The sequence below is a fragment of the Haliotis rufescens genome, unplaced genomic scaffold (genome assembly GCF_023055435.1).
Source record: "Haliotis rufescens isolate VD_foot unplaced genomic scaffold, xgHalRufe1.0.p SCAF_3, whole genome shotgun sequence".
In the NCBI taxonomy this organism is placed as follows: Eukaryota; Metazoa; Mollusca; class Gastropoda; order Lepetellida; family Haliotidae; genus Haliotis; species Haliotis rufescens.
Genome location: NW_025964001.1, coordinates 56858163 through 56990385, shown reverse-complemented (window position 1 = coordinate 56990385; position 132223 = coordinate 56858163). Strand labels below are relative to the sequence as shown.

Sequence of the window (132223 nt, the reverse complement as noted above, 5' to 3'; positions counted from 1 at the left end):
ACCAAGAGTTTCTAGGTGCAGTATTGTCCACTATGAGCACAATGTCACCAATCTTCAAATTTCTTCTAAGCTTCACCCACTTCTGTCGCTCCTGTAGTAATGGCAGGTACTCTCTTAACCATCTCTTCCAAAACAAATCTGCCATGTACTGCACTTGACGCCACCTCCGTCTTGGATAATGACCATCAACACCAAACATACCTGGTGGCAAATTTGGTTTTCTTTTCAAGAGCAACAAGTGATTTGGAGTGAGGGCTTCCAAATCATTTGGATCACTTGATGCTCTGGAGATAGGTCTATTATTGATAATAGCCTCTACCTCACACAACACAGTTCGCAAAGTTTCATCATCTAACGTTTGTTCTCTTACCAGAGATCTCAACACTTTTCTCACGGTTCTGATTTGTCGCTCCCACACGCCGCCATGGTGGGAACCAGCAGGAGGATTGAATGTCCATTCGACATTTCTTTGTAACATCTCTTGATGAATCTGACACTTGTTCCAGTTCTCTAACTCTTCTCTGAGCTCACGCTCACTTCCAACAAAGTTGGTACCATTATCTGACCTGATGACTTTCACTTGACCTCTTCTAGCCATGAAACGGCGCAATGCATTAATACAAGAGTCAGTGTCTAAGCTATACGCCACTTCTATGTGCACAGCACGCGTTGTGAGGCACGTGAACAAAACTCCATACCTTTTTTCATGCTTTCGTCCACGTTTTACATCAAATGGACCAAAGTAATCCACTCCAACAAAGGTAAAAGGAGGTTCATCAGGAGTCACACGTTGAGCTGGCAAGTCAGCCATCTTTTGATTACTTGCTACAGCATGATTGCGTCGGCAAGTTACACATCTGTGTATTTCTTGCCTTACTGCTGCATTGGCTTTGATAATCCAATATTTCTCAAACAATTTTGAAAGTACAAAGTTTCTACCTGAATGCCCACATTCACGATGAACATGGCGAATTATCAGTTCCGAGACATGCGATTTCTTTGGTAGAATCACTGGGTGTATGGAGCTTTCAGGCATGTTAGCGCGACTTAGTCTTCCACCCACCCTCAGCACACCATCTTCTACAAATGGATCAAGCTTGGAGATTGGACTACCTTTGTTCAAATCAAGTTCTTTGTTTGAATTAAGTCTTTCAAGTTCACTTGAAAAGTCTTGCTGTTGAACATAGCGAACAATGGCTTTCTCTGCATTTTCTAAGTCTTTCACAGTCAACACTACAGGCATGCTTTGCTGAGGTGCTAAGCCTGCCTTCTTCTTTTGACTGCGATCCAGGAGTACTTCCCGTATCCTGAGCACCCATGCGATAGCCTTCTTCAGTGCAAACCAGTCAGAATAGTGACTGATAAGGCTGTCTATTTCCTTACATGGCTTGCTGTAGTCTATCAAGTTGACTCGGGCAACCTTCTTTAATTCAACGTCTTTCTTAGGAATATCTGTCAAAATGTGTGTCTGTTGAGGCCACATTTCTTCATCTTCCCACAGGAACTTTGGTCCAGAGAGCCATCTGGTATCTTTCAGAAATGCATCTATTGACAGTCCTCGAGATGCTTCATCAGCAGGATTGTTCTGAGTGTCCACATACTTCCATTGAGATGGGCTTGAGCCTTCATGAATTACTGACAGCCTATTTGCCACAAAGGTATGGAATCGCTTTGAATCATTGGCGATGTATCTTAAAACTGACATACTGTCTGACCAAAAGTAAGTTTGGTCAATTGGCATTTCCAGCTCTCGTTTGAGCATACTGTCTACCCGTATTGCCAGAGTAGCGGCTGATAGCTCCATTCTTGGTATCGTGATCTGCTTAAGTGGGGCAACTCTTGATTTGCTGATGAGAAATGCACAATGAATTTGACCAGTGCTACTGACTTGTCTTAGGTAAGAAACAGTTCCATAACCTGTTTCACTGGCATCCGAAAAATGATGTATTTGAGATACCATCTTCTGATTACTATCATTTGGTTGAATGCATCTTCTAATCACCATTTCCTCAAGCCTGTGTAGTTCCGACAACCATTTGGTCCAGTCCTTCTGCAAGGGAACGGGGATTACGTCATCCCATCCTATCTTAAGTCTGCAGAGGTCTTGTAGAATTCCCTTTGCTTTGAGAACATAAGGGCCTGCGAATCCCAATGGATCATAGATGGAGCTGACAGTTGACAGTATTCCTCTTCTCGTTATTGGTTTGTCTTTGATTGCAATCCGGAATTTAAATGTATCTGATTCGACGCACCAGTGTACACCTAATGCCCTCTCGATTGGTAAAGCATCATCCATGTCCAAGTCTTTAACTTCTTTGGCCCGCTCCTCTTCTGGGATTGATTCTATTGCAGCTCTGCTGTTACTTATCCATTTTGTCAAGCGGAATCCACCCTTTTTACAGATTTCTCTCAGCTTATGTGACATTTCAATGGCCATTTTCTCAGATTGGACTGAAGTAAGACAGTCATCCACGTAGAAACTCTTTTCAACAGCATGAACCACTTCTTTGCCAAACAAGTCCATGTTAGCCTTCGCTGTTTCTTTCAAGGCAAAGTTGGCACAACTTGGTGATGAGACAGCACCAAATAAGTGCACTTTCATCTGATATTCTTGTAATTCTTCCTCCAAGTTTCCATTGGGCCACCATAGGAACCGCAGAACATCATAGTCGTCTGGTTCAACTCTAACCTGGTAAAACATAGCTTCGATGTCTGCCATCAGAGCTATTGGCTCTTGGCGAAATCTCAGGAGCACTCCCAGTAGGGTATTGGTTAGATCCGGCCCCTGTAAAAGGTGGTCATTTAGAGATTTCCCTCTGAAGGTTGCTGCACAGTCAAATACAACTCGTATCTTCTCTGGCTTTTTTGGATGGTACACACCATGATGTGGTATATACCACACCTTTCCATCCTTACGGTCTTTCTTATTCTCTGGTACTTTCTGGGCATAGTCTTTGTCCAGGAGATCTTTCATGAATACCTTGTAGTCTTCATAAAAGTTTTCATTCTTCTTAAATTTCTTCTTTAGTGAAATGGCTCTTTGTTCAGCTTGTACTTTATTGTTGGGCAAATCTAATTGGGCATCTTTGAATGGGAGTGACATCTGGTAATGTCCTCCTGTCAGTGTCTTTGAGGAGTTCATGATGTCTAAGAATTGCTTGTCGTCTCTTGACATCTCAGGTTGATCATTACTGATGCGCTCGTTGAACTCCCTGTTGAAGTATCCTATTAACTGAAGATCCAATTTCTCGTCTCCAAGAACATCAGTCCTGTTTACTGAGATCTCACTGGGAGACTCTGATTCCTGTACTAGCCCATTTACAATCCATCCAAGAATGGTTCTGACTGCATAGGGCCCGTTACAATCGCTGTTGATTATCTCATATGGTTCCATTGCTCTTGGGACATTGTTGCCAATAAGGAGTCCTATCTCCGCATCTATAGGTGGTAGTGTGACGTCCTGTAGATGGGGCCATTGATGGATGAACTTTTCTTTGGGGATGGTGCTTGTGGAAATTGGCATTTCATCCTGTGTAAAGACAGAAGGCAGCTTGACCCAATTGTTTCCGTCAATGTCACCAACTTCTAAATTTGTTAGGATGGAGGTATTTACAGTTTTCTTTTGAGTCATGGTGCTGACAACTATGTTTGTCATCTTTCCTGTGACTTGGAGCTCCTCTGCCAGCTTGCTGGTACAAAAGGTTGCTGAACTGCCGTTGTCAAGGAAGGCATATGTTTTGACATATCTGTTACCAGAGTTGACTTTAATCCTAACGGGGACCACAGGCATGAAGCTCAAGTCTTTGTGATCCCCGCTCTCACTCGTAGCCAAACTGTTGTTTGTGACAACCTTTGGCTTCGTTTGGTCCATTTCTTTCTTTTCTCTGTCCCTGCTGTTGTCATGAAAACAGGTTGCATGTCTCAATTTACATATATGACATGTCAATCTGCTGGGGCACTCGCGACTCATATGTCCAAATTGTAAGCAGCCAAAACACAAGCCCTTTGGTCTTAAGAAGTCAATCTTCTCATCCAACGTCTTACGCTGCATTCCCCTGCACATTTCCATGGTGTGGTCCTCATTGCAGAACCAGCATGGCTTGATGAATGCTCTAGACGTGTTGACTGTTCTTTCTCTAGTTGCAGTTGGCTGACCAGATGTCATCAATTTTGGGTGAACTGGGTAGGGTGCCCTGGTGGCAGTTTCTTGACCTAATTCAGACTTTGATGTGTCGGTAGCAAAGCTCTTATATCTCTTTGGCGCTTCTTTCATCTTTGGTCTTGCTTGAACTTGGATATCGTCGATGATATTGCCAAACAAAGGACTTGACAAGATCTGTGCTTGTTTATCTACGAAACCAACAAGGTCAGCAAAAGTGACATTTCTTCTTTCCAAGATATTAAACGAAACTGTTCTCCATCTTTCTCTTAACTTATATGGCAACTTTTGGATCAACTCTCTGAGGTTCTTTGGATGTTCTAATTCTCTTAGATAGTCTATATCGGTCATGGTATTTCCACAGCTGGTCAGGAATATAGCAAAGCTGTTCAGTGCTTCGCTGTCCTCTGACTTAATAGCCGGCCATTTCAATGCTTTGTCCATGTAAGCTGTTGCTAACTTGTACTTATTCCCAAATTTCTTCTCCAACTGTGACCTGGCTTGTTCATAGCCACTTTCAGGATTCATGAATAGACAGCTTCTTACCAAGTCATTCGGTTCACCGTTGGTGTACTGATCCAAGTAATAGAGCCTATCTTTTGGATTGATGGTTTTGTCCTCTATACCATGCTCGAATGCTCGTATGAAGGGCTTAAACTGTAGAGGGTCGCCACTGAACACAGGAATCTTCCTAGTGGGTAGCGTGGCCAGTTTCTGGTGTTCTACCACTAGCTGGATTATCTCATTCTGTTGCTTACAGACTTCATCAAATTTTGAATTGTGGACTCCAACCTGTAGGTTTGTACTCTGAATAGGGGTAAATTCTTCAGCTTCTGGGTTCAAATCTTTATTTCGGGTCTTTGCTGGCTTGAAGGACCTTTGTGAACTTTCTGGTTTTCGGGAACTGTGTGATTCTCGGTCATACTGGTCAAAAATTTCATACTGGGCATCGGCAATTTCTACTTCTGTTTCAAGTTCCAATCTTTCTCGTCTTTGTTTTAATCTGTTTTCTTCTTCTTCTAATTGATGTCTTCGTTCTAAACATTTTTGTCTGGCAATAAGTTCGGCCCTTTTCGCCAGGATCTCCATTTTGGCAGAGGAGGCAGAGGAGATTACTGAACCCTTAGGTAATCCAACTTGGGAAACACTATCTTCTGGTCTAATGTCATCTCCCGTACTGTAATGTTTAATGAAGGATGTAACATTTCTTTCAAATTGCGAAAAGGTGCATAGCTTTGATTGGAACCAAGCTGCTTCTTCGTCTTTAGCTGATTGGCTATGAAGTTTATCATGATAAGCTTTAGCCGATTCTTGAAACTTGTCACATAATTCCTTCCAATCTTCAAATTCATTTTTGACGGCATCCAAATCTGCATCAGAGCTCATCAAGTATTCAATGTCCTTTATCTTTGAAGAAACCTGCTTGTATAAGAATTTCATTTTATCCTGTGCCATGTTCAAAACATAATTTTGGCCCTTTTCAGTCTGTTTTCTTAATCTTGATTCAGTTATTAATGATTTAGCATTTCTTGCAGGTTCATGAATCCTTTCTTTGTCACTCGTAACAGCATCGCTCAATGTTCTACTTGCCATGATTTCAAATCAATTCAATACCAGTTCCAATAATCTTGCAATATTTGATGTAACTTACAGTTCTTGAATTCCGTAATCCTATGTGATAAATCCAATTCAGTGTATACACGATTCCAGTGAAATATAATCCCTCCTGTATTTGCCTGTTTCTGAATAAACTCACACTTCCATACTCGAACAGGTCGTCTTATTACCCGTAAGTTCTTTTATCACGCATTGAAGTCACATTTACTTAACAAAGTCAACTTCTTGAGAAAATAAAATACCTTACTTCAACTTTGAGTCCTAAATCCAATTTGTGTTAATCCGTTTTGAACTTTGCAGGATCCTGTTGCCAATTCACAAATGGAGACACAGTCTTCTTTATGTCCAAGTCTTAGGTTCACATCCGGATTTTCACGGGTTTTTCAACTTTTAATGTGAACTCTTAAATTGTCTAATTAATGGTGATAGAGGATATCAAAGTTTCAACTCGATCCAGCACTTTAATATTGCCTTTAATTTCAAACTTCACAAATTCCATATAACATAATTCCATAAATTCAGTGAATATCCACACAATGATTGAATAATATATCACACATTCCAAGAATAAGTCGTAATATAATAAACAGTTGCAGCACAGTTGCAGGATAAATGCAGGATAGTAACTCGGACAGTAGCTCGGACAGGTTGAAAAACCGTATGTCCTCTATTCCCTTAACACAATCTTCTTACACTCTCTTAGAAACATGTCTTACTTCTTTCGTATCTTAAAACTCTCTGCTCTCTTTCTCACACTCATTCGTCCAACTATATATCTGAAATTCTTGTGGGATGCTTATCGCTGTTGATCAGGTCACGACCTCTAGGACTCCACACAAAACAATTAACTTTAAAGTCTTAGCTGCAACATTATACTATTGCTGTCACCAACCCCTGGGAAAATAGCCTGAAACGGCCACTGGCAGCAAGGGCTGGCTGTTTCTAATGTTTTATCTTATAACTATACTTAACACATGCATCCATACACACATACAAACCCTAACAAAGTTCCAATTAAAAGGATTCTCAATGAACCACAAATACCGAAAATTCGGCTCTAACAATCACTTTCCTCAGAAATGGGATTATTTTCGTTGCTTGTGCGGGCATTAAAATCACCACAGAGTAGCACATGTGAAGAAGTGAAATCAGACCAATGCTCCAATATAAAAGCTTCCACTTTATCAATAAGGCAACCTGAATCAGTTCTCCCTTTGTAAAATGTTGAACCTGCCGGAGGGACATATGTACACAACAACATTAAATCACATTTCAAATTAAACACAGGATAAACGGTTACAGGATCTAAACTGGTGGCTCTTCGAGCCGAGTGACGCCCTATGAGTTGGAAGGGGCTGTTTGTTCCACCTTGGTTTCTACTAGACGGTGCTAAAGAAGTTGGACGAGACGGACTGTGCCATCGTTCTCATCGCTCCATGTATTACCTATACTCATCCATGGAAGAACCTATCAAACTCCCGGAACGTCACAATCTTCTGGACCCGTGAAGGTCCGGGGTAGAATAGGTCTTCAGCAACCCATGCTTCTGACTCTCAGAACTTCACATGTAGAACCTGACCTGCCTGTGTCGGGGTTTAAGAGATTTATTCCCCCACTGAGAAATTTATTCCTCTTCATGGCGGGATACATAGTATTTTATCAAGATCACATGGACCAATCAGATCTCATCATTCTGTTTGTTGTTTAACACCGCACTCAGCAATATTCCAGCTATATGACGGCAGTCTTTAAATAATCGAGTCTGGACCAGACAATCCAGTGATTGACATCATGAGCATCGATCCACGCAATTGAGATTGATGACATGCATCAACCAAGTCAGCGAGCCTGACCACCCGATCCCGTTAGTTCATCATTCTGACATGGAGGTATGATAATAGAAATTGTAACTTCTTTGGTAGCTGGTCACAAAACTGCTTGTTAGCCCCAGCGATGTGTTTTCTCTGTATGTACAGGCCAAGATGCAAACAGTATTGTTACATTTACAAGGGCCACGGTACATGAACTATTATATTTTTTTCCGATTTGAAGGTGGTGGCCCGGGAAGATTCCTGGGTAGAACAGGTCTTAAGCAACCCATGCTCTCCGTAAAAGGCGACTATGCTTGTCGAAAGAGGCGACTAACGGGATCGGGTGGTCAGGCTCGCTGACTTGGTTGATACATGTCATCGATCCCAATTGCGTGGATTGATGCTCATGCTGTCAATCACTGGATTGTCTGGTCCAGACTCGATTATTTACTGACCACCGTCATATTGCTGTAATATTGCTGAGTGCGGCGTTAAACAACAAAACAACAAACAACAAAGTTGCCTTTTACGACAATCATGGGTTGCTGAAGCTAACCCGGATCTCTTCATCAATTACGTCGATTCTAGTGTGACGTCATTCCGACCTTTCGTCACAATACGATTCGAATGACGTCAACAATGCCTTCCGGATGGCGTAAATAAAAGCGACAAAACCCTTTCGGTATATTTCATAAGAATTCCCGGCCTAAAACCAGAGTCCATGTGTTTGTGGATTTTGAGTATGATGTCATGATTATATTGCCATGGAACCGAAAAAAAATGGCATTTGCTTTCTACTCATAAACAATATATTTCTCTAATAGTATTAAAATTGGCGTAGAAATACTGTCAAATGCATTTTATTCTTAGCGCCAGATTCGGTAAGACTTCAGCACTTGTGAGATATCTTACACAAGTGGATATTAAAGTGGAGGCTGTGTATAAATGGTAAAAAGTCTAATGTTATTCACTTCAGACAGAGAAGTATGTCGCAGTGTGAGCATGTATTCAGATGTAACGATGTTGTGATTGAATATACTGATTGTTACAGATACCTAGGCCTGTGGATGAATGCGTTTTGCGATATGCGCATGGCTGTGAAGGAACTGGTTAAATCAGCATCAAGTGCTCTAGGCTTTCTGTTGCATAAGTATAATATGTGTGGAGATATGCATCACAATGTTTTGACTCGATTGTATGATAGCCTTGTTCAACCTGTTTTAACATATTGCTCTGGTATTTGGGGTGTAAATAAGTTTTTGGAAATGTATACAATACAACACAGAGCATGCAGAGCTTTTCTTGGAGCTTCTAGAAATACACCAAATCTTGCTGTTCGGGGTGATATGAGTTGGTTTGACCCATTCGTGACCAACTCGTGTTATTCCGGGACCAGCCGTATAGCGACTCGTGCCCCTCTCGTGGCCATTTTTGCGACCGGGTTCCGTCTTAGCGCAAACGGGCAAACCTAAAATAATTGTCAACTCGTCGCGTAATGGTTCACATATATGTCCCCATATATTATATATATTTCAGATGCAATTAAAAGCACATCGGGACATGCGGATTTATACAATATGATTGACCACATTTAACTGTGTCTTGGGTATATTTTTAGATGCAAGACATATGTAAAATCATAAATTGTTTCTGAGGGATTCTTTGATGAAGAACTTGAAATCATACGCGCATTCTGAATGGTTTGTCGTATTTTCGCACATAACATTCATCGATAGGGGGACGAGTCTTCTTGCAGGTTACGGAAAGGGGCGAGTGGTGACGAATGGGTTTGACCCTCAGTATAAGGTGAATATTGAAGCAGCAAGTCTTTGGTGTAGGCTGGAAAGAATTCCAGATACCAGAATTGTATCAAAAATCCATTCGTGGTCCAAAAAGTACAATAAATCATGGGAAAATAAGTTTCTCAAGGTTCGAAATGGTTTTGATCTTGTACCACTGATTACCTCCCTTGACAAATCACCTGGGTGTATTGTACATAAAGTATCTGCACATCTCAAGGAGGTAGATTTTAATAACTGGTATCAGCGTATACAATCAATGCCAAAACATAGAACTTACAGGCTTTTAAAGATTTGTTTATCTACTGAATGTTATGTCCCACGTTACAAACGTAGTATTTTAGCTTCATTTAGATGTGGCACGCTTAAACTAGCAATAGAAACGGGCAGATATTTTAACCCACCAATCCCCGCTGCAGAACGCATTTGTAAATTTTGTAATCTTAATTGTGTTGAAGATTAACCCATTTTCTTTTACAGTGGCCATTAAAATATGATGTATTTTACCTATTTGGCTATTAATCTGTATTTTATGCGTGACACTCAAATAAACAAGTCATTCATTCATTCACTCATTCAGTTATCCCTTTCTCGTTGGCTGTAAAATTCCTTCTGTTTAGAACCTCATGCCACCATTTACCTATTGAACTAGGTAGGTGGCACAAAATCCCTGTCAATGAACGAACGTGTAAACTCTGCGACATGCGCGATATTGGTGATGAATTTCATTATATTTTTGTTTGTCCTTTTTTCAAACCCCAACGGAAACTATATGTTCCAATTTCATATGCTAAAAACCCAAATATGTTTAAATTCAAAAACTTTTTAATTGTAAAAAAATAAATGTCATTAAGAAACTCTGTACATTCTGTAATGTCATTATGAAAACTGTAAAATCTTCCATGTAAACCATCCTGCCATCTGATGTATTTACTGTCTGCAAATTTGTACCTTATATGCCGAGGATCCCGGCCTGAGCGTAAATAAGTTCTGTTCTGTTCTGACAATTGGCTGTGCGCAATCAGACGCGAATCAACACAATCACAAGTGACGATTCACCGGCTTGTTAAACTTGCATTATGTTAATCTTAATTGTCCATGTAATTGGACTAATCTAATGAAAAAAAAAATTTCATTCAATAATGTTTACATTAATTTCGGCGATATTGTAATATATTATTCTGATAAAATAATAACTTCAGATACAATATCTTCCGACCATTGCATTAAAAGTTTGGTACTTTTTAACTGAATCACCGGTAGATGCGGGAGGAAACGTGTATAAACGTGTATGCGTATTTTGTTTTAACCAAGATGGCGGACGTTTCCGAACGAAAACGTATATAACGAACAACGTTTATAACGAACTGATTTCTCCGGTCCCTTGTAGTTCGTTATATCCATGTTCTACTGTATTGTTGAAGTATTTATTTACAAGAATTGACTTCAATATATATTTGCGTGTATGGAGATACACGCGGATTTACACAGTTTGCATACAGGTTTTCGCCTCTATAAACGCCAATAATATTGCAGTCATTTCTTAACAAACATACTGGAATAATTCGCAAGTAGCATGTCTGTCAGTTTACCAAAATCAATTTTTCACTTGCACCAAACTTTGAAATAAACCCGCTATGCCAGCGCCCTCTATTTGCAGATTGTTCTGTGTTATCAACTCAATTCGTCATTGCTTGCGTTGTTGCTGCCTATGACGTCACAGACAGCGTCACGTGACACTTCGACAATCGTTGCGTCTTTTTATATCATGGAAAGCCGTAGAGATGGGTTTGTTTAGTGCTATACAGGGTGTGTTAGGGTCGTTGCCATTGCAACATCTACGCAGTGTCGCTGCTAAGAGCACAGTACAAGAAGCGAGGTAAGATAATGTGAAATTATTAAACGGGGTGGAAAAGTTCGGCGAAGACGCCTTCATACACATATGCACTTAATGAAAGATCATAGAAATGTGTCTATCATTAAAGCGTCTGTTAATAAGAAGGTCTGTTGATCGAGATGCAATTTAACTTTGGTTTCTATTTTCCATCATTAATATAAAAAAATCTTGGTGTCACTGAACCTACGAAAGGCTAAGACTTCTATGCATATATTTATATATACCCGTATATTTTAATATGCGCAATCACCAAGGGAGCACTTCAGCATTAAGGCTCTGAACTCGAGGTATGAGAACACGAATCAGAAGCCTATCCCAAACCAATATATCCGTATACGTTTAAGAGTATATGTACCTGCAAATACTTCTATTCAACATAATCATCATAAAGTACGCGACTAGTCAAATTTTAATAGCGTAACTCATACTATAAATAAACACACACACGCACGCACGCACGCACGCACGCACGCACGCACGCGCTACGTTAATGCTTTAAAAGTTATATATATAGATCATGTCAATATTGTATTTATTAGTTTTCAGTTTATGATGTATGTTTCCAGGTCCATACTCGCTACCTTGCCCCGCTCTGTGGTTCAAAACGCCGAAGTTGATCTCAGTAAGTTATCTACATCATATCTTAACTTGAGTTAATGTTGTTTTACACCCCAGACAGCTGTGTCAACAATTGTGTTTGGAAGAAAGTGGTAGGAAATACAAACAAGGACGTTCAGCAACCAATGCTTGCTCTAACAGGCGACTAAGGGGATCGGGTGGTCAGACTCGCGGACTTGGTTGATACATGTTATCGTATCCCAATTGTGTGGATCGATGCTCATGATGTCAATCACTGTATTGTCTGGTCCAGACTTGAGTATTTACAGACTGCTGTCGTACAGCTAGAATATTGCTGAGTGCGACGTTAAACAACAAACCAACAAACAAGGCTGTAAGCGTTGGGGCACACTGACTCGCAAACAGCCACACAGTCCTAAAATGATTCTCTCGGACAAACATGAAGTACCGTATTTACTCTATCAGGAGCTGACAGCTGTTAAGGGTCGAGTCCAGCCGGGTGGTTTTGAAAAACCAGCCGGGCTCTTGTACAGCGAAGGATGTCTTCCCATCAGCAGGACAAGAGTCGGCCTCTAACATGGATCTGCTATATACCTAGTTGACCTGTGAAGATCCGGGGTAGAATAGGTCTTCAGCAACCCATGCTTGCCGTAAAAGGCGACTATGCTTGTCGTAAAAGGCGACTAACGGGATCGGGTGGTCAGGCTCGCTGACTTGGTTGATGCATGTCATCGGTCCCAAATGTGTATCGATGGTCATGATATTAATCACTGGATTGTCTGGTACAGACTCGATTATTTACAGACCGCCGTCATATAGCTGAAATATTGCTGAGTGCGGCGTAAAACAACAAACCCACCAACCAACCAACTATATACCTAGTTAATTAGTGTCCAGGCTTGATAGATATTTTAGATATAGATATGTTACAATCATGATAACATTAAACCAATTTGTCCGTATAACACTATAAATGAGAATTAAGCTCCGAAAACGTTAGCTTGACAATGAGTGAGTTGGGTTAAACGTCGCTTCCAGCAGTAATCTAGTTCTATCACGATGTGTCACCTTAATGTGGGAGGAAAGCCCGAAGTGATTCTGGTCTCAGACGTTTTACCACAAGAACGGGTATCGTGCCGACAAACCTAGAAACACAATCGGGGCTAACCGGGATTTGAACCCACGGCCATAGGTTCCTGCCAGCACAAGGGACGCAACTCTGCACAACGAATTGCGGCGCCTTAGACGACTGGGCCTGCCGTGCCCCCGTTAACTTGATGAACTGATTGAACAAAGAAACTATACCTCTCAGTTGATTTTATCATATGTTTGATTTTCAGTAAACATATCTTAGGTTGGCGATATTATATCCAAACAATGAACTGTAACGGCGCTTTGTCAGCATTCAAAGAACACTTCCAAGTGGTTTTATTCTTAAAAACATAATCTGATTTAAAAATTATATTTGCATTATACACAACTACTAATGGCTATGTTATCTTTGAAAATCAATAAATTTGCTTATTTCTACCACATTTGAAACATGGTAGGGGTCACGTGGTTGCAATTTCTATTCTTCCTCCAGTCGTCATTAAACCAATATAAGTGCTTAGCTAGTCTGCCATACAGACCCTGAAACAAATATATGCAATACAGCCCATGCAAGTCTATACTATTTGGCAAGTCTAGATTAGTGCAGTATCATTATATTTTATAACTATAACCTAGCAACTGTTTTTCTGTAAAATATGTTCATTTCAGAGACTAGATGTTAGTCTGGTGCTTAGCCACAGAGTCCTTTCGACAAACTGTTGCAGGAATGAGTGATGGTGAAATAGACATTATCAAACTTAATAACAGTTCTTTCAATATGCAATTACATTAAAAACCAAACTCGGTATGCTTTATTTTGCCCCTCGTTTTAAACACGATCATTTTAAATGTAATTGACATTTGTTTACAAGGGTGCAGTCTTTATATTGTCTTATCTGTTATCCACAGAACTGGAATCTGGATTTGCGAAAGCAGCCTTCACTGGTGGGGCTACGCTGTTGTGTAAGTAATGTGTCCAGTCATGATAGTTATCATCATCATACCAACTGTCTAGTCTATAACTTTGTACCTTAGGCTTCACAATGCAACAGAGTGTGAGTTTGGCTTAACGCCGCTTTCAACACTATTTCTGTAACATCACGGCGTCAGTTTGATAGGGGGAAAGCCAGAACTGATGCAGGTCTTAGACGTTTACCACTTCGGTGAAAGCCACGAGCAGGAGTATGAATCGTAATCATATCATGTGTTCCAGTTTTATACTGGCTGTTATATCTGCATATATATAGACATGCCAAAAACAGACGGTAACCACGTTAAACACACGACTACATGTGTGGTGTGGTGCTGTATATGAACATGATCCTAGTCGGGACGAGAATGGTTTCAAACCCTTTACCAGTGGATCCTGGAACGGCTAAGGGACACACCTCCACACTCGTGTCCCGATAACATACACAATATATATCTCCTGTTTCAGGTGTTGCGGGAATAACCTACCTCTGGAACACGTATGGAGGCTCTTCTCTGAGACGTAAACATTTCAATGGCAAATCAAAATTCCAGGACACATGCTTGGTCCAATATGAAGCTGGAAAAGTGGAAGACGCCGAGGAGCTACTGTACGACCCTGAGTGGTGTCTCCCCCCTGGGAGCCTGTGGTGCGAGGTGGCGGGGGATGCCTGGTCCAGAGGGGAGGGGGTTCCCTGTGACCCATACGACGAGAGCCTCAGCTGGGAGGAGGACTTCAACCTACCAGCAGGAGTCCTGTGGGCGGACATCAGTCCAGTGGAGGATTTGGTGCTAGAAGCACCTTACCAACTTCAAGAGGATGATATCGAGACGACCTATAATGTCTCTCTACCAGCAGGTATCCTGTGGGCGGACATCAGTCCAGTGGAGGATTTGGTGCTAGAAGCACCTTACCAACTTCAAGAGGATGATATCGAGACGACCAATAATGTCTCTCTACCAGCAGGTGTTCTGTGTGCGGACATCAGTCCAGTGGAGGATTTGGTGCTAGAAGCACATTACCAACTTCAAGAGGATGATATCGAGACGACCTATAATGTCTCTCTACCAGCAGGTGTTCTGTGGGCGGACATCAGTCCAGTGGAGGATTTGGTGCTAGAAGCACCTTACCAACTTCAAGAGGATGATATCGAGACGACCTATAATGTCCCTCTACCAGCAGGTGTCCTGTGGGCGGACATCAGTCCAGTGGAGGATTTGGTGCTAGAAGCACCTTACCAACTTCAAGAGGATGATATCGAGACGACCAATAATGTCTCTCTACCAGCAGGTGTCCTGTGGGCGGACATCAGTCCAGTGGAGGATTTGGTGCTAGAAGCACCTTACCAACTTCAAGAGGATGATATCGTGACGACCTATAATGTCTGGGGACTTGAGTTGATCGAAGAGGAGGAGGAGGAGGTGTAGGAGTAGGCATTGGAGGAGGTGCAGACAGAGGAAGTGAAGAAGAAGGAGGTGTCGAAGAAGGGGTTTAGAAAGAGGAAGTGTACAAGAAGGAGGTATAGGAAGGGGTGCAGAAGGAGAAGGTTTGGGAGAAGGTCAGCAGAAACAGGCGATGGAAGGCTGGTTCAGTCTTATAGGAGGAACTGGAGCTGTTACTTATAAACATATTTTGAGACAAACAAACTTTGTTGTTGTTGCTATGTTATTTTCATCTTCATGAACATTTACATCAAACTTACATAAAAATGTATTTTACTTACTTTGTGCCTATATCTTTTGTGATACTAATTTATGAAAAATATTTACTTTGTTACCATATTTTTGTATGATATATATTTACTGATTGTTAAAAAACATATTGAAATGTTATCATAAATAAAAAAGTTTACATTACATTTGTGGAAGTCTTTGAATGGCATTTAGAGGTCGTACCCAAACGGAAGAGAATTTTTGGTTGTCAAATTGTTTGTCACAAGGAACACAACGTTAAGGAGTTTATGCCTACTCCTTCATTAGGTGAATGATACGTTTACCCGAGGTTGCATGAACTCCGAAACGTTGTGTTCTTCTTTATAATGATATAGAAGTTGACATCAATAAATTCTCTTCCTTACATTTGTAGAGTCCTGATTTTGCTACATTGTGTCATGCATGAACAGTGTAGAATACAACTCACTTCCAGTGAGTTTAATACCAACGACGTTAGATTCAGGGACATATATATATATATATATATATAATAATAATAATACCGTAACCTGATTCTTGAAGGCTAGATAGATTTGAAAGGATGGACAATGAAATATAAAGCAGGTCAGTTCTTGATCCGATTATCCAATATAATGTCTGCATTCTGTTAAGGTACATACCTTGGGCCTGTTCGTCACTATAGCATCGTTTTAGGTATACGACCCGAAATAGGTGACGGTTTAAAGAGGCGTCCACTCAAATTACACCCACGAGTGAGAGAAATACAGTGCGAGCTTACCGATAACGGATGGTGACGTCCCTTTCTAGACGAGGCTATGGTGTGGTATGGGTCCAGGGTATTTAACACAATAGAACGGTGATATGTTACAATGGGAGTGGAGATGGTTGTTGGGGCATCTGCCAAAGATGAAAATAGTGACTTTGAACGCTGCTTTGAACACTATTCCAGTTAGATCCCGTCAGTTTAATATGGGAAGGAAGCCCGAAGTAATGCAGTTCTCGGACGTTTTCCACTTTAGTAAACCCCTGAGCATGAGTATGGTGGCGACAACCCTAGCAACATAATTGCGGAGAACGGGGATTCGAACCCACAATCACAGGTTTCCGGTGTGCTCAAGGGACGCAACTCTGCACAACGAATTGCGGTGCCTCAGTCGACTGGGCCACCGAGCCTCCAATTACTTAAACAAGTTGGGGCTTCTAAGAATGACAACATTTCTGAAAAACATGCAGATGTGTTTGACGAGTGTGAATAACAACAGTGAAGGGTTTGACAAATCCAGATTATCACCATCTCAATCCCCAGGGGGAAACTGTGGGTAGTTCATCAAAGTCACCGTGGGTGCAGTCTTAATCATGCACGTTGCATGTGTACGGAGTTTCTATCTCTGACATACAGGACATACAGGACATTAGTTACATTGTGTCCAGATTCCAACTTCACAGAGGCATTCTAGGAAACCCCGAGGACTGATAAGACAAGACCAGGAACTTGATTGCGCAAGTCTTCTATCTCCCCAACATATCTCGACGCTGATGGATGTCGTGCCAAGGGATCCTAAACTATCTTACCTACAGGGGAAGACTCCAATTACGCCCTATGCAGACTTGGGTAGTCTACCATAAAGCGCTTCGTCTGAACGATGTTGTACAACCCCCAGCCATTCAATTCAATTCAATTATTTTATTGTATGAAAGGCCACAGGCCCATACACAACGGAGTTACATAACATATTTTATAAAATACAAAGTCAAGGTAACAATTCACTTCGTAACAAAAAAGCATTATGTATGTATAAAGCCAGTTGATGTTGTGTTATAAGATCCTTGCAAGACAGTAATGAAGACCTTATTTTAGCATTAAAATGAGATAGAGACCACTGCGGTAAGTACTTGTCTCTTAGATTTTCGTATATAGGGCAAATAAACATGAAATGGTATTCATCTTCGACAACAATGTCACAAAATGGGCATAATCGTATCGATTTCTCAATAGATGAAAATCTCCCTGTGTTAATTTTTAGATCATTCAGGCCAAGTCTAAAACGAATAAGGGTGTTACGAGAATTCCTGTACCGTAAATTTGATAAATAGGATTCTGGTTCAAGCAATGAATTGAATTGGCGAAAAGTATCATATCTTGAACTTTCATAAATATCTGAATGCCATTTCTGATGAAACATGTCAATGGCACGCATGCGAAAGTACTTAATGAAAGTATTTGCATTACCAATTGTCTGGGACAGCCAAATGAAACCAAAGCCATATGTAAAAAGCAATGTACGAATACAAGAAGCCCATGTGTTCTTTCCAAGATTGTCGAGGTGTACGAGCATGTTGTAGGCTTTCTTGGGTAAACGGTGTTCAGGCATTATTATTATTTTACACCAATACTTCAAACAACGAGTGTAAGATCCAATGTACAATGGGAATCTCCCGCACTCTCCATAAACCATATTACATTGTTGACATACCAACATTCAAAAACTTTTTACAAGCGAGGAGATTAACCTTTTCAATTGTATAGAACTCTTTACAACCCCATATCTCAGACCCGTATAGTAAAATAGGTTGTATTTGAGAATCAAATAATTTAAAATACATTTTTGGTGAAATAACTCCGAGCTTAGACATAACAAAGTGGACTTTCTTTGCTCTGTTTGTGAGATTAATTACTGACTTATTCAGATTCAGTGTATGCCAAGGTATTTGTATTCATGCACAACATTAATACATGTACCTTTAAAAAACCATTTCTCTCTTGTGGCCACTCGACCACCTCTACGAAATATAACAATATTTGTTTTATCAAGATTAACACTAAGTTTCCATTTATCTGAATATTCCGAAAGTATGTTAAGCTGCTTCTGTAGACCAATAATAGTACTAGACATCAAACTCACATCATCTGCAAAAAGTAGCATGAAAAGTTCTATGTATCAGGGGAGAGCTGGACGCCATGTCTACCAGACTGTATGATATCAACATATAACTCATTTATAAAAAATGAGAAAAGTATAGGACTTAAAACACATCCTTGACGTAAACCTATGGGACAATAAAAAAAGTCACTCTTAATATCACCACAGCGAACACATGATTTTACATTTGCATACATTGATTTAATGATGACAAGCATTTTGCCTCCTAAACCCTTATTTTTCAAACACCTCCACAAATAAGCTCCATTTACAGAATCAAATGTCTTTTTAAAATCAACAAAGGCCACATACAACTTACGTTTCCTGTACGATAAATATTTCTCAATGACTGCATACAAAGTAAATATATGGTCAAAAGTCGAATAGTCCTTTCTAAATCCCGCTTGTGTTTCAGGGATCAAATCTCTCATATTTGACCACTGTGTTAATCTATTATTGATGATAGATGTAAATGCTTTACTAAGGATACTCGTGAGAGATATACCCCGATAATTGTCAGGATTGTTTACGTTTCCGTTCTTGAATAACGGAATAATAATAATAGATTTTGACCAGATAGAAGGAAAAATACCTGTATCAAAAATTCGATTGAAACATTTAACCAGAGGTGAGGTGAAATTGGGTTTAACGTCGCGTCCAAGATTATTGCACTTATATAGCGACGTGCATGCACGTGTATGTGTGTGTGTGGCTGCTTGTACTAGTCCGGACTGATGCCGATTTAAAGTGCTAGCTCACTGAGATACCATGCGGCAGTTTAACATGAATACCCAACTCAGACACAGTATACTGACTCCGAGCCGACCAGTCCTTGTTTTAGCCCCTTTATGCCGAGCGCCAGACAGGGTAACAACAAGTACAATCTTTTAACGTCTTTTTGTATGACGCGGCCCGGGATCGAACCCTGGACCTTCCGCTCTCCGGGCGGACGCTCTATCACAAGACCACGTAGGCGGTCCATTTAACCAGAAAAGGCATAGTATCAGGTAGTGAGTACTTGAGCATTTCAGCTATAACACAATCAATCCCAGCAGATTTACCTGTTTTAAGGTGAGATATAGCATTAAATATTTCCGTTTCCGTGATAGGCGATTCCAACAGAAGCATGTCAACATCACTAAGAATTTCACTGACGCCATCATCATCACGTTCAAAGCACTCATTGTCTACCAAATATATCGAATCATCTTTTGAGAATAACTTCTTGAACATGTTGAAATGATGTAACCATTCTGTTTGGGATATAGATCCTTTGGGGGTAGGATGTCTCTGAAGAGAACGTATAGTATTCCAAAATAATTTCGGACTGTGTAAAGTGCTGTTTAGTCGGACTAGCCGTGACAATTTAAGATCATATTTGAACTTTTTACAAAAGGTTTTATACACATTTCTCAGTTTACAGTAGCGTTGTCGGTTTTATTCACTGCGACAACACCTATACCTTCTGAGAGCCTTCCTGGATTCAGATCTTGCTGCCCTACATGCTATATTCAACTTTGGTTTATCGTGTTTATTTTCACCATATTTGATCAGTTTCCTCATACAGGACGCTGAGTCTAGAACATACTGTACCAAATATGTAATCCCCTCCTCTACATTAGCTTCAATTTTATCCATCAAGGAATTTTCATGAATATGCAAGGACCATCTAAGTGCTGTGATAAAAATGCTTTTCTTCGATTCGTTCCATGAAAATGAACTGTTCATAGAGACATCATCCTCACAGTCTAAACTATGTATGGCACGATTGCTACAAGGAAACCTGCAGGATAACTCAAGAGGGAAATGGTCTGAATCTGATCGATCACCAACATTTAACATATCTACATACTGGAAAAAATTAGCAGATGCAATAAAATAATCAACAACACTAGAACCAGTATCTCCTACAAAAGTAAACTCGCCTGCACTATCACCATAAACTCTCCCATTTAGTATAAACATACGAAGTACAAAGCATAGATTCAATAAAATGCGTCCGAATCTATTGATAGTACCATCGTGCGATACACGTTGTTCAACAGGGGCATTGTCGACATCAATGTATACATCATCATGTCCAAAGTCATCACTTTCCTCAGAAATGGGATTATTTTCGTTGCCTGTGCGGGCATTAAAATCACCACAGAGTAGCACATGTGAAGAAGTGAAATCAGACCAATGCTCCAATATAAAAGCTTCCACTTTATCAATAAGGCAACCTGAATCAGTTCTCCCTTTGTAAAATGTTGAACCTGCCGGGGGGACATATGTACACAACAACATTAAATCACATTTCAAATTAAACACAGGTTAAACGGTTACAGGATCTAAACTGGTGGCTCTTCGAGCCGAGTGACGCCCTATGAGTTGGAAGGGGCTGTTTGTTCCACCTTGGTTTCTACTAGACACGGTGCTAAAGAAGTTGGACGAGACGGACTGTGCCATCGTTCTCATCGCTCCATGTATTACCTATACTCATCCATGGAAGAACCTATCAAACTCCCGGAACGTCACAATCTTCTGGACCCGTGAAGGTCCGGGGTAGAATAGGTCTTCAGCAACCCATGCTTCTGACTCTCAGAACTTCACATGTAGAACCTGACCTGCCTGTGTCGGGGTTTAAGAGATTTATTCCCCCACTGAGAAATTTATTCCTCTTCATGGCGGGATACATAGTATTTTATCAAGATCACATGGACCAATCAGATCTCATCATTCTGTTTGTTGTTTAACACCGCACTCAGCAATATTCCAGCTATATGACGGCAGTCTTTAAATAATCGAGTCTGGACCAGACAATCCAGTGATTGACATCATGAGCATCGATCCACGCAATTGAGATTGATGACATGCATCAACCAAGTCAGCGAGCCTGACCACCCGATCCCGTTAGTTCATCATTCTGACATGGAGGTATGATAATAGAAATTGTAACTTCTTTGGTAGCTGGTCACAAAACTGCTTGTTAGCCCCAGCGATGTGTTTTCTCTGTATGTACAAGCCAAGATGCAAACAGTATTGTTACATTAACAAGGGCCACGGTACATGAACTATTATATTTTTTTCCGATTTGAAGGTGGTGGCCCGGGAAGATTCCTGGGTAGAACAGGTCTTAAGCAACCCATGCTCTCCGTAAAAGGCGACTATGCTTGTCGAAAGAGGCGACTAACGGGATCGGGTGGTCAGGCTCGCTGACTTGGTTGATACATGTCATCGATCCCAATTGCGTGGATTGATGCTCATGCTGTCAATCACTGGATTGTCTGGTCCAGACTCGATTATTTACTGACCACCGTCATATTGCTGTAATATTGCTGAGTGCGGCGTTAAACAACAAAACAACAAACAACAAAGTTGCCTTTTACGACAATCATGGGTTGCTGAAGCTAACCCGGATCTCTTCATCAATGACGTCGATTCTAGTGTGACGTCATTCCGACCTTTCGTCACAATACGATTCGAATGACGTCAACAATGCCTTCCGGATGGCGTAAATAAAAGCGACAAAACCCTTTCGGTATATTTCATAAGAATTCCCGGCCTAAAAGATGAGTCCATGTGTTTGTGGATTTTGAGTATGATGTCATGATTATATTGCCATGGAACCGAAAAAAAATGGCATTTGCTTTCTACTCATAAACAATATATTTCTCTAATAGTATTAAAATTGGCGTAGAAATACTGTCAAATGCATTTTATTCTTAGCGCCAGATTCGGTAAGACTTCAGCACTTGTGAGATATCTTACACAAGTGGATATTAAAGTGGAGGCTGTGTATAAATGGTAAAAAGTCTAATGTTATTCACTTCAGACAGAGAAGTATGTCGCAGTGTGAGCATGTATTCAGATGTAACGATGTTGTGATTGAATATACTGATTGTTACAGATACCTAGGCCTGTGGATGAATGCGTTTTGCGATATGCGCATGGCTGTGAAGGAACTGGTTAAATCAGCATCAAGTGCTCTAGGCTTTCTGTTGCATAAGTATAATATGTGTGCAGATATGCATCACAATGTTTTTACTCGATTGTATGATAGCCTTGTTCAACCTGTTTTAACATATTGCTCTGGTATTTGGGGTGTAAATAAGTTTTTGGAAATGTATGCAATACAACACAGAGCATGCAGAGCTTTTCTTGGAGCTTCTAGAAATACACCAAATCTTGCTGTTCGGGGTGAGATGAGTTGGTTTGACCCATTCGTGACCAACTCGTGTTATTCCGGGACCAGCCGTATAGCGACTTCTTCTTGCAGGTTACGGAAAGGGGCGAGTGGTGACGAATGGGTTTGACCCTCAGTATAAGGTGAATATTGAAGCAGCAAGTCTTTGGTGTAGGCTGGAAAGAATTCGAGATACCAGAATTGTATCAAAAATCCATTCGTGGTCCAAAAAGTACAATAAATCATGGGAAAATAAGTTTCTCAAGGTTCGAAATGGTTTTGATCTTGTACCACTGATTACCTCCCTTGACAAATCACCTGGGTGTATTGTACATAAAGTATCTGCACATCTCAAGGAGGTAGATTTTAATAACTGGTATCAGCGTATACAATCAATGCCAAAACATAGAACTTACGGGCTTTTAAAGATTTGTTTATCTACTGAATGTTATGTCCGACGTTACAAACGTAGTATTTTAGCTTCATTTAGATGTGGCACGCTTAAACTAGCAATAGAAACGGGCAGATATTTTAACCCACCAATCCCCGCTGCAGAACGCATTTGTAAATTTTGTAATCTTAATTGTGTTGAAGATAAACCCATTTTCTTTTACAGTGGCCATTAAAATATGATGTATTTTACCTATATGGCTATTAATCTGTATTTTATGCGTGACACTCAAATAAACAAGTCATTCATTCATTCACTCATTCAGTTATCCCTTTCTCGTTGGCTGTAAAATTCCTTCTGTTTAGAACCTCATGCCACCATTTACCTATTGAACTAGGTAGGTGGCACAAAATCCCCGTCAATGTACGAACGTGTAAACTCTGCGACATGCGCAATATTGGTGATGAATTTCATTATATTTTTGTTTGTCCTTTTTTCAAACCCCAACGGAAACTATATGTTCCAATTTCATATGCTAAAAACCCAAATATGTTTAAATTCAAAAACTTTTTAATTGTAAAAAAATAAATGTCATTAAGAAACTCTGTACATTCTGTAATGTCATTATGAAAACTGTAAAATCTCCCATGTAAATCATCCTGCCATCTGATGTATTTACTGTCTGCAAATTTGTACCTTATATGCCGAGGATCCCGGCCTGAGCGTAAATAAAGTTCTGTTCTGTTCTGTTCTGACAATTGGCTGTGCGCAATCAGACGCGAATCAACACAATCACTAGTGATGATTCACCGGCTTGTTAAACTTGCATTATGTTAATCTTAATTGTCAATGTAATTGGACTAATCTAATGAAAAAAACAAATTTCATTCAATAATGTTTACATTAATTTCGGCGATATTGTAATATATTATTCTGATAAAATAATAACTTCAGATACAATATTTTCCGATTATTGCATTAAAAGTTTGGTACTTTTTAACTGAATCACCGGTAGATGCGGGAGAAAACGTGTATAAACGTGTATGTCTTGTTTGATAGGCATTACTTAGTCTTGCTTGACAACGGTATAAGGATCTATACCGAAACGTCGCTTTTTACAGTATTAAAGAAGTTGTTATCCATAAAATTGTGTCTATCTTGAAACGTGTATGTGTTTTGTATTTTGTTTTAGCCAAGATGGCGGACGTTTCCGAACGAAAACGTATATAACGAACAACGTTTATAACGAACTGATTTCTCCGGTCCCTTGTAGTTCGTTATATCCATGTTTTACTGTATTGTTGAAGTATTTATTTACAAGAATTGACTTCAATATATATTTGCGTGTATGGAGATACACGCGGATTTACACAGTTTGCATACAGGTTTTCGCCTCTATAAACGCCAATAATATTGCAGTCATTTCTTCACAAACATACTGGAATAATTTGTAAGTAGCATGTTTGTCAGTTTACCAGAATCTATTTTTTCACTTGCACCAAACTTTGAAATAAACCCGCTATGCCAGCGCCCTCTATTTGCAGATTATTCTGTGTTATCAACACAATTCGTCATCGCTTGCGTTGTTGCTGCCTATGACGTCACAGACAGCGTCACGTGACACTTCGACAATCGTTGCGTCTTTTTATATCATGGAAAGCCGTAGAGATGGGTTTGTTTAGTGCTATACAGGGTGTGTGTGGGTCGTTGCCATTGCAACATCTACGCAGTGTCGCTGCTAAGAGCACAGTACAAGAAGCGAGGTAAGATAATGTGAAACTATTAAACGGGGTGGAAAAGTTCGGCGAACACGCCTTCATACACAGATGCGCTTAATGAATGATCATAGAAGTGTGTCACTATTCAAAGCGTCTGTTAATAAGAAGGTCTGTTGATCGAGATGCAATGTAACTTTGGTTTCTATTTTCCATCATTAATAAAAAAAAAATCTTGGTGTCACTGAACACTACTAAAGGCTAAGACTACTGCGCATATATATACCCGTATATTTTAGTATGCGAAATCACCAAGGGAGCACTTCAGCATTAAGGCTCTGAACTCGAGGTATGAGAACACGAATCAGAAGCCTATCCCAAACCTATATATCCGTATACGTTTAAGAGTATATGTACCTGCAAATAGTTCTATTCAGCATAATCATCGATTTGGTAAAGTAAGCGACCAGTAAAGTTTTAATAGCGTAACTCATATTTTAAACACACACACACACACACACACACACACACACTACGTTAATGCTTTAAAAAAGAATTATGTATATATCATGTCAATATTGTATTTATTAGTTTTCAGTTTATGATGTATGTTTCCAGGTCCATACTCTCTACCTTGCCCCGCTCTGTGGTTCAAAACGCCGAAGTTGATCTCAGTAAGTTATCTACATCATTTCTTGACTTGAGTGAATGTTGTTTTACACCTCAGACAGCTGTGTCAACAATTGTGTTTGGAAGGACGTTGTAGGAAATACAAACAAGGACGTTCAGCAACCAATGCTTGCTCTAACAGGCGACTAAGGGGATCGGGTGGTCAGGCTCGCTGACTTGGTTGATGCATGTCATCAATCCAATTGCGTGGATAGATGCTCATGATGTCAATCACTGTATTGTCTGGTCCAGACTTTAGTATTTACAGACCGCTGTCACACAGCTGGAATATTGCTGAGTGCGGCGTTAAACAACAAACCAACAAACAAGGGTGTAAGCGTTGGGTTACAATGACTCGCAAACAGCTACACAGTCCTAAAATGATTCTCTTGCGACAAACACGAAGTACCGTATTTACTCTATCAGGAGCTGACAGCTGTTAAGGGTCGAGTCCAGCCGGGTGGTTTTGAAAAACCAGTCGGGCTCTTGTACAGCGAAGGATGTCTTCCCATCAGCAGGACAAGAATCGGCCTCTGACATGGATCTGCTATATACCTAGTTGACCTGTGAAGATCCGGGGTAGAATAGGTCTTCAGCAACCCATGCTTGCCGTAAAAGGCGACTATGCTTGTCGTAAAAGGCGACTACCGGGATCGGGTGGTTAGGCTCGCTGACTTGGTGGATGCATGTCATCGGTCCCAAATGTGTATCGATGGTCATGATATTAATCACTGGATTGTCTGGTACAGACTCGATTATTTACAGACCGCAGTCATATAGCTGGAATATTGCTGAGTGCGGCGTTAAACAACAAACCCACCAACCAACCAACTATATACCTAGTTAATTAGAGTCCAGGCTTGATAGATATTTTAGATATAGATATGTTATAATCATGTTAACATTAAACCAATTTGTCCGTATAACACTATAAATGAGAATTAAGTACCGGAAACGTTAGCTTGACAATGAGTGAGTTGGGTTAAACGTCGCTTTCAGCAGTAATCTAGTTCTATCACGACGTGTCACCTTAATGTGGGAGGAAAGCCCGAAGTGATTCTGGTCTCAGACGTTTTACCACAAGAACGGGTATCATGCCGACAAACCCAGAAACACAATCGGGGCTAACCGGGATTTGAACCGACGGCCATAGGTTCCTGCCAGCACAAGGGACGCAACTCTGCACAACGAATTGCGGCGCCTTAGACGACTGGGCCTGCCGTGCCCCCGTTAACTTGATGAACTGATTGAAAAAAAGAAACTATACCTCTCAGTTGATTTTATCATATGTTTGATTTTCAGTCAAAAATATGTTAGGCTGGCGATATTATATCAAAAACAGTTTGTAATGGCAGTTTGTCAGCACTCAAAGAATACTTTTAAATGGTTTTATTTTTAGAAATATAGTTTGATTTAAAACTTTAAAACAATATAATTCAATAATACACAACAGCTAATGGCTATCTTAGACATCTTATCTTTGAAAATAAATAAATGTGCTTATTTCGGCTCAACTTTACAACATTTGAAACATGGTAGGGGTCACGTGGTTGCAATTTCTATTCTTCCTCCAGTCGTCATTTAACCAATATAGGTGCTTAGCTAGTCTGTCATACAGACCCTGAAACAAATATCTCCAATACAGCCCATGCAAGTCTATACTGTTTGGCAAGTCTAGATTACTGCAGTATCATTATATTTTATAACTATAACATAGCAACTGTTTTTCTGTAAAATATGTTCATTTTAGAGACTAGATATTAGTCTAGTGCTTAGCCACAGAGTCCTTTTGACAAACTGTTGCAGGAATGAGTGATGGTGAAATAGACATTATCAAACTTTTATATATTATTATATTATTATAACAGTTCTTTCAATATGCAATTACATTAAAAACCAAACTCGGTATGCTTTCTTTTGCCCCTTGTTTTAAATACGATAATTTTAAATGTAATTGACATTTGTTTACAAGGGTGCGGTCTTTATATTGTCTTATCTTTTATCCACAGAACTGGACTCTGGATTTGCGAAAACAGTCTTCACTGGTGGGGCTACGCTGTTGTGTAAGTAATGTGTCCTGTCATGATAGTTATCATCATCATACCAACTGTCTAGTCTATAACTTTGTACCTTAGGCTTCACAATGCAACAGAATGTGAGTTGGGCTTAACGCCGCTTTCAACACTATTTCTGTTACATCACGGCGTCAGTTTGATGTGGGGAAAGCCCGAACTGATGCAGGTCTTAGACGTTTACCACTTCGGTGAAAGCCACGAGCAGGAGTATGAATCGTAATCATACCATGTGTTCCAGTTTTATACCGGCTGTTATATCTGCATATATATAGACATGCCAAAAACAGACGGTAACCACGTTAAACACACGACTACATGTGTGGTGTGGTGCTGTATATGAACATGATCCTAGTCGGGACGAGAATGGTTTCTAACCCTTTACCAGTGGATCCTGGAACGGCTAAGGGACACACCTCCACACTCGTGTCCCGATAACATACACAATATATATGTCCTGTTTCAGGTGTTGCGGGAATAACCTACCTCTGGAACACGTATGGAGGCTCTTCTCTGAGACGTAAACATTTCAATGGCAAATCAAAATTCCAGGACACATGCTTGGTCCAATATGAAGCTGGAAAAGTGGAAGACCCATACGACGAGAGCCTCAGCTGGGAGGAGGACTTCAACCTACCAGCAGGTGTCCTGTGGGCGGACATCAGTCCAGTGGAGCATTTGGTGCTAGAAGCACCTTACCAACTTCAAGAGGATGATATCGAGACGACCAATAATGTCTCTCTACCAGCAGGTGTTCTGTGGGCGGACATCAGTCCAGTGGAGGATTTGGTGCTAGAAGCACCTTACCAACTTCAAGAGGATGATATCGAGACGACCAATAATGTCTCTCTACCAGCAGGTGTTCTGTGGGCGGACATCAGTCCAGTGGAGGATTTGGTGCTAGAAGCACCTTACCAACTTCAAGAGGATGATATCGAGACGACCTATAATGTCTCTCTACCAGCAGGTGTCCTGTGGGCGGACATCACTCCAGTGGAGGATTTGGTGCTAGAAGCACCTTACCAACTTCAAGAGGATGATATCGAGACGACCTATAATGTCTCTCTACCAGCAGGTGTCCTGTGGGCGGACATCAGTCCAGTGGAGGATTTGGTGCTAGAAGCACCTTACCAACTTCAAGAGGATGATATCGAGACGACATATAACGTCTTTCTACCAGCAGGTGTCCTGTGGGCGGACATCAGTCCAGTGGAGGATTTGGTGCTAGAAGCACCTTACCAACTTCAAGAGGATGATATCGAGACGACCTATAACGTCTCTCTACCAGCAGGTGTCCTGTGGGCGGACATCAGTCCAGTGGAGGATTTGGTGCTAGAAGCACCTTACCAACTTCAAGAGGATGATATCGAGACGACCTATAATGTCTCTCTACCAGCAGGTGTCCTGTGGGCGGACATCAGTCCAGTGGAGGATTTGGTGCTAGAAGCACCTTACCAACTTCAAGAGGATGATATCGAGACGACCTATAACGTCTCTCTACCAGCAGGTGTCCTGTGGGCGGACATCAGTCCAGTGGAGGATTTGGTGCTAGAAGCACCTTACCAACTTCAAGAGGATGATATCGAGACGACCTATAACGTCTCTCTACCAGCAGGTGTCCTGTGGGCGGACATCAGTCCAGTGGTGGATTTGGTGCTAGAAGCACCTTACCAACTTCAAGAGGATGATATCGAGACGACCTATAATGTCTCTCTACCAGCAGGTGTCCTGTGGGCGGACATCAGTCAAGTGGAGGATTTGGTGCTAGAAGCACCTTACCAACTTCAAGAGGATGATATCGAGACGACCTATAACGTCTCTCTACCAGCAGGCGTCCTGTGGGCGGACATCAGTCCAGTGGAGGATTTGGTGCTAGAAGCACCTTACCAACTTCAAGAGGATGATATCGAGACGACCAATAATGTCTCTCTACCAACAGGTGTTCTGTGGGCGGACATCAGTCCAGTGGAGGATTTGGTGCTAGAAGCACCTTACCAACTTCAAGAGGATGATATCGAGACGACCTATAACGTCTCTCTACCAGCAGGTGTCCTGTGGGCGGACATCACTCCAGCGGAGGATTTGGTGCTAGAAGCACCTTACCAACTTCAAGAGGATGATATCGAGACGACCAATACTGTCTCTCTACCAGCAGGTGTTCTGTGGGCGGACATCAGTCCAGTGGAGGATTTGGTGCTAGAAGCACCTTACCAACTTCAAGAGGATGATATCGAGACGACCTATAACGTCTCTCTACCAGCAGGTGTCCTGTGGGCGGACATCAGTCCAGTGGAGGATTTGGTGCTAGAAGCACCTTACCAACTTCAAGAGGATGATATCGAGACGACCTATAACGTCTCTCTACCAGCAGGTGTCCTGTGGGCGGACATCAGTCCAGTGGAGGATTTGGTGCTAGAAGCACCTTACCAACTTCAAGAGGATGATATCAAGACGACCAATAATGTCTCTCTACCAGCAGGTGTTCTGTGGGCGGACATCAGTCCAGTGGAGGATTTGGTGCTAGAAGCACCTTACCAACTTCAAGAGGATGATATCGAGACGACCTATAATGTCTCTCTACCAGCAGGTGTTCTGTGGGCGGACATCAGTCCAGTGGAGGATTTGGTGCTAGAAGCACCTTACCAACTTCAAGAGGATGATATCGAGACGACCAATACTGTCTCTCTACCAGCAGGTGTTCTGTGGGCGGACATCAGTCCAGTGGAGGATTTGGTGCTAGAAGCACCTTACCAACTTCAAGAGGATGATATCGAGACGACCTATAACGTCTCTCTACCAGCAGGTGTCCTGTGGGCGGACATCAGTCCAGTGGAGGATTTGGTGCTAGAAGCACCTTACCAATTTCAAGAGGATGATATCGAGACGACCTATAACGTCTCTCTACCAGCAGGTGTCCTGTGGGCGGACATCAGTCCAGTGGAGGATTTGGTGCTAGAAGCACCTTACCAACTTCAAGAGGATGATATCAAGACGACCAATAATGTCTCTCTACCAGCAGGTGTTCTGTGGGCGGACATCAGTCCAGTGGAGGATTTGGTGCTAGAAGCACCTTACCAACTTCAAGAGGATGATATCGAGACGACCTATAATGTCTCTCTACCAGCAGGTGTTCTGTGGGCGGACATCAGTCCAGTGGAGGATTTGGTGCTAGAAGCACCTTACCAACTTCAAGAGGATGATATCGAGACGACCAATAATGTCTCTCTACCAGCAGGTGTTCTGTGGGCGGACATCAGTCCAGTGGAGGATTTGGTGCTAGAAGCACCTTACCAACTTCAAGAGGATGATATCGAGACGACCAATAATGTCTCTCTACCAGCAGGTGTCCTGTGGGCGGACATCAGTCCAGTGGAGGATTTGGTGCTAGAAGCACCTTACCAACTTCAAGAGGATGATATCGAGACGACCTATAACGTCTCTCTACCAGCAGGTGTCCTGTGGGCGGACATCAGTCCAGTGGAGGATTTGGTGCTAGAAGCACCTTACCAACTTCAAGAGGATGATATCGAGACGACCTATAACGTCTCTCTACCAGCAGGTGTCCTGTGGGCGGACATCAGTCCAGTGGTGGATTTGGTGCTAGAAGCACCTTACCAACTTCAAGAGGATGATATCGAGACGACCTATAATGTCTCTCTACCAGCAGGTGTCATGTGGGCGGATATCAGTCCAGTGGAGGATTTGGTGCTAGAAGCACCTTACCAACTTCAAGAGGATTATATCGAGACGACCTATAATGTCTCTCTACCAGCAGGTGTCCTGTTGGCGGACATCAGTCCAGTGGAGGATTTGGTGCTAGAAGCACCTTACCAACTTCAAGAGGATGATATCAAAACGACCTATAATGTCTGGGGACTTGAGTTGATCGAAGAGGAGGAGGAGGAGGTGTAGGAGTAGGTATTGGAGGAGGTGCAGAAAGAGGAAGTGAAGAAGGAGGAGGTGTCGAAGAAGGGGTTTAGAAAGAGGAAGTGTACAAGAAGTAGGTATAGGAAGGGGTGCAGAAGGAGAAGGTTTGGGAGAAGGTGTGCAGAAACAGGCGATGGAAGGCTGGTTCAGTCTTATAGGAGGAACTTAAGCTGTTACTTATAAACATATTTTGAGACAAACAAACTCTGTTGTTGTTGCTATGTTATTTTCATCTTCATGAACATTTACATCAAACTTACATAAAAATGTATTTTACTTACTTTATGCCTATATCTTTTGTGATACTAATTTATGAAAAATATTTACTTTGTTACCATATTTTTGTTTTATATTTGTATGATATATATTTACTGATTGTTAAAAAACATATTGAAATGTTATCATAAATAAAAAAATCTTACATTGCATTTGTAGAAGTCTTTGAATGGCATTTAGAAGTCATACCCAAACGGAAGGGAATGTTTTGTTGTCAAATTGTTTGTTACGAGGAACACAACGTTCCGGAGTTTATGCTTACTCCTTCATCAGGTGAATGATTAGTTTACAGGAATAGGAATAAACTCCGAAACGTTATGTTTCTCATGATAAAGAAGTTGACATCCATAAAGTCTCTTACAGAGTCCCGATTTAGTTACATTGTGTCATGCATGATCAGTGTAGAATACTACTCACTTGCAATTAGTTTAATACCAACGACGTCAGATTCAGGGACATTACAATATGCCCCCCACAGAAGAGAAGGGTTGTGGGACAGAAAGGTATGTATGTATATGAGTGAGTGAGTGAGTATGGTGTTATGCCGCTTATAGCAATATTCCAGCAATATCACTGCGGGGTCACCAGAAATGGGCTTCACACATTGTACCCATGTGGGGATTCGAACCCGGGTCCTCAGCGTGACGAGCGAACGCTTTAACCACTAGGCTACCTCACCGTCCCTGTATGTATATGAGAGTTCAATAATACCGTAACCTGATTCTTGAAGGCTGGATAGATTTGAAAGGATGGACAATGAAATATTAAGCAGGTCAGTTCTTGATCCGATTATCCAATATAATGTCTGCGTTCTGTTAAGGTACATACCTTGGGCCTGTTCGTCACTACAGCATCGTTTTAGGTATACGACCCGAAATAGGTGACGGTTAAAAAAGGCGTCCCATCAAGTTACACCCACGAGTGAGAGAAATCCAGTGCGAGCTTACCGATAACGGATGGTGACGTCCCTTTCTAGACAGGGCTATGGTGTGGTATGCGTCCAGAGTATTTAACACAATAGAACGGTGACATGTTACACTGGGAGTGGAGATGGTTGTTGGGGCATCTGCCAAAGATGAAAATAGTGACTTTGAACGCTGCTTTGAACACTATTCCAGTTAGATCCCGTCAGTTTAATGTGGGAAGGAAGCCCGAAATAATGCAGTTCTCGGACGTGTTCCACTTAAGTGAACCCCTGAGCATTAGTATGGTGCTGACAAACCTAGAAACATAATGGCGGAGAACGGGGATTCGAACCCACAATCACAGGTTTCCGGCGTGCCCAAGGGACGCAACTCTGCCCAACGAATAGCGGCGCCTTAGTCGACTGGGCCACCGAGCCTCCAATAACTTTAAACGAGTTGGGGGCTTCTAAGAATGACAACCGTTCTGACAAACAGATGTGTTTGACGTGTGTGAATAACAACAGTGAAGGGTTTGACAAATCCAGATTATCACCAGCTCAAACCCCAGGGGGGAACTGTGGGTAGGTCATCAAAGTCACCGTGGGTGCAGTCTGAAATATGCACGTTGCATGTGTACGGAGTTTCCATCTCTGACATACAGGACATACAGGTCATTAGTTACATTGTGTCCAGATTCCAACTTCACAGAGGCATTCAAGGAAACCCCGAGGACTGATAAGACAAGACCAGGAACTTGATTGCGCAAGTCTTCTATCTGCCCAACAGATCTCGACGCTGATGGATGTCGTGCCAAGGGATCCTAAACTATCTTACCTACAGGGGAAGACTCCAATTACGCCCTATGCAGACTTGGGTAGTCTACCACAAAGCGCTTCGTCTGAACGATGTTGTACAACCCCCAGCCATTCAATTCAATTCAATTCTTTTATTGTATGAAAGGCCACAGGCCGATATTCAACGGAGTTACATAACATATTTATAAAATACAAAGTCAAGGTAACAATTCACTTCGTAACAAAAAAGCATTATGTATGTACAAAGCCAGTTGATGTTGTGTTATAAGATCCTTGCAAGACAGTAATGAAGACAATCTTTTAGCATTAAAATGAGATAGAGACCACTGCGGTAAGTACTTGTCTCTTAGATTTTCGTATATAGGGCAAATAAACATGGAATGGTATTCATCTTCGACAACAATGTCACAAAATGGGCATAATCGTATCGATTTCTCAATAGATGAAAATCTCCCTGTGTTAATTTTTAGATCATTCAGGCCAAGTCTAAAACGAATAAGGGTGTTACGAGAATTCCTGTACCGTAAATTTGATAAATAGGATTCTGGTTCAAGCAATGACTTGAATTGGCGATAAGTATCATATCTTGAACTTTCATAAATATCTGAATGCCATTTCTGATGAAACATGTCAATGGCACGCATGCGAAAGTACTTAAAGGGCAAGTTCACACGGAAATGAACCTATTTTTCTTGTACTTTTTCCACATTAAAAGTGTTAACCTAGAAGTGTCATAGACAAAAATATAAAAATATCACAATTAATTAACATATTTTTCGCATTGAAACGATTTATATTTTTCACATTTACCAAGTGTTCTATTTCCACAACAAAAACACCATGGCTTATGCCCCTTGCAATATGACGTCATTGGTGCCAATTGATAAACATTATGACGTCATCATGCTTTGTTAGAGCCGCTTCACGTGGTGTAGGTCCAGGTGTGTGATTCTAGCGTCTCAGATGCCAGCCAGCATAGTGTTATGCTGAGTCACCACTGCGCCGGAGTGTGTCGTAGGCCATGTTGTTTTACCGCAAACTGGTACTTGATATCTTTTGCGTTGAGAATAGACAGGGACCCAGTTGAATTGGCACCAATTACGTCATAATCTAAGGGGGATAACTCAGGCCTGTTTAGCTCGAAAAACGAAGGCCTCATAACGGCATATCATTTTCACACTATTGTGAGCTTCCTACGTTCACTGTGAAAAAAATGAGTGTATATTTTAAAACACAGATACTAATTAATTCTAAAATTGCGTTTTGTTTAGAAAAAGAAAGAAAGTGATTTTTGCGTGTATACACTTCCCCTTTATTGGAGGCATTTGCATTACCAATTGTCTGGGACAGCCAAATGAAACCAAAGCCATATGTAAAAAGCAATGTACGAATACAAGAAGCCCATGTGTTCTTTCCAAGATTGTCGAGATGTACGAGCATGTTGTAGGCTTTCTTGGGTAAACGGTGTTCAGGCATTATTATTATTTTACACCAATACTTCAAACAACGAGTGTAAGATCCAATGTACAATGGAAATCTCCCGCATTCTCCATAAACCATATTACTTGGTGTTGACATACCAACATTCAAAAACTTTTTACAAGCGAGGAGATGAACCTTTTCAATTGTATAGAACTCTTTACAACCCCATATCACAGACCCGTATAGTAAAATAGGTTGTATTTGAGAATCAAATAATTTAAAATACATTTTTGGTGAAATAACTCCGAGCTTAGACATAACAAAGTGGACTTGTTAGCTTTCTTTGCTCTGTTTGTGAGATTAATTACTGACTTATTCAGATTCAGTGTATGGGTAAACAATATGCCAAGGTATTTGTATTCATGCACAACATTAATACATGTACCTTTAAAAAACCATTTCTCTCTTGTGGCCACTCGACCACCTCTACGAAATATAACAATATTTGTTTTATCAAGATTAACACTAAGTTTCCATTTATCTGAATATTCCGAAAGTATGTTAAGCTGCTTCTGTAGACCAATAATAGTACTAGACATCAAAATCACATCATCTGCAAACAGTAGCATGAAAAGTTCTATTATATCAGGGGAGAGCTGGACGCCATGTCTACCAGACTGTATGATATCAACATATAACTCATTTATAAAAAAAAAGAAGAAAAGTATAGGACTTAGCACATCCTTGACGTAAACCTATCGGACAATCAAAAAAGTCACTCTTAATATCACCACAGCGAACACATGATTTTACATTTGCATACATTGATTTAATAATGACAAGCATTTTGACACCTAAACCCTTATTTTTCAAACACATCCACAAATAAGCTCTATTTACAGAATCAAATGCCTTTTTAAAATCAACAAAGGCCACATACAACTTACGTTTCCTGTACGATAAATATTTCTCAATGACTGCATACAAAGTAAATATGTGGTCAAAAGTCGAATAGTCCTTTCTAAATCCCGCTTGTGTTTCAGGGATCAAATCTCTCATATTTGACCACTGTGTTAATCTATTATTGATGATAGATGTAAATGCTTTACTAAGGATACTCGTGAGAGATATACCCCGATAATTGTCAGGATTGTTTACGTTTCCATTCTTGAATAACGGAATAATAATAGATTTTGACCAGATAGAAGGAAAAATATCTGTATCAAAAATTCGATTGAAACATTTAACCATAAAAGGCATAGTATCAGGTAGTGAGTACTTGAGCATTTCAGCTATAACACAATCAATCCCAGCAGATTTACCTGTTTTAAGGTGAGATATAGCATTAAATATTTCCGTTTCCGTGATAGGCGATTCCAACAGAAGCATGTCAACATCACTAAGAATTTCACTGACGCCATCATCATCACGTTCAAAGCACTCATTGTCTACCAAATATATCGAATCATCTTTTGAGAATAACTTCTTGAAATGATGTAACCATTCTGTTTGGGATATAGATCCTTTGGGGGTAGGATGTCTCTGAAGAGAACGTATAGTATTCCAAAATAATTTCGGACTGTGTAAAGTGCTGTTTAGTCGGACTAGCCGTGACAATTTAAGATCATATTTGAACTTTCTACAAAAGGTTTTATACACATTTCTCAGTTTACAGTAGCGTTGTCGGTTGTATTCACTGCGACAACACCTATACCTTCTGAGAGCCTTCCTGGATTCAGATCTTGCTGCCCTATATGCTATATTCAACTTTGGTTTATCGTGTTTATTTTCACCATATTTGATCTGTTTCCTCATACAGGACGCCGAGTCTAGAACATACTGTACCAAATATGTAATCCCCTCCTCTACATTAGCTTCAATTTTATCCATCAAGGAATTTTTATGAATATGCAAGGACCATCTAAGTGCTGTGATAAAAATGCTTTTCTTCGATTCGTTCCATGAAAATGTACTGTTCATAGAGACATCATCCTCAGAGTCTAAACTATGTATGGCACGATTGCTACAAGGAAACCTGCAGGATAACTCAAGAGGGAAATGGTCTGAATCTGATCGATCACCAACATTTAACATATCTACATACTGGAAAAAATCAGCAGATGCAATAAAATAATCAACAACACTAGAACCAGTATCTCCTACAAAAGTAAACTCGCCTGCACTATCACCATAAACTCTCCCATTTAGTATAAACATACGAAGTACAAAGCATAGATTCAATAAAATGCGTCCGAATCTATTGATAGTACCATCGTGCGATACACGTTGTTCAACAGGGGCATTGTCGACATCAATGTATACATCATCATGTCCAAAGTCATCACTTTCCTCAGAAATGGGATTATTTTCGTTGCCTGTGCGGGCATTAAAATCACCACAGAGTAGCACATGTGAAGAAGTGAAATCAGACCAATGCTCCAATATAAAAGCTTCCACTTTATCAATAAGGCAACCTGAATCAGTTCTCCCTTTGTAAAATGTTGAACCTGCCGGAGGGACATATGTACACAACAACATTAAATCACATTTCAAATTAAACACAGGATAAACGGTTACAGGATCTAAACTGGTGGCTCTTCAAGCCGAGTGACGCCCTATAAGATGGAAGGGGCTGTTTGTTCCACCTTGGTTTCTACTAGACGGTGCTAAAGAAGTTGGAGGAGACGGACTGTGCCATTATTCTCATCGCTCCATGTATTACCTATACTCATCCATGGAAGAACCTATCAAACTCCCGGAACGTCACAATCTTCTGGACCCGTGAACGTTCGGGGTAGAATAGGTCTTCAGCAACCCATGCTTCTGACTCTCAGAACTTCACATGTAGAACCTGACCTGCCTGTGTCGGGGTTTAAGAGATTTATTCCCCCACTGAGAAATTTATTCCTCTTCATGGCGGGATACATAGTATTTTATCAAGATCACATGGACCAATCAGATCTCATCATTCTGTTTGTTGTTTAACGCCGCACTCAGCAATATTCCAGCTATATGACGGCAGTCTTTAAATAATCGAGTCTGGACCAGACAATCCAGTGATTGACATCATGAGCATCTATCCACCCAATTGGGATTGATGACATGCATCAACCAAGTCAGCGAGCCTGACCACCCGATCCCGTTAGTCGCCTCTTTCGACGAGCATAGTCGCCTTTTACGGAGAGCATGGGTTGCTTAAGACCTATTCTACCCCGGAATCTTCACGGGCCACCACCTTCAAATGGGAAAAAAATTATAATAGCTCATGTACCGTGGCCCTTGTTAATGTAACATTAGTGTTTGCATCTTGGCTTGTACATACAGAGAAAACACATCGCTGGGGCTAACATCACGGGTTGTGTCACACTGATTTTACGAAACGAGTGTCAGAATTCTGAATTCTGAATTCTGACACGGGTTTCGTAAAGGGGTATGACACACATGCAAGTGTAATAATTTCTTTATTACCCATTATTTCTTAATCCCTTAGAATCATTTAGAAAAATCACCTTAAAAAAAATGCACTGAACAGGACCGCCGTCTTGGAAAACCACAATTGTGGGATGACATAAACAATCTTCATCAACGTTTGTTTGTTGTTTTACGCCGCACTCAGCAATATTCCAGCTATTTGACGTCGGTCTGTAAATAATCGAGTCTGGACCAGGCAATCCAGTGGTTGGCGTCATGAGCATTGATTTTGACTATTGGGATACGATGACACACATCAACCAGGTCAGCGAGCCTGACCACCCGATCCCGTCAGTCGCCTTTTACGGGATCGGACGGAGTTGCCTTCTACGGACCCGTGAAGATTCCGGGGTAGAATAGGTCTTCAGCAACCCATGCTTGTCGTCAAGGGCGACTAACGGGATCGGGTGGTCAGGCTCGCTGACTTGGTTGATGCATGTAATCGATCCCAATTGCGTGGATCGATGCTCATGATATTAATCACTGGATTGTCTGGTCCAGACTCGATTATTTACAGACAGTCGTCATATTGCTGGAATATTGCTGAGTGCGGCGTTAAACAACAAAACAACAAACAACAAAGTTGCCTTTTACGACAATCATGGATTGCTGAAGCTAACCCGGATCTCTTCATCAATGACGTCGATTCTAGTGTGACGTCATTCCGACCTTTCGTCACAATACGATTCGAATGACGTCAACAATGCCTTCCGGATGGCGTAAATAAAAGCGACAAAACCCTTTCGGTATATTTCATAAGAATTCTCGGCCTAAAACCAGAGTCCATGTGTTTATAATTAAATTTTCGTTGTGTTCATGGAAATTCCTGCATTCTGATTAGCTGAATTGGTCACTTGTTATTGCATTCATTTCCCAATGAATGTAAAAAATTAAGCCACGCCCACCGTGGCGCACTACTTTTATTACTTCGGAATGTCGGGGAATCCAATATTACAGTCGAGGGAATTCCCTTTCTGCTCACGTGTATCGTCATGCACAGGACATTTAACGACTTTCATGCATATTCATTGTCCAAACTACCCTTTGAAACCGAAGGCCGAGAATGAATGAAACAGCAAACGTGCAGGCTCGCTCGCCTGTTTTTTTCCCGCTCGCCCCGGTTCAACTTTCATGTCTTCGGGTTTCATTTATAACTAGCATTTCTCCAACTGTGATTTACCGTAATGGGGGAAGTAATGTTTGAATCACGCAGTAAATGACCATGTTATTTGAAACTGCCGCCTTCTCTCGGACATATTTCTTCCGGTTCGTTACAGTCTGACTGTTGCAGTTCTTTTCGCCTCTTGCCTTAATTGACAGGTCAAATGAACATTGTTTTAATCTCACTCTCCGTTGATTGGCTACTGACTGTGTAGGCGTGTCAAGTTATGTGCATAAATTAAACGATCACCTGATTCATGTCACGCCACTGTATGTATTCCTACACCTGGAATGTTTATCAATGTCGTCATTTTTGTCTGTTTTGATATATGCAACTGTTTTCGGTTAAACTATTGTAGATAAAACATGTTTTACGTTATCGAATTTAATTATAAGCATTGACTGTATATTTTTTTCGGTTCATTGAGATAAAAGTGTTAACCTAGAAGTGTCATAGACAAAAATATAAAAATATCACAATTAATTAACATATTTTTCGCATTAAAACGATTTATATTTTTCACATTTACCAAGTGTTCTATTTCCACAACAAAAACACCATGGCTTATGCCCCTTGCAATATGACGTCATTGGTGCCAATTGATAAACATTATGACGTCATCATGCTTTGTTAGAGCCGCTTCACGTGGTGTAGGTCTAGGTGTGTGATTCTAGCGTCTCAGATGCCAGCCAGCATAGTGTTATGCTGAGTCACCACTGCGCCGGTGTGTGTCGTAGGCCATGTTGTTTTACCGCAAACTTGTACTTGATATCTTTTGCGTTGAGAATAGACAGGGACCCAGTTGAATTGGCACCAATTACGTCATAATCTAAGGGGGATAACTCAGGCCTGTTTAGCTCGAAAAACGAAGGCCTCATAACGGCATATCATTTTCACACTATTGTGAGCTTCCTACTTTCACTGTGAAAAATGAGTGTATATTTTGAAACACAGATACCAAATTATTCTAAAATTGCATTTTGTTTAGAAAAAGAAAGAAAGTGATTTTTGCGTGTACACTTCCCCTTTAAGTGGATTTTGAGTATGATGACATGATTATGTTGCTTTGAACCGAAAAAAATGCCATTTGCTTTCTACTCATAAACAATATATTTCTCTAATAGTATTAAAATTGGCGTAGAAATACTGTCAAATGCATTTTATTCTTAGCACCAGATTCGGCAAGACTTCAGCACTTGTTAGATATCTTACACAAGTGGATATTAAAGTGGAGGCTGTGTATAAATGGTAAAAAGTCTAATGTTATTCACTTCAGACAGATAAGTATTTCGCAGTGTGAGCATGTATTCAGATGTAACGATGTTGTGATTGAATATACTGATTGTTACAGATACCTAGGCCTGTGGATGAATGCGTTTTGTGATATGCGCATGGCTGTGAAGGAACTGGTTAAATCAGCATCACGTGCTCTAGGCTTTCTGTTGCATAAGTGTAATATGTGTGGAGATATGCATCACAATGCTTTTACTCGATTGTATGATAGCCTTGTTCAACCTGTTTTAACATATTGCTCTGGTTTTTGGGGTGTAAATAAGTTTTTGGAAATGTATACAATACAACACAGAGCATGCAGAGCTTTTCCTGGAGTTTCTAGAAATACACCAAATGTTGCTGTTCGGGTTGATACGAGTTGGTTTGAACCTTAGTATAAGGTATATATTGAAGCAGCAAGTCTTTGGTGTAGGCTGGAAAGAATTCCAGATACCAGAATTGTATCAGAAATCCATTCGTGGTCCAAAAAGTACAATAAATCATGGGAAAATAAGTTTCTCAAGGTTCGAAATGGTTTTGATCTTGTACCACTGATTACCTCCCTTGACAAATCACCTGGGTGTATTGTACATAAAGTATCTGCACATCTCAAGGAGGTAGATTTTAATAACTGGTATCAGCGTATACAATCAATGCCAAAACATAGAACTTACAGGCTTTTAAAGATTTGTTTATCTACTGAATGTTATGTCCCACGTTACAAACGTAGTATTTTAGCTTCATTTAGATGTGGCACGCTTAAACTAGCAATAGAAACGGGCAGATATTTTAACCCACCAATCCCCGCTGCAGAACGCATTTGTAAATTTTGTAATCTTAATTGTGTTGAAGATAAACCCATTTTCTTTTACAGTGGCCATTAAAATATGATGTATTTTACCTATATGGCTATTAATCTGTATTTTATGCGTGACACTCAAATAAACAAGTCATTCATTCATTCACTCATTCAGTTATCCCTTTCTCGTTGGCTGTAAAATTCCTTCTGTTTAGAACCTCATGCCACCATTTACCTATTGAACTAGGTAGGTGGCACAAAATCCCCGTCAATGTACGAACGTGTAAACTCTGCGACATGCGCAATATTGGTGATGAATTTCATTATATTTTTGTTTGTCCTTTTTTCAAACCCCAACGGAAACTATATGTTCCAATTTCATATGCTAAAAACCCAAATATGTTTAAATTCAAAAACTTTTTAATTGTAAAAAAATAAATGTCATTAAGAAACTCTGTACATTCTGTAATGTCATTATGAAAACTGTAAAATCTCCCATGTAAATCATCCTGCCATCTGATGTATTTACTGTCTGCAAATTTGTACCTTATATGCCGAGGATCCCGGCCTGAGCGTAAATAAAGTTCTGTTCTGTTCTGTTCTGACAATTGGCTGTGCGCAATCAGACGCGAATCAACACAATCACTAGTGATGATTCACCGGCTTGTTAAACTTGCATTATGTTAATCTTAATTGTCAATGTAATTGGACTAATCTAATGAAAAAAACAAATTTCATTCAATAATGTTTACATTAATTTCGGCGATATTGTAATATATTATTCTGATAAAATAATAACTTCAGATACAATATTTTCCGATTATTGCATTAAAAGTTTGGTACTTTTTAACTGAATCACCGGTAGATGCGGGAGAAAACGTGTATAAACGTGTATGTCTTGTTTGATAGGCATTACTTAGTCTTGCTTGACAACGGTATAAGGATCTATACCGAAACGTCGCTTTTTACAGTATTAAAGAAGTTGTTATCCATAAAATTGTGTCTATCTTGAAACGTGTATGTGTTTTGTATTTTGTTTTAGCCAAGATGGCGGACGTTTCCGAACGAAAACGTATATAACGAACAACGTATATAACCAACTGATTTCTCCATTCCTTGTAGTTCGTTATATCCATGTTTTACTGTATTGTTGAAGTATTTATTTACAAGAATTGACTTCAATATATATTTGCGTGTATGGAGATACACGCGGATTTACACAGTTTGCATACAGGTTTTCGCCTCTATAAACGCCAATAATATTGCAGTCATTTCTTCACAAACATACTGGAATAATTCGTAAGTAGCATGTTTGTCAGTTTACCAGAATCTATTTTTTCACTTGCACCAAACTTTGAAATAAACCCGCTATGCCAGCGCCCTCTATTTGCAGATTGTTCTGTGTTATCAACACAATTCGTCATTGCTTGCGTTGTTGCTGCCTATGACGTCACAGACAGCGTCACGTGACACTTCGACAATCGTTGCGTCTTTTTATATCATGGAAAGCCGTAGAGATGGGTTTGTTTAGTGCTATACAGGGTGTGTGTGGGTCGTTGCCATTGCAACATCTACGCAGTGTCGCGGCTAAGAGCACAGTACAAGAAGCGAGGTAAGATAATGTGAAACTATCAAACGATGTGGAAAAGTTCGGCGAAGAAGCCTTCATACACAGATGCACTTAATGAAAGATCATAGAAATGTGTCTATCATTAAAGCGTCTGTTAATAAGAAGGTCTGTTGATCGAGATGCAATTTAACTTTGGTTTCTATTTTCCATCATTAATATAAAAAAATCTTGGTGTCACTGAACCTACGAAAGGTTAAGACTTCTATGCATATATTTATATATACCCGTATATTTTAATATGCGCAATCACCAAGGGAGCACTTCAGCATTAAGGCTCTGAACTCGAGGTATGAGAACACGAATCAGAAGCCTATCCCAAACCAATATATCCGTATACGTTTAAGAGTATATGTACCTGCAAATACTTCTATTCAACATAATCATCGATTTGGTCAAGTACGCGACTAGTCAAATTTTAATAGCGTAACTCATACTATAAATAAACACACACACACACACACACACACACACGCACGCACGCACGCACGCACGCACGCGCGCTACGTTAATGCTTTAAAAGAATTATATATAGATCATGTCAATATTGTATTTATTAGTTTTCAGTTTATGATGTATGTTTCCAGGTCCATACTCGCTACCTTGCCCCGCTCTGTGGTTCAAAACGCCGAAGTTGATCTCAGTAAGTTATCCACATCATATCTTGACTTGAGTGAATGTTGTTTTACACCTCAGACAGCTGTGTCAACAATTGTGTTTGGAAGGACGTTGTAGGAAATACAAACAAGGACGTTCAGCAACCAATGCTTGCTCTAACAGGCGACTAACGGGATCGGGTGGTCAGACTCGCGGACTTGGTTGATACATGTTATCGTATCCCAATTGTGTGGATCGATGCTCATGATGTCAATCACTGTATTGTCTGGTCCAGACTTTAGTATTTACAGACCGCTGTCGTACAGCTAGAATATTGCTGAGTGCGGCGTTAAACAACAAACCAACAAACAAGGGTGTAAGCGTTGGGGTACAATGACTCGCAAACAGCCACACAGTCCACAAATGATTCTCTTGCGACAAACATGAAGTACCGTATTTACTCTATCAAGAGCTGACAGCTGTTAAGGGTCGAGTCCAGCCGGGTGGTTTTGAAAAACCAGTCGGGCTCTTGTACAGCGAAGGATGTCTTCCCACCAGCAGGACAAGAGTCGGCCTCTAACATGGATCTGCTATATAGCTAGTTGACCTGTGAAGATCCGGGGTAGAATAGGTCTTCAGCAACCCATGCTTGCCGTAAAAGGCGACTATGCTTGTCGTAAAAGGCGACTAACGGGATCGGGTGGTCAGGCTCGCTGACTTGGTTGATGCATGTCATCGGTCCCAAATGTGTATCGATGGTCATGATATTAATCACTGGATTGTCTGGTACAGACTCGATTATTTACAGACCGCCGTCATATAGCTGGAATATTGCTGAGTGCGGCGTAAAACAACAAACCCACCAACCAACCAACTATATACCTAGTTAATTAGTGTCCAGGCTTGATAGATATTTTAGATATAGATATGTTACAATCATGTTAACATTAAACCAATTTGTCCGTATAACACTATAAATGAGAATTAAGCTCCGAAAACGTTAGCTTGACAGTGAGTTAGTTGGGTTAAACGTCGCTTCCAGCAGTAATCTAGTTCTATCACGACGTGTCACCTTAATGTGGGAGGAAAGCCCGAAGTGATTCTGGTCTCAGACGTTTTACCACAAGAACGGGTATCGTGCCGACAAACCTAGAAACACAATCGGGGCTAACCGGGATTTGAACCCACGGCCATAGGTTCCTGCCAACACAAGGGACGCAACTCTGCACAACGAATTGCGGCGCCTTAGACGACTGGGCCTGCCGTGCCCCCGTTAACTTGATGAACTGATTGAAAAAAAGAAACTATACCTCTCAGTTGATTTTATCATATGTTTGATTTTCAGTCAAAAATATGTTAGGCTGGCGATATTATATCAAAAACAGTTTGTAATGGCAGTTTGTCAGCACTCAAAGAATACTTTTAAATGGTTTTATTTTTAGAAATATAGTTTGATTTAAAACTTTAAAACAATATAATTCAATAATACACAACAGCTAATGGCTATCTTAGACATCTTATCTTTGAAAATAAATAAATGTGCTTATTTCGGCTCAACTTTACAACATTTGAAACATGGTAGGGGTCACGTGGTTGCAATTTCTATTCTTCCTCCAGTCGTCATTTAACCAATATAAGTGCTTAGCTAGTCTGTCATACAGACCCTGAAACAAATATCTCCAATACAGTCCACGCAAGTCTATACTGTTTGGCAAGTCTAGATTACTGCAGTATCATTATATTTTATAACTATAACCTAGCAACTGTTTTTCTGTAAAATATGTTCATTTCAGAGACTAGATGTTAGTCTGGTGCTTAGCCACAGAGTCCTTTTGACAAACTGTTGCAGGAATGAGTGATGGTGAAATAGACATTATCAAACTTAATAACAGTTCTTTCAATATGCAATTACATTAAAAACCAAACTCGGTATGCTTTCTTTTGCCCCTCATTTTAAATACGATAATTTTAAATGTAATTGACATTTGTTTACAAGGGTGCGGTCTTTATATTGTCTTATCTTTTATCCACAGAACTGGACTCTGGATTTGCGAAAGCAGTCTTCACTGGTGGGGCTACGCTGTTGTGTAAGTAATGTGTCCTGTCATGATAGTTATCATCATCATACCAACTGTCTAGTCTATAACTTTGTACCTTAGGCTTCACAATGCAACAGAGTGTGAGTTTGGCGCCGCTTTCAACACTATTTCTGTTACATCACGGCGTCAGTTTGATGTGGGGAAAGCCAGAACTGATGCAGGTCTTAGACGTTTACCACTTCGGTGAAAGCCACGAGCAGGAGTATGAATCGTAATCATACCATGTGTCCGAATTTAAACCGGCTGTTAAATCTGCATATATATAGACATGCCAAAAACAGACGGTAACCACGTTAAACACACGACTACACGTGGTGTGGTGCTGTATATGAACATGATCCTAGTCGGGACGAGAATGGTTTCAAACTCTTTACCAGTGGATCCTGGAACGGCTAAGAGACACACCTCCACACTCGTGTCCCAAATAACATACACAATATATATCTCCTGTTTCAGGTGTTGCGGGAATAACCTACCTCTGGAACACGTATGGAGGCTCTTCTCTGAGACGTAAACATTTCAATGGCAAATCAAAATTCCAGGACACATGCTTGGTCCAATATGAAGCTGGAAAAGTGGAAGACGCCGAGGAGCAGCTGTACGACCCTGAGTGGTGTCTCCCCCCTGGGAGCCTGTGGTGCGAGGTGGCAGGGGATGCCTGGTCCAGAGGGGAGGGGGTTCCCTGGGACCCATACGACGAGAGCCTCAGCTGGGAGGAGGACTTCAACCTACCAGCATGTGTCCTCTGGGCGGACATCAGTCCAGTGGAGGATTTGGTGCTAGAAGCACCTTACCAACTTCAAGAGGATGATATCGAGACGACCAATAATGTCTCTCTACCAGCAGGTGTCCTCTGGGCGGACATCAGTCCAGTGGAGGATTTGGTGCTAGAAGCACCTTACCAACTTCAAGAGGATGATATCGAGACGACCTATAATGTCTCTCTACCAGCAGGTGTCCTGTGGGCGGACATCAGTCCAGTGGAGGATTTGGTGCTAGAATCACCTTACCAACTTCAAGAGGATGATATCGAGACGACCAATAATGTCTCTCTACCAGCAGGTGTTCTGTGGGCGGACATCAGTCCAGTGGAGGATTTGGTGCTAGAAGCACCTTACCAACTTCAAGAGGATGATATCGAGACGACCTATAACGTCTCTCTACCAGCAGGTGTCCTGTGGGCGGACATCAGTCCAGTGGAGGATTTGGTGCTAGAAGCACCTTACCAACTTCAAGAGGATAATATCGAGACGACCTATAATGTCTCTCTACCAGCAGGTGTTCTGTGGGCGGACATCAGTCCAGTGGAGGATTTGGTGCTAGAAGCACCTTACCAACTTCAAGAGGATGATATCGAGACGACCTATAACGTCTCTCTACCAGCAGGTGTTCTGTGGGCGGACATCAGTCCAGTGGAGGATTTGGTGCTAGAAGCACCTTACCAACTTCAAGAGGAGGATATCGAGACGACCTATAATGTCTCTCTACCAGCAGGTGTCATGTGGGCGGACATCAGTCCAGTGGAGGATTTGGTGCTAGAAGCACCTTACCAACTTCAAGAGGAGGATATCGAGACGACCTATAACGTCTCTCTACCAGCAGGTGTCCTGTGGTCGGACATCAGTCCAGTGGTGGATTTGGTGCTAGAAGCACCTTACCAACTTCAAGAGGATGATATCGAGACGACCTATAATGTTTCTCTACCAGCAGGTGTTCTGTGGGCGGACATCAGTCCAGTGGAGGATTTGGTGCCAGAAGCACCTTACCAACTTCAAGAGGATGATATCGAGACGACCTATAATGTCTCTCTACCAGCAGGTGTCCTGTGGGCGGACATCAGTCCAGTGGAGGATTTGGTGCTAGAAGCACCTTACCAACTTCAAGAGGATGATATCAAGACGACCTATAATGTCTGGGGACTTGAGTTGATCGAAGAGGAGGAGGAGGAGGTGTAGGAGTAGGTATTGGAGGAGGTGCAGAAAGAGGAAGTGAAGAAGAACGAGGAAGTGTACAAGAAGTAGGTATAGGAAGGAGTGCAGAAGGAGAAGGTTTGGGAGAAGGGGTGTAGAAACAGGCGATGGAAGGATCATCCAGTCTTATAGGAGGAACTGGAGCTGTTACCCATGAACATATTTTGAGAAAAACAAACCCTGTTTGTTGTTGCTATGTTATTATAATTTTCATCAACATTTACTTCAAACTTACACAACAATGTGTTTTAGTTTCTTAGTGCCTATAAGTATAGGAGGTATAGGAAGGGGTGTAGAAGGAGGTGTAGGGGAAGGGGTGCAGAAACAGGCGATGGAAGGCTGGTTCAGTCTTATAGGAGGAACTTAAGCTGTTACTTATAAACATATTTGAGACAAACAAACTCTGTTGTTGTTGCTATGTTATTTTCATCTTCATGAACATTTACATCAAACTTACATAAAAATGTATTTTACTTACTTTGTGCCTATATCTTTTGTGATACCAATTTATGAAAAATATTTACTTTGTTACCATGTTTTTGTTTTATATTTGTATGATATATATTTACTGATTGTTAAAAAACATATTGAAATGTTATCATAAATAAAAAAATCTTACATTGCATTTGTAGAAGTCTTTGAATGGCATTTAGAAGTCATACCCAAACGGAAGGGAATGTTTTGTTGTCAAATTGTTTGTTACGAGGAACACAACGTTCCGGAGTTTATGCTTACTCCTTCATCAGGTGAATGATTAGTTTACAGGAATAGGAATAAACTCCGAAACGTTATGTTTCTCATGATAAAGAAGTTGACATCCATAAAGTCTCTTACAGAGTCCCGATTTAGTTACATTGTGTCATGCATGATCAGTGTAGAATACTACTCACTTGCAATTAGTTTAATACCAACGACGTCAGATTCAGGGACATTAAAATATGCCCCCCACAGAAGAGAAGGGTTGTGGGACAGAAAGGTATGTATGTATATGAGTGATTGAGTGAGTATGGTGTTATGCCGCTAATAGCAATATCCACAGCAATATCACTGCGGGGTCACCAGAAATGGGCTTCACACATTGTACCCATGTGGGGGAATCGAAACCGGGTCCTCAGCGTGACGAGCGAACGCTTTAACCACTAGGCTACCTCACCGTCCCTGTATGTATATGAGAGTTCAATGATACCGTAACCTGATTCTTGAAGGCTGGATAGATTTGAAAGGATGGACAATGAAATATTAAGCAGGTCAGTTCTTGATCCGATTATCCAATATAATGTCTGCGTTCTGTTAAGGTACATACCTTGAGCCCGTTCGTCACTATAGCATCGTTTTAGGTATACGACCCGAAATAGGTGACGGTTAAAAGAGGCGTCCACTCAAATTACACCCACGAGTGAGAGAAATCCAGTGCGAGCTTACCGATAACGGATGGTGACGTCCCTTTCTAGACAGGGCTATGGTGTGGTATGCGTCCAGAGTATTTAACACAATAGAACGGTGACATGTTACACTGGGAGTGGAGATGGTTGTTGGGGCATCTGCCAAAGATGAAAATAGTGACTTTGAACGCTGCTTTGAACACTATTCCAGTTAGATCCCGTCAGTTTAATGTGGGAGGGAAGCCCGAAGTAATGCAGATCTCGGACGTTTTCCACTTTAGTGAACCCCTGAGCATTAGTATGGTGCTGACAAATCTAGAAACATAATGGCGGAGAACGGCGATTCGAATCCACAATCACAGGTTTCCGGTGTGCTCAAGGGACGCAACTCTGCCCAACGAATTGCGGTGCCTCAGTCGACTGGGCCACCGAGCCTCCAATAACTTTAAACGAGTTGGGGGCTTCTAAGAATGACAACAGTTCTGAAAAACAGATGTGTTTGACGAGTGTGAGTAAAAACAGTGAAGGGTTTGACAAATCCAGATTTTCACCAGCTCAATCCCCAGGGGGGAACTGTGGGTAGTTCATCAAAGTCACCGTGGGTGCAGTCTGAATCATGCACGTTGCATGTGTACGGAGTTTCCATCTCTGACATACAGGACATACAGGACATTAGTTACATTGTGTCAAGATTCCAACTTCACAGGGGCATTCTAGGAAACCCCGGGGACTGATAAGACAAGACCAGGAACTTGATTGCGCAAGTCTTCTATCTGCCCAACAGATCTCGACGCTGATGGATGTGGTGCCAAGGGATCCTAAACTATCTTACCTACAGGGGAAGACTCCAATTACGCCCTATGCAGACTTGGGTAGTCTACCACAAAGCTCTTCGTCTGGGCGATGTTGTACACACCCCAGCCATTCGGTTACAGGATCTAAACTGGTGGCTCTTCAAACCGAATGGACCCGTGAAGATTGCGGGGTAGAATAGGTCTTCAGCAACCCATACTTGCCGTAAAAGGCGACTATGCTTGTCGTAAAAGGCGACTAACGAGATCGGGTGGTCAGGCTCGCTGACTTGGTTGATACATGTCTGTTCCAGAATCGATTATTTTACAGACCGCCGTCATACAGCTGGAATATAGGTGAGTGCGGCGTTAAACAACAAACAAACAAAACATCAAGCCGAGTGACGCCCTATGAGTTGGAAGGGGCTGTTTGTTCCACCTTGGTTTCTACTAGACGGTGCTAGAGAAGTTGGAGGAGACGGACTGTGCCATTGTTCTCATCGCTCCATGTATTACCTATACTCAACCATGGAAGAACCTATCAAACTCCCGGAACGTCACAATCTTCTGGACCCGTGAAGGTCCGGGGTAGAATAGGTCTTCAGCAACCCATGCTTGCCATAAAAGGCGACTATGCTTGTCGAAAGAGGCGACAAACGGGATCGGGTGGTCAGGCTCGCTGACTTGGTTGATGCATGTCATCGATCCCAATTGCGTGGATCGATGCTCATTATGTCAATCACTGGATTGTCTGGTCCAGACTCGATTATTTACAAACCGCTGTCATATAGCTGGAATTTTGCTGAGTGCGGCGTTAAACAAGAAAGAAAGAAACAAACAAACAAACAGACACAATCTTCTGAGACAATCCAGATCGGACATATTTCACGTAAACCTCCATCATCTTTACCTACACGCCTGGAAATAATCTCGGACAAGATGTAGGCGTCAGGCTTCTCCCATCTTCCCGAGGCAAGGGAGTTAACTGACTATAAAAGTCTAGATTCCACCCTTGACGAAATTAATTAGGCTGGAATTAATGGGCGCCACCAGTGGCTATTACGAGTTATGTCCCTCCTATTGACCAATAAGATTCCATCTCGCATGTCACTTGCATTTGCCTCAAACAAAATGGCGGCGCCCAGTCAAGACGATCTGATCTATAATGAAGACCTATATTGTAATAAAACGGGTCTCAAATCATTTCAGCGCCTGTATTATAAACTTAAAAAGATTTGAAAAAAATATCAGTCGGCGGCACACAGGCTTTGCAAATCCTGTAGTTGCCGAAATCTGCACGTCAAAATCCATGTTGTTTACGAACCGGATATGGAGTTCGTTACGCGAGTTTAATTTGTATATACTCATTGGTCCAACCGGAATTCCAGCCTAGTTTGGCGAGGGTCAAAACTGGACTTTTATTGTCCGTTAACGCCTATGCCTCGGGCAGATCTGCCACGATCTTGAAGACCTTAACAATACTGGATGGCACAAGTTCAAACAGTCGAAAAGAGTAGGATGTTTGGGATTTGTAATAACAACATTTCTATGGTAGCCGAATACTTGCGTCATCTTACACAGGACAAGAATTACCGTCTTGGCACCATTGAGCGACATCCTTCAGCTCTCGCTTCTATTGGTACACATACGGTTCTTAATCGTATTATGAGGTGAGGTGGTGAGGTGAAATGGGGTTTAACGTCGCGTCCAAGATTATTGCACTTATATAGCGACGTGCATGCACGTGTGTGTGTGTGTGTGTGTGTGTGTGTGTGTGTGTGTTTGTGTGTGTGGCTGCTTGTACTAGTCCGGACTGATGCCGATTTATAGTGCTAGCTCACTGAGATACCATGCCGCAGTTTAACAGGAATACCTCACTCAGACACAGTATCCTGACTCCGAGCCGACCAGTCCTTGTTTTAGCCCCTTAATGCCGAGCGCCAGACAGGGTAACAACAAGTACCATCTTTTAACGTCTTTTGGTATGCCGCGGTCGGGGATCGAACACCGGACCTTCCGCTCTCCGGGCGGACGCTCTACCACTAGACCACGGAGGCGGTCTAATCGTATTATTAAGAACCAATCAATGAAGCCACACTCTTACTATACAGGTTTCCTTTTAGCCATGGTCACAGCAGCCAGAGTTTCTGAGCTACATGATATCGAAGCTCTTTGAATATCTTCAGAGAAGGAGCACGCTCGATTGTACACGAAAGGCTGTGTAATGTTGGAGCTGCTGGTATGATCCTCGGCATAAAGGAAAGTGGTAGTCATCCCTCATCATATACAGACTGTAGTCTTGTGGGTGTTTTTTGTCACAAAGAAAGAGTGGCCTCACAATGAGAACCATATTCCGGAACCTGTTCACACACACTGGATGTGCTGAAATAGAAAGATCCCTCCACTTCTAACTGTGGTACAATATCATCATCTGTCCTAATTGTAACACACTAATATAATTATGAACATGTCTTTAACATTTTTCTTCCTTTGAATGTTTTTTAATGACACATGGGACTTATATCAATGATTCATTAAGTTAAAAATTCGTATGGAAACGGACAGATGCCAGTTTCTTTGAATGAAGTAAAGATTTAGGAAACTGACAGGTAACCATGCCCGTTTGATAAATTGAAACATGTTATATAAAGATTTTGGTAAAATGCCTTTGCTGGCACCACCCACCCCCACCCATGTAGAGTACACCCAAAAGGAACTACCACTCAAAACATATTTGTGTTTTGTGTGGGTTTTCTTTGGTTAATATCCGAGAGTAGATCAAGCCATGTAGTCGAATCGGTTTAGAAAGCTGTAATCTGATTTGTTCAAGAAACTGGTGCCTTCTTTCCGAGCTACTGAGAGGTTTCAGTTTCAGAAGTCCATGATTAATTCACCTTTCCAGACGAATTCATGGGACTCAGTTGAGAAACCACCTTTTTGTTTGTTTGGTTGTTGTTGAACGCCGAAATATTCAAGCTATATGACGGCGGTCGGCAAGTAATCGAGTCTGGAACAGACAATCCAGTGATTGACATGATGAGCATTGATCCACGCAATTGGGATACGGTGACATGCATCAACCAAGTCAGCGAGCCATACCACCCGATTCCGTTAGTCGCCTCTTACGATTCTCAATTGGGATCGATGACATGCATTAACCACCCGATCCCGTTAGTCGCCTCTCACAAGCAGAGTCGCCTTTAACGACAAGCATGGTTGCTGAAGACCTATTCTTCACGGGTGTGAAACCACCTGAACCCACGGGGTGAAATTGTAGCCCGGCATCCTCACGGAGTAGAACTGGCCCCAAGCAACTAGTACTGGTCGAGAGAGGCGACTTCATGAATCGGGTGGTCAAAGATGATTAAAACATGTACTTCCTCAGCTGTAGCCAAGTTAAAGGTCAGTTTTAAGTCCTAACAATATCTTCTATGCCCAGTTTCTTTAACACAGTGGAAGATGGACATGGCTTCGCGAGATGCTGCAGATCATAACGTCTGCAAAACCGCGATTCGCTGTGTAGAGTTGCGTCCCTTGGGCATGCCAGAAAACAGGAATCATTGTGGGTTCGAATCCCGGTTCCCCGATTATGTTTCTAGGTTTGTCAGCACCATACCCGTGCTCGTGGGTTTCACCGAAGTGGTAAACGTCCGAGACCTGCATCACTTCGGGCTTTCCTCCCACATTAAGCTGACACGCCGCGATGTAACTATAACACTGTTAAAAGCGGTGTTAAACCCGACTCACTCAGTCATGCCTGTGGCCTTCATTGCCAATTGCAACGGTTATACAAGCATATACTGCCATTGAAAGACAGGTGTTGCTTCTGTCATGTCACGTATTGCATCAACAATGAAATGCGCTTGCTTCAAAATATACTAGCCACATAAAGAAACTGTGCACGGAGAAAATATATTCTGGATTGAAATACAACACAGCAAGAACAAAATGATGCAGACGCTGTAGCAGCTGAATGATCGGACCATAAGAAAATGTCAACGGGACCTGAACAACATCTGTTACGATGACGTCAGAAGATCAAAATGGAGTAGGGGGTCAAACGACAAAGTCACAAAGTCAATAACGGGTATGACCACCCTATGCGTGAATCACAGCAGTGCATCGGCGACGCATGGAGTCCACCAAATGGGCATGGAAGGCCTGGGGAATGGCCTGCCATATCCTCCTCAAATCCTGTGCCAAGTCACGGACGTTATCTGGAGGATGTGGAAGACGACGCAGACAGCGCTCCATTTCATCCCACACATGCTCTATTGGGGAGAGATCTGGAGAAATTGCAGGCCATGGCAGTAACATGACATTGTTATGGTGAAGGAAATCCATTGCGACCCTAGCCGTGTGAGGACGAGCGTTGTCCTGTTGAAATGTCAATCCCGGGCCATGACGTTGCAGGAAAGGAATGACCGTAGGCCTCAGAATCTGATCTCTGTAGCCAACACCGGTGAGATTGCCCTGAACAACCACCAAAGGGGTTCGGTGCCGTGCTGTTATCCCACCCCAAATCATCACAGAGCCACCTCCAAAACAAATCCTCTCCACAATACAGTTGCGTGTATAACGTTCTCCCAAACGCCGGTAGACACGTTGGCGCCCGTCAATGTGGGAAATGTTGAACCTCGATTCATCTGTAAAGACAACATTTCTCCACCATATTCGAGGTTGGCGAACATGATTTCGACACCATCTTTGACGGTTAACTCGATGACGGTGTGTCAGGGATGGGACGTATGGCAGGGCGTCGTGGTCGAATCCCGTACTGATCTAAACGATTCCTGACAGTGTTGGGACGGATACGGCGCAGTCCAGGAATTGTCTGGGACGTCGTTACTGCCGTTTGGAACCTGTGTCGGAGATGTGTCACTCGAATCCATCTGTCCTGTCTTGGCGTCGTTACTCGGGGACATCCTGAACGTGGGTGGTCGGCAACGTCGTTTGTGTTCTGATAACGCCTCACCAATGCCGATATCGTGTTACGATGGCATTGGAAATGTGTTGCCACCTGTTGTTGCCTCATTCCCGCTCGGATCATTCCAATGGCTTCATGACGCTGTGCAGCTGTCAATCTTGGCGTGATTTGCTTGTGATATGCTTGTGTCTGCGCCTGAGAAGTTTTGAATTTCCACAGATCATGCTTTCCAAAGTGACAGCGAATTTTGAGTTGCACATGCTGTGTACAGCTGCACAGGATGCACGTGCAGTAACACATTGCACGTCCATAGCCCCCCATCAATGACGTCATATCGCATGGCACGTGCATGAGCGTTTGAATGTCTCCAATAATTGCTGTGTTCAAACCTATATTTCATATATGGACGGTGTGCCATTATATCTATATTTTCTCCGTGCACAGTTTCTTTATGTGGCTAGTATACATGGACTAAATAGCTCACCTTTCACATCAATGTCGCCATATTGTTGGGAGTTTCTCCACGGTTTGATGTCCATTTTTCAGTGTACATGTAGGTCTAGTGTAAATAGCACCTTTATCAAAAGCTGATACATTTACAGACATGTAATTAGGGTACTCTATAACTATTAGATGAATACACAAATTAACATTCATGCAAGAAGAATGTTGTTTGGGCGAGTATGGTTTTACGCCGCTTTTAGCACTATTCCAGCAATATCTAGACTCCTAATGCATGCCACTGCCGCGACGTCACAGGCAGGCACGTTTAGATTGGCCTGAAGATCACGTCAATTGGACAGGTAAGGACTGAACTCCCGTATTTTTCACAGATGAAGCGAGATACTGTCTGGGCTTCGCGGACTGTTGTGCGCGAGTGTGGCGTAGACAAGAAGAAAGAATTCACGATTCCAACGCAGCAGAACATGACTGCAATAGTGGGGGCTAAATCATGATTTGGGCTGGGATCAGTACAGCTGGAGAACCGATGTCCATGTCCTACAGCGGGGCACGATGACAGGTGTGCGCTACAGGGACGACAGTCTGGATGTGTACGCGAGACCGTATGCTGGAGCAATCAGGCCGGACTTCATCCTCATGGACAATAACGCATGACCTCATCGTGCCAGGATCGTTGATGTCTACTTGGAGCGGAAGACCATTGCATTGAGTGGCCAGTCCGATCACCAATCCTCAACCCTATAAAACACTTGTGTAAACGAGCTGAAGCTCGCCCTCTCACGACGTCCTGTCCTTCCAGCAACTCAACAGGAACTCGGCAATGTTATTACTGAAGAGTGGGACATTTTCCCAGAAACGAATGTAGTTGTGTTGCAAGAACATACAGAAACATGTCTTGTCCCAGAGTGAGTGAGTGAGTGAGTGAGTGAGTGAGCGAGCGAGTTCGGTTTAACGCCGCTTTTACAGTTATATCGCGGCGTGTCAGCTTAATGTGGGAGGAAAGCCTGAAGTGATGCAGGTCTCAGACGTTTACTACTTCGGTGAAACCCACGAGCACGGATGTGGAGCTGACAAACCTAGAAACATAATCAGGGCGAACCAGGATTCGAACCCACAATGATAGGTTTCTGGCGTGCCCAAGGGACGCAACTCTGCACAGCGAATCGCGGCGCCTTAGACGACTGGGCCACCCCTGCCCCACTTGTCCCGGAAACAAATGTAGATGTGTTGCAAGAACATACAGAAACATATGACAGTGAAATATACTTCCATGATGCATTGAACAAAATTGTGGAGAACAGGGCATTAAATGAGAGCTGTGGAAGAAACAAATAACAGAAGTCAACCTGTTAGGATATATTTTATTTCATTCTGTGAAGAACTCTACCACAGATTTCCTGTTGCTATTAACATAATTTACAATTGTATGGAACCTAATGAGGCAATACTGTATACAGCAGTAGCCATGATCATGAGTTAAGTGATGAATGATCCAACATGAATGTAAGTCGACACATCTTCATAACCCATAACTCAAAAGAAAATTTACTTGCCATTGATCGTCTGTAGAAACATTAAAGTTTGAAAAATAACAATTTTGAACCTTTTATTTATTTAAAAAGACCCAGTTACAATAAAAGAATAGTTTATAAGGAGGGATACTATGGTGATAAATCATCATGTTATCAACTATTTTTGGTAAGTTATCAATGTCTTAGTACCAATATCGAACCAATAATTTTCAACCTGCAACTTATGGCCAAATAGGACACACTTTTGATCAATTCCTTTCAAAAGACGAAGCTACCATTCAATGCAGTTTGCTCAAGTCAGATGTCGAGGACAACACCACATAAATTAGTTTTTTTTATCTGTATCACCTTTTGAGGACAAATCTTACAAAACAGAAAAGAACAAGATTTTTGCAATGAACCTTGTCAGATATGATATATGCATGATGAACTTAACACATCAGATTGCCATAGAATTAAACATTTGTATGAAGTAGACAAGTTAAATGTGAAGATCAGAGTGAGTGAGTGAGTGAGTATGGTCTTACGCTGCTTTTAGCAATATTCCAGCAATATCAAGGCGGGGGGGGGGACACCAGAAATGGGCTTCACAAATTGTACCCATGTCAGGAATCGAACCCGGGTCTTCAGCGTGTCGAGAGAACGCTTTAACCACTAGGCTACCCGACCGCCCCGTGAAGATCAGAGAACCCTGGACCAGTTTCCTCATTAGAAAAGGAATCTGCTTGCTGAAGGTTTGAATTGATATTTAAAAATAATAAAAAAATAGTTTTGAACAAATACCATCAAGACATGACCTACTTGATGCAGGAACAAATTTGATTAACTGACACTTTAAGAAAGGTTTAACAAAATGTCTTCAGTCCACAAAGACACTCTGCTATTCACATTTTAAACTTGTCAATGATCACTGACTGACCGAGCACCAGAATTTGTCAATGAGTTTAGGAAACAAACAGTTACCACAAACTATGGAAATCAAATTTGAGTGCTCTCAACAATCCAAATAATCATATTGAACAAGAAAAAGATCCTTCATGACAAGTAAGGCCTTAGATATTGACAATTGTGAGCAAGTAATGTTTCAAGGTAATGCTGTAGAGAAGAAGCCTTCACATGTCAGAAATAATCGGTATTGGACCACTCAAACAGTGCTTGGTCACAGTGTTAAACATTCAATAAATAAGTCTTTTCAAGTTCAGCTCCATTCTAAGTCCATTTGCTCACAGATGATTATTTTATATGTTAAATAATTCTTATTACTGAAAAAAAACTTGCATATCTACGCAAATTGGTGTCAATATAAATATTTCTGTACACATATGTATAGAATCACAACAGGAAGTAAACTCTACAGATTCATATCTTCATGAGACACAAATACACAGGGCAGTACGTTCACTCAACTCATCCACTGTCACTGTTCTAGTGTAGGGAGTCTTACTGTTTATACAATCCCTGGATGGCATGAAAGGGCCATCCCAGAGCACATATTTACAAAACAACTTGATATGTCCTGCCCCAAGTTAACAAGTATGAAAGACCTTCCGATGAAGGGCAGCAAATATTATCACTGAAAGCCCTGAAGACCTCTGTACAGAACAAATTGTTCAGGACTCGGTAGAACTGCATTCAGAGAGAGGATGACCGATGATGATGAATGAGTCGAGTGAAAATACATTTTTCATAACCATACCATGCACACCTGTTATGCAGTTTCTGCTGTCTATGTACAAAACCAATAAAACTACAAAGCGAAATCGCCTCCAGTTCTTTGAGCATTACATAGGAATGGAAAAATTATGGGAAACAGTCTATGTTTTAATTGAAAAAGGCCGTCTGCATTCACTTGAGTCATGGGTCTACTTTAGTGACAGTCTCTATGCAATATTTTGACATTTCTTCAAATTTAAGAATTTATCCCGGGATATTAGACATGTAAAGATTATCAGATAAGATTTTCAAAAAGTCGTAAATATACATCGAAGTCGTGAGGAAGTTTCACAAACAGGTCTTACATACGTATTCCCAAATTATGCAATTTGATCACTGTGAGATGGCACAATCCATACAAAGACTGCTTCTATAGCATGTCACCTCCATCAGTGTCACATCCAGTTCAGAAACCACTTTAATAACCTTTTCAGTCGACATACATACACCATCATTGTACTGGCTAGTTTCTCCCATCCTTGCCACAAGCAATATCAAGAACACCAAATATTTAGCTGGAACCATGTGTCATCACGTTTTACAATTGACATACCAAATTTTGGTTACAACTCCGATCAAGTGCACACTAAGTCAAAACTTCACCAATGTGGATGGTTACAACAACTGAGAAATACATACTAGATCGCAAAATTCGGGATGGAAATTGGAATTGGTATCAAGTGCTCCATGATATCAAACTTACAAATGTCTAAAATGGACAATACACATCTGAAACATCTTGTCATCTCAAAAATAGCATACCTCTGCCTCAGAGGTGTTTTTCAAATAGTATGAAAACAGAGTGCACACTGCAGTGTGTTAAGAATATTTCCTGTTTGTAGTAATCAACAAAAAATTGGAAGCTTACTGAAAGTGTATGCATCGACAAAAATAATGTGAAGCAGGGTATTCGCCAACAGTCGAAAAACCTTGCAGAATATACAATCTTTTCATAATCAAAATTGAAAATTCAACATTTTCAGCAGTATGTTATTTCTAAGAATATGATTTTATGTAGAAAAGCCTACATCTGTCAAATATAAATGCTATTCATGATGCGAAACACAATATTCCTCGGATTTTGTTGAGCATTTCATACACTGCAAAATGGGAAAGGAGTTGTCTTGCAACCTCCCTGTTGCTTCAAAGCCAGCATAAAAGGTTGTCCAAGACAAGAATTTCTCAAAGCAATATGATACACTCGAACCAGGGCCCAACTGGGCCTCAACGACCAAACAGTACGATCATGACCCTCTACGGGTGGGAGTCTACTGCTGGTGGTGGAAAGCCAGGATGCAGAACCTACACAAATCCAAAACCAATAGGCTCCGACCAAATCAGTAACATCATCAATAATAATGATAATGCTCAAGCTCATGCCTTAGACCTGGTGATCTGATCATGATAAAAAAAACCAGTCACTTTCCACAAAATGTTCTTACCATAAACCTAGGAAAACAAAATGAACGATATGGGCTCTTTTTTCAAAAACAAGAAACTGTTTCTTCAACCTAGAGTAGGTACATAGTTTGTAAGTCTGGGCCATTTGTATGTAGGACATATGGTTGTTGAGACAACATAAATCCAGCACAATGCCGACACGACTACATTGACTCAACCATCTACACAAGAATCCACCACTTAAATTGAACATGATCTACGGAATTTCCTGTTCTGTGTTGAAACAAGGAAATATGGCAAAAATGTACAACTGCACCAATATACAGAAGATATCACAAGACCTATTACTCTATACATACAAAACACACAGCTCATATGGTTCATCCTTTATACAAGGACATGTTATCAAATTATCAAAAGTATTTCAGAGAAAAGCAATATCTTACAATGAAGGCAGACACCCTAACACCTGTCATTTAACCAAAATTACTGATCTAAACACTTGGCATGCTACTATTTACTGTAAGCTTTAAGCCAAAAATCTCTGGAGTTGTATGCAAGAACCTGAATGAAGAAAACACCAAAAGAATTAGAAATAAAAATCCTTAGAAAGTTTGGATGGATTTGAAGCTATTAATGAAACTGTCAGGAAACTGCATACACATTGATGCATGTGGATTGGAGTTCTCACAGAATCACTATTGTCCAATGTTTTGGCATAATCCTCTATGATGAGCGCAGGCCACTTCTAAGCAACATTGCTAATCAGCTTGGATTGCCTTGGAAAATCTGCATCATCAGCTTAAGCAAACAGTGACCATTGGTAATTGGGGAAAAGAAGCATATTCTGTCATGAAAATACCTTCTTTGGAAGCTTCTATCGTACAAAGAACCCTCAATTGAACAAGTTATCTTTGACATTAAGCAGAAGCAGGCTAAAATTATGTCCAGTTGGCATACAAAGAGCGGACAACTTTCAAAATTGGAAGTTATTTTCATGAAGAAGATTGCTCGAGCTCCTACCCTGTAGCTCTCCTGAGAGGATAATGATAAAGATTTGACACTTGGTCACATTTCAAAACACAATCTCTGTAGAAACTATCCTGAATCTCAATGTTCTGTCAATATCTGAGAACGATAACATGCTGATATTGATAGTATGTTGTTCGATGTTGATGAATAATATTCAATTATGCAAATGATTATTAATGAGATCTATAACTATTGAATAATACAGTTATCTCCCTAGCTATATTTCATTGCTTATCTAGGAACACAAATGGTTCAAATAGTCTGTTTCTGAAAAGGAAAAATAAATGAACTGAACACCATGTTCAAATAAAAAAATAACAAGTCAAATCAAAGTCCAAAATCAAAGTGTCTTAACAGAAAGTACTTGTAACTTTTGATGTTTTAAGTTTAAGATTCTTGAGATTTTTGCGTGTCTTGAGCACTAGAGTATATTGAAAACACCTGAAATAAATAACTGCCACTCCTTGGTGTCTTGTCTTGGCAGCACAATTAACATGGAAGCCTTCATGTTGCCAGCTGGCTCCATATCACAATACATACGTACACATTATCACAATACACAAGAGGGTAGGCAAGATCATCCAGTTATCTGCAATGTAGAAATCCAGGTAGTCACTGCTATGCACACTGGACATGTCAAATCACCCCTGAAGCAGTGTAATTAAATAATCAGGCCAAAAAACGAATAAATTTTTAAATGAATTATTCAACAGATGAAAAGAGAAAATACCTCATTGCAAACTTCAAGGACAATAGTGGGCTTTTTAGGGGGATCTGCATACCAGAAATCTAGATCATTGACATCAAAATCCACATTTATGGTCCAATGTATTGACTGTAAGCTAGACTGAAGCTCCTTGCATCCACCTGTCAGAGCCAGATTTCTCTGCACTCGTCAACAATGAAGTGCTGCCCACAACACCTGGACTTCGCGGCACCGTCTTCCTTCCAGAGTCCAAGCCACCCGTGTCCTCCAACAGGGCAATGCCTCCCACAGTAAGATCTTTATTTGAGCATTACTTGGATGACAGGCTGGGAAACCATGGACACCAATCCGACTCGTGGACAGCTTGTCGCATCAACTTTTCCAACTATTTATTGAAGTATTTCACTGCTAAGTTTACAGTTCAGTCAACGTTCAGAAATAGTTCTCGAATGAAACTAAAGACCTATCCTCCTGTCAAAATAATGAAGAATGAAAACTTCATATATTTCGGAATATTGTTTGCACAGTGCTTCTTCTCAGGTTAATGATTCAAGCTGACATCAGGTTTTGGAACCATAAGGACAATTATAGTGACCACTGGATTTGCACAAGACACAGGTGGCTAGATAGGGATTGTCAGGTTGGCATTTCACTGAGTGCACTATACATATTTGGTATACTTGAGGGAAAGACTGATACCTAAGTGTGTAAATGGTCTACACTGTGCCATTGTTACAGTAATCACCTCTATGTATGTACAGTGTTTGCTCTAGCTAAGGAACAATCTCTCAAGTATAGGCCCTGGACTTTAAAGAACAATGGATCAAATGTTACACGTTGCAATGGCAATATTTCAACCAATCAACATGGGGTGTAACAAATGACTTTTATTCAGCGGCTACAGTGAACTGGTAAATAAACTAGTGGTTGTGAGTGAGTGAGTGAGTTAGTTGGGTTTAACGCCGCTTTTAACAGTATTCCAGTTATATCACGGCGTGTCAGCTTAATGTGGGAGGAAAGCCCGAAGTGATGCAGGTCTCAGACGTTTACCACTTCAGTGAAAACCACGAGCACGGGTATGGTGCTAACAAACCTAGAAACATAATCGGGGAGAACCGGGATTGGAACCTACAATCATAGGTTTCTGGCATGCCCAAGGGACGCAACTATGCACAGAGAATCGCGGCATCTTAGACGACTGGGCCACTCATGCTCCCACACTAGTGGTTGTGTTCTAACTGGTGCAGCAATCCTGTGTGCAGAGAACATGGGTCGGTCACAGTAATGGCCAACACGAGACTTACAAAGGCATTGCAAGGACATGCTATGTAACAAGAACTGAAACGATTGTGACTCCCTTCTACTACTGAAAATCCTGCATTCGTTTCAGTGGTAAAATCATTTTTACTGTTTAGGAAACACTGACAAGGGCCTATACCTGTGAGAATATCACAAATGATCATAAGGAGAGAAATATTAACAAAAAAATATTACTTACTTTTTATTGAGGGAGCAATATTCTAAGACTTGAGGTCACTTTTTCAAATATCAAAAAATTTGTAACATCAGTTTTTCAAAAGAGAATCACAATAACAGCTAGGTGTTACATTTTATTTTGTTTTGTTTTTCACAAATATTGAATTGAATGTCTACACTTATCTTAAAAACATGTAGCCTAAGGTAAATTGTTATAAACATGTCTTCATAAAGTAATAAATTAGCAAACAGTTTGTTTTACAAAAGTCCTGCAAAATATTTCTAACTTGTGTTCCGAGAAAGCATACGTCTCTCTCACTTCACCACTGAAGTTGTCTGACACGATCCACAATGTATTCTGGCAGCATGAAAAAGACCACTTCAAAGTGTGACCAAGGTTAGTGTTGTCACAGCCAAGCTGGAAATGGATACATATCCAGATGTAGGGCCAGCACATATAACACTTGGCCCTAGGTGAGGCTATGTACCCATTTCCCATGTGGCCATGCTTGTCACAGTTCTGAGAGGATGGAATGGTGCATTGATATGAGTGGATCAGGTAAAATAGTCCGTCAATTTTCCTTGATATTTTATCATAGATACCAAGAAAAAAACATCTTTCAAGCATTGTACAAAGCAATCTGAAGCATCAGCCCTTCTCTCATCTCATGTGTGATGCAGTATTTGATACAGAGTGACATTTTTCCCATGGTAGAACATCCTGGTGCTACCACAACGATTACAATGAAATTATACAAAAGACTTCAAAAACAAGTCCCTACGATCTTCCCCTACATCTATGATCATACTAAATAAGTAATTTACAATAAAATGTATACACGGTAGGGGCGAGGGAAGTGCAGTATATGATTCTCTGTACATTTTGTACACATTATACAAAATAAAAACAATAGTCTCTCATTCAGCTTCTTACCACAAAGCTTAGTGTCCAGTATTAAACATGGTAGTTACCTATGAAGTGATCACCTTTGTGTCTGGTGTAGCAAAATACGTGTATTTCAATCACCATGTAGTCCATGCACCGAGACACTGACTCGGCACGTTCATACAACATTAAAGTTTCAGTTCATTGGCAATTTTGGATGCAATGTTCTTAAAGCCTATTGAGGTGCCCGAGATCCGTTTGAAGCGCACTCCGTTGAGGGAGAGACGTGGGAGTTTACAAACTTCCATCTCCCATTGCACCAGACTGTCCGTGTTTGGGTCCCCATGAACACAAAGTAACAGAAACTTTTCCCTTTGTTCGTAGTCGCAATTGTTTGCGTCTAGTACCTTCCTAATTTCCTTCATCATATCATTGGGGTCCATGGAGCTTGTCGTTTTCATACTCCACGTAAATCGCAACGACCTTGGCTTCACTGGCTCACCCTCCCTAGTCTCATTCACCGACCTGCGGAACAATTTGCTGAAAATTAGAAAAACAACCAAAAACACAATTAATGGCCAACCCTCTGTCACAGAGTCTGAGCTGAAGATTTTCATCCAGTAGGAATGTTTGTAAGACTAGTAGTTGCATATCCCAGCAGCTGCACCAACCAATCAAGACAAAGGAGACACGATAGATATGGGGGTTATCTAGTGTTGGGCAAACAGGCAGGTAGGTAGATGATCTACTGGGGGCACAACATGCAACAGACAACATGCTTGCGGAGACATAGGTGCATGCAATTGCAGTCTAGTAGGAAATGATGCTTACACATAGGTTTAATAATAAATTAAGCTTCAAATAGTTATAAATAATAACACTAAATTAAAATTTATAAACCGAAAAAAGTCTTTGGAATTTAAAAATAAACAAAATTCAAATCGATTCTTTGCCTGTTTTGTAAGTATCTGCCAGGTAACAGCATATGTATTATTCTAAAATAAAAGCCTTTTTTCTAATGACCATATCTAGCTATCAATTACCTTCACTATGCGAAAAACATCTACATTCTAAGTTCTAAGAAAAGGCGACCCTATGGAGCCTTATGTCTTTTCATGGGAAATGTATTATTGGACTGGGACAGTAGGTTTAAGAACATCAACCAAGAGTTACTCATTTCATGAGAATCCTTTTCAATTAGAAAGATATTTTGTCCATCAAGTTTTGTTAAAACAAATATGCACATTACTGTGACCTTCCAATCAAAGAATTTAGTGAAATCTTGTGTATTTAGTTCTAGCATAACCCATTGGAGCTACAAAAAAAACAACTGTTTGTTTTTTCAGCTTTCTATTAAGCAGTGACTGCTAACACTGTTCCACTGAACTCAAATAAATATGGGTTTATCTTCAAATAATTCATACATAATAAAAAACTTTCCAATATTTTAGGAATAGATTTCAATATAGAAGCTTCCTAAGAAATGCATTTAAAAAATGACAAATCAAGAAAAGAAAACAAGAAAGAGTTGATTTAAAAGGAAAAAGGTGATCTGAGTGATACATGCTAGAGGCCCATGCAATTAAATCCTATGTTGACTAGAAAGGCCTCAAGATTCCTGCAGTAATGGTTGAAGAGAGCAAGAGCAAGAGATGAGGATGAAGATATAGACTTCTTGCAAGTAAGATGATGAAACTGATCAAATGTCTCTGCATGAGAATGGAGTGGCAAAAATAAAGTTCAATTTGGAAGCCTGGATCAAAATGCTATGTCCATGCACAGCCGGAGAGCTCCTTAAGAGTTTCCAGTAGACTGATGATGCAGGAGTATCGGGATCTGCACATTCAAACAGTCACAAGCAGCCAAATAACGGAATAGAAATACAGGAACTGCTGAGATACAACTGTTTCAAGAAATTTGAAATTCCCCTTGAAAACTTCACATATTCATAATTCTCCCTTAATAACTCGGTGAATGGAGGGTTGACGTCAAAGAAGTTATTAATAGAGAGGAAATGGAGAGCATAATATGGAAGAAGCAGCGTCATGCATATGCCTTACCTCTTCACATTATCTAGGTATAGGGCTGCCTTACACACAGGCATTGGTAGAAGCTATACTCCTCCCTTCATGGCTTTAGCTCGGGAACAACTGACTTGAGTGTGGAAAAATGACCTTCACATCAAACCATGCTTCAGTTAGAGTTCATTCTACCATAAATAAACCATGCAGTTTGAAAATAACCATTGCCTTGGATCCAAACTGAAAATAGTCTTTTCATAAACACAGCCAAGAAGGGAGAAATATAGACACTACTCAAGCCGTGGTAGGAGATCTGGACAACACTCTAGTGGACACGAATCATGAACACAGAGAGGTCGATTCAACTGAAATGATGTAATGCTGAACATTCTAGTTTGGGTTTTATTGCACTGGCCCGTACCAACTGCACAAAGTTAGTGCTTAAACCTGAAAGAAAATATATTATTAAATTCAGTGTCCTCTCAAATCTGTCTCATATTTTGATCTTTACCGAAAATGTCTTCCAAAAATGAAATAATTTTCATTTTGGCAAACTAATAGGTAACATTTGAAATTGAAACTTTTGAGAGCTCCTGAAGAACATCTTGTATGATAATATGCAAAACATTGAATGCGTACATATTTCTTCATGAGGGACGCCAGAGCGGGAAAATGTTGCTCTTGGTGAATTGAACCAACAAAACCCAAACCAGAGCTACCGATGTGGAACATGACAAACATATTGGGAAACATCTGTGACAGAAATATCAAGTCTTGACTTTATTTAAACAGATCAACAACCAAACGATTTCAAAGTCAACCAGTCTTCACTGATGCTTCCCCAATTGTCACTGATGAATGAGCAATGATTTTATGTATGCTTCTTCTACTTGTCAGCTGTAGTCTATGGTGAACGTGGTGATCTACAGAAGCCTGTTTCTACAGGACACCATGCATGTGTTAGAAACAAACACAAAGTGAGTGAGATGTCAAGAAATGTTAGCAATACATGGTCATGGTTACAGTCAGTACATACATTCATCAATAATGCAGGATCTGAATCACGTACTCAAATTTTAAAATTAGCCTTAATGATGCTACTGGTTACATGAAAATGTTTTAAAAAAGAGTTAAATTTAAAAAAAATCATTTTTTCCTCTCAAAATGAGAAGACTAAGTTTCCAATCTTTTAATATTTTACAAACATTTGAGAATAGCTTACCAAATATTTTCTCAAGCCAATATCAATTTAAATCATTGTTCAGATGTATGAATCAATATTGACAGTAGGCACTGCCAACAATGCAAGGAATATTGATAAAACAATTCCACTAAATGATACGGAGGAGAATGTGAGCGAGACATGAAAAGGGATCAGCACGAGGATAGTTATTAACATGAAAAGTTGGTATGAAATTGACAACACAATCATGGAAATCATATACCATGAGAAAAATCGTGCAAAGTAAAAGAGATTCAAAAAGTGAAATACCAAAGAGAATGAATGTGAGGTAGATGAGAGAATGCTGTAGGATGGTGAAGAGACTGACTTGCGATGCAGCCCAGTATGTTAGCTGGAGCAGTAAGGGAAAGAAATAGCACTGAAATGTGGGAGTTCCTCCCAGAGAGAAGAGACAACAGCAGCACACTAATACATCAAGTCTTGCTTCAGACATAAGCAGTGTTAACAATCCAAGCATTTCCACCTTGTCCTAGTGTTTTAATCCATACTATTAGTCACATATGTTACAAGTCTCATCAGCTAGTATAATGATAGTCAATGGGTTTAACACTTTTATATATTGGGTTAGTCATGTGTTGAGGCATCTAATTTGGCTACTACTTAGCCTGTTAAGATTTCATGAAAATGATATTAAATTTCAACATGAAAATGTATCCGGATACACCTAATTGTTAAGTTGCCACTATCATATTCCCTTAATGCTAATACGCGATGATTCTTTTAAAATGAGAACCCCAGTTACCATGGTTACAGTAATTGAGAATTTTGATTATCGTCAAATTACCAAAATAGGCCCAATTCATTGCAGATTGTCCTCTCTTAATTCAACAGGACCACAACAATGCACTAAGATCCTGTTCAAGGTCACCACTCCACAAAGCACTTAGCGCAAACACGATCGAAAGATTCACAACAAAACATAGACTTACGATGCACTTTGCGGAGTGGTGACCAGGGGCCAATTTCACAAAGCAATCGTAGCTCTATGATTGTCGTAAATCTATGTTAAAGTATGGAAGTTAACGATCATCTACACACTAAAAGTTGCTTTGTGCATCTGGTCCATACCATAAACTTTCACTGAGGTTTTCTTCAGAATCAATCGCCAGATCGATGCTTATGAACAAACATCAGTAAACAAAGTAATTATCTATCGGAATGGTGACAGAAGATTGGATGGAATAAAACATTTCAAGAGGAACACTGGTGTAGAAACTGTCCAGTCATAAACCCTCAAGCCTTGGTGCATCATTGTGATCAGAGCATGTTTGTTCAATCATTTTATCTCCCACTTTCCACTCAAAACTAACCATACCGTACATTCCCCAATAAGATGATTCAAATCCCATTTATTTGGATGGTTGGTGAATGGACTCAAGGATTAACATGTGCAGATGGCAAAAAAGCAATATGAAATAAATGGAAGATGTGACACACGGGCCATGAATCTCACCACGTGGATATCTGTTCTATCTGCTTGTAAACCGACCAATCAACACGTACAACTGATGGCGGGTTGGCATTCACTTACATGTACTTTGTAGCAGGGTTCCGTTTCTGACGAACGCTAGTGGGTTCCAGCTCTGGTTGCCCGTCAGCTCTGAATTGTGATCAAATCATGCAACACATATTACTTGACTGCCAACAGAGCCCCCGCTACCTTAAACTCCAAACTCATCCCTCACGAAATATAGACATTCAGACACAGGCAGGGCCCAATAACAGTTCCATTTTTCAAGCTTCCTCAACAGAAATATCTAGTATTTGAAATTAAAACATGTCACTCCTGATTGATTCTTGATTCTGACAGACTACTTAGGCCATCAACTGAACGGTTTAATGACTTCCTCATAAAGTCTTCACATACAAACAAGTCTTATTCCCTGTGCCTAATACCACAACATGGTGAAAGGTTTAGAAGAGTTTTGTGCAGGGTGGTTTAGTTCACAAAGATGTCACTTGTCAGGCAGGAAGAGGTTCACAAGGGTCGGTCAGGGTCCCGGTTGCCAGTTATCTAAAACCAGCCTCTCAAAATTCCATAAATGCTTACAGCCATTTAATATTCATGCTGTGGCAAATATATTACTTAACAGAATGCTGTTAATTATTAATAAAAATACACATATCCCTTAAAATGCATGATAAAATAAGTGAAGGTATACTGTCCATAATTTCACTATGTAAAATTGCCCAAATATGAATACTCCCAGACTAAATTCCTAAGTAATGCAGAGGGATACTTATTTGTCACAAGGAACCGGACAAGTAACCCTGAATGTCTTGCCTGTGAGGAGTTATATGCATGGCAGTGGACAGTGAGGGTGAACTTGGTCATGTGTGTGTCTTTTCCTTAAGACTGCTGGATAACAAGATCAGTGTTGCTACTCATCAATAAATGGGCCAGGGAGTTCCCGACTTCACCTATTCAAAGGTTTTGTTTCTGGAGCAAAAGTCTGAATGGTGCTTAAAACCCTTTGCTAATATAACCATGATTACAGTTACATTGTGAAATCAAGCCCAATACTGTCATATCCTCACTTGTGGATCATGAAAGAATAGCTAATTTTATTGGACGTCTATTATAGGTGTATTTGTTTGGGCTTTGAACAAAGGCATGGTGGCGATTGGGTCTAAGGTATTTATCCTAATATAACAGAGACATGAGATTCTGGATACTTGAGGAAGGGAAACATCAGAACCAGAAGTTATACCAAATTTGTTCTTAACATGACATTACGGCTGATATCTGCCCTTGCCATGCTGGCAAAATTATTTCTCAAATGTCATGTGAACAGTTACAATTTGCATCCTCCTCAGCTAATTGTTTATCCAGCATTCTTACAGCATCAGAAACTCCCAGCAAATCATGCACCCGAGTCAGGTTACCTCCTCCAACAACAGTGCACTTGTATTGGTGGACAGGTTAGTGATTCACAAGCAACTGGCCAAACTTCCATGCAACATAGTAACAAGATGGAACGACTAACTAACTTGAAAGCCTTAACGCCCAGAACACAGTCACACCCATTCTAGCTGCATGTCTTGTCGGACTGGACACAGGCCAACATTTCATTGTTCCTACTGGCAGTACTATGCCAAAAGTCACATACAGTGGGATCCCATTGTTAAGAAGGGAAACCTGCAAAAGGTTGTGTAAATGGTTAAACGGGGATTTCAAAGAAGCCGTTACGAAACAGACAGGAGATTGAGCAGGATCCATGCCCTTGAAGAAGGTCTTCCACCACGGGGGGGGGGCCTACCTTCTACTGAACTGTGACTTTATCCGGTTGAAGAAAGATCCTCTGGCACTCGAAGGACCCATCGCCGACGTATCCTGCGAGTGGGTCGGCATTGCTCCGGGGCCGTTGTATGGGTTCACATATTGCCGCCTATCTTTTCCATGGAATGTGTTACGAGCGTTCGTGCCTCGTTGCAAATTGGGCTTGTTCCCTCCTGACATAGCTAACGACTTTCCCGGTGCCGTCCTGTCAAAAGGAAAACCCCTGTAAACCAAAGGAATGTGAGGACAGTTACAACACGCAGTGCAAACATGCAGACAAGACAAGGCAGACATAGGAAGATGTTACTACAGCTAATACAGGCTACGGCTCATACTACATACAGTTGTCGAAAAACATTGGCACTAATAACACCGTGGTCTAAAATCTAAGTGCTACTGCTCTACAATGTGTGTCTAAAAACACTGGCACTACTAATACATGTGTATACACCACTAGCATCATTACTATGTCAAATCTAAGTGCTACTGCCACTACTGTGTCCGAAAACAAATGATTAGGTGACATAAGAGCAATTGCTACCACACATATTACATGACTGATCGATGTGAGGAGTGAATGGAAGCACAGCTGATAGATAATCAATATTCAGCCATGACTATGACAGGGCTGAACAGTTCATTACGATAAGTCACTAAACATGACGACAAACAGTGATAACATAGACTAATTAACAACAACAATTGTACATCGGCTTATTGAAGTATATTTTGTTGACAATTCTGTTGAAGAATCTCCTTCATATAATACAGCATTGATATTTACAAGGTGTTACCATGACAACCCTTATGCAAGTGTAGTCTCGACAGCCTGGCTGATTATACATTTATTTACGTAAAATGTGATGACAAGATATCAGGTCTCAAGTCATCCCCATCTTCATCAATAAACAATTGTTTGGGTGGGTGTTTTCCCAGCTCAAAATTTAACAACTAAATCTGTTTTTCACTAGCCTTTCTGGACCAGTTAAAAATATAAAAATGGTGAAAATTACTGTCACATGCTTTTGTTTGGATGGCCAGTGTGCTATGCCCTGAATATGACCCTATTCTTTGGGCATTGCTTATTAATACATGAAAACTATCTCACTGACTTGCTCCGAAGTCTGTCTACATCGACTACTAAAGAAGGACTAGTTGACTGTCTAACTATGCTGTTAGTGGGTTGAACCTAGATGTGTAACAATATAATGGGAGGACACAAGAACACAGGTTTACACCGGGGAAAGAGTGAACAACTTGGCTGCAGTCAGCACAAGACAGCGGTATGCAGCTCCCAATACCCAACAGGCCAGTGGTTGATGGCAGGAGAACCGATTCAAACCACCAGAGTATGATGGCACAATATCACACATAACCACCTATTCTCCATCATCTCTATTGTTAGTGGGGCCTATTCAGATTTGTACCTAGCAAAACACACGGGTAGATTTACATCACGTTAATCAACTAAAACACATTATGAAAACCTAACATTCACGCATGAAGTGCATCATAGTTTGGTTTCCCATTCCATTGTACACCATCACAATCACTGATCGTGAGGTTTCTTGTATACATAAGTATCCTGCCACCAACACAGGGAGCATGCAAGACAGACGGAACAGGGTCTTACGTGGGCCGTAATGGATCATTATCACCGAGGGGAGGCAGGTCAGTAACCCGAGATGACTGAGAAATGCTGGCAGATTTCACATGACCCTTTGGCCGAGCAGAGGGAGCCTCAGATGCCGCAGACGTGGAGTTTGGAAGATGGCTGCAAAACAGAGGGTTAATCTTTCAGTTGCGGTCAGTTAGAGGGGTACGTGACATCACGTCACTGCAAGGTAGGGAGTTTGTGTTCAGCAGATCATACATCTGCAGAGTGTTTCTCTACTGAAATTTGAAAATCATTATCAAAGCTGAGCCGTGATAAATGAACACATTTTCAAAAAGAGCAAATCAATTTTTTGTGGCTGTGAAATTTGAAGATCAGGAGAGCATCATCCTCAAAGATTCTTTGGTATGTATACGCTATGCCTCCATCACCCTGAATACCATTGGCCACTTGTGGTGAAGCCACTATTATAAGCCAACTAATCAAGCGAAAGCCTGGTTCCGCCACATATGGGCCTCGTGTATTCATGGCAGATGGACGAACATATGTAACTTATACACACACCTCAAAGTCTTGATGATGGGTGAGCAGATCCACAGATTTTCAAAAACAGCAAGACAATTTGTCATATCCCAGCAAAGACCAGATCAGTTTCTGCAGATGATGCTATTGCCCCAACAACATACTGTGTGTACCTTCAGTCTTCACACCGAACATGGTCACGGACACATCACAGGGGAGTGTACAAGGGGAGGTGGTTAGGGGTTGGAGGAAAGGGTGAAAATAAACCAAACACTAAATAAGGAGTGTCCTAACCCTTAATAGAGAAAAGTAGCAAGGGTTAGTGCAGTAGGACCATGCGTGGCGGTGAATAGACATTTTACCTTGATGTGGACTCAGCATCATTAGGCCTCTTCCTCCTTTGACTGGAAAAGTCAAAAAGATATGTCGGAACCATGCATGCGTTCTACATAGATCTTCAGGTATCAGTCTACGCATGCCGAGAGTTCATTCAAAAGCCCAAACAAACTGGAAATCATTAAGTTCTGTCTATTTAGTCACACTTTCCTGAGAATGTTGAATCGTTTGATCAGCATTATTTGAATTCTGAACACTACATCATGCTGCATAGCAAAGCAGAAACCTACGTAGCTTAGTCACTAGTCCGCGTCATGTGGACAGGTTAACCTTCCATTTCTACGAGTTCTATGGCATGCTTATTATCCAGTGTATTTTATTTCTATTCCATTACGATAAATACCCAGGACCAATTCACCACCAAAGCTTGGTTTTGGAAGTGACGTCACCTTTGCCTTTTCTCTGATCACTAACTTAACACTGAATATCTATAGCTCGCTTGATATTAATGACCAATCAAAATGCAACTTCTGAATGAGAATTTGACATAGGCCTACATCAAATTTGCAGCCTCAACATATTTAAACAAATCGAATTAGCTGAAAAACATGTTTTCCTGAGGAGCCAGAATTGGGAAGGGAAGTTCATATGGCATTTGGCATTCCAAGTCGTATTTGAGATAGTAAGCAATAAGGCGAATCGATCACACGTAATATCACTGCGTGCTTCAATCGTGAGAGAACAGCATGATTTGATTGGATGGCTATCTTTATTCTTGTGCTGTGTCAAACCGGAACCAAAACAAAGCCATGGTGGTGAGTGGTTCCAGGGTATTTGTTGTTAAAGAAAGGAGATATAATTCCCTGGATTATTGAGGATAGTCCAATGTACACCATTACAATTACTGTATTTGACGTAATAAGCGCCCAGGGCGCTCTCAAAATTAGAAATAGTGGCTCTTATTAGAATATTATTTCGGTGAAGAAAACACAGTTAAAAGATACATTTTGTGGTTTATGCTGACAGCCTGAAATGTTTATATACGAGAGATACATCTTTCCAGAACTTAACTGCCCATAATTAAGGGTGCATATAACAGACCAGTGCGTATTATACGGGAATAAATAAGTCTAATTACCCTTTAATTGATGCTAATTCAGGGTTAGAATTTAATTTTTTTAGGCACAAGCAAATTTTTGCTTGTGGTTTTAAAAGTTACAAGCAAAATCAAAAATCAACAAGCAATTATTTTTTCTCAACTCAAAACTTCAAAATATATATCACAAGATTGCATGATCGTGATTTATGCTGCATATAAATAATGGCTGATTATGCATGTTATGACATTCAGATAACAAAGTAATTAAATTACACTCATAAAACATTTATCAAAGAAAATATCTGCATGTTTGTAAAACATCTTTGCTAGCACATATTATACACCATTTCAAGTTCCAATCCTGTTGTTTATAAAATATGTTATGTTTATCACATTATTTAGATAATGCATTTACAACTTAATTATGTTCGTTGTAAATAAAGAAAGAAAATGTAAGCTAACACATTCATAACGTCCAGATTAAGGACCAAGGAAGCGCAAAATTGACGATTTTCGCAAACAGAATCTATAAGATTTCATAAAAAACACAATTGGAAAAAAATATTTTAAAAAGAATTGTAAATAGATCTGGTATCTGCCATCACCCATTTCCCGATAACAGCGGCTGTTCGTTCAGTAACATGAAGAGATACCTCCGTTTTCATATAACACGGTCGTCGAAGACTGCCATCTGACACATCGCTAGAAAGCTTTGATAAAATTGGTTTCTAATGACTCTGTCTTTGCCAAAATCTGCTACAAGGTTCGTGACTGGTCAAATCTGAGCACGTGACCTAAGTCGGCCAATCAAATTACATCTATGATCTGATAAATTTCAGAATTTGACGAAAGACTTTTGTTAAATCGTGTTATTCTAAAAGTTTTAAGCAGGAAATTGCGATCTATATTAAAAATATGGAACTTCATAGATGTATCGTGCCAGGTTACGAGCTGTGACAAAGATTTTTCATGATTATATTTTTGCATTAAACATCGTCTCCGAACCGAGGAAATTGAGACGACGAAAGCCGAGATGTCATTTGACTTACATTACACGCGATCGCACGAAAAGATTGAAATAATAACTTAAATGTAAGTCTGACAACTTTAAGATATATTTTTAAAATTTTATCTATTACTTTGTATAATATATAGCTTGAAAAGTCTTTACATTGCTCTTTGACATGTTCGCTGTGGACCCGTTGTCGAAAAGTGTTTTCGAGATTTTATTTTCAATAACATTGCGGGAATAGTGAATAGTTTTTTAATTCATCGATAAGAAATGATAAATTGAAATGGAATACGTATTTCAGACATTGTGAAATGTGATAGATTAAATAAATGAATCATAGGACAGGTAGGTTAATAAAATTATATATACTATTTTGACGTGACTACGGCTTCGTCAGTCAACCGGCCTACGGGTGTCGTCTGGTATTCGAGGATGGCATGTCATCTTAAAATAAGAAACGACCTTGGGTCAATTGAATAAATTACCGATGACATAGTTTTTACGGCATTTGATTGGTCTCCCGAAAATAGACAAACATCATTTGCATAATATTAAGCTCCGTGCTATATGTTCATTGGTCAAAAAGAGCTCGGAATAGTCCGCGTTCACGAAAGTTGAAAAGAAGTAAAAGGTTTTCCCGGAAACGCGAATGGGGAGGTAACTCTAAATTGGAGGTAAACAAATCAAGGAAAATCTTCGCGAATTTAAATGTTATCACAGTGAATTTAGAAACTTAGGTATTTCTCAACCAATTGTTAAACGGGGAAAAAGCAAGACGCATAAAATATCGTCTTTATTTTGATTTATAGACGCAAAATCATAAATTAAGACGCATTTCCCCTCCCTTACTCATGTGATCCTCCCATCCCCTCCCTTACTCATGTGATCCTCCCTTACTCATGTGATCCTCCCATCTCCTCCCTTACTCATGTGATCCTCCCATCCCCTCCCTTACTCATGTGATCCTCCCATCCCCTCCCTTACTCATGTGATCCTCCCTTACTCATGTGATCCTCCCATCCCCTCCCTTACTCATGTGATCCTCCCATCCCCTCCCTTACTCATGTGATCCTCCCATCCCATCCCATCCCATCCCATACTCATGTGATCCTCCCATCCCCTCCCATACTCATGTGATCCTCCCATCCCATCCCATACTCATGTGATCCTCCCATCCCCTCCCTTACTCATGTGATCCTCCCATCCCATCCCATACTCATGTGATCCTCCCATCCCCTCCCTTACTCATGTGATCCTCCCATCCCCTCCCTTACTCATGTGATCCTCCCATCCCCTCCCTTACTCATGTGATCATCCCATCCCCTCCCTTAGTCATGTGATCCTCCCATCCCCTCCCATACTCATGTGATCCTCCCATCCCCTCCCTTACTCATGTGATCCTCCCATCCCCTCCCATACTCATGTGATCCTCCCATCCCCTCCCATACTCATGTGATCCTCCCATACTCATGTGATCCTCCCATCCCCTCCCATACTCATGTGATCCACCCATCCCCTCCCTTACTCATGTGATCCTCCCATCCCCTCCCTTACTCATGTGATCCTCCCATCCCCTCCCTTACTCATGTGATCATCCCATCCCCTCCCTTACTCATGTGATCATCCCATCCCCTCCCTTACTCATGTGATCACCCCATCCCATACTCATGTGATCATCCCATCCCATACTCATGTGATCATCCCAACCCAATGTGATCACCCCATCCCATACTCATGTGATCATCCCATCCCATACTCATGTAATCATCCCATCCCAATGTGATCACCCCATCCCATACTCATGTGATCTAGGGAAGGACGGGATCTATGAAGAACACAACAGGGGGTGGAGGCTCAAGTCAAGTAACTCGACGTGGAAAACAGTGCTTGCAAGAACATTGTAAGTTGTGTGCATAACATTGTTAGACTGACCAACTGTTAGTCTCGGGTAATGGATTCCAGCTGTGTCATATGTTCAGCATGCTGAACCCTGTCACTGCAGTGTTTCAGCAGACAAACACTGTCCACAGGACATAACTTCACTCCAATAGTTAAAATAGCTTAAGTCGTCAACATGCATAGAAAATGGCTCGTCAAAAACATGCATCTTCATCAGGCGGCATAAGTAAGTCATGACAAAACAGGCAGAAATATGGACCCATTCATGCCATTCTACGCTTGCTTCACAAAATAATCTGTTCCTTGGTAGAAATGAAAAGTCATATCCCCTGAAATTTGACTACATTTGAACAGAGCATGCTAACTATGACACCGATTTTGTCATTTTATGTAACAGCCAGCAATATTCCACCTCTAGTCACAGCAGACAAACCAGTGACTGATATCATGAGCATGCGCCTCACTGTCAGGCCATCCACATCACCAAGCCTGACCCCCTGATGTCGTTGCCTTTTATGACAACAAACGAATGCTGGGGACAATTCTAACTTGGAAGCTAACTTAGCTTAATGTGGGAGGAAAGCCCGAAGTGATGCAGGTCTCAGATGTTTACCACTCGGATGAACCCCACGAGCACGGGTATGGTGCTGACAATCTAGAAACAAAATCTGGGCGAACCGGGATTTGAACCCACAATCATCGGTTCCTGGCGTGCCCAAGGGACGCAACTCTGAACAGCAAATCGCAGCGCCTTAGACGACTGGGCCACCCATGGCCCCAATGGCCAAGATGAAGGGGGCAAACGTAAAAAATGATTTTTAAGTGGTCTTCACATGAACTGATGTCTTGTTGCCAGACCTACAGGTAACCTAACAGTAATCATCCATATTTGTCAACATTATTTGTATTTAAATAACTCAACAGGAAAAGGTTCATTTGTTAAAGCCACATTCGGGAATATTCCAGATACGTGACAGCAGCCTGTAAGTAGTCAAGTCTGGACCAGACAACCAGTGATTCATATGATGAAAAACAATCCACCCTGTCGGGGTATGTAGACCGGTGTCACCATTAGGTCGACGATCATTGGGATTCCGGGTTAGAATAGAATCCCAGGCTAATTTCACTGTTGGTTATCACAATATCATATTCTAGCTGATAAATCTGACAAGAAGCTATAATAATTTGTCCACTTATAGTGTATTGCCTCACTGAAATGACAGGCCATCATTGTTCAAGAGCGACTATCTTCGAGTATCCTGATACACACATGTGTCAATGCCTTGATGTAACTTGAGTGAAATGCATGCATGTAGTAACATGACAGTCATGACAGATAGAGCGATGTGGTCATTCTGGGATGTCAGGTCGTGGGTAAAAGGAGAGGGCTACCCGGGGCTCCAGTCATGGACAGAAGATTGGACATGACAGACCACAAGACATTTGCACACTTCAACAAGACACCAGAAACAAATGTCTGAAACATGCTACTTGGATCATCATCATCATCATCAATGAAACCAATGCCTACTCAAAAACCACTCAACCTTTTTGGTGGATGGAATGCATGGTGGTCTTGATAGGGTTGTCCAGTGTGTAGAATAACAAACAGTAAAGCACAAGGACTAAATAAGTTTGTGATGGTTTGCTAATTTTCCAGCACTGCTGGGTTTTTTAAATTCTGGTATAGTGTAGAGAAAAAGATCATTTTCAAGATATTAATGTCAGAAAATTGAAGACTGACACTGAAATACTTCTTCCATGTTCATTTAATTTGACGAGTTGAAAAATTAATCATTAACTTTAAAATATAAAAATTGCAATATTCATGGCATTTCCAAAATTCAAATTTTCATGTTGGGTGTCAAAATACAAGACTTTTCAAACCCATGTAAATCCTGTCGATAAAAAATGTCACCATACAATTTAAAGTAAACTTCAATACCACCATACATCGTGCACAACTCACCAGGATCTGGCCAATGGTGACTCCATACTTACTGTCAGATTACACAACCTTATTCACATGGAATGAACATGCCAGCCCCGAGGTACCACTCACCTGCGGATGTCTTGCCCATTGGTTGCTTTAGTCTTGACGGGTGTGTTGTCTCCTGGGCTGAAGGTGCTCCGACGCGGAATGCTCGGGTTTTGGGAAATGACGCTGTTCTTGGGTGTAGATGTACTGGAAGTGTGGGGAGTTTTCCTTGGCACTGTTGCACGACCTGGGCTTGGCGCAGCTATCTGGAAACACCAACAGAAGGATTCAATCTTTGTACTTCAAACCCTGCACAGCAGTTCAAACACTGTAATTGATGGGTAATGTCTGAGCAATGGAAATAATTTTGATAAAAATAGTTTGTCTTATGCTGCAGTCAGCCATATTTGAGCTACATCACAGCAGCTTGTAATTATCGGGTCTGGACCAGATAAGCCAATGATTGACTGGAATATCACACTCCAAAGGGGTACCAATCTCATTAAAATCCGACCTTAGTTCTCCCTGCCGCTAACGAAGATCTGAAGACATCCCATTAGGGGTCACGTCAGAACAACCTTTCATCCGACCAATCAGAGCGTCGCTTACCAGATCATGAAAGTGACAGTCAGAATGGAATGTGATTTCTAATCATACAACCTCGAAAACTTTAACACGGGGTATTCCGAACGATAGTTACAGGTTTAACGACTGAATCCATACAATCTAGACCATCTATTAGACATTCCAGAGTGTTCTTTCCATTAAGGTTCCAAATTTGTAATCGCGAATTTGTCAAAATATGTTTCCAAGCATAGTTGCAAATTTGAAATTAGTACTGTAAAGCACAAGAAAGCTGCCTTCTGATTGGTCATTCCATTGGTTGGTCAAATGGTCAAAGTTTGCGCGAGGTCGGTCAGACGTGACCTGTAATGGGATGTCTTCAGATCTTTGCTTTGAATTTAATGAGATTGAAAGGGGTACTGACACGCCATCAACCATGTCAACGAGTCTGACCACCTGATAACCTGATCCAGTAGTTATCGTTAACAAGCAATAAGAGCTCAGAACCTATTCAAATGCAAAACACTCACTGGGTTCCCTAGCCAGATAAACAACAGTCCATGACAATGGTATGACAATTCAGCAATATTCCCGCAATATGACGGCGGTCTGTAAATAATTGGGCCTGGACCAGACAATCCAGTGATTGAGATCATGAGCATCGATCTACCCAATTGGGATACGATGAGATGCATCAACCAAGTCAGCAAGCTTGACCACCCAATCCTGCTAGTCACCTCTTACGACAAGCATAGCCACCTCTTAGTGAGTATGGTTTTACACCACTTTTAGCAATATTCCAGCAATATCACGACAGGGGGACACCAGAAATGGGCTTCACACAATGTAACCATGTCGGGAATCGAACCCGGGTTTTCAGCATGACAAGAGAACACTTTGACCACTAGGCTACCTGACGGACCGCACCCTCTTAGGGCGGCATGGGTTGTTTTAAGACCTATTCTAACCCGAATCTTCACGGGTCCGGTGTACACTAACAGAATTAAATATGTTCCCATTTACCATGTGAACATATAAGTTAAGTTAAACTAAAAAACAGTATTTAAATACTCTACATCATATTCAAAATCTAAACAGGAATTAAGGATTGATAATCCACCATGACATTTGGTCACACAAACTATTCTGATGTTTGGGTTTATCATAAAAGTCATCTTAGAAGTTATTTGCATTACTGAAAACCTGTAATCTCCCCCATCACGGTTTGAGATGGTTGCAGACGGCCTACCTTGGGTGACTCCACAGTCACCGAGCCCCCAGATGGCGTTTTCATCCTGGCTGTTAATGTGCTTTCTTTTGTCGTTGACGAGGTGTGATCCACCGTGTTCTGACGCCGAGACGATGATGTAGATTGTGCTGCTGATGTGGTGCCTGCAAGAGGTGTCCAAGACATACAACACTGATACCAGTCAAGGGTAGCATAGCAGAGACAGAGAGATAGAGAGAATATACATAGCCTATGTCAGAGAAGTACACTTACTTTCTAAAGAAAAAGACAATCACATTAAAATTTGTGTCAATTTCATAAAACAAGTATTTTGTGTCATTTCAAATTGTCCAATGATTCCAATAAGAAATCTTTGGATAGTTAAATCTTAAAAAAGCCGCACTGTCTTACAATTTTCCCCCCACAAAACATTTTATCCTGCTACAAATCAAAACTATTTTGAGGATGGCATACTTGTATTGGATCTTGTTGAAGTAGTCACTAATTTGGCATGTAAGTTTTTCTTAAAAATGATTTCTTATCTTATACAAACATGCTACAACCTATGTTGCCTTGCATGAATAGTATTCCTCATATATATTTCATTATCCACTAACATATTAAAACACGTGTTCACCTAATCCATAAAAGCTTGTACTCGTAACACCAAAGAACATGCTCCAACACCACTATCACTATAACCAACTGACAGTGCTAGCATTCACAGCATCAAGGAACAGTTCACAGGACAAATGTACATATTCATTACGGGAAACGATATTCAAGAGGTATTAGACTATGACAAACCTTTATAACAAAGCATAGGGTTTTTAAAAAAACATAACCCAGCAAATAATGTTTTAGAATAGTAAGTAAAATAAATCAAAATTTAAAAAAAATATTTTTAAATATAAAAGAAATATGAAAAATAAATTAAAAAATATAAAAATTACTTATGACAAAGAAGAACATAATCCAAAATTTCTGAAATTTGTTTTAAAACAGATGAAAGTTCAAGGCACCAGGTTAATATCATAGTCTAATGTTATGACAGGGATAGTGCGGAGTGAAAAGAGGTGAAAAAAATCACGGAACACCAACGTTTGTTACTACCGTTGTTCTCTCCGCCATGACTAAACCGCCGACTCTTCTGTCCGGTGCTGCCACTGGTTGCTGATTGGCTGCGTGTAACCTTGTTTGGTGATTGGCTATTCGTGCTATTCTCCCCGTGTGGCCGATTTGGTGTCACTGGTATCCTACCTAACGACAAGTTGCTTCCTGACCTATCACTGCCTTCCAGCTGCAAACACACCAAGACAAAATGGTCACATCTCTCATGGCAACCCAAAGAAGAAAAACTACCCCAAGGTCAAAAGACATTATATAATGTACACAAAATGGGTGTATACCTACTGGAGTACAAAAGTTCTTTATGCAACATCAGTAATCTGGTGAGTAACTTATTTGAAGAAAATTCCATGAAGTCATAGTGTGCTTATTGAACTGTTTTACAGGAAAAAATTCTATTTCTGATTTTGTTTTGTGGAAAGGCTTTAAAAACCTGTTTACCATCTTTTACAATTCTGCATTTTTATGGTCTTGGGACTTTTACTGAACAATTGGTTTTGTTTGGCAAAACTAAAACTTTATACAATTCATTGATGATCTTAAATGATATTCGTAGTTTTTCTTTTTCTTCTTCAAATCCATCAAATATTGAGCCATCAGGCAAATAAAAATAAAATTTAAGTCTAATAATAAGTAGATTAGTAAATGTCGGTAAAGATTCCCAAATGGAATTACAAATTTCCCAATTCATCTTATACAGTAATAACTAAAGCTATGACTTTAGAGAAGTGCTTGTATTTCCCTGACCAATCTGACCAAACAACATTTTTTTCCCAAATTGCCTTGCAAAGGTATTTAAGTCGTAATCCTGGGCAATCCCTGTCTACTGCCCAAAGCATGAGCTATTCTGATGGAAGAGGGGCAGTGAGATATATTTGAGCTAAAACTGCCTTCAGGTTTGTTTATTGTTGAACACCGCACTCCGCAATTTTCCAGTTACAGGAAGGCGGCCTGTAAACAATCACATGAGGACCACACAAACCAGTGACTGATATCATGACCAATAAGCCATATCATCAGGTACGATGACACACTGTCAACAAAGTCACAGAGTCTGACAAATCACGACCAGCACAGGTTGCTGGAGACCTGTTCTAACCCAGAATCCCTACTGAGGATTGCAGCCGGTTCATATATATGCAACATGTCTCTAAGATCATGTCTTGTGGGTGGGCGACTGTGGTCAAACACGCCATATTATCACCTTCACCCTTAATTTGGTTGGTTTGTTGTTGTTTGCGGTCTGTAAATAATCCAGTCTGGACCAGCCAACCCAGTGATTGATATCATGAGCATCGATCCACGCGATTGGGTTCAATGACACACATCAACCAAGTCAGCGAGCCTGACCACCCGATCCCAAAAGTCGCCTCTTACGACAAGCATAGTAGCCTTTTACGGCAAGCATGGGTTGCTGAAGACCTATTCTACCCCGGATCTTCACATGTCTTCACCCTTAGTGATGGAGGGCCAGGCCATCAAAGACTCATGGCTGGACAGGTTTCACTGGAGAGGTGAGTTCAAAGCTACTCACGTCCGACGTCCTGCGTCCCAGCAAAAGATATGACGCCTGGATATCGTCATACTTCTGTAGCCTTAACGACTCCTCTATGTCTTTCCTGTTGTAGCCCATGTTCACCATGATTTCTGGAAAAACAATAACTCAAAATATACTATTTCTGAAATATACTTCTGTGCAGAAATTAATACAATGACATCACTTCATTACCTAGTCTCTCTGGTAGTAAATTATTTGAAATGTTTGACAACATACGAAACTTATCAGAACACCATAAAATCCTAAAGATTCGAATGAATTCCGAAAACAAAATACTGTGATATACATTACTCTTAATAAAAGAGTGTGTGCACATACACTCACAAAGAAAAACAGAACCATCAATATTTATATTTCAGAATAACCTAGCCAATGGAAACAATGACGAAAACAAACAGGCATTAAACGGCAAAGTAAAAGGGACGATTAATGATTGGTGTGGTGATGTCTCAATGAAGTCACTATGAAATATATACTACTCCAAAAATGTTAAACACCAGATTCTTTCAAATTACTAAAGTTAATTTGTCAAGCCATGACTATTAACTATAGCAATATGAAAGAATGGGATGATCCTTAACTTCTTTTGAGTAGCAGATGTGATGATCAGGGACTTATTGCTAACACCTATATCATTGCCAATGGGGATGTTTCATGAAACAAATCTTGCTCTCAACGGCAGAAATATTTTCAAACATATTTTCATTATTTACTGTTTGTGAAATGTAAAGAACATTTTCTCAGTTTCAATTCTTTACTGAAATACTGCATAATCGTAATCAATGTTCATAACAGACATTCAATTATTTTCTGTGATGTAAATAATAGTCTCATTCATATGGACGATCTAATAAGACTAAACAAAGAACATTCTTCAGTCAACACCAGATGTTTCAAAATAAATGTGAGCTCCCGTAAGTGCAAACCTTAAGAGGAGAGACATCTGTTTCAACACCAAACACAATTTCACTATTCACAATTGGCAAACGCTTTGAGAACAAGTAGAAAACACATTTCAGGCAATATGAGCCAAGGGTTTAACACTGCAAGACAAGAATATTAGGATTGCGCTATATATCACACTGGGGGCCCATACCACGGAGTTATCACAGTGCTACGTCTATTGAAAGCCTATCGTGAGTTAAGAAGGTTGAAGGGTTACAATTGCTCTTGTCGAGTCTGGTATGATGATGATGATGATGATGATGATGATGATGGTGTTATCCACATTTCTCTACATCTACTCTACTTTCACTTGAGCTATATATTTCTTGCTACTTGAAAAAATTCTATATGTGACGGGTTCAGTATTCATTAACCCAGTCGCCACTCCTCAAAACAAAAAAATATAATGTTCCAAATTCATACCTTGAAATTGCGTAACTGATTACTTCTAACAAAATAACAATTTTCTTCTCAACACACATCAATACTTTTCTTACTGTGACAATTTTGAATGGGGAAAAAGTCTTTGAGATTGAAACAAAACAAACATTTTTAGCAAACTTTGAAACAGAAGGGAGATCTGAAGTCAAGGTCATTTGAATGAAATCACACCAAATTTCAATAGTTGACAAAAAACAAGCTGAATCAGTCAACATGATTAAGAATGAATTGAAATTGATGGGTTAGAACAATACATCTGGATGAAATGTTAAGTTTTCAGGACTGTGCACTACAGTGATCTATATATTGAGAAGAAAACAAAGCAGCAAGGCAGAATATTCAAGGGCATGAAACAAGGATTCCACAAGAGGGATAATACCACCCATCGGACGAGGGGGAAAATATCACCATGGAGATACCGTACAAAACACATGCAGCAGCAACAACAAAATCGTTTCGAAAAATAAAAATAACATGCAATAATTGGAAACAAAATGAGAATAAGGTGCCGTATAGTTTAGATTAATGTGTGTATTACATACATTTAGCCTGGCAACTGTTAATGTCGTGGTTTTATACATTTTGTGATATATTGCTGTCACAAACATACAAATATTTCTTGAAATGCATACACACATCTTTTTTCAATAATTCTGTGGAAAAAGAGATGGAGAGAATCCTTGTTTGTGTTTCCCCACACAGTGCTAGGCAGAGGTAGCTGCAGCATTGCCATCTTGTCAAACAATAATTGCGCTTGAAAAAAATAAATCTATTTAGTTTTCAAGTGTCAAAGTAGGGGCTGAAAATATTTTCCTGTGGCATGCCAAAATTTGTACTTCCATTTTTCATCCTTGGGGCACATAATTTAAGAAGGATAGAAGCGGGGAAGTGAATTACACCATCCTCTTGAACTAAATAAACTTATTTTTCAGCTTTATCAATGATTTGACAAGACCCTAAAGACATAGACACATTTACCTATCCGCTCAGGATCAAGCTGATCCTTTGACGGCTCTTGGTAAGGTTTTAGTTCTCTATCTTCAAAACCAATATTCATCCAGCGGTCTTTCATAATACTCTGATCAAAAAATAAATCATGTTGTGTTTCATTCAAAGCAATACACGTACGGGTGTTTGACTTGGAAATAGAAGGACACGTGCATATTCGCTGCCAGGCTGATGAGGTAACACGGATATAACATATAAAGCCACTGAGAAGGATATACCATTGATATCACACGTGTAGCGTCTATAATGGTAAATAAATATGTGACAGCCAAAATAAGCAATATTTGTGTGTGTTTAAGCATAGATATGCTTTTAAATGTAAACATGTTGCTGATAAGTATACACACAAATGGTTTGAGCTACAACAGTAAAATGGGATTAGCTAGTTTCATGCATTTTTTGGGGGGGAACTTTGACTTCCATCCAGAACAGGAATATCGTGTCCCCAGCCTCCCTGACATGCTCCATGCACCAGTCCCTCCATTTCCAGACCTCCAACAACACTAATGTAACAACACAGAACTAGCTAACAGCCAGCGCCTGGGCTTCATACCTATTCGTACAGGATCGTTAAAATCTTGCGGAGGCTCAATAAAAGGTTTAAGTTCATCATCCTCGTAACCTATATTCATCCATCGGTCTTTCATTATGGTCTGTTGCACAAAGGGAAGAAGAGCAAACACATACATGATTAAAAAGTCCAAATGAGATCACTATGGCCACAGTTGAATGTCAATCCGTGTTTATAGTTTCAAATGTCAAATACATGCTGAAATCAAATCTCTTATATTCATGGCATTAAAGGCATGAAATTGAATTTTTCTACAAACATTTGGAACATAGCGTACTGACGTTTAGGGACAACAAACATATGGAACAAATGAATGTTGCATTATGCCACAAACAGCAATATTACAGCTTTCTTGTGGTGGATGTTAGTGAGTGAGTGAGTTGGGTTTAACGCCGCTTTTAACAGTATTCCAGTTATATCATGGCTTGTCAGCTTAATGTGGGAGGAAAGCCCCAAGTGATGCAGGTCTAAGAAGTTTACCACTTCGGTGAAACACATGAGCATGGGTATGGTGCTGACAAACCTACAAACATAATCGGGATGAACCGGGATTTGAACCCACGATCATAGGTTTCTGGCATGCCCAAGGGACGCAACTCTGCACAGCGAATCGCGGCGCCTTAGACGACTAGGCCACCTGTGCCTATTGGTGGATGTTAAGTATAAACTAATGGTCAATGGAGCAGTCAACTATCCACATGGAAGTGAGCAATATAAGAATCGGCATCAGCACGGTTTCAGTAAAGTAGCAACTCTACATGGGAACACCGAGACAGGTCTCACTAAAAGTCAGGTATTCACCGACTGAGTGAGTATGGTCTCATGCCACTTTGTGCAATCTTCCAGCAGTGTCACGGCAGGGAACACCAGAAATGGGCTTCACACATTGTAGTTGGTTGGTTGGTTGGTTGTTTAACGCCGCACTCAGCAATATTCCAGCTATATGACGGCGGTCTGTAAATAATCGAGTCTGGACCAGACAATCCAGTGATTGATGTCATGAGCATCGATCCACGCAATTGGGATTGATGACATGCATCAACCAAGTCAGTGAGCCTGACCACCGGATCCCGTAAGTCGCCTCTTACGACAAGCAAAGTCACCTTTTACGGCAAGCATGGGTTCCTGAAGACCTATTCTACCCCGGAATCTTCATGAGTCTCACACATTGTACCTATGTGGGGGTGGTCATCTGAACAAGGAGCCTTATGCAACAGCCATTGTGACCAGCCAATCATAGGCAATACACTTTAAATCATGGGATACTTCCTGATGACAGTCCCTAAATCTCGAGAATACAGATAATTTGTCATCAATACAATTTCTAATATAAGGAAAAAGATTTACTGATATAATATGAAAATCAATAATTATGAAACAATTTAAGAAATTGTCTACAAAATGATTTTTAATAAGACTCACCTCTAAACTGGCCCTTTTTAATGGATTTAAAACTAAAAACTTCTTCAGTAGATTCTCACAGTCTGTTGACATATAGAAGGGTATTCTATACTTTCCTCTCAAAACCCGTTCTCGTAGCTCCTGCAAACACAACATCAGACATAAGCCTCCCTTTACTTTCAGGTGTAACTATTGAACGTTTTTATGCATTAGGGAATCGCTTGAACGAGATCACAGATCAGTATCCAGCGTTATAAATTGGCACAAGTCCTGTAGTCCTTGCAAAACGGCTCAATAGTTAAGGTATCATAAGGACCAGTAGAAATTTGCCATTATCATGATTATTAATGATTTTGCTATATGTTATCATTGTAAGAACTCTACCGTTGCTATTTCATTTGTCAAATATGTAAAAGATTTTAATATCTGTTTATAAGAAATACAAAGATTAACCTGATTATTTCTAAAATACAACATAAATATTCAATTGTTCAGCAAGATCCACACAAAAAAACAACACTGGTTTGGGAACCAAGACCCCATTGTACAAAGTGACCTCAGTACAAAGTGACCTCAGTACAAAGTGACCGTTGTACAAAGTGACCTCAGTACAAAGAAACCTCAGTACAAAGTGACCTCGGTACAAAGTGACCTCGGTACAAAGTGACCTCGGTACAAAGAAACCTCAGTACAAAGAAACCTCAGTACAAAGAAACCTCAGTACAAAGTGACCTCAGTACAAAGAAAGGGATGCAAATTACTTGACAAGTGTCTACTACCCTGACTTGTGATAGATAAAAGGACACACTTTGAAAAGCCTATATTTCTACACGGGATACCCTTAGCATCACATAAATTGCCCCGGGGACAAGAGAAAATCCAACAAGAGTTTGCCACTAACATGGCTATATCCCCCGCCCCTGTTGCAGAATTTATGACATAATTAAATCTAAACAAACCCTAACCTTTTTTAACCGAGGTGGAACTTGTCATGGAAATTTTAAAAAAAAGAAGAGTTTGGAACCTAAGTCCATCTTGTTGCCATGGAAACGTAAAAAATAAAAATTTCTGAAATTTCTAAATGCACCAGTTCAGCATGTACCTGACAAACCTGCAAAGTTTCATGAAAAAATACAGAACAGTTTATGAGTTATGCTCCGGAAACGAACCCAACCCTCACAGAACCTAAGTCCATCTTGTTGCCATGGAAATGTAAAAAATAAAAAATTCTAAAATTTCTAAATAGCAAAAGGCACCAGTTCAGCATGTAGCTGATAGACCTGCAAAGTTTCATGAAAAAATATTGAACGGTATCTGAGTTATGCTCTGGAAACGAAATGTGACGGACGGGCGGGGGATAATAATGGAATTCCTCATTGATAAATAGCATTTGAAGGCGTAAATTTGAACCAGTTCTCAAATGCTTAAAGATTGCTACAAATTGGAACTGAATAAAACCGACAGAAAATGTCAGCATAGTAAACATATTTTTCCCCTTCAAGCAGGACTGGCTACTAACTCTGAGGACAAGTGTTTTGTTTGTTTGTAGTTTAATGCCGCACTCAGCAATATTCCTGCAATATGAAGGCGGTCTGTAAATAATCAAGTCTGGACCAGACAATCCAGGGAGGGACATCATGAGCATCGCTCTACGCGATTGGATACAATGACATGCATCAACCAAGTCTTTGAGCCTGACCACCCTCCCGTGAGTGGCCTCTTGCAACAAACAAGGCTGAAGCTCTGGACTTACAAGACTATTTGTCAATAACACTTACTTTTAAATTTTGTCCGTCAAATGGCAAGGAGCCACTGACCAATGTATATAATATGACACCTAAACTCCACACATCAACTTCTGGTCCATCATACTTTTTGCCTGTAAAAAGAAAGGATACAATGTTTTACTCACAAGGGAATAAAAAACAATAGCAGGTGGGCACAAAGTAGTCGATGGAAAAAATCATCTGAACACTAGATCATACAAAACCAGAATATATATATATATATATATACACAACTCTAAACAAGATGAGGACACCTCATTTTTCTCAGTCTTTAATTAATCTGTGTTGGTCATAACATATTACTGTATTCGACGTAATAAGCACCCAGGGCGCTCTCAAAATTAGAAATAGGGGGCTCTTATCAGAAAGAAACAGAGTTGAAAGATAAATTTTGTGGTTTATGCTGACAGCCTGAAATGTTTTTGTACAACAGATATATTTTACCAGAATATAATTTCCCCTAATTAAGGTTGCATATAACACACGAGTGCATATTATACGCGAATAAATAAGTCTTGTGTACATTGAACAATCGGAAGGGGTGCTAATTGGGATGGTTCACTAGCCAATATATTAGCAAATATCGCCGTGAGCGCTTGTTACGTCGTATACGGTAACTATAATCATGAAAACACTGAGTGTTCCTTAAAACTTCTTTTGAGTAAACATATTACAAATAGTTTTTAAAATTCAGATTTCTTTGGAATGATTGCCTTTATTAGAGTATATTCAAGATCTTCAGAGGATGTTCACAAACATCCTATCTGGAGAATTTCTCACCTTGAAATAACTCTGGCGCAGCGTATGGCGGACTACCACAGAATGTGTCCAACTTGTTTCCAGGTACAAACTCATTGCTAAAACCAAAGTCTGCTATTTTGATATTCATATCTCCATCTAGCAACAAGTTTTCAGCCTGAAACACAGAATAAAATACACATGTCAAATATTTATTGACATTGCAATATATCAAATTTATCAGGCAAACACTTCCTAAGTGAACTCTCACAGTTGTGAGATGTTACGTTACTCTGGAATGTGTAGGCGTCATGACACAATCGATGTCACATGCTTCCATGATAACTGAACTAGCTTGGCAGAATGTGGAAAGAACACACCCAAAATCAACTAAATCAAAGTTGTTAGGATAAATATTGATCCAACTTAATATTTAATTAATGTATCCATTTCACCAAGCTGAATGGCACATTTTCAAATTTGGGATTGAGAAAAAAAAAAGAAAGGAAAAATGAGCAGTGACTAGTCTAAGAGTTTTTCGATTTCCAGGATTCGAATCCCAACAAATCACATTTTTCAACCAAACAGATTGCAACACACAATGCCAATCAATTTCCAATTCTGCGTAAATTATACTCACTTTTAAGTCCCTGTGTACTATGTGCTTATGATGACAATACTGCACAGAGGAAACAATCTGAAAAAGAAAATGAACATCATAAAATCTGTTTCACACAATCTTAAACACTTTCAACCATGTACCTGACATACAACACATGTAACTTTGCCCCCCCCTACAAGACGATACAGGAGATAGCTACTTAATTCAAAATAAAAACACTCTGCCTCTATCAAATGTGCTTGGAAAATCGAAAACTAGCCACGGTAAATAACCCAACTGCTCAATAGCTTGTGCCATTAAGAGAAATGGTTTAATTACCAAGCTGTGTTTACTCTCCTTTAACATTCTTGGATAATTTAAAAAAATATTTTTTGATACAATTAAAATTGGTGACAAGAGAGTGAGCATGGACCTTGTTGTAACACAGTTATGCAGCCACAGTATAGACACATCCACTACAACACTGAACCTGTGCTGGATTAGATGGCTAAGAGTGAGTGAGTACAGTTTTACGCCGCTTTTAGCAATATTCCAGCAATATCAAGGCGGGGGACACCAGAAATGGGTTTCACAAATTGTACCCATGTCGGGAATTGAACCGGGGTCTTCGGCGTGACGAGCGAACGCTTTAACCACTAGGCTACCCGACCGCCCCCTCAGCTTAAAATTATTGTGCTGTCACTGATTGGAAATGTTGATATTCTGACTGAAAATTATTGAACTAGAAGCTCTCTAAGTACTTGGTGAAAGGTTATTCTTATAGGTATCAACTGTTCTTATTAAAATGATAAGCACATTTCAAAGGCTTGACAAAAGAACTTGGCAAAAATTTCAAGGTTTGTCAATCATGTTTGAACGGATATTCCTCATTTGAGCCTGATTTATCTTGGGATTATCATTGTATGGATGTATTGATCTGTCCACGACCTTTCATAGCTCTCTTGTCTGCTGGTTTTGTCATATCAGACATGTGCGTGGAATTACTGAACAGTTTCAAGCTGCCATGCAGCTGTGATTGTAAGACTCAGACAGTGAACAGTGAAAACGGGAGACACCAGGGCCCACTTGCACAAAGCGATCTTAGCGCTAAGATGATCGTAACTCCCATACTTTAGCATAGGCTTACAATAGTCTTAGCGCTAAGATGATCGTAACTCCCATACTTTAGCATAGGCTTACAATAGTCTTAGCGCTAAGATCGCTTTGTGCAAGTGGGCCCTGGTGTCACAGTCATGCTGAGTGAGTGAGTGAGTGAGTTGTGTTTAACGCTGCTTTTAACAGTATTCTAGTCATATCACGGTATGTCAGCTTAATGTGGGAGGAAAGCCCCAAGTGATGCAGGTCTTAGATGTTTACCACTTCAGTGAAACCCAGGAGCACGGGTATGGTGCTGACAAACCTAGAAACATAATCGGGGCAGTCATGTAGAAGTCAGTGAAAGTAACTTCTCCATCTACTATTTGAAGGCAAGATAAAGGAATCTGAACTATAAATATTCATACAACCCATGAGCGGATCTACCCGTGGGGATTGCAGTAAGAATATATAGAACCTTATGCTTGTCATAGGAGGCGACTAAATGGATCCTGTGATGAGGATCTATGACTTGGTTGATTGCATGTCTTTTTATCTCAACTGTGTGGATTGCTGCTCATGATGTCTATCACTAGATTGTCTGGTCCTCCACATTCGGTTACATAGACGGCTGTTACATAGCTGGAGTGAGGGTTAAACAGAAAAGAAGAAGAACACAAAAAAAAGGCAGAGAACGAACAACTCACTGCTGACACTGTCAAAGGCAACACAATGAAAGGAACTGTGGACTAAAAAAGTCATTTCACTGCAGGTTCAGTATTATTCCACAACTGAACTGCGCTCGAACAGATGAGTGAGTGAGTGAGCAAGTTGGGTTTAACTTCGCTTTTAACAGTATTCCAGTTATATCACGGCGTGTCAGCTTAATGTGGGAGGAAATCCCAAAGTGATGCAGGTCTCAGACGTTTACCACTTCGGTGAAACCCACAAGCACGGGTATGGTGCTGACAAACCTAGAAACAATCGGGGCGAACTGGGATTCGAACCCACAATCATTGGTTTCTGGCGTGCCCAAGGGATGCAACACTGCACAGCGAATCGTGGCACCTTAGACGACTGGGCCACCCCCCCTCAAACAGATGAACAGGTAGGATTATCTTGTGTGGAACTAGTGATATGCTACCATGTGCCCATATTCATTCAGTTTCCACATGAATCAATAAGGGATTTATTCATTAGGTCTGCCAGTGTATGAGACAGGGTTGTAGACCCTCTCCAAGTAGGGCCATGGCCTGCCATAGTCCGTCGTCTCTACAAACACAGGCCTCAACTTGTAGGTATCATTTCTTTTAACACTGGTTGCAATATTGAGAAACAACCAGTTCTTGTAAGGCATCCATGATGCAGATATGGAATTCACAGCAATATGCATTAGCATCATGTAAGATTGAGTACATCCATGGTGGATTTATGATTATGGTGCTGGTAATTTATGCAATAAAACATCATCCTCTTAAATATTTACCTCATTTCATACCAAAGGCCTTGTGTGTCATTTTAACCCATTGATAGTAGGGCTGGGACGAGTCCAAATTTACATCCCGGGTACCCAAACCCCTATTACCCGACCCTACCCGGGTACCCGCTGTAGATCTCAAGAGATAGGTAAAACATGTCCGATTGGGAATAGTTTGACCGTACTCCTGTCAAAATAAATTTAGATGCACGTATAAACCGATCTTGCCATGCATACGCTGACGTTGACGGATGTTTTATCATCATGCAAACATATAAAGTCAGAAGGAATGTGTGCAAATTCAGAAAGAAATGTGAACATTTATCACCTATAGTGTAACCATAGAGTTCTAGATAATATTCGCCAGGTCCTACTCAGTACCCACCCGACCCGGGTACCCGAGTTACCCGTCCCAGCCCTAATTGATAGGATTCATCTGCATTGTTTCTCTGGTCCAACACTAGGAAATATGATGTACTGTATTCAACATAATTAGCACCCCGCTCTAATAAGTGCCGACGGTGATATTTTCTAATATATTGGCTAGTGAACAATCCCAATTAGCACCTCTTCCGATTGATCAATGTACACAAGACTTATTTATTCATGTATAATACGCACTTGTGTGTTATATGCACCCTTAATTATGGGCAATTAAATTCTGGAAAAATGTATGTCGTATATAAAGGCTTAGCCTTGCTTCCTACTGGCAGAAGGCTTAGCCTTGCTTCCTACTGGCAGCAAACGTAGCCTTGCTTCCTACTGGCAGCAAACGTAGCCTTGCTTCCTACTGGCAGCAAACGTAGCCTTGCTTCCTACTGGCAGCAAACGTAGCCTTGCTTCCTACTGGCAGCAAACATAGCCTTGCTTCCTACTGGCAGCATACGTAGCCTTGCTTCCTACTGGCAGAAGGCTTAGCCTTGCTTCCTACTGGCAGCAAACGTAGCCTTGCTTCCTACTGGCAGCAAACATAGCCTTGCTTCCTACTGGCAGCAAACGTAGCCTTGCTTCCTACTGGCAGCAAACGTAGCCTTGCTTCCTACTGGCAGCAAACGTAGCCTTGCTTCATATTGGCAGAAGGCTTGCTTCATACAGGTAGTAGACGTAGCCTTGCTTGATACAGGTAGTAGACGTAGCCTTGCTTGATACAGGTAGTAGACGTAGCCTTGGTTCATACAGGTAGTAGACGTAGCCTTGGTTCATACAGGTAGTAGACGTAGCCTTGCTTGATACAGGTAGTAGACGTAGCCTTGCTTGATACAGGTAGTAGACGTAGCCTTGGTTCATACAGGTAGTAGACGTAGCCTTGCTTGATACAGGTAGTAGACGTAGCCTTGCTTGATACAGGTAGTAGACGTAGCCTTGCTTGATACAGGTAGTAGACGTAGCCTTGGTTCATACAGGTAGTAGACGTAGCCTTGCTTGATACAGGTAGTAGACGTAGCCTTGCTTGATACAGGTAGTAGACGTAGCCTTGGTTCATACAGGTAGTAGACGTAGCCTTGCTTGATACAGGTAGTAGACGTAGCCTTGGTTCATACAGGTAGTAGACGTAGCCTTGCTTCCTACTGGCAGCAAACGTAGCCTTGCTTCCTACTGGCAGCAAACGTAGCCTTGATTCCTACTGGCAGCAAACGTAGCCTTGCTTCCTACTGGCAGCAAACGTAGCCTTGCTTCCTACTGGCAGCAAACGTAGCCTTGATTCCTACTGGCAGCAAACGTAGCCTTGATTCCTACTGGCAGCAAACGTAGCCTTGCTTCATATTGGCAGAAGGCTTGCTTGATACAGGCAGTAGACGTAGCCTTGCTTGATACAGGTAGTAGACGTAGCCTTGCTTGATACAGGTAGTAGACGTAGCCTTGGTTCATACAGGTAGTAGACGTAGCCTTGCTTGATACAGGTAGTAGACGTAGCCTTGGTTCATACAGGTAGTAGACGTAGCCTTGCTTGATACAGGTAGTAGACGTAGCCTTGCTTGATACAGGTAGTAGACGTAGCCTTGCTTGATACAGGTAGTAGACGTAGCCTTGGTTCATACAGGTAGTAGACGTAGCCTTGCTTGATACAGGTAGTAGACGTAGCCTTGCTTGATACAGGTAGTAGACGTAGCCTTGGTTCATACAGGTAGTAGACGTAGCCTTGCTTGATACAGGTAGTAGACGTGGCCTTGCTTGATACAGGTAGTAGACGTAGCCTTGGTTCATACAGGTAGTAGACGTAGCCTTGCTTCCTACTGGCAGCAAACGTAGCCTTGCTTCCTACTGGCAGCAAACGTAGCCTTGCTTCCTACTGGCAGCAAACGTAGCCTTGATTCCTACTGGCAGCAAACGTAGCCTTGCTTCCTACTGGCAGCAAACGTAGCCTTGCTTCCTACTGGCAGCAAACGTAGCCTTGATTCCTACTGGCAGCAAACGTAGCCTTGATTCCTACTGGCAGCAAACGTAGCCTTGCTTCATATTGGCAGAAGGCTTGCTTGATACAGGCAGTAGACGTAGCCTTGCTTGATACAGGTAGTAGACGTAGCCTTGCTTGATACAGGTAGTAGACGTAGCCTTGGTTCATACAGGTAGTAGACGTAGCCTTGCTTGATACAGGTAGTAGACGTAGCCTTGATTCATACTGGCACTAGACATAACCTTAACCAAGTGAAGCCAAGCATTATAAATAGACCAGACTTGCATATTTAACAGTTGATATTTCCACGCTAAAGAGCTTTAATATTTAACTAAGTCTGATGAAAGAGAATGAAAAAGAATTCTGCTGCTGAGGCTAAGAAGTGCTCAGATTACTTTCACTTTCTCCTCAGAAAGTACAGGGCAAACCTTGGCATTAGCCACATACATTTCCTCAAAAATGCATCAACATTAACAGACAGGTATGAATCACCAATAAATGGGTTAGATCATATATTAATCACTGAAACAGATGTTAAAGCAGTCCAATTTCAGTGGCAAACAAAGAAATCAATAAAACTGCATTCGCAAAAAAATATGATATCAACAGTGAAGCTGATATATGTTCAAGATAATTAAGTATGACAGTAATGTCCTAACGAAATCTGGCCATGCATCTTCAGTGGAAGTGAATAGGGGTTAAATACCACTTGGAACAGTACATTACGGCATGTCAGCTTAATACTGGTACAGAGCAAAGCCCAAAGTTACAGATCCTTCATGTTTACTCCTTTCGTGCAATCAACAAGCAGCAAGCTGACAATTGAGAATCTCAGTCCTTGCTTAAAGCTTCTGTGTCCACCAGCCCAAACTCTTATTTTGGAATCAGTATCAATAGACTTTAGGCTTATCATATGAGTGAGGGAGTGAGTTTGGTTTAACGCCGCTTTTAACAGTATTCCAGTTATATCACGGTATGTCAGCTTAATGTGGGATGAAAGCCCCAAGTGATGCAGGTCTCAGATGTTTACCACTTAGGTGAAACCCACGAGCACGGGTATGGTGCTGACAAACCTAGAAACAGAATTTGGGCGAACCGGGATTCGAATCCACAATCATAGGTTTCTGGCGTGCCAAAAAGGCGCAACTCTGCACAGTGAATCGCGGCTTTTAGACGACTGGGCCACCTGGGCCACCTGGGCCACCTGTGCCGCCCTTATCATATGAACCGATCGCACTAGACCAGAGGAAATTTCACTAGGCTTGGGCTTCAGACCAGTAGGTAAAGTTACTGATTGGAATCTAGCATCCCCAACCTGCCGACACTGAAAAGCTACAGAACTCTGCACAGTATCTTACACCACAATTTTTTCAGGATGTGCTAAAAAATTATATGCCAAGTTTACTGCTGAAGAAACATTTCTTCAAGCCCTTATCAAAGAGAAACAAATGAACTCTGTTATTTGCCAGAAATAATGTTCAACGAAAGTGATCTTCAAAGAATTTGCCAAACTGTTCCCGAATGCATTAACTGCAGCTGAACACGGAAGCAGAAAGATGTTGGCAAGCAGCACTACCAATCTGATGCCAAGGCCCACAGTGGGCTAGCTGCAGTAAGCACAGATCTAATCCAAGACCAAAGCAATACAGCTACACAAACATCTCACACCAAATGTTACTGACTTTCAATGTCTTTTTTCCCCAAAGACGAATTGGTTTAAAAGCTTTAATTATAACGATTTGGTTAGTTGGTATGTTGTTAAATGCTGCACTCAGCAATATTCCAGCTATATGACGCCAGTCTGTAAATAATTGAGTCTGGACCAGACAATCAAGTGATTGATATCATGAGCATCAATCCTCGCAATGTGGGATCGATGACATGCATCAACCAAGTCAGCAAGCCTGACTACCCGATCCCGTTAGTCGCCTTTAACGACAAGCATAGTCACGATTTACGGCAAGCATGGGTTGCTGAAGACCTATTCTACCCCGCATCTTCACGGGTCTAATTATAATGAAAATTGATATCTTCATAATGGTTGACAGAAAAACAATATTTGCATAGTCTGTAGTCATGAAATGTTGTTGTTGTTTTTTTTGTTTTTTTGTTGTTTTTTTTTGGGGGGGGGGGGGGGGGAGAAGAGAGAGGGGGGAGGGAGGAGGATACCAGGGCACACATGAGATTTATACACCTGCGCATCACCCTCATCTTGTGTATCTCTTGAAGTAATTACAGAATGTGTACTCTTCTAAAAATGCAATTATTCCATTAACTGGCTTGCTCCAAAAAATGCCAAGCCATCAATGCACTCTTAACTTCCCCAATGATTGCAAATGAACAGTTCCTATCATGAGATTGATTGTCTGTGTGGTATAACACCTTTGTACTGTTATTTCAAGAGTTGTTGCAATTAGCATGTGTCATGATACAATTCATACCTAGATATTTGATTCTACACATTCATTATATCAAAATACAAATGTCAATTGTCTGCTGAAACACAAATTCTCCTTATACTTGAAAAAGTTACAATATATTGAAATATCACACCAATGCTGACCGAGTTTAGTGCTTGCACATGAGGATCGGCATGTGAGTGTGTGGGTTAGGAGATCCACTAAATCTAGGATTTTTAACATAGGGTTAAAAGGATCCTTGATTTTAATGTTACATATTGGTGTAGTGGCGGTTGGAACTCGGTTTCAGTTTCATTAACCGCAGTGTTACAAGAGCTGATTTCTGGCCATACACAAGTAATGTCATGAGCCAGGGGAAGTATTTGACTTCCCTTGTTTGCTGCACTTGTTGGTTGGTTGTTTAACGCCGCACTCAGCAATATTCCAGCTATATGACGGCGGTCTGTAAATAATCGAGTGTGGACCAGTCAATCCAGTGATTGACATCATGCGCATCGATCCACGCAATTGGGACCAATGACATGCATCAACCAAGTCAGCAAGCCTGACCACCAGATCCTGTTAGTCGCCTTTTACGACAAGCATAGTCGCCTTTTACGGCAAGTATGGGTTGCTGAAGACCTATTCTACCCCTGAATCTTCACGGGTCGACTTCCCTTGTTCGCTACACTTGTAAACACCAAGTCAGGGCTTATGGAAACATCTAAACAAAGGTGCACAGTTTGGAGGTCCAGAATTCTAGCTTCAAAACAAGGTTCCTAGTACTGTGTTGGTGTTCTAGCTTGGGACACTCTCACATTGATCAGACAGAAGTTCTGGAAGAACGCACTGGGGCCCATCAAACAAGCTCAAGTGCATATTCAATATTTTCACAGTACCTACAGATGTTTAGGAGGTGAACATGATTCAAGGGAAAACATCTAAGTATTTCATCAAATCGATATTTCTTTTCTCCACCCAAAGTTTGATTCTCTGAACTCAAGCCAGATTCACCATACCAATGCTACTTTTATCAACAACAGTGTTCCTATTATTGCTAATTTGCAAATGTAACTTTCCTATTTAATGAATGTTATCTTATTCCACAACATATTCATATTCTGGAGGCCAAAAAATAACTGAGTCCAAACAAACAATTGTACGGTACGGTAAAAAAAATCTGTCCGGTCACCCACTGTTGTAAACAGTTTCCGTCACTTTTATTTCAAGAATAGGGTACTGGGGAGGTATTCTATTTTTTAAACAAAGGCTTAAAATCTAAAACAATTATTTGTTGAAACAATTTCAGCCTAAGTCTTAAAACACATCAGGCAAAGAGCATATTCTTGTGGACAGAACTGACCCACCATGGTTAACATGGAAACTTCCTATAATACAGAAAAAAACTCCCAGGAATTTTTTTTCCAAACAAAGACAGTCCGTTTAGGGGCTATTTAGTAGGTGCTGCACATTTTCCTGCCAATGTGAGACAACAGGCTACTACTTGATCCGCCTATAGATCGGCTGCCTATCCTACAGCTAGGTCAGAGGTCAATGCTGAGTGTAATGTACTTGGTTCTCTATTTTCATTCTAGTGCTATAAAAACTGTCTGGGGTTAAATATAGAATATGCTTAGATCATAGGATATCAGATATCTACCGTCCTTAACAACTGCTTCCATTTAGCACTGATTATACATTCTCAAAGGGCCTACACAGTGGCTGTACTTGTCTATAGTTTCTCTTACTGACCCTAGCGGATACATTTATATAACAATCACCCCCATTCCATTTCCATCCCTTCTCAGCTCTTTCATCTACTTCGGTTGACTCAAGGCTTCATCATAAAAATATCTTACATAAACCTTATACATAACTTGATTTCACAGACTACGTGTGAGTCTACAAATTCAGGTGAACATTCAGAAATATAGCATCACCAAAAATTATACAGCCACTGGTTAATGTCCGAGACGAAGGAGTCATTCTTCTTGTGCATTCAGTGTATTAATGTAAGCAGTCCCGTGACAAGTGAGTTCACCATGAATCACAATCACCAGCACTGGAAGTCATCATTTGTTGAGGGGCGGTCGGGTAGCCTGGTGGTTAAAGCGTTAGCTCGGGTTCGATTCCCGAGACGGGTACAATGTGTGAAGCCCATTTCTGGTGTCCCCGCCGTGATATTACTGGAATATTGCTAAAAGTGGCGTAAAACCATACTCACTCACTCATCATTTGTTGTGTTTACTTACATTGTAAATTGTTTCACTGTGAGCATATTTTATATAAATATAAATACATAAATAAATATATATACAATTATTATCGTCATTATTATTTTGAGGGACAACTTTGTTTCCACCCAAATGTGGTTAGATCCTGTCATCTTTCTAAAATCTGGATCAATACCTTGTGCAGGTTCGACATGGTGACTAAATGTTCAAAACAGTTCAATTATTGTCCATCGTAATAATTTATTTTGTACTACTTGAACTGTAGACTACTCCTGAAACTCCTACTTTAGAGCAAAGCCTTTCAATGTATTATTTCAAACATGGCTGCATGAGAGATATGAAACTGAAACTGATCAATACCATTCCCATTCTTAAACATCCCCATCTTCCTCCATCTGACTTGAAACAGTTGCTCAATAATACAAATATTTGTCTAAAAGGGTCCATTAACCTAATTTCTTGATGACACAGTCTGTCTCAAATCAACGTAGACCAGTAAAGAGACCACTTGTTTCTGTGGAGTCTGTGCAGACAGACATTCTCCCAGTGGGCCAGCAAGGGCACCCAATTACTGCTGATGAACACAAGTGTCATAGGCCTCTGAGGAGGAAGCAGCCAGGCAAGGATGAAAGCAGACTCTCAGATTGTCTGGGTTGCCAGGCAACGCACAGCTGATGCTTGACTAGAGGGGCTGGCAGAGCGGCTTGAGTATTTAACCAACAGTCAGGCGATAACAGCTTACCATTTGGAATCGGTTTGAGGAACGGAGCGGAGGAGCAACACACTTTCTCACGCAACTCAAACACATTTCTCTTGTCAATTCATTTGGTTGGGTGGTTGAATTTTTCACATGCTCAGCTTTGCTGTCTTTTTTCATAAAGAATATTTGTAGTTTTATTTCACAGCTTAAGCTTTCACAAGCTGAAGTTAATTAATTTTCCACACCTTTAAGCATGTTACATGCAAAAGATTTTTTTACTATTTCTTCTTGAAACAACTTAATATCTTCATTATGGTCGACCTAATTCTAAAAAACATACAATTTTAGAAGTAGAGGCATAAAAGACGTCTATATATATTATGTGTGAAATAACTGAAAATAGATCTTGTCAAGCTTCCAACATCAAATACAATAATTACATTTTATTCTATTCCATATTTTGTCTGACCATATCATAACAGTGAAAAAATGATTGTCTAACACAATATAGAGTTGATGATAAAATTTCTCTCTATAGGGGAACACAAACTTCATCAAAGTCAAATCCATATTTATTTGTCTATCTCTCGAATTGAGTGCTTCAGAATGCCAGGAAGCATGTTTGCAAAGGTCATGTGACCATTAAGTATTCAAAGCAACCTGGAGTGAGTGAGTGAGTGAGTATGGTTTTACGCCACTTTTAGCAATTTTCCAGCAATACCACGGCGGGGGACACCAGAAATGGGCTTCACACATTGTACCTAGAGTGAGTGAGTGAGTGAGTGAGTGAGTGAGTGAGTGAGTGAGTGAGTGAGTGAGTGAGTGAGTGAGTGAGTGAGTGAGTGAGAGTGAGTGAGAGTGAAAACGAGCAATATTCCACACCTAAAAACAGGCTTCACACATTGTACCCATGTGGGGGGGAATCAAACCCGGGTCGCAATGTACAAATGTATTAAGTGTAACCGCTTGGCTACCCAAATGATCCAGATATAAGTGAACAATTGAAATTGGCATACCATCTACCAACAACATAATTTATGCCAGTGCATCAGACAATGACATATGACACATGATACAGTGCTACTCTTATGACCTCTGATATTCTATACAATTCGTTTATTGAATTACTGATAATTTATCTTGTCTGGTGGTTATTAGTAGTTTCAACAAGATATTCTCATGAAATACAGATCTCTTAAGTATGTGAACCTTGCTTTCCACTGCCGTCAGACAAATTCCAGCCTCATGACGGCAGTTTTGAAACAATCAAGTCTGGGCCAAATTATCTAGTGGATGGTACTACATAGTTCATATATTTATGGAACACAAACATTCAAGGCTTTTAAAGGCTGCCAACTGTCATTTTCACGGCATTTTTAGTTGGGTTATTATCCCTTGTCTGTCTATAGTTTATTAAATCCAGCATACTATATATTAGTTATAAGCAGCACGACCATCACACACTTTCCAATAAGATTCATGTTACATCAATAACAAAATAAATTAAGTCTGTCATGAATTCTTAAGGGTCTTTGGCACACAATTCTATCACTCAGTAAATCTCACTTTAACGTCATTGGCATTTTTGTGTGATTAACAAGTAAATGTAAACTTGTACAAATTCAAGGCTTTTCAAACTTATTTTGGTGAAGGTTGACACCAGAAATCAAGGATTTTCAAGAGGGTTCTTAAAATTCAAGGCTTTTTCAAGCCTTACGAACCCTGTACTATGAGCAATGACCCACACAATCTGGGGTTGAGCAATGGTCCACACAATCAGGGGTTGAACAAAGATCCAAACAATCTGGGGTTGAGCTATGACCTACACAATCAGGGGTTGAGCAATGGTCCACACAATCAGGGGTTGAACAAAGATCCACACAATCAGGGGTTGAGCTATGGTCCACACAATCAGGGGTTGAGCAATGATCCACACAATCAGGGGTTGAGCAATGTTCCACACAATCCGGGGTTTAGCAATGATCCACACAATCCGGGGTTTGAGCAATGGTCCACACAATCAGGGGTTGAGCAATGATCCACACAATCAGGGGTTGGGCAATGACCCACACAATCAGGGGTTGAGCAATGATCCACACAATCAGGGGTTGGGCAATGATCCACACAATCAGGGGTTGAGCAATGATCCACACAATCAGGGGTTGGGCAATGTTCCACACAATCAGGGGTTGAGCAATGATCCACACAATCAGGGGTTGGGCAATGACCCACACAATCGGGTTGAGCAATGATCCACACAATCAGGGGTTGAGCAATGATCCACACAATCAGGTGTTGAGCAATGATCCACACAATCAGGGGTTGGGCAATGATCCACACAATCAAGGGTTGAGCAATGATCCACACAATCAGGGGTTGGGCAATGACCCACACAATCAGGGGTTGAGCAATAATCCACAGAATCAGGGGTTGGGCAATGGTCCACAGAATCAGGGGTTGAGCAATAATCCACAGAATCAGGGGTTGAGCAATGATCCACACAATCAGGGGTTGTTGGGCAATGGTCCACAGAATCAGGGTGCCATAATACTTTCACATTTATGGAACTGAAAGCAGCCGTTAAAGCCACCACTATAAGTGTATAAGCAGATCTTCAAAATTGGACAACCATATAAAAAACATACATCTACAAATGGCAATCAAAATGGTACATTTCTGAAATGCGCATCATTTCCAGTAAATCTTATAAAGAAAACTCTTCAACACAGGTCAATATTTACACCGCATCGACAGTCAACATTGACTAGTGATAGAAAACATCTTTCGTCCATTAGTCGGCACATTGTTTACTGGTCAATGGTATGGTCCTTGTACCTTCCAGTCTCCCTTGACAAAGGTATAAGAATCTATACTGAAATGTCACTTTTTACAGTATTAAAGAAGTTGTTATCCATAAACTGTGTCTACCTTGTCACTATAGGACTAGTGCCATTTGCTACTGTTCCATTCCAAAACACATTATTCAAACCCTTGCCAACAGTGGCTAGAGTACAGAGCTCCAGATAAGCTGCGTATCTGCGTAAAATACGCATCAGAAATGCAGAAATAGGCAGTAAAATAAAATCCAAGTGTATCAAATATGCAACGAACATTACAGATACGCTACAAAAATAAAACTTGTGGGTATCATGAAAATATTGTGAAGTAACCCTGCATATTCGATTAGCAAATCAGCAACTGATTTTGAAATTATAAACGGGCATTCCGTCAACCTTGACAAACTCCACGATGACAGTTACCTCATGATCATTTGCCATCACACTTTCTTGTGGAAGTATCGTGGTATTTTTGAGTCCTATAAAGCTCTCGAACCCACACGACACCAGTTTGCAGGGACTAGATGAACAGTGTTTTTAAATATTTAAATACCCACATGTGCAAAAAACTAGTGGGTAACAGAAATTTGAATACCCAGATAAAATCTTTGGGCATCAGTAATTCTAACACCAAAAGCATATCTGGAGCTCTGAGCATGCTGAGAGTATGTCAAGTGTAGCTGGGCACAGCAACACATGGAAGGAAGGATTGATCAATAGCATGCCTTCTGTCACTGGCGTGAACAGATCATGCATACTATGGCAAACTGACATCACAATCTGAATACACAAGGCTGAAAAACATATTGCACCACATTGTGGATCTTCAATCAATAGCCATTATGTTTGAATGTCAGCATGTTCCCTGGATCTACACTGGCTTGTCATGGCTGACTAAACATGTTCCCTATGATCGTGCAATACCAAAATAGTCCTAAAACATAAGCAAAGGTTATAATCATGCAATTAGCTGAATGTTTGACCCCTGCTGTATAATCACAGCTTCACTGTTCCTGCCAAGTGAGTGAACGGTGCATTGCCTTACTCAGGGATTCATGAGTCATAATTAGTACACATACTGGACAGCAATTAGTGCAACCTCGATTGGGATCAAATTCCATCATCTTGCACTGCTTGCAAGTTTCCTCTACAACGGCAGGGGTTCATTGTTGATGTGAGAAGGGAGAGAAAGGGTGAAGTACCACGGAAGACCATTAGTTTGGAGGGAAAATGTCAAGTTGTTACAAGTCATTGAGTGAGTTTGGCGTAGTGTCGCAGAACGTCAGCTTGATGTGGGAGGAAAGCCCAAAGTGATAAAGGTCTTACCACTTTGGTGAAACTCACTAGCACAGATATAAGTCATTACAGGGTGAACCATAGGATTCTGCCACACCCAAGGGAGACAATCCTGCACAGAGTAACTGGAGCACACCTTCGACAAACTGCTCCTCTGAAGGTGCAACAATTGCTGGTGTTCAGATTTTATGCTGTAAAGGTGCATCACAGTATGTGCAGTTCACCCAGATACTGTTGACTTTTCACTGGGCATTGACTGAGAATGTGTGAAGTAGGGGTGACTATTGGGGCTATTTGCACTATTGCTATTGTACAGCAATAATAGCCTACACTATTCCAATAGTGTTGCGATAGTTGTCAAATATTCCAATAGTATTGCAATAGTATTGCAATAGTCGTAAACCTGCTTCAGGCTTAATAATTACATTGATCAATGAAATAGAAATGCATAAGGTATTGCTGACAATCTCGAACACGGCTGCTCCCATCTGCTACTCAAACCAAAAGAAACTAACAAATCTGAAGTTGTTGTAATCCTTGCAAAACAACTACTCAGACAGGTTTAATAAAACCTGTACAAATTAAATATGTAATATTTTTAACTAATAGCACTATTGAAACTATCCATTGTTATGCATACTGTCCACGATGCTATTGGCATAATAACATCCTATCAACATGGTAACAATTGTGATACTACAATATATCGTTCAACCCCTTGTGTGAAGGAAAGCCTATAGTTTGACCTGAACAACCTGTCAATACCACAAATGGCTCCAGGACGGGACATGATACAGATGTCAAGGTATACAAGCTCACTTGTAGATATAAAATGGTGAGGCCAGGTAAAATTGCAAACCTAAATTCTAAGTCAAAGAGTGAGTGAGTAAGTAAGGTGGGTTTAACGCCACTTTTAACAGTATTCCAGTTAAATCACGGAGGGTCAGATTAATGTGGGAGGAAAGCCCGAAGTGATGCAGGTCTCAGACATTTACCACTTCGGTGAAACCCACTAGCACAGGTATGGTGCTGACAAACCTAGAAACATAATCAGGGCGAACCGGGATTTGAACCCACAATCATAGGTTTCTGGCATGCCCAAGGGACGCAACTCTGCACAGCGATTTGGGGCGCCTTAGATGACTGGGCCACCCGTGGCCCCCCTAAGTCAAAGAGTTAATATAGTAAAACTATGTAGTGTTTGAAGAAGAAAGTGTTTTGCTTGCTTGTACTTGAGGTCTATAGGATAAAGAGAAATATGCAGTGTTCATAACTAAAAGGGGTGCCCATGTCCACGAAGTTTGGTGATATAGTATCTCAGTCTAGACTCCTTAAATCTTTTAACATTAGAGCATTGACAAGGACTTTTTTTTAATGCTTAACTTCGACCACTGATTAGTAATGAAGTTTACACATATTTTTTTTTGTTCGTTGTTGTTTAACACTGCACTCAGCAATAATCCAGCTATATGACAGCACTCTGAAAATATTCAATTTGGAACCAGACAATCCAGTGATCGACATCATGAGCATCGATCTATGCAATTTGGATACGATGACATACAACCAAGGCAGTGAGTCTGTTCACCTCATCCCATGAGTCAACTCCGACGGAAACTATTGGTTGCTGAAGACCCCTTCTCCACCCGGATCTTCACGAGACAGTATTACCATGTGACCTTCATGTATAAACTGACTTACCTGTCTAAATTTTGCCCTTGCTTCTTTTTCTTTCATCCTCCCATGAGCAACTAGGTAATCAAATACTTCCCCTGTAAAACAAAACAAACAAGTGTAAAAATTGAGTAGAGATAGTAATTGATTCATCCACCAAGTGGAAGTATAACAAGTCATCAGTCTTGCCGTGCTAGCATGTGTATTAAGTGTGTGAGTGAGTTGGGTTTAACGCCGCTTTTAACAATATTCCAGTTATATCACGGTGTGTCAGCTTAATGTGGGAGGAAAGTTCAAAGTGATGGGAGGTCTCAGACGTTTACCACTTCGGTGAAACCCACGAGCACGGGTATGGTGCTGACAAACCTAGAAACATAATCAGGGCCAACCGGGATTCGAACCCACAATCACAGGTTTCTGGCATGCCCAAGGGACGTAACTCTGCACAGCGAATCGCGGCGCCTTAGACAACTCGGCCACCTGTGCCCCAGCATGTGTATGGACAACACATATGTGCATAATGACATTTTAGCCAAATTATATTGAAATTCACATATTTATTTCCATCAATGGTTATTCTACATAGGTGAGGTGAAATGGGGTTTAACTTCGCGTCCAAAATTATTGCACTTATATAGCGACGTGCATGTACATGTGTGTGCTTGTGTGGCTGCTTGTACTAGTCCAGACTGATGCCGATTTATAGTGCTAGCTCACTGAGATACCATGCCGTAGTTTAACATGAATACCCCACTCAGACACAGTATACTGACCCCGAGCCGACCAGTCCTTGTTTTAGCCCCTTAATGCTGAGCGCCAGACAGGGTAACAACAAGTACCATCTTTAAATGTCTTTTGGTATGACGCGGCCGGGGATCGAACCCCGAACCTTCCGCTCTCCGGGCGGACGCTATACCACTAGACCACGGAGACGGTCCTATTCTACATAGACAAAGTGTGAGAAGCTACATCAGTGGACAGTATCACCTAACCATTGCTGGACCATGTAGCCAGCACCTTGTGTTGGGAATTGGTCAGAACTTACGATTTAAAAAGCAATCAATGATCAATTAATCATGGCAAGGATCGATCATGAACATGATGAATGTGAACAGAAAAGTCATACATTAAGAGCATTCTTTTTAGTCTTATTCATGTAAAACATAAACAGAATAGAACTACTAATGGTATTTTACTATATAACCATAAACCATCTACTAGGAAACACCAGAACAGGCTTGAAACCTTGTCTGTCATCAAACTATTCCGATAGGAGATCACCAAAAGATACACAGACAAATATTTTATGTCCTTTAGCAAGATTAGGAATAAGATTTACAAAATTTCAACTTTCTTTCGTTGTGTCGATGAAATAGAACGATAGACAAGCTTAAAAGCCAGGTGATAAGCAATCATATTATTTTGTATCATTCACACAATTTCCCGAACCACGACCTGCTTCACATGCAGTGTAGACCTTCACACATACAGCTGTACAGATCCATGACAGGACAAAGCTTAGCTACTTCAGGTACTTGACCTAGTGTTGCCTTCATTAGCATAAATCAATTGTACCAAGGGTTACCTGATGTTATTGGCATACACAGGTTTCATATACAGGTCACAGGGATGAAGTATCAGTCTGTGACATTAACAACCAGTCTAGCCCAAGTCCAGTAAAATCTTGTATCGGAAAGCTGAACTTCTGACAACCCATCAGGGATTTATCTAGACCTGCACTGAGCCCACTATTCACCTCTAGTATAGTCTGCAGCAAGTGTCATCAAAAAGTATTTTGAATTACCCAGTTCATGTTAATATATATTTATAACTAATTGTATGGCTTTGTAGAGTGAGTGAGTGAGTGAGTGAGTGAGTGAGTGAGTGAGTGAGTTGGGTTTAAGGCCACTTTTAACAGTATTCCAGTTATATCACGGCGTGTCAGCTTAATGTGGGAGCATATTCCAGCAACACTAGTAATGAGCTTCACACATTGTATCCATGTCGGCCTTTATAGAGAAAACCTGTATTTCACTGATCACATTACCAGCAAATAGGAACATGTTTTAATCCTCACTTTTATGTTATTGCATCATATACAATCTCCTCAAATTAATTAAATCTCTCAATTTAAGAATATAAGCACTTTAAAAATCATAATTTTGAACAAAATAATTATTTTTACCCAATTTGCGAGACAGGGGCTAGAGTTCTGGATAAATCCCTCATCTATACCATGTATATATGAAGAGTAAAATTTGAAATAATGTGAATGGAGGAGTTCGGGCCAGTCGACTCAAAAGACAGCTGCATGTTCTGTGTTTGTTCTTTAACAATGCACTCTGCAATATTCCAGCTGTATGACAAGGGTGTGTTACAAGTGAGTAAGGACCAGACAATCCAGTGATTGATATTATGAGCAACGATCCATGCAATCAATCAAGTCACTGATCTTAACTGCATGGAGTAATGGGAAAGAGACCGCTGACTGATTGTAAAAATGTTCTAATAATTCTGATAAGAAATGTTATTTTCTTTGTGAGCAAGATCATTGCATATCTAATTACACAGAAACTGTTGACACTTCTGCTTGGTGGAACCATTGTCCTTGAGATACATCTAATTTCCCTAGACTGGTAACAGTGGAAATTAAAGAAACACACATCTCCAATGTGTGGTTATATGTGCATTATTTTCAGACAGGCAAAATGAAAGAACATATTTCATATTGGTTAGATTCTCTTATAACAGCGTCAGTATTGACACCAGTCCTTGCGAAACTGCCCAATAGTTAAGGTATTATGCGGATAAGTAGAAATTTGCCATTTTTAAGGGTTTTGCTATATGTTATCATTATGCTAGTAGAGTAAAAGTGTTCGTTTCTACCGCTGCTATAATGTAAAATAGCAAGGAGACTAGAGAATTAATTCATTTTCAGAAACCCTGAAAATGAATTCATCTACCGGTACACTTGCCAAAGTATAAAAAACTTGCCTGTGAATTTTCGGATATATTTGTTTCCGATGCCGATTTATAGTGCCAGCCCACTGAGATACCATGCGGCAGTTTAACATGAATACCCCACTCAGACACAGTATACTGACTCCGAGTCGACGAGTCCTTGTTTTAGCCCCTTAATGCCGAGCGCCAGACAGGGTAACTAGAAGCACCATCTATTAACGTCTTTTAGTACAACGTGGCTGGGGTTTCGAACCCCGGACCTTCTGCTCTCCGGGCAGACGCTCTACCTCTAGACCACGGAGGCAGTCTAGATTCTATAGACATGTGGCAAAATGAAGAGTATCAGTGACAAAACTTCAAGTGACTAAAATACCCTCTCAAAGGTAAAGCATGGAAGCCTAAGGACTATTTCACTGGACAAATTTAGTGTAGCGGAGGGTCAGTTCATAATGAAGATCATGATCTACATAATGTCAATTCTACAACAGTCAATAGCTTTTTCAACAATTGATATGAATATACTACCAAAATAATTTTCTTACACTAAACAAAGGACCAATTCTGCAGTCGGAACACATGTTTTTGTTATATGATAAATCAATATTTGTTTCAGTATTATTTATAACATAAATACCATTCCTGCTCATCCAGAAATTCCATAATTCAAGTACCGTATTCGACTTAATAAGCGGCCAGGGCGCTCTCAAAATTAGAAACAGGGGGCTCTTATTAGAATATTTTTTTGGTGAAAAAAACAGAGTTGAAAGATAAATTTGTGGTTTATGATGACAGCTGGAAATGTTTATATACGACAGATGTATTTTTCAAGAATGTAACTGCCCATAATTAAGGGTGCATGTAACACACGAGTTTATTATACTCGAATAAATAAGTCTTATGTACATTGATCAATCGGAAGGGGTGCTAATTGAGATTGTTCACTAGCCAATATATAAGCAAATATCGCCGTGGGCGCTTATTACGTCGAATACGGTAGATCTAATGAAAAACCCTTGAGCATGTTTGAGTGAGGAAGGGAATATTTGTTTTACAGTATTACAGCCATATCACCATGAATGGTGAAAACTGAGTGAGCCTGGCACACTATTTGTTGATATAGCGTAAGCAATTATCTACAATGTAGGAGTACTATGACACATTAACCATCCAGGTTAAACACTGTGACATCCTCATCATTCATGACACACGTGGGATACTGCTGGGGTTATCCATGATTCTAAACTAAGTGACCTTGGCAGGCAAATTAGGATGTGATTTTGTTCAAATTTGGGATTTTTTCAGTTATTATAACATTGCATACAAGCCCCTTCATCCTTTTCGGTTCTATCATCAGTGAAATACAAGCCACCTCGACAAAGTCATCACACTAGTTACATATATATTTAAAGCTTCATTTACATGACAAACATGAAAAAATATTTAATTCCCATTTGGGAATCTATACTGACAATTTCTGCAGAAATGTTTCTCTGTTCAAAATTATTTTTTTAAACATGTTAAGGTTCTTATTTCTTAAATTCAGATGTATTTCAACATTGTATTACATTTAATGCAATAATAAAAAACGAAGCATTAAAACCTATTTCTCTTAATCCTGTCATCAGAAAAATAAAAGTTAGTGTACCTGTACAGCCCAAAATTAGTTACCGTATTCGACGTAATAAGCGCCCAGGGCGCTCTCAAAATTAGAAATAGGGGGCTCTTATTAGAATATTATTTTGGTGGAAAAAAGAGAGTTGAAAGATACATTTCGTGGTTTATGCTGACACACTGAAATGTTTACATGCGACAGATACATTTTTCCAGAATTGAATTGCCCATAATTAAGAATGCATATTACACACGAGTGCGTATTATACGCGAATAAATAAGTCTTGTGAACATTGATCAATCGGAAGGAGTGCTAATTGGGATTGTTCACTAGCCAATATATTAGCAAATATCACCGTGGGCGCTTATTAGAGCTGGGCGCTTATTACGTCGAATACGGTATTTGTCATAATCATAACCATGAATTGGGAATATGTACTGACATTTGCTGCCTACTTGGGGCTGAATATCGGTGTCAGCAGGTCCCGATAAATCCCTGTACTGGGACCATTCTGCCCTGGTATTCCCACAAGGGATTAGTACAGAGTAGACAGTCAGGGAAGCAACATGACCGGAAATGTTTACTAGCCTGGACAGTGACAACACATGGGCACCAGCGAAAAGGCCGGAATTTCTACGAGCACTCAGGACAACTTGCATCAGACAAACTGACTCTGGCTAGAGATACAGGGTGCTTTTGCATCCCTAGACATGGAAGGATCTATGTCCTTGTCAACAGGGTAACCAGGGGTAGAAACTAACATTTTAGTCCCACTAGTCCTTATAATGATAACATAGCAAAACCCTTAAAAATTGCAAATTTCTACTAGTCCTTAGGATACCTTAACTATTGGGCAGTTTGGCAAGTACTATAGGACTAGTGCCAATTTCTGACACTGGGTAATAGAACCATTATTTACCTAACAATATTACAGTCAGCCTACAACTTCAACAGTTTTGACCACAGTTTTGTAATATATGCAGATCAATTACAGGTAGAAATTACGTTTTCTTCAATACAAAATGACATTTATCATTCTGACATCAAGTACATACCAAGTCAGTAAGTGAATGAGTTGAAATGGTGGGACAGTTTCAACCCATAGGAATCTTAAAACACTGAATCAATTGATCAAAAGTGATTTTTTGGTATTATGGTCTAAGATTCTGACACTTAAAATCAGGCCAGTGACTGATTAAAATGCCTCTGACAATCCATGAGGTGAGGTGGTATATAATGCCATATCACCTTCAAGATCATTTCCCTCATATAGCAATTGTGTGTGCATACTTGTACTAGTCTGGACTTTATAGTGCTAGCCACCAAGATACAATGCTGTAGTTTAGCAAGGATATCCCACTCAGAAACATTGACATTGCGAGGGGATCGAACCACCCAACTTCCTCTCTCCAGGCAGACGTACTATCCACTATATCACTGTGATTAAAAACACCATCAACTCCTGAAAATAGTTGTGACCCGACTGTATCCTGTACGACATATTTCTGACAGAGGTGGGACACTCATCTCTAGTGCATGCTTTGTTCTTGCAGGACATACTTGATGGGGATAAGTAGATGGTGACTCAGTCAAGGACTCAGTTTCATAAATATAGCTGACAAGTCTTCTTGGCCGAAATAGATTCCGGATCCGTCAACATAGTTGTATTCACATCCAAAATTGTATAAATATTCCACTTCCTGATAGACAATAGATTCAAGTGAATATTTCCTGTTCACAACTTGGAGCATTCGAACTACAAAGATGCACTCAAATCCAAGGTCACATGTTCCACGTAAACCCCTGATGTGAGGGAGTGAATATTGCGTTACGCAACATCAGTAAGTTGGGTGAGTGAGTATTGCTTTACGCCACATCAGCAATCAGGCAGAAATTGGCAGTGACATCAAATTGGAACGTTTTTGATATTTGGAAAACCAAAATATGGAAATATAGAAAAGCCTGTTCTAACCAACCAGAAGGACAATTCTATATATTTAGGACAGTTTTTATGATTTTTCTGCTAGATCGCTCTACATATTTGGGGCCAACATGTAACAGAGTGAGTGAGTGAGTACACTGCCATGGGCAGTATTTACGTCTTATCAGCTGAACACCTTGGTGGAACCCACGAACATGTATATAGAGCTGACAAACCGATAATCATTTTCAGGGTAAAATCTGGGGTTTGTATCCGGTACTACAAGGGGACACAACTCTGACTTCAGCATGGGCCCTGGAATCAGGTTTTATATCACTTTTAGCACTATTCCAGCCTTATTACTGTGGAAGACACCAGGATGGACTTCATACCTGGACCTGCCTAACCCACCTGACCCTGCACTCCTAAATAATTGGGGTTGTGGTGAGGGTGGGGGAAGGTGTGGTAAAATCATATATAAATGATCGAACATGATAAATGATCAGAAGTACTCACCGCCACTTGCGTATTCCATGACAAGATAGAGTGTCTTTTCTGTCTCTATCACCTCAAATAGTTTTACTGAAACAAAAATACATCAGACCTTGAATCCCTTGTTAAAGACCAATATAGATGTACTTGACCACGTCTTAAACCACATAATATTATGAAATGTCAAACATCCTATGCGTTGCCTTATTGCCATTCATACAAAATATCACAACGCATGCGAGTATTGACTGTGCCCTTATATGAAACACCTATGGATTTTCTATAAATAAACAATTCAAATTTCCAATAGGATTAAGTAATTATATACAAAGCCTACATTATTACATTAATTCTGGCAGTCAAATTAGTCAAGCCCTCTACATCTGTGAAGTCAGACTATGATGTCAATCTTGCCAATTTGCCTGACAATTGAATCTGTCGTGTCTTGTCGTGCCGGGAAATCAATACTCAGTCACATCTGCACTGCTGATGTCACGTACAAGGATAACACAGAAACCTATGTCGAACAGTGACAGGCAGGCAAAATTACCCAAATTATCATTTTCATGACACAATTCGAATCGATAACTAGCACAAAGGATCACCCGGTACATTTAAGCCTTGTTAGTCTCGACCCTAGTTAATCTGGAAACCCCACCTTATGGATAATCTTGTTGAGAAATCATTAACACAAAGGATATCACTCCTTTTCGTTAATACAGACAATTTCCTTGGAACATCATCCCAATTAAGGAGGTGACGTTCTGGATATAGCAGACTTTATCCACTAGTCTGAAAAAACGTCAGTTAGGTGAAAGAAACTCAGCTAATGATAGTCAATATGACAAACACTAAAATCTACTAAAAATAATGCTACGAACCATGTTTGGGCTAGAAGACTCAAAAGTCTTTAGCACAGACTGATATAGAGTGATAGTTATGGTCACAATCTTGCACAACTTGAAATGTTAGTGGATATCTTAGCAGTTGAGAAAATGATGCTGTTACAAGTCTCTTAATTGCTCTTGTAATTTCAGTTGGCTGTGTAATTTGGGTACCCCTACAGAATACTGGACACCCATCCACCATGTTTGTTTGCTGCATCTAATATAGCATCATGCTACAGAGTGACTATTTTCTAAACGAAGGTCAAAACAAGCAGAAAAAATACTCTGCTTACATTTTTTTGGTTTAATATGATTAAATCTCAAAATTGAATATCAAGCAATTCAAAACATAAAAAATTAGACATCAACATGGAAAGACTACTCGAAAATAGAAAATCCATAATGGTGAACGACAACCTCATCAGTGATATCAAACAAGTCCAACAAACACATATTTCTCATTAACTTTGGAAACTAAAAATAATATTTACTTACACAAGCATTTGTTTCAAGTCATTGTGTGGGGGGGGCAAGCCCATCAAAATCCTGTTATCTTAGCAAGGTGGATAAAAATGGAGGCGAAAAACATTAAAAAAACGTTAGTAAGAAGGGAGCTTGTGCAATAACAATTTGGCAGAAGGTATCTGGTATTCTGTATTCCAGGCGTACTTTGGTCTGGTTTATATGGGAGTTACAACGGCATGGAAATCCTTAACAGGATGAGGAGGCATTGTAAAGGAATCTAAGGACAGAAAAATAAATATGCTCCATCACACACGCTCACGAAGACCTTCAGTCCTGGTGAGCTAAAACAATGAAAGAGGAGCAAAGAGGAGAGTAAAATATTGTAAGTAGAAGCAAAGGTTCTCTATGAATATATACTGGCACTAGGAAGGATCTACAACATGAACTTTACCTATATCTGGATGATCAAGCACCTTCATTATCCTAACTTCTCGAAAGAGCTGAAATGTGGAAATTAAAACACATTAAAGGTTGAACAAATAAAGACCATTTACCTATATTTGGGTGATCAAGCCACTTCATTATCCGAACTTCTCGAAAGAGCTGAAATACAAGTAGAATCTTTTCAGTTGACAAAATCTCCACAATAGTATCGGATAATCAAACTGTCGATTCCTCCACCAGCCTTTTTTTTCTCCTTTGATGTGCATTTGCTTGATCAGCAACAGTAACAAGATCAATTGTACCACAAAGTAATATTCAGCTCCACAGAACCAAAAGCTTAATGAGCTGCTCATAATTTCTGTGTCAGCTTCAGCAGTTGAATGTTCAGACCTGATGCTTCATCCATTCTTAAGGGGATATTGGGATTGCCCTTGACCTTTAGAAGCAAATATGTGGGATTTTCACATGAGAATTTGCTGTGATTGTCAGAGAAAGAAATAACAATCTAAGTATAGTTAAGCAAGAACAATTTCAAAGCTGGCCGAGAATTTGTGTGTTAGAGAGGTAAAGAGATATACACTAGACCAGTCATCAGTCTAAGAATATAATCTTTCTTCATTAGGGTGAGTGAGTTATGGAAGATAAAAAGAAAGAAATGTCTTGTATGTTTGTTTACATTTGCAGAAAAGCCAGCAAGTTTATTGCTGTAAGTAATACAAGACAGGGCATGTCCCGGCATGGAGTCTTCAGGGGAAGGGGTGGGGAGTCAAACCGACACACATTCCGATACGAGGTCGCATCATTAAAATCATACAGCATGGACTAGCGCCTAGTGGGCACAACATCAAGGGATGCTGATGGTTGCTATGACAGCTGTGACCGTCACTTCATTCCAGCCAGATAATCATGTTGTAATTATGGCCGGTATCACTAGTGGAACTAAGGCGTAATATTTCAGTACTGTTCATTTGAACGGCCAGATCATAGGATAACAAAGCCCTTGCATCAGAAGCTGTTACATGTTGTGCAGAAATATACAGAAATTCCAAAAGAATCCTGCAGCAACATGTCAGAATTGTTAACATAATAATAAAGAGGTGATGTGAAATGGGGTTTAATGTGACGTCCAAGACTATTGCACTTATATCAGCGGTCAAAATTAACAGTTTTAGTCCACTAGTCCTTATAATGGTAACATATAGCAAAGCCCGTAAAAATGGCAAATTTCTACAAGTCCTTATGATACCTTAACTATTGGGCAGTCTGGCAAGGACAACAAGGTGTGTGTGTGTGTGTGTGTGTGTGTGTGTGTGTGTGTGTGTGTGTGTGTGTGTGTGTGTGTGTGTGTGTGTGTGTGTGTGTGTGTGAGAGAGAGAGAGAGAGAGAGAAAGAGAGAGAGAGAGAGAGAGAGAGAGAGAGAGAGAGTCTGGACTGATGCGATTCATAATGCTAGCCCACTGAGATACCATGCCGTAGTTTAACATGAATACCCCACTCAAGACACAGTATACTGACTCCAAGCTGACCAGTCTTTGTTTTAGCTCCTTAATGCCGAGCGCCAGACAAGGTAACAACAAGTACCATCTTTTAACGTCTAGACCACGGGGCGGACGCTCTACCACTAGACCACGGGACGGACGCTCTACCACTAGACCACGGGGCGGACGTTCTACCACTAGACCATGGGGCGGAAGCTCTACCACTAGACCACGGGACGGACGCTCTACCACTAGACCACGGGACAGACGCTCTACCACTAGACCACGGGAGACACTAACAAAAGAATCCAACCATGGAAACTGGTCCGTAACTCAACAACTGGTCATTAATGATTCAGGCTAGAAAACTAAGCTTATACCCAAAGCAATGCAAATATAGTCAAATATTATAGATACATCTGTATCTTTAGTCTTCAGCCACCCATGCTTGTTGTAAGAAGCAACAAACACTACCAGGTGATCACTTAACGACATGGTTGATATATATATGTCATTGTATCCTAACTTCATAGATAATTGCTCATGTCAAACACTGGATTGCCTGGTCAAGACTTAATTATTAACAGATTACAGTCATAGCTGTGATATTGATAAGTGCAGCATTAAACAATAACAGATAGCTCTGGAATTCCAGATGTCCCACTGGTGTACAATAAATAATGCATGTGTGCATTAAACTGCATGTCTGCATAATGCTGTTGAATAATCGATGTTTGTAATACAGAGAGGTGATGCCCATTGATCGATTGCATGCTGTTGGTCTGTCTGAATGGTCTCTTGGTAGGACGAACTACCGCCATAAATATATCACTGGTTCTACTACTCAAGAATGCTTTCTCAAATAAGGTGTAAAATGTTACAGATGAGTCAGCAGTCATGAAAAAAGGTAAATGTTATATTATGTTAATATCTTTTTGTGTTTTGGCATCTTATCTCTCAGGACACCTCCATCATGTCCATGTCGACCACTAAAAAGAAAATAGTTCCATACATACAACCGAAAAGAAGTTAAAGAACACCCTATTCTTTGTAATTAGTAAAGTTAATCTGTCATGCCATGAAAGGTAAGCATGGCAGCCTACACTACCCACAGGTAAGCATAGCAGCCTACATTACCCACAGGTAAGCATGGCAGCCTACATTACCCACAGGTAAACATGGCAGCCTACACTTACCCACTGGTAAGCATGGCAGCCTACATTACCCACAGGTAAACATGGCAGCCTACACTACCCACAGGTAAGCATGGCAGCCTACACTACCCACAGGTAAACATGGCAGCCTACACTACCCACAGGTAAACATGGCAGCCTACACTACCCACAGGTAAACATGGCAGCCTACACTTACCCACAGGTAAGCATGGCAGCCTACACTACCCACAGGTAAGCATGGCAGCCTACACTACCCACAGGTAAACATGGCAGCCTACACATTTAAGCATGGCAGCCTACACTATCCACATTTAGCATGGCAGCCTTATGCACGTGGAAGAGACACCTTAGTGTGAGTGTTGATGTTATTATCTGATCAGTTATCAATTTCCAACCAATACCTGTGGCCATCAACAGATAATCACAAGGACTCAGCAGTCACAGTGTTATCAGCGTAGTGCAAGCAATGGCATGAGCAGATGCTATTAATTGTATTGATCCATCACAATATCCATAAGCCTTGCCATGTACATACGTAAATGTCCTTGAGATTACTCATACAAGGAGATGACAAGAAAATGTGTACAACATAGATAAGGGCAACATTATAAATCATTATCAGCATGATCAGTTTGGATTTGTAATTAATTCTGGCCCTTGCAGCATCCATGACACCCAAATGTTCATTATTTCATAATGTTGAAAATCAGGACTATTTTGCAATACCACGGATGTTTTGATGTTGACCTCCGAACATTGCCAAACCACTTAAAGATAGAGTATCTGGTGTGAAAAGATTTCAGCTGATCAAGTGCCTCCATCAAGTTAACACGGAAGGCGACAGCTCCCTATCAGGGTGTAGCTAGCTACCACCTGGACCGGTGATAACAGTGAACTTTGAATTATCACCAGGCGTGGTGAGACAGCAAAACCGACAGTACTAATACTATGCAACAAAACTGGATTCATCCCACTGATCGAACTTTTGACACCGAGTACTCAAACTTATTTTAACATGATAGCAAAAATTCTCTCAGTCTTCTGGGGAAAAAAGTAAAATATCATTTATCTGTGAAAATGAATGGACAGTGACCTTGACATGAACAAATGAAGGTATTTAAGTTCACAATATGGACAGCATGACCTTAGGAATGGCAAATGTCAGTCAATGTCTACTCAAAAACATCTAGCTGCTACATTAACTAATACCACAGATTAGAAAAGTGATTGCATGCCTTGCCCTCTTAATCAATGGTGGAAAAGCCTTCCTGAATGCCTGATGCTCTCTGATTGAGTTGGGTTTAACGCTGCATTGAACAGTGTTTCATTCAAGTCATGAGGAAAGAAAAGCCCCAAGCAATCCAGCTTGCTGACAATCACTATGAAGGTGAAACCCACGAGCTGGGAATGGTGCAGAAAAACCAAGAATCATAATCAGAGGAAAAATGGGAATCGAACCCATGATCATCAGATTCTGATAATCTCTTGTTAAACTATTTCATTCCTTCAGATGTCACGAGTGGATAAATCTAGATAATGTGAACAACTTGAGTACGACCTTGTGAGTGAAGGAGTTAATATTTGGAATCACATCAGCACTATTACAGCCATATCGTGACTTGAAAATAACCTGAGATATTTATCCTAACTGTCTCCTCTTGAATTACACTGACCTGTTACTGGCATGACATGACAAGATGCTCTAAACCTGTAATCAATAATCCATTAATATAACCATTTACTGAGGTCAACCTCTTCCAAAGACCAAGAACAAGGCCAAGTGTTCAAACAGGCAGAGCACGAACAACTTTCAAGGCATTCTTCTGGTTATTATTCCCATAATGAGACCTTGTCCTTTCAATATCATAACAAAAAGACAAAAGTAATAATAGGCTAAGATTTCCCTGGGGTCCTGCAATAGAGAGACATCATATCCTTGGGGTAAGTTAAATGTTGCCATATTTCGCATATGATCCTCTGAACAAATATTGTCATAAGTTGAACACTAATCATACAAAAAAGTACCAATTATAACAAACTTATCAAATCACAAACATGCAAAATGCTTCCAAACATGTATAGAACAGCTAAACTGGAACACCAAGAACACCGAGGTCATTCATAATGTCAGTTCAAGGACTGAATTTCAATTCACCTCCATGCTTATGGACAAAAGTTATTTTTTCAGTACAAATGAGTTATCAAATGAGTGACACATAGAATGACCTCGACATCATTAGTGTCAAAATACCCCCGAGGACATTAAGGAGGACGGTGAATATATCAATTAACTATTAGTGGTATCACAAACAAAAGGCAGCAATTGGCAAATCCTACCCAAAACCTTCAAGCAGCCCTTTCTTATGGCCAGCCAATCCCATCTCTCTATCATGTATCAACTAAATACCAATCATTTCATATTTGTTTGTTTGGGTTTTGTTGTTGTTGAATGCCGCACTCAGCTATATCGGTGGTCTGGAAATAAGTCTGGACCAGACAATCCAGTGATTGACATAGTGAGCATAAATTAACACAATTCGGATATGATGACATGCAACAACCAAGTCAGAGAGCCTGACCACCCGATCCTGTCAGTTGCCTCTTACGACAAGCACAGTCGCTTATTACAGCAGGCATGGGTTGCTGGAGACCTATTCTACCCCGGATCTTCATGAGGGCATCTAGTGCACAATGTAGTATTTCAAACATTTGGGAAATGTTTTAGACATCCTGCAGAAGGTGAGTTGGGTTAACCCCGCTTTGAATGGTACTCCAGTTATGTCACAACGTGTCGGCTTGATGTGGGAAGAAAGCCCAAAGTGATGCAGGTCTTAGAGGTTTCTCACTTTGGTAAAACACAAGAGCATTTGTATGGTGTTGAAAACCCCAGAAACAATCATGGTAATCTTGGATTCGAACCCACGATCATAGATTTCTGGCGTGTAAATGAGAAGTGCTCTGCACAGCAAATTACCTCAACTTGGACAAAAGGCTTGGCAGTCTATTGTATAGATGTTACAAAGGAAGTACTTCTGATACAAGAACAAACATGACTTCTGAATTAACTGATGTACATGCTTAATGCTGGTGAATGCTCTGGTTACAAAACTCCATGTCAGAATGAGTTTATAACAAAGGTGGCTTGTCATAACCCCCGATTCTTTAGCTTTTGAAACTTTTCTTTTTCAAGCAAGTCTTTTGACAACATCCCAGCTGTGTCATTGCCTGTGAACAATTGAAAGTGGACCAGATAAACCAATGATTGATATTATGAGCAACATCCCATGACATCATGAAAGTCACAGAGTCGGACCACTCAATCCAATTTAGTTGCCGCTTGCCTCCAGCAATATTTGTATCTTGCCAGGGACATACTCTGACCTGGGTTAACAAGTGTTTGCCAGTTGGGCTTATCAAACGGTTGAATAAAGTAAATGTACATTAACATATTTTTAAGCTGCTGATCCCAGCTGACACATTGATAAATCATGTGTGTAACGAGCAAAAAAACAACCCAGATCCTCATTCATCATACATTTATAAATATACCTGAACAGAAAAACAAACGCCATAAATAATATCTTCATTATTGAAGCACACTAAAGTTTCTCACCTTCTGAAGACTTGATGGATTTAACTGTGTCTTGTCAATTATTTTTATTGCAACCTGCAAAAAAGACAAAAACAAATGTGAACATACAAGATAAAATACAGTGCACGAACAAAGAAGAACGATACGTCAGCTTAATTTCATGTCAATGTTCTAAAACAGGAGAGTGCCACATGAGAATTTGTTGTTTTCTTCTTCCATTGTTTCAAGAATCAAAGAGCATGGAGGTTCCGCAGCTCACCTGATAGGTCATGAATGTTTGCAATATCACAGAGGAGAGTTCGACACTAACACTGGTCCGCTGGTCAGATTCAGAGTCTAGCATGTATTCTTAAGGGCCAGTAAAATTAAATCAATGGTGGTCCACCCATCTAGTGTTAGTTTGGGACGAGTAATTGAAGATTGTGTGACTTATGGTATAAGCGATACTGCCATTTGGATCACATTGAGCTTGTAGAATTAGAATGAAATAATACCATTTTAAACCTTTTGTGGTCAGCACCATTGTGTCTAAGAGATCAAACAGGACCACTCGATTTTTCTACGAACTATACAAAGTCATTGTGTTACAAACCACTGACTGCACAGTTTCACAATAAAGGCAGAAATGGGCCAAAGTGGGGATTTTTCAATATGGCAACCATGGTTGCTACGTTCAACATTGAATCAGAATTCTCAAAGTACCTACAGGATACAACAGACACCAGCAGGAATTATCCATGCAGTTTCATCATTATCATGATTATGTTTTCGCAGAAGTTACTGAATACTTATGCCTAAAATTATTTTCATTGAAACAAACCAACAAACCAAGTAAGCTGTATGTGAAAAATGTAATGTCAATATCTATCATTCTTGGTCACCCAAACCTAAGTACACCTACAAATATGAAATATATTTGTTACCATGGTTACAAGTTGTAGTGACAATTACAAATTGACATGCAATCTCATTCAACAATGACAAGACTGATTAGTTTATATAAGATTATGGTCACCTACATTCAAGAAATTAAAATGAATATGTTAATACACTTATCAAGTCTGCTTGCAAATGACATAAATATATGACACCGAGAAAAACGTCGGAAAGCACTTATATGATGCAATTAATTCAGATGATTTGGGGGATTCAAATTTCATTTAACTAAATGTTTCAATCTAGTGTTTTTACATCGTCTGTTTATTTTCAGGTCAGTATTTAAAGTTTGCTGTGGTTTTGTTTACAAATTCAGTGTTCTGGTTTATCGGTAATTACCAGTTTTTTAACGGTAAAATTAGGATTGGACCAGAAATTCATGTAACTGCCAGTCCCTGTGGACTGGCAAATAGAGTACCTTATAAATCTTTGTTGAACAAAACATTGACGATATTCATAAGCATATTTTATGAATGAAGTCAGCTTGTCTGTTACCATCAGGGTTTCCCCTTGTCTATTTCAGTGGAAGGAAATAAAATTTCACTTTTCTTTGAGTATAAATATATATATTTGAAGCAACCTAGTCTCGAACTATTAAAACAAAAAGGAGAAAAGTGTGACTGAAACATGGTTTGAATGACATGGGGATCTAACAGAGTTACTTCAGGGATGACATCATTGCACTGAACATGAGGTGAGGTGAAATTGGGTTTAACATCGCGTCCAAGATTATTGCACTTATATAGCGACGTGCATGCACGTGTATGTGTGTGTGTGGCTGCTTGTACTAGTCCGGACTGATGCCGATTTATAGTGCTAGCTCACTGAGATACCATGCCGCAGTTTAACATGAATACCCCACTCAGACACAGTATACTGACTCCGAGCCGACCAGTCCTTGTTTTAGCCCCTTAATGCTGAGCGCCAGACAGGGTAACAACAAGTACCATCTTTTAACGTCTTTTGGTATGACGCGGCCCGGGATCGAACCCTGGACCTTCCGCTCTCCGGGCGGACGCTCTACCACAAGACCACGGAGGCGGTCGCACTGAACATGATGTTGAAGGAATTAAAACCAGGTAATTTTTTATTTGTTGAAAGTCCGGACTGACAAAAATTAGGGTAGACTGGTCGTTTTCAGAGTTTTCAGAGCCAACAGGAACACTGAAATTTGGACCATGAATTTCTCAAAAAGGAGAGTTGATTAAGTAGACGTTAAACGTTAATGATTGTTTACATACCATCATAATATAACCGTAAAAAGATATTTGATATGTTACATACTTCAGGAATTCATTCAGTTTATCTGTGTAATTGTTCAACATGTTCATAGGCTATTGAAATACAACAGGGTGTTACAGGGTAAAGGGTGATTACAGAAATGCGGATATAGTGCATCTTGAAAGACTACCTTAAGCCGTGAAATATGATCATAAATTGCATACACCATGTGGAACCCATTAATGAAGCATTTGATTACAAATTAAACCAGCATTACAGCTGCAGAGTACAGCATAATGAGAATCACACTTTGACCTTTCCAATACATGCCAGGGTGTAACGGTTCTCCAGATATGTGCAGCGAAGATAGCTCAACGCTCAACTCAACTTGCCAAAATGCTCAGCCTACGCAAACATCTGTGGTCAACGGCTGGGTGTGGACAAGTGCAATCATTGCACCATCGTTTGGAAAATTTCAACACTATGTGTGAATGGCTTTGAATTTATTTTGTTTGTACTTGAAATGACACTGTAGCTCATTGTACAGCTAAAAGTCCAGATGTGACATTCATTTTCACTTCCAGTGAAATGTAAGCAAATGTAGCTTGGTTGGTGTGAAACAAAAGAATGTATACTACTCAAAAGAAGTTAAGGATCACCTGATTCTTTCATATTACAATAGTTAATCTCCCATGCCATGACAGATTAACATTACCAATATGAAAGAATCGGGTGATCCTTAACTTCTTTTGAGTAGGATATCTGTAGACCCAAAACATCAGGACTTAAATAGCAAATGAGAGATGTTATATAAATATCCAAAATATGGCAATTTCATTTTTTGAAAAGGACAATTAAGTCATTCTTCAGAAGCCATCTCTGGTCATTCATCATTCATGGGAAGAGATCAGAAAGGTTCTAAATCAGGCACTTAATGTCATAGGTTCTATAATTTGCTGATTCAATATACATGACGTGCATTTCAGTGAGAGACTGAGTTGTGTGGCGAAAATCATCTGTGGAAAGTTTAAAGTGCCTAGTAGGATGGGGTGCCTAGTGGAAGGGGTGCCTAGTAGGATGGTGTACCTAGTGGGAAGGGGTGCCTAGTAGGATGGGACGCCTAGTGGGAAGGGGTGCCTTGAAGGATGGGGTGCCTAGAAGGATGGTGTACCTAGTAGGAAGGGGTCCCTAGTAGGATGGTGTACCTAGTAGGATGGGGTGCCTTGTAGGAACAGGTACCCAGTAGGATGGGGTGCCTAGAAGGATGGTGTACCTAGTAGGAAGGGGTACCCAGTAGGATGGGGTGCCTAGAAGGATGGGATGCCTAGAAGGATGGCCTAACAGAGTATGATGCAGTGTTAGAAATTAGCACTAGTCCTATAGTCCTTGCCAAACTGCCCAAGAGTTAAGGTATCACAAGGACCAGTAGAAATTTGCCATTTTTAAGGGGTTTGCTATTTTATCATTATAAGGACCAGTAGACGCTGTGATGGTGTACCAAGTAGGATGGGGTGCCTAGTAGGATGGTGTACCAAAAAAGATCGGGTGCTGAGTTGGGTGTACCGAGTATGATGGTGTACCAAGAAGGGTGGCAGATAAACAAGTGATTGATATTATGAGCAGCATCCCATGCCATTTGGGTACGATGACACACAATCAAGTCACCAAGCTCGACCCATGCATATGTTGAAGGGGGCCTGTTCTACCTCGGAATCCCAATAGAGTTTACCTGGTGTTGATTTGACACAGGGAAATGAAACACCTATAAATGAGATGGGTGCTAACAGTGTCTATAATGGTATTAATCATAAACAATGATCGATCAGAGGCAACAACTCAAAGCTTGTTAACAAAATCCCAAGCAAAGCCCAACACAACTTTAACAAAATCACTGAGGAAAAGCTCAGTTTTGTTCTTCCCACAATACAATTGTTTGTTTGTTTGCTGTTTAATGCAGCATAGCAATATTCCAGCTATATGACGGAGGTCTGTAAATAATCAAGTCGAGACCAGACAATCCAGTGGTTGACATCATGATCATTGATCCATGCAATTGGGATACGATGACGTATCGTCCAAGTCAGCAAACTTGACCACCCGATCCCGTTGGTCGCCTCTTACGACAAGCATGGGTTGCTGAAGATCTATTTCACCCCGGATCTTCACAGGTCCACAATACAAGGTGTGTGAGTGTGTGAGAATTGTCATAGGCAGTGTGTAATTGAGTTTTGACCAGACAAACCAAAGGCTAGTTTGATCTATTCTTTGGTATGATGGTGATGACATAGTCAGGTCATGTACGCTGTGACTGCACAATCACCATGTCAGACACCATGTCAGACAGCTAGCCAGTATCAGAACAAGCAGCGTTTCTCTACCAAGTCAGACATGTTGAAATATTTGTCTGGTCCAGGAAAGAGAAATATTTGTCTGGTCCAGGAAAGAGAAAATCTCACCATCTAAATCTACAGGGCTGGCTGAGAGAAACAGGACACAAGCCATTGTGTCTTGTATCATGGTAAAGAATACCATCTACTTGCCACAAGTTCCATTGACACAAGCCCAATGAGTACTGAATATCCATTGCTAGATCTATGTATATATGGTATGATGCATGTGTTGGGCTTTGTTGAAAGTGTATTATATTATTGATACATATTATTCTCCGATTGGATTTCAAAAGATGGGAGGGGCAGTGGTATAGCCTAGTGGTTAAAGCGTTGCTCGTCACGCCAAAGACCTGGGTTTGATTCCTCACATGTGTACAATGTGTGAAGCCCATTTCTGACATTCCTCGCCATGATATTGCTGGAATTATTGCTAAAAGTGACGTAAAACCACTCACTGAAAAGATGGGAAGAGATGCTACTAGTCAATATATATTTACTCGACAGATCTCACCCGTGAGTAATCAAAGTTTTTTCATATGCGATATGTTATCATTATATGGAGTAGTGGAGTGAAACTGTTACTTTCTTATGCTGTAGACGGAAGCAACTAATCGTCATGTACAAATCTGGATGTTTTGGAGGGGAGAATGTTACCGAATGATGCTGCCATAATCCAACTATACAATGGCAGCCTATAAATAATCAGTCTTGACCAGGCAAACCCATGACTGAAGGCATATGCAATTATTTCCACAACACTAGGGAATGATGACACTAAATCAACCTTGTCACAGAGCCTGATTTATGCTAACTTTTAGATGAAGCTTATGTTACTAAGCTTAGGTTACTGGAGACTAAACAAATCAGAAACATTGAATTCTTCCATTTTATTCAGTTAATTTATTAATTCTAACACTGTTCTTGTTTCTTACAAAGCAACATTTTGTTGGGACCTTGATCCAGTTTCACATGGGCACTTCATTTTATTAACAGGTCTAGTGGACCAGCATATATGTATACTCTTTTATACCTGAGACTGAAACCCATAGTCAATTGTATGTGCAGTGATCCATGACACCAATGGACAAAGTTTATCCTAGAAATTGTTAAATCTGTTCAGTTCGTCTTAGTCATATAATTCTAGAACTGGGTCGCCTGGTTGCATATTTACAGGGTGGGTCAGTGTGATGCTCACATTCAGGGGTGGGTCACTTGGACGCACATTCAGGGGTGGGTCACTGGGACGCACATTCAGGGGTGGGTCACCAGTATACACATTCAAGGGTGGGTCACTGGCATGCACATTCAGGGTTGGGTCACTGGGACGTACATTCTGGGATGGGACGCTGGTATGCACATTCAGGGGTGGGTCACTGGCATGCACATTCAGGGGTAGGTCACTAGGGTACACATTCAGGGGTGGGTCACTGGGACATACATTCAGGGGTAGGTCACTAGGGTGCACATTCAGGGGTTGGGTCAATAGCATGCACATTAAGGGGTGTGTCACTGGCATGCACCTTCAGGGGTAGGTCACTAGGACGTACATTCAGGGGTAGGTCACTATGGTGCACATTTGGGGGTAGGTCACTGGCATGCACATTCAGGGGTGGGTCACTGGCATGCACATTCAGGGGTAGGTCACTAGGACGTACATTCAGGTGTAGGTCACTAGGACGTACATTCAGGGGTAGGTCACTATGGTGCACATTTGGGGGTAGGTCACTGGCATGCACATTCAGGGGTGGGTCACTGGCATGCACATTCAGGGGTAGGTCACTAGGACGTACATTCAGGTGTAGGTCACTAGGACGTACATTCAGGTGTAGGTCACTATGGTGCACATTCGGGGTTGGGTGCGTGCACATTTAGTGGTAGGTCACTATGGTGCACATTCGGGGTTGGGTCACTAGCGTGCACATTTGGGGGTAGGTCACTAGGACGTACATTCAGGGCTGGGTCATTATGGTGCACATTTGGGGTTGGGTCACTGGCGTGCACATTCACCAGTTGGTTAAACAGTGTGCAAATTCAGGGGTGTGTCTCTGGCATGCACATTCAGGGGTGGGTCACTATGGTACACATTTGGGGGTGGGTCGCAGGTATGCACATTCAGCAGTTGGTTGAACAGTGTGCACATTTGGGGGATGGATCACTGTTATGCACATTCAGGCGTTGGCTGAACGGGCAAACATTTGCGGGCGAGTAAAATAGGGGCACATGAAAGGACATGTCACTGGAATGCACATTCCAAGAGTACAATTGGGATGCATATTTGGGGTATGTCACTGGGATGTATACGGTATAGTGTTTGGCTCTTACCATAACCAATCTATTGATCAGGTCAGGTATAATCGCAGATTATAATAGAATACGACAATTGAAGTATGATCCCCAGAAAGATGTGTTGTCTGTACCAAGCATGGTGAATAACATGAACATGGGGATATTTTCAATGGTACCTACATCTGAGATGCTGATATTTGCTCCATAACAATTGATGATAACATGTTGCACACCCATGTGTATCTTGAAGTAAATGTTTTATCAAAAACATTGTTAAGTGAAGATTTTGTCGCACCACAAACTAGTTGTTGCTTTATGCCAATATACTCCTATTGAGGTTTGTTTGTTTGTTGTTTAATGCCGCACTCAGCAATATTCCAGCTATATGTCGGGGGTCCTATTGAGGTATACACGGTATTGATTCTGGGTAAGCATATAGGATCCAGGATCATATGCTTGTCGTGAGAGGTGACGAAATGGATCAATGGATCACAGTATCGGTTAACTATATGTCATTGTATCCCTGGATAATAACTGGTAGGTCAAAACTTGAATATTAACAGTCTGTAATAGCTGGAATATTGCAGAGTGCATTCTTAACAACAAACCAAAATATCTTCAACTTTTGAGGTATGATACTTAGATCAACATAAAATACCCTAGTCTGCGATTATTCCCCACCTGTTGAGTAAGTAGAAAGTTCTTTATAGTCGGCCTACATATTAATTTCATTATTTGGTGGGCATGGTGATATCAGGGAAACTAAGCCATGTAAGCTTTTATCATTGACATATCAGGTAACTTATTCCAACACAATTTGCTTTGCATTTTCATAAAACATCTTTAGAACCAAGTCAACTGACAAAATTAGAAGCTTACAAACTGTGGAATATTCAAATTCATTTAACCACTAATATGACACGTTCAGTGGAGTAAAGCAGGTCTGAAGCCCTCAGTATTATCTGATTTAACACTATCCCTGAGAGGGTCCTTTACACAGTACATAATCAATATTTTCTTGCACTTATGATTTCCAAAACAACCACACAACATACATATTAGGGATAGACACCTTTGATCATATCCAACAAGTTCACAGCTCAATTTGAACTAGTGCTTACGTAAAATATATATTCCTTCCATATTTTGTCGGACTAGGAACTTACATTTTTAGTCCACTCGTCCTTATAATAACATATAGCAAAACCCTTACAAAATGGCAAATTTCTAATAGTCCTTATGATACCTTAACTATTGGGCAGTTTGGCAAGGACTACAGGACTAGTGCCAATTTCTAAACCTGGAAATGTTATGCAATAATGACTTCAGAATAGAAATCATAACCACAACAATTGACTGATTGTTTATATTTCAGGATTATGCAAAATCTTATCAATGTCTTTTTTCTGTTAGGCCTAAAAAGCAAACATCTTACATCTGAGTTCGACACATAAAATTGGGACTAGGCATGTCAATGTCAAATGTGGTCATTAATAATACCAGATTTATGTAAATGTACTATTCATATCGAATTGTAGAGTTAGCAATATCAGAAACACTGAATAATGATGTTGTCTCTGGTGATTATATAATGCCAACAACGAATTCAGTGGTTACTTGACATTGAGCCTACTCCAATGCAATCAGCTGATTTGACAGCGAAAGTGAACAGGAGTAGGTCATTGTTTTTGCTTGTGTTTCCTGGCCTAATTATCCCAAATCATATGGTCAATTACCTCTCTTCCAGTTGGCACATGCTTGGCAAGTTTGACTTTTGCAAAATTTCCCTTCCCAATCGTTTTGATGAGTCGGTATTTCCCTATGTGGGGCTCATCTGTGGTTCTGGGTCTGGTGATTCGTGGGTCCCGATTCGGATTGTCATCCGCTGCCTTCAACAGAAATTGATCACGTGTGCAATACTGAACATTGACATACATTGATAAAAACTCAAAACACATACCACACTCAAATTCGACATAACACCGAGGAACTTACGTGGAGATCTACTGTCACCGACTCGGGGAGCGGCTGAAGGGGGGTCCGAGTTGTGGTAGACATTTTGAATAAATAATTGGGATGCTAGCGCTAATGAACTGCAGAAATAAGCTGCAAAAACAATAACTTCGTCCCCAAGAAAGGTCCAACACTGATTAAACTGACACACATTAATCCGAGTCAACGCAACAGATCCAGAAAATTGTTTTCAAGACAATCTTTTGTGCCTAGAACAGGTCGCTAAGGCTGACGGGCTGAGCCGAGTCTGACAGGAAGCTTGGCCCCCCTGAATTTTCGTGTGTTTTGCTCCTGGCGAATCTGGCCATGAAAAGTCTATTCTACCCCAGTTCTAATCTTCATGGTACACGCCATCATCTAGGCAAAATTACCCTGCGTTTCTGCATCCCACAATTGTATATTTTCTCCAAACACTTCCGAAATTCCGTGAGGCAAAATGGCTGACTTTTCTTCCACGCCAGGCTCGCGAGCCGTGCGCATTGAGGTCAGGATGACGGTATGTTATTGGTTAAGCCCGAGTATGACATCATTTTGCCAACCCAGCTGGGAAAAATAGTATAGTAACTTCGTTTACTGATATTCTTTGTATTTCTACCTTGATAGTGTGATCTAAAAGTACTGTAGATTGCAATCAACACATTAATTAAGGGTGTGGTTCTGATTCGTAAGAAGAATAAGCGCCGCTGACTGACAAGTCAACGCCATGACCGGGCCGGCAACTTCGCAGGTGCCCGATTGGTTTTTGAGGCGACGCCCACTTTAGGGGCAGGAGTGCTTTCAATCAACCGTGAATGACCATGGCAAAAGTTACTGAGTTCCGATTTGGCTCACATAGGAAGCCGTTCCCCGAAGATGATGACATCATTTGAGTACATGGAGGACATGGATGTGTGACGTCACCGACAGAGACGAGGTATGTTTCCGATACATTTTCTCATGTGTCGACAGGTGATGTCAGACAAGTGACATGGGCACTAAATATATATATATAACATAACGGTAGTACACATAACTTTATTTTTAACGGAAGGAAAAAAGGATGTTATTATTTTTTGTTAAAACTTTTGCCACCTAGGCTATACAGTCAT

General features: G+C 40.5%; 2 protein-coding genes across 15 annotated transcripts in view; both read right to left on the bottom strand.

Annotated features, from left to right (window-relative positions):
• The window catches only part of LOC124115655, a 5745-nt gene extending 131 nt beyond the window's left edge, over positions 1-5614 (bottom strand). Inside the window, exon 1 of the mRNA XM_048403459.1 lies at positions 1-5614. This exon is cut by the window's left edge and continues 131 nt beyond it. Within this exon, the coding sequence (XP_048259416.1) occupies positions 1-5614 (5614 nt within the window).
• A 51167-nt stretch (positions 5615-56781) lies between these two features.
• Positions 56782-131617, bottom strand: LOC124115397 (MAP/microtubule affinity-regulating kinase 3-like). Of its 14 annotated transcripts, none has more exons than XM_046476353.2 (20): positions 131507-131617; positions 130859-131011; positions 122311-122364; positions 116155-116203; positions 114273-114338; positions 107290-107360; positions 91195-91251; positions 90597-90732; positions 89808-89908; positions 88051-88170; positions 86028-86127; positions 83640-83752; positions 82079-82277; positions 80999-81141; positions 79270-79451; positions 73224-73265; positions 72358-72498; positions 70705-70947; positions 68976-69044; positions 56782-64720 (listed from the first exon to the last, which is right to left on the bottom strand). In XM_046476353.2, exons 1-20 carry the CDS (start codon positions 131519-131521, stop codon positions 64369-64371), a joined length of 2406 nt encoding a protein of 801 aa, XP_046332309.1. In that variant the 5' UTR covers positions 131522-131617; the 3' UTR covers positions 56782-64368. The 14 variants fall into 14 exon arrangements, with proteins under 14 accessions (XP_046332309.1, XP_046332302.1, XP_046332305.1 ...); XM_046476346.2 differs by lacking the exon at positions 86028-86127 and adding an exon at positions 86611-86710 and having other exon boundaries at positions 131118-131614; XM_046476349.2 differs by lacking the exon at positions 86028-86127 and adding an exon at positions 86611-86710 and having other exon boundaries at positions 82091-82277; positions 131118-131614.
• Positions 131618-132223: the final 606 nt, after the last annotated feature.

Bases quoted from the DNA above. Each gene is read 5' to 3' on its own strand.
- LOC124115397 (XM_046476346.2), bottom strand. From the start codon at position 131,180: ATGTCTACCACAACTCGGACCCCCCTTCAGCCGCTCCCCGAGTCGGTG. The intron at 131,012-131,117 runs GTAAGTTCCTCG...TTTCTGTTGAAG, and splicing joins CGGTGACAGTAGATCTCCAC to GCAGCGGATGACAATCCGAA. The intron at 64,721-68,975 runs GTAAGTGAATGC...TCTAATTTTCAG, and splicing joins AACCCTGCTACAAAGTACAT to CAAATTGTTCCGCAGGTCGG.